Raw genomic sequence first — 144,179 nt, 5'->3', positions numbered from 1 at the left:
CTTAAAGGTTGTAAAGTTGGCTCGGACACTTTTTTAAATATTATAAAATTTCGTGTTGATCTGCTTCCCAGAAAGTGGGCGTAACTAAGTGTGCATTGTCTACTTTACTTAATGATAAAATATCTCAATCGATGCAATTTTTTTCGATAAAAACCATATTTCATTTCGACGATGAAACGTAAGCTTATTGGATTATGAAGTCTAGCACTTACTCGACACCTGATATTGAGTCTTAAACAAATGCCTCGCATTTTATGCCCCGCCTGAGTAAACTTTTTCTGCTTCGGATTCCATCCACAAAATATTGAAAAATTATAGTATGTTACGGGAAATATTTTCTTTTTTTAAATTATTTCGATTACATAACTGTTTCGCGTAAAGATCCTAAAAAGTAGTTATATGACTATGAATAAATAACAAACTATAAGACCATTGCCTTATTTTTGATTAATTAAAAGTATGTTCTATAGCAATTTAGTGCATAGTTATTTTTGATACTATTCCCAATAGATGTGAAATATAAGGTATTTCATTTACTTTCGATATGTGCTAATTGTGTCCCTTGAGCGTATCTCAACTAAACCTCATTTATTGAAGGGAGTCGATCAGTGTCTATGCTTTAACAAAATATAACTAACACAGTGAGGTTGTTGTTTAAATCTTGAAAAACTTTTGTATCTTACACAAACTATTTATAAAATGGCATTCGTGATTGTATACCAGACCAACCATACGCCCACGAACTTTTACTTGAAAGTCCCATATGAACGTCACCAGTACTTCCATTATATCAAATAACCCTCTAGTACTATATTATCTGCATATATATATCTGGAGATACACATGACATTGATATCTCACATCAGTTGTTTATAAAAGCGATCCAAAAGAAATCTCCTTGAAAGATATCGCACATATGTAGTCTATCAATGAGAATTTAATTATAACGTGTCCGCACCTACCGTAATTTAGCTTTTGATATTCTCATAATGTTCTTACAATCATTGTAGCGATAAATAAATTTTAATAAATATGGTTTGACGGTTGTTTATATGGTATTGAGATTTATGGCTGATATCCAGCCATAAGTTCTGTTACAAATTATTAATGTAATAATAAAAATATTAATTTGAGTAATATTCTTATTAATGTAATACGTATTATGCCACGAATCTATGGATTTATGCACTGTTTCCAAGGGAAATTTCGCCATTGCTTGCTCCAAATATTTTTTTAGAGGCTGAATAGTGCCGTGTCGTTTAGAGCAGGCCATGTCCTCTAAAACGGACCATAATTTCAAGTCTAAAGGGTTTAGGTCTGAAGACGGCTTGGGTAGTTCGTGTCTTGTGACCTGGTGCAGAATCCTGCCGGAAAGTTCAAGGTATATTTTTAAAAAGTGTATTGCTGAGAGGTTTTACAACATGATCCAAGACTGTATATTGATACACTTTGGCTGAAGTTTTTCAGGAAAATGTACTTTTGTGACTCATAGATAAGCCTCACCAAACCATCACCGACACAGGATGATGACCACATTATCTTATCTTTCCGACCACTTGAGCAGGTTCTTTAGAACTGTGAGCGTACACTTTTCTTTTTTTTTCTTATTGTAGTGATCTTCAATCGTGAAAACTTTTTCATCGGTGAAGAGAAAAACACAAAAATATTCTGTTTTCACCTACGTATCGCGACAGTAGGTGGTTTGATCGATCGATTCTCTTTAATTGTAAATATTGATGTAGGGCGTCTATCCTGTATATCGACGATAAGCACCGAGCTTCAGGTCTTATTTTATAATATCTTCATTTCTCGCGATAAGATTTTTTGCTTCCTAATGGGGTTTCGACGAATTCTGGCTTTAACAGCATTAACAGTCGTTGTAGTCCTAATACCACGCGGCCGCCTCGATCTTTTCTCGTTTTCGACAGACGAAGTGTTGTTGTATCTGTTGATAGTACGACATACGAACATACGGCTTTTGAATTGTCTGGAATATGACCGACGGCTCCATACCTACTTTGTGCAAGGCGATCGCTGCAATCCTATTTTGTTTAACACCCCATTCCATATTGTAATTTGATAATGAACTCGAAAAACGATGAAAAAATTTTTTTTTATATAATACAGTATTATGGCCAGACTAATCACATGTGAATGCACAAAATTCAATTTATATCAAAGTAATCTAAAAATAAAGACTGGAAAAATGAGGCTGCATATATTTGTATCAATTTCACAATTGTGTGTCTGTACACAGTGAATATAAGAATAGTGTTATTAACAAATCAACCATAAACACAACGTAACTCTTTCTTGGCATGTATTAAATTTAAATTCGGATGTCATGAAAATGAATAAAATTAGTCGTTGCTCTTGTTAATTTACTGAATGCAAAATTGGTTCTGCAAAGTGTAAATATTGAAACGCTATCGTTGAAACCGGAACTTGCAGTACTACAATTTTATAAACGCTTTAATTACGCGTAATTTTGTTTTGCAATCAAAATATAACTAATACTATTAATAACCATACCTTACCGATGATTGTTTTGAGACAAATCTAGTTAATTATATATTTTGGTCATAGCTATTATTATAAGTCAAGTTCTTTTTCAAGAGTGAAGAAGAGGCGATAAATGTTAGACCAGTCCATTTAGTCTGCCTCTGGGCAATGTGGAATTTCCTCAATTTCGTTAAAGCGGCCTATTATGACCGTTGTCATTCTTCGTCAAAAGAACAAATTACGGTCTACTAGATTATCGCCAACCATATAAACTGAGACATATCAATATAAGTTTAATTAGTATTATTTTACCCGCCTTTACGTTATCTTTCATATATTTATAAGACATAAATTGAGTAATGCAAAAAAGCCTATGTCGTATCGTAGATTACAAATCTAAACAAATATACGACATTTTATTTTTTATGTGGCGGTATTCCCAACTAGTCATAGATTTTGCATTTACATAATGTAGCTTATTGTATGTACTGATTTGTAAGAGCATTAGATTGAACCTTTTATGCTAGCTATGCATTACGCAGCAATAAAGTGTCTCATCCCAATTATTTAAGTTTATGTTAATATAATGTTCAGTCTTATACCTACATCCGCCTACGTCGTTTCCGGTTGATACACGACAGACTGATCCTCGAATGTAGGTTCCGTAATAAAATTAGCGTAAAGGTGCTTTACGGCCTGTAAGCAATTTACCCATTTTCGGAAACAGTTTAAAGTGTCCCCATTTCACCAATGAAATGCCATTTTAAACACAGATAAAACAAGAATCTAGGTCGTTAAAGTGTACGTCTCTGTGCGTCTTCAGGATAGCAATAAGAGTCAAATATAATTTAAATCATGCACTGGTAACTGTTATTTACAAAGGGGTGTTTAGCTACTTTGGCCTAATGGCCAGGAGAGAACCGGAGTGAAGGTGAAGTCTGGGTTGATCGCATACCTGTTAATCTGTCTAAACCAAGACAATTATGTTTCTCAACATCTTTAGAGACGCCTTGAGACAAGCAAAGGATAATGCGGCATAGGCAGCAAGTCAACGTATCGGTTAGAACTTTAGACAGACATGAATCAGCAATGAAGAATATGTATTATATAAACAGAGAAAACTAAATAATCTTTAAAAAAATGGTTATTGAGAATCCTTTTTAATATAGGTAAAACTCAAAGTACAAAAGTCAAAATCATTTATTCATTTAGGTAACACAATGTACCCTAATGAATGTCAATGAAGATATACATATAATAGTAAATGCTTCTAATGTTCCATTTACTGCCAGTCCTCAAATCAAGAGCGTAGAACTGAAGAGAAGAACTGGCAATAATAAACTTTACACAATGTCTGTAAGGAGCTGCAACCATTACACCATATTCCACCTAACATCTGAAGTAATTAATAGTTAGTAAATAATAAAACAAAGATTTGTCCTCTATCAGCAGTAGGCATGGTTATATAGGAGCACATACTTACTTGCTCGTAGCAACAACACGCAAATACATAATAAACATCACCACATACACGAATTCAAGTTCGACCACTCACCACAAGTAGCAACCGTTCACGAGTATGGCGCATGACAAGACATCGGTCCCCTTGCCATATTTTAGGGACAGATCCGACCCGACGCCTTTACCTTTTGAATTCTATTCCATTTACATTTACCTTTTGTACTCCAGCATAAGCCATATAAACCTATTATGTAATACCAAAAAATTTTAGCTGCATTCAGAGGGAAGCAGTTGCGTAGCATATAGTTTCTTATGCACTCGGGAGTTCCACAGACAGGATTCACACTTAAACTTGATGACTTAATTCTGTATAAACAGTTGGAACTCTAATAGAAAAATGAGAAAGAATATACTGTACATTACCTAAGCGTAATTAGAATTCCCTGGGGTTAACTTTGAAAGGCTAAATAATCGTATTAAAGTTAATTTAAATTTAAAGTAGCAGGTGGCTTCGGTCTGAAATTTTGCATATTTAAATTGTGTACTGTGTTTACAAATCTACAGGCCTATTTTATTAGGCATCGTAAATTAATCCGTAAGAAATTTAACACATTAATTGCCGCGGTCGCTTTCCATCCGCCAACGCAAAGACCCAATGATACTGATCAACCATCACTTTTGAAACCATTAATTTCATTGGAAATTATTACTCTTAAGAAATTCTCACTCAAGCATTTGTTAGGTTTACCCTTCAAAGCATACGTGTTTATGTATATTTATGCATATTAATTCAATTGCATAAATATACATACACACTGTAATCAGTAGATATTGTTTTATTACAATAAATCTACGAACGTGGGAGCAATTCTCAGCCCAATCCCATCCTAACATGCCATGTATCGCTTTATTCATGTGGCAAAAAGAATTGTTGTTATGTTTAAACGTTATAGCACACTAGCGATCTAACCCGGTTTCACACAGGAAATTGAACGTTTGTAGAAAAGAGTATAAAAAATATTTTCTACTTTAGGTGTTCATATATTGATTATACAAATTTCCGTTATCAGTAAAAAAATTCAAGCAAAACAAATTGTAGACATTCAACAACCTTCTTTGTACTCAAAGAAAGTCAATAGCTCGTGAAACTGACAAATAGGTAACGCAAATAATGTCCAATTCAAAAACCGAGGGTAAAAATTGTTTGCAATCTGACACTTGAAAGGATTTTACCCTCTCCCGTCTTTCGCAGATACACACGAGTTTTCTTGCTCTCTTTTCTCATATCCACAATATTTTTTTCTTAAATAATGATCTAAAAATTGACATTTGTATCTTAGTAAACTACCATGTATACTATTGTTACGAAGACGGGTCGACTGCAATGTTTCTAGATTTTTCCACTACTTAGAAAACTTTTCAGCAGGCTGTAATATGATTTCTGACCGTTTCAGGAGAGGGTCAATCACATATTAGAAAATTGTAATTTCCATAATGTTACCCTAGTTTTCAGGAAGCTGAAACATTTTTTCAGTCAGTTTCAGAACATGTGTAGTCGAGTGGTGCAGTTTTCAGGAGACCCGTTTTCAGGCGTTTTCAGGCCTAGTTATACCCCTTTGATGAAGGAATATTCTAGACCGAACTTTCTAGGTGTGAGACAAGGACGAAATGATACGAGAGAGAGAGAGAAGATCAGAACTTTCTCGAAACTAGACTGAGCACTCTAGAACGCCGTACGACAAGGACGGAGCAACGTGCGAAAGAGACAAAGAGTGCGGACGTTCTAGAATTGCGCAATCGCTACTCAGTAGCAAGCCCGCCTAGAAATTTCTCGAATATTGTTTAGAATTATTCCCAGGGATATATAAGCGAGCCGAAACGCGACTAGTCGCCTTTAGTTTTGAATGAGATAACAAGAGTGAAACACCGAAGCGATAAAGTGCGAATAAAGTGAATACAAGTGATAAAGTACTGTGTGAAGTGTGCATAAGTGAAGTAATTAGTGACTGTGTTTTTGTGTGTTATAAGTGCATTTCTGCAGTTAATTTCTGCTCATAAATTCCTCATTGATTTTTCAAGAAATAAACCCTTGAAGAAATCTACGGCATTTTCTATCCGATCCCCTAGCTCGTAACATTTTGGTGTCAGAAGTGGGATAGAAAAATGCCAATTACTCCAAGGTAGAATCAAGAGGAGTCTGTGGCAGAGTCTTCAGCTGCGGAGGGAGTGCAGACAAGGGCGCAATCAGCACGCGACGCCGCCCGGCGACAAAGTTTCGATGCGAACTCAAGAACCGACTATGTGAGACTCCGATACTAGGCTACCCGGACCATGATGCCGAATATGTGGTAGATACAGATGCCAGTGGAATTGGCATCGGAGGTGTACTATCACAGGTAAAAGGTGAGCGCGAGGAAGTAATAGCCTACTTCAGCAAGTCGTTATCGAAACCAGAACGAAACTACTGTGTCACTCGGAGGGAACTACTGGCTGTTGTGAAGACGCTGCAGCATTTCAGTAAATACTTACTAGGTCGCAAGTTCCGTCTTAGAACAGATCATGCTGCATTAAAATGGCTACTTCAGTTCAAGAACCCAGAAGGACAAGTGGCTCGATGGATCGAACAATTGCAAGAGTATGACTTTGCTACTGAACATCGCAAGGGTAGAGCGCACGGGAACGCAGATGCATTGTCTCGTAGGCCATGTGAGGAAGACTGTAAACATTGTACAAGACACGAAGGTAGAGAGGTTGCCCATGTGAGGATACTCAGAACGGATACCATTAGTCCAGATTGGTGTGGTAAATTAATTCAGGAAGAGCAACAACAAGATTCTGACATTAAACCAATTCTGGACTGGATGAAATCTTCAGCTATAAAGCCACGATGGAATGATGTTGCATCTACTAGCACCACGACCAAGAGTTACTGGGCTCAATGGGATAGCTTAGTTCTCCATAATGGGGTGTTATGTCGTAAATGGGAAAACGCTCGTGGGGATGCATCTCATCTACAGTTAGTTGTGCCAAGAGCCAAGATTCGCAACATATTGGAAATGTTTCATGACGGCTCATCAGGCGGACACTTAGGTGTAAAAAGGACTCTTTTGAAAATTAAAGAGAGATTTTATTGGATACACTGCCGCGAAGATGTAGAAGACTGGATTCGGAAATGTAAAGCTTGTGCAGCTGTTAAAGGCCCACAGTCGAGAACTAGAGCGAGTATGAAGAAATACAATGTCGGAGCTCCATGGGAGAGGATAGCAGTTGACATAGCTGGACCATTTCCGTTAACAGAAAAAGGAAATAAATACATCATGGTTGTTATGGATTATTTTACGAAGTGGCCCGAAGTATTCCCTATTCCCAATCAAGAGGCAGTTACAGTAGCTGAGATACTTGTAAATGACGTATTCTCTAGATTTGGAGTACCTTTGGAAATGCACAGTGATCAGGGAAGAAATTTTGAGTCTCTACTATTTCAAGAATTGTGCCGATTAATGGGAATTCATAAGACGCGGACTACTCCATATCACCCACAGTCAGATGGAATGGTGGAACGCTTCAATCAAACTTTGGAAAGGCACTTGGCAAAACTGGTGGACAACCATCAAAAAGACTGGGACAAGTATATTCCATTATTTCTAATGTCATACCGGTCTGCGGTTCATGAAACCACGAATGTTACACGATAGTCACGAAGATAAATGACGTTACTTATCGCATAAAGAAAGAGGGTGGTTTAAGGAGCAAACCGAAAGTCGTTCACATAAATCGATTGGCTCCCTATAAAGGATGTAATGATGCTCGGGACGAGCATGTCTAAGGAGGGGATAGTGTTACGAAGACGGGTCGACTGCAATGTTTCTAGATTTTTCCACTACTTAGAAAACTTTTCAGCAGGCTGTAATATGATTTCTGACCGTTTCAGGAGAGGGTCAATCACATATTAGAAAATTGTAATTTCCATAATGTTACCCTAGTTTTCAGGAAGCTGAAACATTTTTTCAGTCAGTTTCAGAACATGTGTAGTCGAGTGGTGCAGTTTTCAGGAGACCCGTTTTCAGGCGTTTTCAGGCCTAGTTATACCCCTTTGATGAAGGAATATTCTAGACCGAACTTTCTAGGTGTGAGACAAGGATGAAATGATACGAGAGAGAGAGAGAAGATCAGAACTTTCTCGAAACTAGACTGAGCACTCTAGAACGCCGTACGACAAGGACGGAGCAACGTGCGAAAGAAACAAAGAGTGCGGACGTTCTAGAATTGCGCAATCACTATTCAGTAGCAAGCCCGCCTAGTAATTTCTCGAATATTGTTTAGAATTATTCCCAGTTATATATAAGCGAGCCGAAACGCGACTAGTCGCCTTTAGTTTTGAATGAGATAACAAGAGTGAAACACCGAAGCGATAAAGTGCGAATAAAGTGAATACAAGTGATAAAGTACTGTGTGAAGTGTGCATAAGTGAAGTAATTAGTGACTGTGTTTTTGTGTGTTACAAGTGCATTTCTGCAATTAATTATCTATCGCTCATAAATTCCTCATTGATTTTTCAAGAAATAAACCCTTGAAGAAATCTACGGCATTTTCTATCCGATCCCCTAGCTCGTAACACTATTTATATACTTTCATATTCCAAAAAGCTGTAACAGTATAGGCTAAAACGATTACGATTATTACTAACACATTAGGACATTAGTATCTAATATTTAGTAAATAAAAATAAGTTATTGAATTTGTACCGCAGACTTCCTTACTCATCGGCAAAGAAGACAGAGGGTGTAGGCCGAGAGAAAAATCCGGCGTAAAAAACTCTCGGTACTCAGTTAGTGAGCGAATCTTTTTATCCGCGTAAGCTAAAGAACAAAGTCTTTTCAATTTCTAAGTCAATCCGTTAATATGAGGAGACCACTGATGTTTTTAATTCATGGTGATTCCTAGAACTACAGTTGTATCATCCAGATTCAATTCCTCATCATTTACAACTCTAGGTCTAGAATCCACAACCCAAAATTTAATGCATTTCGTTTTTTTGCATTAATCAGAGGGTTATTCATACTAAACCAATGTACAATCGAAGAGAGAGCATTGTTCACATCGTCAAAATTCATTACTTTTCGTTTGATTTTAAAAATCATGGATGTACCATCAGCAAACAATACCATCTGATGTTTTTTCTCTACTAAAAAGGTAGATCATTTATATAAACATCCAAGGAGGAAAGGGCCAAGAATTGTACCCTGTGGTACCCCTACATTTACTGCCAACCCAGAGGACCAACCTTCACTGCAACATTCTGAGTTCCACCGTGTCTGAAGTCAGAAGATTCAGTGCGGTATGCTTGATGTCATAGTGACTGAGTTTCCCGATTAAGGTCTCGTGTTGGACACAATCAAATTCTTTCCTCCTAAGATAAGCTAAGATAAGATTCCTCCTAAGCCTTAATTATATCGGCATCGGCTGTCGAGTGACCCTTGGTAATATATCTTTGGCCATAGGTCAGAATATGATAAGTCATACTGAGCAAAAATGTACTTATCACCACCATGACCACAGTTATAGTATATGAATGGTAATAATTAACTGGATTCTGGATGAATAATTTAGTTGTCTAGATTGATAATAACATATGTGTACCTTGAGAGTGATTGTCCGACACTACCTTGATAATAATTAATAGAATGTGAAAACTACTAGCAGTAAATTTGATAAAATAAATTTTGGATAATAGACGTCATTACAATAGTAACTCAACTTACTATAAAGTCTTTTAAGGGTGGTCGGCGCCCTGTTTCATGCATCATTAATCACAGCTAGGCATGTCAGTCTTACATTGATAAATAACTCTAGAAAAAGTAATGTATGTACTTTGTAGTATATGTGTGTAGTGTTGTCGTTTAGAAAATAAAATAGAAAGGATTACGGTGGCCCGAAGTTTGTCTTGAGCTATGACAAAATTCAATTCAAATTCAAAACCGTGCTTTATTTAATTTTCGAATTAATTTCGACTCATACGTCTTGAGTTTGTCGTTAAAACCTTATCAGGGAGTCAAAAGACTATAGAGTATACTTTTGCGTCAACGTTGTAAAATATAACATACAACTTTCAAATATTGTTCCAGATACGTTTAAGAACCTCTTCAAGTTTTTCAAAACAAAATTCTGATTATTTACTAAGCACTTCTATAGAAGAAAACAGGCTTAGCCAATTTGGACTTCCAAGTTACGCAGCGATACTGAAGGTCCTACAATTAAATCAATTTCAAGTATTACTTTTAAACTTAGCTTTAGTTCTAGAACTGTTTAATTCTCTAGTACCGTCCTCTTAATAGCACAATCTACAAAGTTTTCTTGTAAGAAAAAACTGCCAACATAATTTAAAACTTTCCTTTTTACTTGCTTTTCTAAGTCCTACTTCAGTCTAGCAGTCTAGCTCGATAAAATTAAGATTAACAAAGAGTTATGTTAAAAACTCGTCAAAGTGAAGACAACGCTTGAGGTCGGCCGTGTTCTTCTTAGAGTGGAATGGTATGAAAAAATGCTAGATTGATTTAAATATAATTTAACTATCAACCACAATATAGATGTATGGTATATATAATATTCTATAGTTACGACAAATTATTGTTGAATATTTCAGTGCTATGCGATTTACAGTAGCCGAATTCTTTTAATAAAGGACACATTGTTGTTCGTTGCTCGTATCTTATTGCTTTTATGATTTGTGAACGCGGCACAGTTCTTGCAAATTATTTACCACAATAATGTATTTACATAACTGAAACCATCTCCGTAGCTCAGTGGCCAGTCAGTCAGTCAGTCGGGCCACTCAAACTAGGATTTAAATATATTTACCTCAGACGTGAAATTTGCTAAAAATCATAACTTTTGGTCATATTATTAATGTGCGCTAACATTCATCTAGATACAGCTCAATGATATATTTTGTATATTTGCATGTTTGTGTATTACTAACAAAAACTTTGAAACGTAGCTTACATTCTAAATTGTCAATACCTTTTCTGGTTCTACGACAACAAATTTCAATGAAAACAATGTATAAAAGAGGAAGTACAGTAATGTAACAGTAACTTATCTATTCGTCATCGACAGCAAATTTTTTTTTGATCATCGAATTTCAGGTTTCTCACATAATCTCTACTTAAAGTGTCGTTAGAGTTATTTTTAGAAAAGGCAGATTAAATAAATGCTAATCTAAATATTGTTAACATTCATGACACGTTTCGCCTTCGGATCTCACAATAATCAAATAATAATCAAAAGTGGATTACGTCAAAAATTATGTTACAGCTGTGGGTTTTCATGATTTTGGTAACCCTTTTGAATATGTAATAACTAAACAATAATTGTTGATGAAAATAAAAGGCCAACATGTGCCGAAAAGAATTTACGAAAATTCAGAGAGCTTTGAACTTGATTACTTTGTATAAAAGATGAATCATTTCAATAAGAAATAGGTATCACACATGTTTGATCAGAAATATTCCCTTATATTCATTATTTGAATAAATAATGTAACTAATAAAGCTCCAACTGAAACTGTAAGAAGTAATAAATCTACACCTGCCTTTACGTGAACTTTACCTTTATATTGCAATGCTTTAAAGTTCACACCTTATTAACGGCGTGGTACACACCTATTCTGCATGCTCCGTTTCTCGCATTTTAAACACACCCAGTTTCTCTTATGCTTTTCTTTTATTCAGTGTTATACTAAAAGTATTATTGAAACAAATAAACTATTTCGTCAAGATAAACAAACGATACGATTAAATACATAGTACCAAGAATAACAAGTTAAAGTTAAAAAAAAGTAATAAGTCTGTTACTAAAAAAAAAACACTACCAATTACCACCGTAAATTGTTTGTAATGCAAATAGTAATATATATTACATTCTTATAAGAACATAAAAAGATTTACTTCGCAATGTTGTTTTGTTCGTAAAATATTAAAAGAATCGTCCGCCAGACAAGGAGAGTGGAAAAACAATTACACTGTAAATTTTAATAGGAGTAACAGATGATATCAAAGCGACCACGTGTGCGCCATGTGAGGCAAAAAATGTTGCTTAGTTTTTGTGCGCATGTTGACAGATGTGGCGGTGAAATGGTGTTCTAAAATACATTTATTTTTTAAACATTGTGTTTTTTAATTATCTGAAGCCAAATACCCTGTAATATATTATAATTATTTATCACTCTAAGCCTAGCTGTAATGTAATGTAAGCACATTTCAACTAACACATAATCCCGTCACATCTTTGTACAGAGTTGAGAAAGTTATTGGATCCTTACGGGACCGGATGTATTTGCCTAGAGCCTATAACCAATTACATGATACCTATTAAAGTATTCGAAAACACCATCTGTTCTAGTATGGACAATATTCAAAGAGAGTATAAACGAAGCGGTATCTCTGCGGTGGTCAAATGTGTCTTAGTTCGTGTAGCTTAAATTATGCCATTTATGCCAATTAGACAATAAAATATTGAAAACTGCTGAACATGTAGGTAAACTTAATTAGTTTGTATATATACTTAATAGTTACATTTGTTGAAAGGCAAATTCGTGCTAGACTTTAAATACAATAGGTGTGTACAAATAACGTATACCTATATTTCTATTGATCGTGGAATAAATGATTGACTGGCGCACGGATGGACCTAGTCTCAAACCTCTTTCTCGCCATTAGCAATTACTTGTACATCGTATCATAGATTTGGTACATATTTATATGAAATAGTATTATCTTATACTCAAATGGAATAAATATATTGCCTGTGTCTACTAATCAGAATATACATTTCATCAAATTAATCTGACTGATGATGGCACCTTTAAGTAGAAATTATTATCATTGTCAATACACGACGTAATCAAACACAAAGCAACCTGTGTTATACAGAGATCTATCAGAAGGTTGTTATAAAGTCAGTGAACATCGGCTGAAATTGGGAAAACATAATCTTTTCTGTCCTTGGAGCTTTGCCAACAAGTTCGATTTCTATTAGCTTGAATTAGTTCAAACACCGGAATATGTCTTTTCCTTTTTGTTATTTGACACTAATCAATATTAAATTAGGCCCACATTCTTTATCTTAGATGGAAAATATTCTTTAACATTAGAAAACTGAATAGGAACAGTCGGCCATGTGATTAAGCGGTCAATGCTCAAAGCTGCATTGGTGGGTTGGACCCCTAGCTTTTTCTTTCTACGTGCGCAATGAACACAGCACGTATTAGTTTGTCCGCAATGGAAAACATCGTGAGAAATCAACACCATGTGCTGCATTACTTTTTTTTGTATATATATCATGATATGAAATAAAATACGTTAATATAATAAATCTCTCTGAAGTCGTGAACGGTTGTTCCGATACTAATATTCATATAGATCTTTCTAACGCTATAAATTTCGTGGACGAAAATAATAAAGAAAATACTTATTTTACAGACTTATATGGTAATATAATGAAATATACGTATTATGTAACAATCTTGGATGTAAAGAAATTGACGCTGTGTCCTGTTATAATCGGAAAGTCGGAAAGTGTTTAAAATTTTCACAATCTCGGAGTAAATCAAATAGGGCGATATTAAATTGATCGACATCGGGATATATTTTATGTCGGGCTTGTTTTCGTGCGTGAAATATGAAAATAATGTTATATACCTACGCAAACGTTACAGAAAACTGTTGTAATACCGAGAAAAGTCATGTTTATTCTGTGACTTTTCTGTGCATTTCTCTATTACGTCTTCACGTTAACGAGACTCTCAATTTGTAGAAATTTCATACCTTCTTTAATTTCCTTAAATCTTACATAAATCAGATTTTGACGTTAAACTAAAATAAACAATATATTTTCGTCAACCTATATAACGATACCGGTAATGAGTAATTTAAAAACGTGTTACGAGCGGTCAATGACACTATTACTTGCTGACACTATTACGCATCTACGCGTAATTTGACCGATTTTGATTATTACCGATACATTATTCCCACTTTAGCCAAACACTGATATTACAATGTTCAACCTATTTACCGATTTGTAATTACTTTTAGAGATAGAGGTTTAAAATATTATATCTAATACGTTTTACGTTACCTTATCTTTACATTCAAAAATATGGGAAGTTTTATTACATTCTTTCAAAAAAACTAATAAAAATTTATACATATTTGTAACTAGAATTTATAAAGGTCATCCTACTCGTTCCAATTTTCTAAGGAATACCGCTTATTCTATTATATTACAACATTTAAAAGAAGTTGCGAGATTATTTTGATTTTATTCATAGGTTTTAAATTAATTAAAATGTTTTCCTTAAAGCTATCAAATTACACCTTAATTAATCTTTGAAATGAAACACAGCGTTTGAAATTAATTAGCCCATTTGAGATATCAATGTACATTTTATTTCAAATTGCTAAATTTATGTTTATTTCGCACAGCAGTACTTTTTTGATTGGATATGTTATAAATTGTTCTCGGAATAAACGAAACTCGAAACTTTTTAAGTAGTTACTGGTGATTACCGTTCAAAAGTTCTACATTCAAATTGCTATTAAAACTAATGATTTGAGTACCATTACGTTACAAACACAATCGCTGTTTTTATCTACAGAAAAACTAAGCTGTTTATACACACAACACATTTCAATTGAATATGTTACGCTGTATATGAAATCTGAATATGACGTCTGAATATCAGACTTCCTGTCACGCATCACATGAACATAGATTTTATGAAAACATCAAAGTTTTCGGGTCGTTGTATCTCTTGTAGGTGTATCTGGATGTCTTTTTGTAATCGAACAATGAAACATTTATGCACATTTTTCTAAATGTAATCTTGAATAATGTATGTCATACATGTTCATATTACCGCAGACTTCCTTTTTTTATTTAATTAAATCAGATATTTCTTTCATTGTTGCAAAATAAATTTCTATCAGAAAAATCTGTCAACGCATTCTACCTAATGTATTTTAAACTTTTCGTCTTAGGATTCTCGGTACGTATTCTTATGCAATGTATGCTTTTACCATTAACATTAAGAACAGATGAATTAATAATCTCTAGTCTAGTATAAGGTCTAGTGCGTAGACTAATATGATCACAATACCTCACAAATGAGTTTCGTATTAAGTACCTACGTTATAATTTCTCCTCTATGAAAGGCAATTTAATACTCTCGCATAATGGAAAACTCAAATTAGATAATCCGATATGCCCGACGTAAACAAAGAAAATGTAATAGAAATAATAGTTCATCAGGCTTTGAATGGTATTTATATATTACTAAATAAACTGGCGTTTTTTATTTATAGCTTTTGGTGACTACTAGCTTTCATGTCCATACGTTCTTCTCAACAAGCTATCTACGAATTGACTTACTAATTCTTTTATGCGTTTTTAATACTTCGTTACAAGAAACTCGTTCAGTCTGTAAAAGGTCGCATTTTACCCAGAAAGAATTCCCCCGACGAGGTGTACCTAGGCAATGGAAGCGTACCTTAGAGAATATCCTTTGGCTTAAAATACCGCAAACGTCACAGTTTGCCCTTTATTGCCTTCGAGGTATCTAGGATTGTGTTCGATTCACTTGAAGCCTCTTATCAAAAAATCCGCTTTGTTTATGGGTCTTTTCTGTTATCCTTGTTGCTATGACATTTCTCTAACTGCAAAAAGTACGTGTTATTAAACTTAGAATTAATCATTCTATAAAAGTGGTCAAACGTGTAGCATTTTCGTCCTTTACCAAGTTGATAAATATTGAGCGGCTTTGAACATTTAACCTTCATCTAGTGGCACTGTTTCACTGCATTAAAAATTATTTTATAATCTATGTGACGTTACACAAGTTAGGTGTATACATAAGCATGTGGTTAGAGGCCCCGGAAAAGCCTCAGAGCAAAGTAAATCCGCACCCCTCGGTGTTTAATCTCCCCTGGCACGTTTCATATAACCCGGATTCACTCTTGACTTCACAAAACCCTTTTAAATAATGTTGTGTTACCTTTTTTATGAATGGAGCCATGAGTAATGAAGGGGAATTTGTTATCGTAAAAATATTTTTTCTGCAATTTCTTATTTTGTTACATCTAACGTCATCATATCACCATCGAGATGTTTCTTTTCTATTATGCAGCTCTTACAGTCGTAAGTTTAATAATTATCGACATAGGTAATAGGCACTAATCATATTTTCTATAAGATTGTTGCCTATAAAACTTTTAAGCGTAGTATAAAATATCTTAGTAGAAAAATATAATAACCCATATATATTATTATTATTTATGGCATCGCTAGAGACAATGGCAAGCGGCCGGATGGGATGTCGTTGATGCCTTGGAAGAAGGGACAGGCTTTGGGTTGGTTTTGCTACTTGTGTCGACACATTACATACAGTACACTGCCACGGGGACCAAACTTTTTAAATTTGTTTTAATTTTTAATTGTTAAGTTGTCGAGAAAATGTTAAATACTGAATATTTTGTTGTTATGTTTAATCCGATAAAAAAAATACTTCTGTATGTAACCATTAAAGCCAACTTTCTGAAAAATTTTCATCATACTTATCTCAAAATACCATTGAAGACATCCCAGCTGTCACATTTACATAAACATTACCAAAAATGAGTACAGCACCCGAATTGGGATTAAGGTCTGGATGGATCTGCATTTACATACTCTTCTACAGTTTGCACGATTATGATATTTTAACACAACCTCGAGAACACATTGACGTCACATAATTTTTAAAGATTTTATATGACCTGTTGAATCTTTTCGTATATGTAGGATATTCTTATCAATCTGTTATTATTAAATGTTTTAGTATTATACAACTTATACATTTAGAAAAACGAAAGAGAAGCACGAGGAATACTTTTATCACATAAATCCTTGGTATTGTGGTCTTTGATAGTCTTAATAAATAATGTTATTTCCAAGTGGACTTGTTATTACGTGAAAATCTGAAGGAAGCAGCGTTGAGGTGATTTATATCAGCACTTTGTCGTTTACAGGTCGTTTGTTAGAAAGAGGTTAATATGGAAAGTCTGAAGCTTTTTATGTTCAAAGGATTTATCATTTTGGAACTTTTGTTCGCACAGTGAATTCACTCCGCACACAATAAAAATGTAAATTAGGTACTTTGAAATAAAAAAATATATGACGCAGTGAGAGGGAAATATAGCAATATATAGAAAATATAGTATTAGAATATGGTTGGATCATAATTGATTTAACATTTAATTGCAATCTCCAACCAAAGTTAGCACATTTAGTATTCGAATAATTAAGGTCCTTTAAGGGCACTAGTGTTGTAAATGTCGGGCTTATTATTATTATTACTAAATTTCATCAGAGAATAGTGTTGTCGTTGTATAAAGCCCAAATTAGTTCGTTTGTGAAAGTCATAATAATCATCTAAACAAACAATTAAGTCTCAACAACATTGATTCTTTTTGTAACAAAATATTCTAGTATCTATCCTATTATAATTATTGGTTTAGGAGTCCCAAAGCGGCTGCAGCAATAACCTTTTTTATTAAGCATTAAGACGTCTGATTAGGTCTAGTTAGCAACATGAGACAACAAAAATAGCGCTGATCGGACTTTTCTTTATTCTAAGCACGTTTGTCATCCGTAAAAATTCCCTAAATTCTTAACCAAAATTAAAATGTAATACAATCTCAGAATTTAGTTATTTTCGTATTTGTTTGGAATACAAATAGTCGGGTTTATAGTAATAGAATTAAGGTTTCGTATGCTCACGATCCTTATTAAAGCTTGTGGTGTATGTAGTTTATTTCAGTAAATTTCCTAGGACAATAGGCAAATTGTCCTTTCACGAATTAAAGCTTTTCAAAGAAAGAAAAACGGAATTTTGTACTTAAATATTGTAGAAATTTAATAAGAAAATTTTGACCGTCCTATTACGCATTACAATTTGCATGTCAAAATAATAGCAATAAGGTTATGTGAGATTTTCCTGTCGCGCCGAGCCGTGCAACACATACTACCAACATACAAAAATATGCCTTATTGACGTATTCACTTAATAATATCTGTATTTGTATGGATGTGTTTTGTAGCAGCAGAATCGTAAAAGTAAGATAAGAACTTAGGTTTGGTTATTACATATTTATAATAGCTAAAAAATGTAGTTTTTGTTTCTATCTATTAATAGAAAATATAATATAGTGTTGGTAAGAAAATGAGCCTATTTCTCAGCCTTACGTAACTATATATCATCCTATTTGTAATGGGCCCACATTCGTGTGAAAATGAACGTAGATAGAACGTATACACTCAATAAATTATTATTTGCGTGAAACACTGTAGTTATATAAATTTAATAACATTTGATATGGTATGTACGATACAAATAATATAAGAATTTACCAATTTTAATATGACTAATAATGTAAAATGTAAAACTCTTTCAAAGACAAATTTGCGCGCCATTGTATGGCAGAATATGCGAAATTACTATTGTACCACCTTTTTGTATCATATTCTTGCAATAAATTATTATTACAAAGCTCATCCACCGAGACAGTATTTATTGTATTATCAAAAATTGTTACTGTAAATGATATATTCAGAATTTAAAACGTTTTAAGGTTTTACTACTATGATAGCTTAGAGTTTCATCAATTGCTAAGTGATTGGGCTTGAAGCCGGCAATTCTTACCTTTCAATGATTACAAGCAATATGGATTTAAACAATGAAAATGTTAAGTATCGATTAAAATCGTTATAAACGGTCGTTATGTCTTAATTTCGTCTGGCAAACATCGTAAAACGACCCTAACGAAGTCGTAATTCGTTGCATGCAGCTTGCGATAATTGAGTCAATGCACTAATCAAGAGGAATATCATAATTTGATATTTAATTTGGCAATAATTAGAACCTTGATGTACCATACAACAAAGCTTTTAGGTTCTCTGTTTAACATTAATTTTCCTTGTTTAGTTTAGTTTGAGTATATTTGTGCTAAGAGGTTTCTTTCACAAAAAAAGGTAATGCTTTGGCTTGCAGTTTTCTTTTCATATTGAGAAAATTATTTTTATTAGTGTGTAGAATTTTATTCATAAACCAATGTCCAGAAGGTCGTACTCATTCCTTCGGTTAATTATGATGGTTCACTCACACGTTATGTGAGCTAATCAAAATTGAATAACCCTAATAATAAGTGCAGGCCGTATCTGTAATTTGTAAGGAAAGATGACGTAAGAGGGTCGCTGAACTGTGGTGAGAAAATCTAGTTTCCCTGTCGGGCGCCGAAGAGACGCGCTCGGCGGGAAATCTGATGCACTCTAACGATTAAGATGTAACGTATACGATTTAAGTGCTAAGCATCACATGAATTACAACCAAGTTTCAGTTTTCATACAAACTATGAATTTGGCTGTACGGTATTTATTTATCGTATTAATTTCAGGTATCATAGACATAATTAGACACCCTTTTTCTAATCTTAAAGCGCATTAAATATGTTCGAAGTCCACCGACTAACCATGCCTCATATTTTTTATTAAATTTATTCAAACCTTCGAATACTAAAGATTAAAATGAAATTTTAGTAAACCAAAATCACTAAAACAATTCAAACCAGTTCAGCTTCAGAACATTCACTAACACAATTAACAATTTAATGAACTAACTGACTAATAATTGGATGTATTAGTTTTATGGATAGTAAATCTCTGTCGAGACTCGTTAGAATAACTTAATAACTTTATTTGTCACAAATTGGTTGGCTTATTATACTATAGTATTTAACCCTTGGTTATTTTAGTTTAATCAGCTGGCAAAGAGAATACCGATGGCTCTTATAAAGGTAAGCCTACACTAATAATAAATGAATTATAATAATAGTTAAAACTTATCAGACCTTTGTATATTTATAATCAATGGAAAATAAAACAAAAAATGTGACATCGTAGGCTGATCTCTCAACGGTGACGGTAAGATGTATATAATATAACTGAAAGTAATCCTTATGATTTAGTTATTGTTTTATAAATCATCGTTAACCAATATTGAAGCTTCATTGAGAAAATTGCAAATTCGTAACAGTACTTAAAGTTCATTAAATATCAAGCGACATTAGAGTAAAAATGAAATTATTGAACGAAAATTGTTACAAGTTACTCTAAGACATTGTTTGAAAATGTTCAAATATGCAAAGGATTTAATGTTACTGTGAAATGTTAATCCACCCATTTCTCTTTATAATATAAGTATAATACTATAGTACATAATAAATTCATCAATATCAAAAGTAATCATTCTGAAGATTGTCCTTCTTCTTATCTCTGTAATTAATCACTGTTCTGATGAAGGAATCTAGCAACCAACAAAAGTAATGGAACAATATTTTCTGAGCATTTTTATTGTCCTTTTGTCTAGTTGATCGCTTCGGACACACGACTGATTGTCGATACATCTGGTAGATGTTTTAAAATGTAGTATAATTTATTAAATATTAGACTTTTTTACTAAATATATTTATCCTTGTAGCAATTAGGGATCCGAAGTAATGTTATTAAATTTTTCCTATTTTTCTAAAAAACACCGTGTGAATTCAGGGCTTACCGATAGTAAAGGTAAATAAATGTAGCAAATAAGGAATTATTTCCGCTAGAAATGCTTTCCAGTACAAATATTGTGACATCAATCAGTGTCGCAATATCGTATTAAGACACGCAAGCACCTGCCTATTCCCCGATCAATCACTAAATTACAGGTTAATATCCACATTTGTCTCTATTCATTGTGAACTTTATTTTTTAGGCTAAGCAAAAACCGGCGTCTCATAAATGTCCACCGACAACGTTTAAGTTGAAGAGGGAAGCAATCACCTAAACCGTAATTTTGAAGTAATTAATTAAAAAAAATTCAGTTAAAGTAATTAATTTAAAAAATTCAGTTATCACGACCGCAGTGAATATATGTTTTATTTATTACACATTGGCGATTAAATTTACAATTTACATATGATCTGACAACATGATGGCCTAAGTGAAAAATCCATGAATGTGAACATACCGATGTAACGACAAGTGGCAGTAATTTAAAAAATCGGATTCGGCACCTTTACTACTAGAGGAATCCGCTCGTAAGCAAGCCCTCTAATTTCCTTCATATATGAAATGTTGTTTATAATGAGCACTTCGTAAGGAATAGAGAGTAATGATTTACATAATATATGGTGCACATGCCAAAAGGCAATTTCTCATTGAAGCAATTTCCATACAATACTGAGTGTCCATTTCAAAGACACCCCAGATAGATCAGAGACTACCTCAACTAAATTATGCATGGAAACTTAATAATACCGCATGATTTTGAAGGCAGTTCTATTCTCATTTCAATGTATGGCTTGATCAATTTGTCTGGTTGAATGACACTTGAATATTGCATCGTCAGAATTCATGTACTCGTCCAAGTAATTCGGTTCGCTACCGTGTCTAACCAATCTGCGTATGTAAATATAGACTAAGGACAGAGCTTTAAATTACGCTACGCTATAAACCATATGGAATTGAACCTCAGATAAAATGTACATAAAGAAATAAATATACAAATTTAATTCTTGCATATATATATATATATATATATATATATATAAATATAGGTATCGTATATTAACGCTGTAAATAATTAATGGATAATATTAAAAAAAATACTATTACTTTAAACATAACATTTTTGTATCTGAAGATGTATGTGTAAAGTTAAATCGAGTAACTCTAACAATTCTCTGGTTATGCCGTCATAAGTGATGTATCTCGCGACTTCGTATAGTATATATAAAAGTGCTTAGTTGATTCGTTTATATAAATAAGTAACTATATTCAACTTTGAAATTATAATAATATAACTAAATTGGTCAACCTATAAAAACGAGCCATAAAGAAAATTGAAGAAGTCGTATCAACTGAGGTTCTTAGAGTGACACTAGAGTAAAATGTTTCTTGAGAACAAGGATCTAATTTGTATTTGCATTGAGTAGTAGACCATTTTCTTCTGACCTCAGTATTGAGCCTATTAGGTCGGGTAGACCTTCAAAAAATGCTACGCTACGGCAATGAGTTTAAACACCTTCCCCAGTGTGGTGGAATGTGGATTGTGCGTTTTTAATGCGGGGAAGTTGTTAGATTATAAGTTTTGATATACTGACGTACTTTGACTTTTTTTTAATTAATTTATCTTGAGTACCTCTCTCTTTGAAAATAATGGTAAGCAGCGCTCACAACCTAATAAAGCAGTCAATGGAAAACAATATTTCGTTAACTGCCAGTGTCGACCCAAAAAAGAATCAGGTCGGACCGACGCGTAAGACGATAAGGTGTTTCTGCTTATTCAGGCTCTACTTAACACACCGGCCCATCTCTTTCACCCTTAATTGGGAATGCCATTTGTATTTGCAACTACGTACTGCGTACAATATATTTATGATTATCTCATAGACTTAGGCTTGCATTTTGTACATCGCATAATAACTCAATAATGTTATTAAACCTGTTACACCGTCTGATTTCAATAATTATTTAATGAATTCTCATTAAAATCTTTAATTTAATACGTTTCCGAGCACTGACATAATGTTGGGGTACGTAAGCTCGCAAAAGATCATTACTAAGATTGAAATCTGTCGTACGGATTACGAAACATTTCATGACATTTTTATTTACTTAAAACCATTTTGTCCAGTTATACATATATATACCGATCATTTTAAAGCGTTAGCTTATATATAGTTCTCTTATATATTGTTACAATATAGTTAATCAGAAGTAAGTTTTAAACGTACTATTATTCCGCATGTTGAATCTGATGTAAGGTTATATGTGTGATACAGTAAAGAATCAATTGGTAAAGAATTTTAAATTAACAACTTGGGATATTCGACTTTCAGGTCTAAAACTCTGCCAGATTAAAATATGTATCAGTTGTCTAAAACGATTAAATTAAAAGCTATGAGGAACAAATTACTAAATCAGGTGTTAATTTCTCCAGGAACTGACTAATTAGTAAGAAAGTTTGATTCAGTAGAAAGTTAACCCCGCTTTAAGATTATCTTCACCTCCTTAATTACTTAGCAACCATTAAATAGGAAGAGCGGATATAGAGCGAACTTAAATGTTTAAACCTCTTTTGTTTGTTATCAAACCGCGTGTACTTCGGTATTGCAAATTCGCTTTTATAGCTATGAAAGATACTTTTATGTATGTAATCGTTTTGATCGTTATTTTAAAACTAAGTCTAATAAAGTATTGCCGATACTCGTATGCACTATTTTAAAAAACTAAATAAATATTATAAAATAAATCAAACTACTTGTTAACGATAATTATCTCCACAGGTCATCGAGCATGAAACAATAACGGAGCCGTCGCGATAGCACTTCCTGAGCAGCTGTTGATAGCCATTATGTCTTATCAAAGACAGAAGGTCTGGCCTTATCAGTTGTGGACGAAACCCGCTCGCGTCCCGACCTAAACACCACATGATGACAAGCGCGAGAATACGATGAGTTATCTCTTAAAATGGGTGATTTGTTACCGAGTATACAGAGGAGTACGCTGGCCAGTGACGTAGACGGCGAAAATTGGAGTGTTCCTGGCCTTGATGAGTACAGCACTGACGAAGAGTTGGCGTCCGTGGAACTATTCAAGGACTACCCGGAAGGACTGCTGCGCTTCGCATCAGTATGCTGCATTTTATTCATGCTTGTCGGAATCCCCGGCAACTTCATTACGATCGTAGCGTTGGCGCGCTGTAAAAAAGTAAGTAAATGGGTTTACATTTAACACATATTTGCTTTACTACAAATAATAGAAAATATTTCTGTGCGTCTTTTAAATCTAAACAAGCGACTCACATATCTTATTATTTGATATAGATTTCAGTGCTACCTACACTCGTAACTATTATTTGATCGAAAAGTTAAATAATAACGGAAAACGAATTGTTTTTTAACAAATACTTCTCCTTCACTGTTTTCCGTACATCCTGTGTTTTTAATCAAAAATACAGTATTCTAGTTAAATTCAAAAAAAATAACCCACTTTTCATTCGAAAATTAAATAGATTTGTCTGATTACAAAAGGTTTGTTATCCCTAATTGAATGGTATACGTTTGCCGAAGCATATTTTATATATGTAAATCTGAGCAGAAATTGAAAAACCCTTCATTTCTGAACACACATTGAATCAGATTAAATAATCGAGCTCAAGTACATTATGAAATTGAACACAATCTCACAAATTTATTTTTTACATTAAATTGTTCCAAACTATTTTTTGCCTTTGAGCAGTTCAAATATTTTTTTTTATACCAAAAGTAAATTGTAGCAAAACAAAAACTCATGGATATTAAAGCGTAACTAGACATTTATATAATCTATCTGAAATAGTATTTACAATAGTCATAGTTCGTCTTTCGCTTCTTTAAAAGCAATATCGTATATTGAATCGACAAAGCTATAATATATAAATCCAACCATATAGAGTACGAAGTACGGCGAATGTTATCCAGAAATTGCATGAATAAACCAGTGCATTTAAAAAGGTCGAACTTGCTCAGAAAAATGTTAAGCACGTATAAACACGTGCAACTCCATCTAAAAATGTACCCGTCTTCACGAACACTCTGTAATCTTTCAAACGTTCTTTCAAAAATATGAAATTCAACTTTAGCACCGTTAGAAAAGTTAAAAAAACGTGTTTTTTTTTTATTCAACATAAAGTTGTAGATATCAGATATTATCATTACGCTTAGTAATTACTGGAATACGGAAGGGCAAACAAGATAAAATTCAATTGTTTGTTCTTCATGTTTAAGATAGTGGTCAGTGAATAAACATAGAAATCGAAAAATAATTTACTATGAAGATAACGAGGCCGCTTACTTAACCGGAACTATTAAAATATAGAAGTTTCGAGACGGTTTTATAAATTCTTCCGGCTTCTTATAAGTCGTAAAAAGCAAAGTCTTTGATATTGATTTATTATAGAACAATATGATCTCCTTCGCCGTAAATATTATCTGATAAAGCAAGAAAATACGGGTAGCACATGCACCGGGTGTGCCAAGTGCCAACTGAAATTCAATATTGCGAGCCCTTCTCTGAAAATATGAAGGTCTACGATGTGAAATAATGTAATGTGAAAATATAGAACATTTATCCTCCGTTTTTGACCTACAGTCCCCTTCCGTTTCTATCTAGTATTTTAAATTAGGAATATTAAGAGGTAAATGCCATAAATACTGAAACAAAGAAAAAATGTTTTTTTTTCTATTGCAATAACATGACATTTATTACTTTTACAGTATATTAGTTTAATACATAAATATAAAACAATTTAAAAAATAAAAAGCTTATTCGAAGTGGCCTCCATTGGCTGCAATACAGTCCTTTAAACGTTGAGGCTAGATATCAATGTAAGCATGCGCTCTTTCCATTGGAAAATTCTTCATAGCCAATTGTACGGATTAATCGGATCAATCGGACGTAAGTAAGCCGTACTCTATAAAATCGTAATCCAGCGGATTAGGGTTGGGACAAGACGACGACCAGTCTTCAGATCTGATGAAGTCCGAAACGTTCGTTTCCAACCAAGTCAGCGTAGACCGAGCTTTATCACCCGGTGCCGAGTCTTGTGGGAAGGACCATTATTGGTTATTGAACATGGTGTTGTTAAAGGGCTTCACTATATTACCAAGAATGGTATCTTGATACACTTTTGCCGATGTTTTGATACCTTTTTCATAAAAGTATGGCTCAGTCACTTTTTCATAGCTAATAAACCCCACCAAACCATCACAGAAGTCGGATAGTGCCCACGTTGCTCTCTGTCGACTACTTCCTCAGAGCTTGAACCATAAATACTGTCAAATTGTTTGTTAAAATGTTGCCCAATTGTAAAAAAAATCTTATTCGTGTACTAAATTTTTCTGTGAACTCCCTTTGCGTACCGCTTTAGTAATTGTTTCGATTTAACCACCCTATTCTTTTTTAAATTATCACTTAAGAAATGACTAGTACGTCTCTTATAGGCTACAAGTCCCAAGTCATCTTTTAAAATACGCGACATGGTTCTAGGTGTTCCTCATCCTCATCTCCCGAGACAAAATCTTTTTTTTTTTTTTTTTTTTATAAAATAGGGGGCAAACGGGCAGGAGGCTCACCTGATGTTAAGTGATACCGCCGCCCATGGACACTCTCAATGCCAGAGGGCTCGCGAGTGCGTTGCCGGCCTTTTAAGAATTTGTACGCTCTTTTCTTGAAGGATCCTAAGTCGAATTGGTTCGGAAATACTTCAGTGGGCAGCTGGTTCCACATAGCGGTGGTGCGCGGCAAAAATTGCCTTGAGAAACGCTCAGTCGTGGAACGTCGGACGTCGAGGTGATACGGGTGGAATTTTGTATTTTGCCTCGACGTCCGATGCTGAAACTCAGCTGCAGGTATTAATCCGAACAACTCCTCTGAACACTCTCCATGGTAAATGCGGTAGAAGATGCAGAGTGACCCCACATCTCTACGCAACGCCAAAGGATCGAGCCGCTCGGAGAGGGATTGGTCATCGACGATTCGAACCGCTCTTCGTTGGATACGGTCAAGTGGAAGGAGCTGGTACTGGGGAGCCCCCGCCCAGAGGTGAGAACAGTATTCCATGTGGGGCCGTATTTGCGCTTTATAGAGTTGCAAGCGGTGGCCCGGAGTGAAGTACCGTCTCGCCTTGCTGAGCACACCAAGCTTTTTGGAGGCTAATTTAGCCTTTCCCTCCAAATGACCGCGAAACTGAACGTCGTTCGATATGTCAACGCCAAGTATTCCGATGCTGGCTGTGGCTTCAAGAAGAGTGTTTTCGAAAAGAGGAGTAGCGACAAAGGGTATTTTTTTCGCGGAAAACGCGCAAACTTGTGTCTTCTTGGGGTTAAATTGGACTAGGTTTAGTCTACCCCAGTCCGAGACTCCACGTAAAAGAGTTTCGACTTCAGACACAAGTTTGTTCCGGTACTCATCGACAACTGCCCGAGAAATACCTGCCCGGCCAGTGTAAAGAGTATCCCCAGTGCTGTCGTCCGCATAGCAATGAATGTTGCTAAGTTGCAACATGTCATTGATATGCAGAAGAAACAGGGTCGGGGACAGAACACAGCCTTGTGGGACCCCAGCATTCACGGGTTTAAGGTCGGAACATGCTCCGTCGACGACGACCTTGATGCTCCGATCGGCTAGAAAGCTGGAGATCCAGTCGCATAATTTCTCAGGAAGCCCGTAGGCTGGTAGCTTCGAGAGCAGTGCTTTGTGCCACACCCGATCGAAGGCTTTCGCTATGTCCAAACTAAACGCTAGTGCCTCCCCCTTGGACTCAATTGCCTCTGCCCATCTATGAGTAAGGTATACTAGAAGGTCACCAGCTGATTAGCGATTATCAGTACGGCTTTCGTCGTGGTCGTTCAGCTGGTGACCTTCTAGATAACTCAAGAGCTGGCCATTAATAATGGATTCCATTATTTTGGAGAACAAGGAGGTTATTGCGATTGGGCGATAGTTGGATGGATCAGTGCGATCGCCTTTTTTAGGGATCGGATGTATCGAAGCGGTCTTCCAGCACTTCGGGACACTGCCGAGCGAGTACAGGTACCGGAAAAGGCGCGTCAGGACCGGAGCCAACTCAGGAGCACATGTACGCAGCACAATTGGAGGGATACCATCCGGCCCGCTCGACTTATGAATGTCCAAGGAAGATAGTGCTCTGCGAACAGCACGTTGCTGGAATGTGATTTCCGGCATTGAGTTATCACACCGCGAAATCGCCGGTGGTGATCTCCCCCGGTCATCCAAAGTCGAGTTGGACGCAAAGAGACAGCCCAAGAGGTCGGCCTTCTCCTTCGCAGTGTGGGCGAGCGAGTCATCCTCTCTGTGCAGCGGTGGTATCGATGGCTGACAAAAATTCCCTTGTACAGCTTTGGCGAGAGACCAGAAGGCTCGAGTCCCAGAAGGGAGTTGGGCCAATCTCTCGCCAAATCTGGCGATGTGCTCTGACTTTGCCTTAGCGATTTCCCGTTTGAAGGACCTGGAGGCTGAGTTATATGCTTTTTTATGTTCGCTGGTATTGGCATCACGAGATATCGCCGCCTCCGCCCATGCATTAAAGCATTCTCGCTTTCGACGCGATGCCGCCTTGCAAGAACGCTTAAACCAGGGCTGTGACCTGCCACCGATCGGCACCGCAGAGAATGGAATAAAAAGTTCCATGCCCTGCAGAACCACTTCGGCGACAGAGGCAGCGACGGAATCTGGAGCTTCCGACGAAAAGCACATAGGCCCCCAAGGGTAGGACGCAAAGAAAGACCGCATCCCATCCCAATCTGCTGACCGATAGTGCCAAATACGACGACAACCCGAAAAACGGGGCCGAGGAGGGCGCGTAGTAGGCACAGTACTCCGGACCACACAATGATCCGATGAACCCAATGGCGGGTCAACAGAGACTTGATAGGTCTCCGGATGTGAGGTCAGCAGAAGGTCCAACAAAGAGGGTTTATGACCATCCACATCTGGTATTCGCGTAATCGCAGGGACCATTTGTGACAGGTCGTAAGCTAAAGCAAAGTCGTGAAAGGATCTTCCCGCGTGATCGGTGGTTTCCGAACCGAGCCAATCGGCATGGTGAGCGTTAAAATCGCCAAGTATCACGATTTCAGCGGTAGGAACCCCTTCGAGCAGGGAATCTGTAGCCAATTGGATGTGCTCAATGAGTCGCTCAGTTTCGGTATTTCCGCTATGGGACCTATACAGGCATGCGTAGAATCGCGGATGGTCATCGCAGTCTACGCGCAGCCAGAGGCTAGATAGGTCCCTTCCTTCAAGCGACCCGAGGCGACGAGAACAGATATCCTCTCTGACGTACACGCAAACTCCCGCCCGCGGCACAAATGAATGTTCCAATTTGTACCCCGGGTAGGAGAGGTAGGAAGTATCAGCCGGGAAGGATATCTGAGTCTCAGTAAGGAAGAATAAGGCCGGCTTCGCAGTTTCGAGGTGAAAGTGAACCGCGTTAAGATTAGAGTTGAGCCCCCTAACATTGGTAAAGTCCACTGAGAGCGTGGAAGGGGATGCCTTCGGTAAATTCTTCCGTTTGCCCCGAGATCGAAACTTATAGTTTTTTGAGCAGTTTTTGCCCACCCCAGAATACGAAGGGCAGCCTGTGCATCCACCACCGAATACTGATTGTTCCGATGATGGACGCTCAGAGGGGGACTCTCCACAGCGGAATCGTGTGGTACCCCCCTGGGGTAATCTCTGTTTAAACTGCATCTTCATATTCTGGGGGAGGGGGGAATTGATGGGCTCCGGAAGTCTCACTCACCGCACGAAACGCGAGTACAATAAGATGAACCTATTGCATCACTTCACGCCGGTTTTCTGTGAGACAGTGGTACTGCCCCGGTCGTGCCTGCCCGATTGGCTGAAGCCCGAAAGCAACAGCATGGCACTCCCACTGCTCAAAACTTTTTACTTTCGGACAGGATTTCTTCGAATTCTTTCCCATACTGCTTCGACCACCTTTTTCGTACGAACACTACGTCGACGGCCAGATATTATTAACAATCAGAGCAGGTCTCGTTGTACCTACTGATGGCCCGGTACACAAACATTTTACTAATACGAAGCGTATGGAGAGGTTGTAAATTTTCAATTGTAACAGTATTTATGGCTAGACTAAGTATAAATTTCGAACACTCCTATATATTTATCCACGTGGATACTTATTATCAGTTTACTGGTTGAAACACTAAGTACATAATCTTATTGTTAAAACTAATTCTTGTGAGTGGCAGAAAATATCGTACAATTGAAGAAAAAAACAACTACGTCCATCATATTTGATTTACCTCAGGCATGAATCTTGCTTGATGATGTATGTATACAAATGTTTATTACAGTGAACCGTAACTTTATTGTAAGCGGTCAAATCAGGCTTCTATTTAGAATCGTGACATTGCCTGAATATTTAATGCTTTTCACGAAAAGGGCTCGATAAAGTTTTGATCGGCTGTCGCGTCGCTCTATCGTCGTGGCATTTTCATCAAGAAGTGTGTTAAATATTAGTTTATCTGATATAAGCTTATTATAAATTGTCAATATTATTATTAAATTAAAGTTTCTTTTATACAATATAGCAGTAAAAAATATTTTTAATGTATCAGAATTTTGTCGTTGTTTTCAAATAACTTCATTATAAATTAATTTGTATTTATGAATATTTATTAATTTCGTCGTTTGTAATCCTAAATTACCATTGCAAATGCTTGCTTAAATTTCCGCAAAATTTTAATTGTTAATGTCGAGTTTGACTGTTACATTAATCAAAATCAAAATTTATTTGATCACATTGGTAACTATGTACACTTATGAACGTTAATGTTTAAAAAAAGGAAGATTTAAATTTACAACTACTACGTTCAAAAAGCTTTTAACGCCATACATAATATCACCACATACAAGCACGACTAGTAGTACCTGTTTACGATCCCGACGATACATGGCCAGCTATCGTCCCCTTCGCACATATTATACAGATGGAGACAACACATAGACGCCACCACAACCAATAGTATCAATATACACAATAATATTAATAGTAAACATTATTTTAAGTTAATTTAAGATTCTGTTCAAACAATTTAAAATAAAACGACATCTGACAACATAAATCATTAGTTGCGTAGGTCAGTGTACCGATCAGTAATAAACAATAACTTTTAAGGACGTCGATAAGAGCATTTAGTTTATTTTAAGAGTATAATAAACAGTATCTTACGTATTCAGAATTTTATCTATTCTTCCCTTATATTGACTAGTAATACCAATAATAACGATAATAACAAATTAGGCAACAAAAGATATTATGTGCGTCAATTTTAGACTGTTCATATTCCTGAAAACCTCTCCTCGTAATAACATACATTGGAAATTAAAGAAACTGATTTTTTATAAGTGCGCAATGTTAAATTTTTTCTCGTTAACAATTTTTTACTTTTAGTCGTCTGTCGAAATCGGGTCAAAGCTATTTTTAAAGTAATAAACATCATTAGTTAATTGTTACTATTATGTTAACCTAAAGCTAATAATTAACAAAAGTAATTGATTATCAAAAAAGATCTAAAAATAATTTTGTATCTATTCTCAAAACCTACACTATGTCTAATCTAAGTGCATTAAAACTAAACTCTGTAAAAGCTTTCACAATTTTAAGCTCACTTATTGCCTAACTCAGCAAAACTTTAATTTGAAACTAATACTTATTAAAGTGCAACTCCGTAAGCTTAGCGATATAATGAAGCTTGCTTGATTTGATTCTTTCATAACCAATTAATGACTTTTACTTTGAGTAATTTCTTTAGTCGCACTCTTCATTTCTGAAGTCTCCACTCTCCCCTGTCTTCGGCAAGCGTTTCATTCAAATGTAATTACTTACGTTATAATTCGTAAAGCATGTCAAGACAATTAATTCCACGGCTTAACCTACCGGCTAATTTACCTTTAATTAGAGAGAATTCGTTAGCGTTAAGCGTTAGCTGTAACACAACGAAACTATGAATAAACAAAGTATGAATATAACTTATTACGTTTTTCAGGTGCGTAATGCAACAGCCGTTTTTATAATGAACCTGTCGTGCTCTGATCTCCTGTTCTGCTGCTTTAACCTGCCCCTGGCAGCGTCTACGTTTTGGCAGCGCTCGTGGGCACATGGGCGGACCCTATGCCGTATGTTCCCTCTGGCCAGATACGCCTTGGTTGCAGTCTCACTATTTACAGTACTTGCTATCACTATCAACAGATATGTTATGATCTCGCATCCTAGACTTTATCCCAAGTGAGTAAAAAATATTCCCACTATTACTATTAATTGGCATGAGGATTACAAAAAAACAGTTCTACTCTTAATAATCCGTAATAAGGCCGTACATTATGCACGATTAAAATAAAAACTGACATTTCTTTTTATAGGTTATATAAAAAACAATATCTGGCCTTGATGGTAGCAGGAACATGGCTTTTCTCATTTGGGGCTCTCATCGCAACGTGGCTCGAGAAATGGGGTCGTTTCGGTCTGGACCCATCCATCGGATCGTGTTCAATTCTTCCAGATCGCAATAATCGTTCACCCAAAGAATTTCTTTTCGTTGGCGCGTTTATGCTTCCCTGCTTAGCTATAGTTATTTGCTATGCACGTATATTTTGCATTGTTAGAGAAGCTGCTAGACGCTCCAGAGCGCCTTTCAAGGGAAGACCGCGTCCTGGTTTAGAAGATTCCGCAGTCGGTTCCGCATCCACTGCGCTAGAACGCTCGCCAGGCCCGGAAAACGGTATTAACCACACTAGTGTACCTAGGAAGGCACTTCTAGCACCACCCATACTCCACTGTCCAGTCACCCCAGGACCCGAACGGTCGTCCTCTTCCGGGGTGGACACTCTGGATGGTCATGATGATGAATGCGCTCTAGATGCAAAGCCCCGAACTCCAAGTGGCGGAGAGACCGCTAAGCGCCTCCGACAAGCAGCGGTTGTTCTAAAGCGATCCCCAGCACCCATTAGGCCTCCCCGTTTAACTGCGAAGGACAGAAAGTTACTGAAAATGATCATGGCAATAATGTTATCGTTCTGGGTGTGCTACCTGCCAATAACGTTGACAAAGATATTCCGCGAGTTCACATCACACCCCGCGGCAAACATCGCGGGCTACATACTCATATACCTGACGACCTGTATCAATCCTATTATATATGTGGTGATGTCGAGCGAGTACCGGCAAGCTTACAAGAACCTGTTAATGTGCAAGCGCAGGGCGTGACGTTCGCCCGGCGACGGCGTCTCGGAGAAACGCCCGCCGTAAATTCTTAAGAACTGTGTTACAATGCAAATGCTCGGAAACTATATATAATGCCTTTTATTTAAACGTATGAACTATTTATGTGAGAATGTTTTTATTAAATTGTAATCGCGAGCCGTCCGTGATTGTGCTAACTGATGATGAGTGCAGTGTTAACTACAAAAATGATAAAAGTCGAATAGTAGTCTAAAATAGTTATATTCTACTTACATAATTGTGTGTTTAACATCCCGATAATAGCGATAAGGAACTGTAAAGATATGAGATATTGTTATTAATGTAAATGAATGATAGAATGTTATTGTTCCTAGCGGGGCGTACGAATGCTCCTTTATATTCTTATACGATTAATTCGTGTTTAACATTCCTATATGTTTCGGTGTCGACGTGTCAGTATTCATGTTATAAAGTACATAGTGAGCAATAAATTTTGTAAGATAATGTATGTAATACAGGGCTGAACTGAAACGGGCAAACCCGTCACATTCGAACTGACTCATTAAGGAAACGTTCTAGGAAAGATCACCGCAATGATGTTTATAAACTCATTTGTAATGGAATAATTGTGGATGAACGACGTGCGTACAATATGGCTGTTGGAATAGGGAATGTGTTGTTTAGAAATGAAAGTGCCAATGTGACGGAATTGTATCTGGACGAAATCCACCTCTTCAAGGACTACCCTGAAGGCTTGTTGCGGTTCGCGACGGCCTGCTGCTTCATTTTTATGATCATCGGGGTCCCGGGAAACCTAATTACCATCATCGCACTGTCGAGATACGAAAAGGTTAGTTTATTTCCTGTATATCTTCTCTCAATAATAATATTCAATTGATAAAATATTAAAAGATATACTTAAAGGAAAAGTATATATTTAAACAAACAATAATAACATTTTTTCATTCAATGACACGTACAGCGGTGTCAATCTGTCTCTACGCGTTAGCCCTTACGTCAGTAAAAACGTATGTTATACTGATAGGCTTATCAAAGGGTTCCTTAATAAAATACTAATTAGATATTAAGCAACATTTTACAAACTCTTAAGAGATATTTAAGAATAGATATTATATTGCCTTACGTTTATTGATAAGTTAAACGCCGATTCCTTATCACAAGAATATGTTATGGTCGCGACGACAATTGGCATCATTTAGTTTTTAGATAACATTCTAATTATTACCAATGACGATAACTACTTCCGTTTAACACGATTATGTTGAATAATTAATAAAAAATAATTAGCTCTCAAACCCATTACCATCATTTGTATTATTGTTTAATACTTTGGTTAATTAAAGCTTACCTTAACAACAACTTAAATGATAGAAATGTAGTAATGCATAAACAGTTAATAATAATAATAATAAATAAATATAACAATGTTATTAAAATGTAGAGGTACTTGAAATTGGAATGTATACCATCGCCCACATCAAAATAAAATTAACGCGATCGGAAATCACGTTAAATTGTTTCAAAGTTTCACCATTGCTACATTTTAGCAATATATTTCGGCATCACTGAATATTGAAACGTAATTAACTGCTCTGACAATACATATCGGCAATTAACTCGTTAATATCAAATAAACACATTCATAATGATTCAAACGAATGTATAACAGCAGCAACAGCATACATCATTGCCTAATTCCACTCTAATTCTCTGGCTCTAACATGTATGAAACTAATACAGGTTAGTTTACGCAAATATACAAGTATATGGCGCTCAAGGTTTTTACCGACTCCTATTTACGCACACTCACAGCGTAAACATTTTATTTATCAAAGTCCAGTGTCTATACTGAGCCCCAACAAGTTTATCCTGCTATTAGTCACAGTTATATAACAATAGCATTTTAATAAGTTTAACTTACGCTTAAATGCTTGACCTGTTACTCTTTCACACGTATATACTGAATAGAACTCAAATACTCAGTTTCATTTTTAGTCTCAATAAAAGCCCCAAATTAAAAAATATAATATGTGTATGTCACTTAAATTCATCACATTAATTTATTTATCAGTTTTTAGTATAAATATTAAAAGTTCAAAGTCAAATTTAAGACTTTCACTTCTACACTACTGTTTTTTCTCGGCTTACGGAAACCGATTACTAATTTTCCTTTAAGATTCTTAATTATATTACTATGTACTTGATAAAGTACAAATCAATCAATTTTAAATATTATTTATTTAAACTGGCGTCAAACAATTAGTATTTTACCTCAGTAAAATCCCCAAAGGAACAATTATCATGAATGGGACTAAATCCCCAACCGCAAGGACGCAATGTCCTCCTTTGACGTGCGTAAGGCGCCTTGAAGAAGTTAGGGTTATATACATGCATGTACAAAACATCTGCTTTGTTAACCGACTTCTTTTGAATATTTCTGTCATAATAGTGTAGTTTTCGAATGCAACATTTGGCTACTTACTACGAACTAATCATTGCACTGATATCATCAAGTAGTTTTACTCGGGTGTGGTGAAGGCGTGTCTTATCTTATCAAACATAACTATTTTGCGAAATGGGATTACCATATCAAGCATACTTTCTTATCATATTTTATTAAGGTGCCATCATTTAATAAATAGAGCAGTGTGATGTATTCTAATCACTTAACGTCTGCTTTTAATGGTTGACAATGTTTAAGTTGTAAGATTAAATTCCGCACTGACACCTGGCACATGTTAATGTTGTGATAAAAACTTCATTACACAGCTGTACAATATCAATCACTTTCAGGTCCGCAATGCAACCGCGATCTTCATCATCAACCTTTCATTTTCGGACCTATTATTTTGCTGCTTCAACCTGCCTCTGATGGCATCCACCCTTCTCCACCGGTCCTGGGTCCATGGAGAGCTTCTTTGCAGACTGTTTCCCCTGATGAGATATGGTCTGGTGGCAGCTTCCTTGTTCACTGTTACTGCTATCACTATCAATCGTTACGTCATCATCGCCCATCCGAGACTTTATCCGAAGTAAGTTATATAAAATTCAGTATTGAGGTGTGATGTTTTCCATTCCAATGCATTATAAATTATTATTTTTAACTAATATTTAAGTCTTCAAATGTACCAATACTTTCAGCTGTCACAAGTGATTGGATTAGACTCTGGATCGTCATTAATGATGTAACAAGCTGACCCGGCGAACTTTGTACCTCCTAACAGTCAATGAATGTGGTGTTACAGATTAGCTGAGTTTTATATTTAGTAACTTAACGAATACAAAATAAATATTAAGTTCACTACTTTATTAAGAAATTAACACAAAAAGAAATAAGCGTGAATCCTTTTTCATTTACACATTATTCTATATTTTATAGGCTAATATATGCCATCATCCGAATCTTGTGGATGTATGTTGTCCTTTGAAAACCTTTGTTTAATAACGTTCTCTATTTAATCTCAATTTGAGGGGAGAGTTGAACATTAAATATTTGACTATTACGAAACCCATGAACATTTTGCATTGTATTTTTTTCGTAAATTTTCCTATGTTTTTAATACAGTAATTCTTAAGTAAGTAAGTCTTCAGTAATTCTGGTAACATCGGTCCGGCCGTTCTCGAGTTATAAGTGTTCGAGCTCACCCGACTTTTTTAATTAATTAAAATTAGTATTAGACTCTAAAGCGAAAATTAAATTACAGAGCATACAAAACGCGGAACATCTGCCTGATGCTCCTCACAATATGGTTAACTTCTTTCGGATGTTTGGTGGCGACATGGCTCAACAAGTGGGGCAGGTTTGGGCTCGACGAAAATATCGGATCGTGCTCCATCATCCAAGACAAATCCGGTCGAACACCGAAGAAGATACTCTTCATTGTAGCATTTACTATACCTTGTATTGTGATAATTTTCTGTTACACGCGAATATTCTTCATAGTTAGAAAAACCTCAAAAAAATCAAAAACAGTAAATACATGCAAACAAGAACAACCATCGTGCGACGAACTCTCGTCCGTGGTATCGTCTGACTCGATGTCCATAAAGTTCTCCGGCCCCGGAATAAGCATCAGTGAAAACACAGAGACCTTTACCTCTGACCCACCTAAAAGCACACAACGCACATTCCAAATCGAAACTAGAGACGAAATAAAAAGAATAGACAATCGGCTTCGAAGGACAGCATTAAGAAAGTCTATGGCGATGCTCAAATTGTCTCTGCCCACGCGGAAAGACAGGAGGTTAGGGACTATGATCATCGCTATCATGATTTCGTTCTGCATGTGCCACCTCCCTATAACCATAACGAAGCTGTTGCAGGAGATAAATCCTAAGCCAGCGTCTAATATAGCTTCTTATCTTCTCATTTATCTGGCTTCTTGTATCAACCCAGTGATTTACGTAGTAATGTCGAACGAGTACAGGAAAGCATATAAAAACCTTTTCAAATGCAAGCGAAAGTCTTGATGAATAACGAATGGCAAGTGATAGACTGAATGTTTTAGAGAAAATACTCATTTAGGTCTTAAGTGTGTGTTATTGTTGTGAGACAATGAAGCAATTATTGTAAAGTTTAATGTTTTCATGTTTACGGTAGTAATTGTGTATATTACATAATTACATATATTTAGTGTTAAGTATTGTTAAACGGGCCCAAGGAGTTACATGAATTGACATTCCGTGTTTAATATTAAAAATATAGTGACATAATAAATCATATAAATTGTCAAAAAGTATACGAATAGACTCGAATAAAAGATATTACTAATGAAGTGGTGAATAAGCGAATGTCTTAATATATATATATATATATATGTACTATATATGTACACCCTTTTATAGGTTCATAATTCACATTGCAGGTGCCAAAGACACAAATATTTTAAATTTGATCACAGTGCCACAAATTTACTCATGGTGTAGAGGAGTTTTATTCTTGTATTTATCTGACAGCTATTAAATTTTTTTTTCAATATTAGTAATATGTACGTGAAAACATGTTATTATGTTTACCACAACAGAAATGTTTTATTAAACCGTAGCTATAAATAATTTGAAATGTGGATTGTATTCGAAGAGAGGAAATTTATTTATATTTTATTCATGGAGTATTTAATGTTCACGAACCGACGAACGACATATTTAACATTCTATAGTATGCTATAATCTATGGTCTTTAATACTATTATATTGTCTGTGTTTCCCTAGTTATACGAGGATAAAAGTATAGAGTACTTTTCTCTTTTTTTACGTTGCCACGGGATCGATTTTAACGTGAAGTTAAATTATTTATTTGCTTATTTAAATTATCAAATTGTCCATACATTTTGTTATAGCAGATCTTGAACTTGAATAGTGGAAGTTTGTATATAATAATAATGAAAAGGTTTCGGTCGGCTTCGTTTATTAACGAAATGAAAACTATTCAAAAGACGTAGATTTATACGTACGGCCTAGAATTCAAGAATATTTAAAATACTTTTTAGTATTTAATATTGTTTTGTTTAATTTGTTACTGACGATGTTATATAACTGATATTATGTCAATGTATAATTTTAGTAAAATATAGTTCATATAAGTATAAAATATCATATGTTATTTGTATAAGAGTTTAAATGGTTTTGTAATGAGAAAGACCGTAATGTACCAAAGAACCTCCTGGGGCCACGATACCCAAGCCATTGTACTTACCAAAGATGTAATTAAATTGACTTATGGATTTTAGCTACCAATTTTATTTAATACCTTACAACACCCAAAAAGTATGTCTTGCCCATCAGTATCATTTTCTATGGATGTACGATCTCCGCAGAAATTTCAGAATGAGGAGAGATGTAAGAAGATTGATCATTGGTGATAAATAATATCTAAGATCTACGGTCTACCCTTATCAAAAGCACTTAGTAAGAGGTAAAGAATGAGTGTTATCCGCTAATTATTAGGTACTCGAACTGTGTATTAAAAAAAAGCGTTTTTTCAATTGATCAGCTCGCTGCCGAATAAATATCTCTGATTAAGTAGCGTTCTCTTATATTCCCGAAGAATTCGAATAAGAGTTTCCTGAACTCCTAGGTTAGTTTTTAAAGACGAAATTTGGAAGATTCTGTTAATTTTGAACTTTGGGAATTAATTGACGACAATTTTAATGTTCTATAAGAGGTTATAATGGAAGATTTTCTATATTATAGATTTACGTACATTTCGGATCTAAGGATTGAGTTCTTAACATAGACAAAGACATTTATTACTAAAAAAACAGAGGTTGTTTTAAAAATATTCGATCACAATATTTTACTTGTGTAATTAATTTTCTTATCGTCCAAATTAGATATTCAAATAAACGCCAGAACTTTAAAATGACGTCCGTTATTTCAAATGGAAATTTTCAGGAATAATTAATTTTCTAATCTTTGTATTATTGAAAAGTCAACTCATTAAATAAGGCTTCTATATAAAGGCTTTATGAAAATTCGAGCAATGAAATCAGGACATACATTAATGACACATAATAGAGGTCTTTAAAGAAAAATGACATCTAAATTTTTAAGTAAGTTGACAGATGTAGTTCATTTGTTATCTTTTATAACTTTAATTGGTTCATATAAATTTTAATGCTTATTCAAGAGGCAGTGCAATGGATGGAAACAGCCACTAAACATGCACATCATACATTCATTTATTTAAAAAAATTAATATCAATCTCCCATCATATTGTGATATTAAATGTGTCTAAATACGAATCTATGAAGAGCAAAAATGACTCGAATAATGTCGGAGCCAATGTAGAGGTTTTGATGACTGAAATATGCTCTAACTATTAAACCCAATTTAATAAAAAAAATAACCTAGAGCGTTAAAATTAAATGTGAACTGAGTGTATTTCTAAAAAAAGGCTTGACAAAAATGTTTTAGTTTTTCGGTGTATGTTGGTCGGTGACAACGCATAGTTGCAGTCAATGACAACAACTTCAAACTCTTCAATTAGCTCAACTAACTGTTAAGTTCATTAAAATTCTAGTACTTTCTACAATTTCTTTAAAAAATTACAAAAATGGATAAGTTTTCCAGTATCTAAAAGTTTTTGGTCAATAAGTTTCGAAGCTTTTACTTAGGTCAAAGTTTTGACATACTAGACATACTTATCTAAAGAATTTTGCTTCGTGGAAACAACACACTTCAAAGAAAGGATTTATTATACTCATGATAGGGTGTTTTAATCATATAGTTCAATATATATTTTATATTTTTGACGCAGGTTTTGTGCCGTCTTGGCTTATCATATCATCTTATTTCATTGAATGAAATGACTGTAGATGAAGCGAGAGAGGTATGGCAGGACCGCAATACGAGGAGATCCGTGTTCTCTGCCTATCTCTTCATCGTAATACATATTAACATAAAAAAACTTTAAATTAATTCAAGTACAAAAAGTTACATTGTTTTATTAGATATTGGAGCCCCTGAACTAAGTCTAGGGAGACCTGTACATAAAATTTCAATTACAAATAACATTACATTTACAGTGTATTAATTTAATACATAAATATAAAACAATTTAAAATATAAAAAGCTTCTTCGAAGTAGAGACTACTTTTGACTTTTGACATTGGCTGCAATACAGTCCGTTAAACGTTGAGGCCAGATATCAATGTAAGCATGCGCTCATTCCATTGGAAAATTCTTCATAGCCAATCGTACGGATTAATCGGATCAATCGGTCGTAAGTATCAGATCTGATGAAGTCCGAAACGTTCGTTTCCAACCAAGACAGCGTAGACCGAGCTTTATCACCCGCTGCCGAGTCTTGTTGGCAGGACCATTCTTGGTTATTGAACATAGTGTTGTTAAGGGGCTTCAGTGCCTTCTCAAGAATAGTACTTGTACACACTTAATACACTTGTGCCGATGATTTGATACCTTTTTCATAAAAGTTTGGCTCAGTCACTCCTCCATAGCTAATAAACATCACTGCAGTCGAATAGTGCCTACATTGCTCTCTGTCAACTGCTTCTTTTGAGCTTTGAGCATAAATACGGTCATATTGTTTGTTAAAATGTTGATCAATTGTAAAAAAAATCTCATCCGTAAACAACATTTTTCTGTGAACTACCTTCGCGTACCGCTTCAGTAGTTGTTTCTGTTTTACCACCCTATTCTAATATATCAGTATATTCCTCCTAAAATATCAGTTAATAAATGACTAGTATGTCTCTTATAAGCTACAAGTTCTAAGTCATCTTTTAAAATACGTGACTTGGTTCTAGGTATTATCTTCATCTCCCGAGATAAAATCCTTTGCTTTCGCACAGTTTCTTCGAACTATTTCCCTTACAGCTTTGACCACCTTTTCCGTAGGAATACTACGTGGACGGCCAGATCTTTTTCTGTCACAAACAGAGGAGGTCTCGTTGTACCTATTAATAGCCTGGTACACAAACTTTACTAATACCGAGCTTATAGAGACTTTAAAAAATTGCATATAACTCCATACCTACTTTGTGTAACGCAATCACAGCGATTCAGTTCTCTTTATCACCACATTCCATTTTAATATCGCAAAATATTGTACAATGTATTGGCGCCAAAATGAGAAAACCTAATGAACAATGATATAAATATGATAGATTCTAAATTTAATAAATTTTCAATTGTAACAGTATTTATGGCCAGACTAAGTTATAAATAATTAAAATAATATATATATATATAAAAACTTAGTTTGTAATGCATCCATATCCGGAGGGTTAAGGTTTGGTACCGGTGAAAAATTGTTTCCAATTAGTAATGTGTATAGATAACCCTGGTAGTGTTTTGTAATATAAATTGTATTTCGATTAATCATCAAGTATCTTGTCGCTTATGTAGTTCAATTGATATTGTTCGTGACAATCCAAAGTTAGCGATAAGCTTGTTGTCGCGTTTCCGAGACCGGATTTCCGCTTTGCTATCTGTTCTGATTCGTAAACAGCCCAGATATTTCTTCACTTTCAGACATATCTCTACTCGACGATCAATCGTCAAGACTGGCGCTGACTAGCGTAAAATAGTCATAAAAGTCTACCAATAAATACAGAGATCAACAAAAAATTAGGACAAAAGAGACAACAATTTTATTTACTTTCACACACTACTTTATTATAGTCTAAGTACAAGCTCTGACTTTATCGTCTCGTAAGCTGTAGGCTGTATACTTAAAAGAAACAGCGCTCTTGAGCCCTCAAAGACTCTAGTCATTTTGCCTCAGAGATTGTACTAAGCGCAATTACCTTTCTTGCTTAACATTGTCCCTTCTACGCCGATACAATCGCTTTATCAACGGCAACCAAACCCTATAGAGACAGAGGGTCAGAGGTCCCTGACGAAAACTATTTAGCTTTGTTAGCCTGAAAGTTATAATACCTAATAAATTTGATTTATTAGAATTTAAATTTAGTCCAATCATTGTTTATTGTTCTTATACTTCGAGTCATTATTTATTTTGCGTACTCCATTTAACCTGACAATGATTGATTTAGGTTTAATGAGTAGGATGAAATCCCTTTTTGTTATCTGCCGAGTTAGATCATGTATGAGCCCATCGTGCTTGATGGAGCAGGAGATAAAATGTTCATGTCTGTGAACATTTTAATTTCCATTCCTATTTCCCATGTCTGTTAATCTGATTTTAAATTCATTTAATGTAGAATGTTGTCTACATAAACTCATAATTTTAAGACATAATTACCATCACATTTCATCTTGTCAATTTAATATTTAAGCACTTTTTATTTACATCCGTTATATGACAAGTCCTTGTTCTGTATAGTACGGGTTCAGCAATTAAGCCTCAAGAAGGCGGAAAAGGTGACTTTCGAAATCGCAAAAATCAATGGAAGGTCCAATTTGTCTATAATGTGCGCGTTCTGGAGTAAACTTTACCATTTACGGTTTTTCAGTAAGCTTAATGACTGTTTCAAAGTTCATACTTGAGATAAGTGTAATAAAATGAATGAAAACCCTCTGAAGTTCTATTCAAAGTGCAAAGTAAACCATATAATCACTTTTATAAATTGCTCTTTTTCTTCCTGGAATTCAAAGAAAAGTTGAGTTTTCTTAATGTTCTTAATAAACATTTAACGCAAGAATATCACAAGCTTATCACAAATCGTGTACCGTGGCGACCTTTGCATCATAATCTTTAAATTAATGGCCGCTGAGTTGTTCCTTTAACCGTGGAGATAGGTAGAAATCACTAATAACTAGGACCGGTGAATATGTAGGATGTGCCATCAATTCGAAGCCAAATTCTTGACAGGCAGCCATCGCAGTTCTGGACTTATCCAAGTTGTGTATCTTCAAAATACCTTATATTTTTATCACATTATCAGTATTTATTGAATTCCCCTTGTAAGTAACTGACCAAACCCTGTCTCCACACTGGTTTTTCATGCGTTATGACAATTTTTAATAGCTGTTTAATTATGGTTCCATACAGATACTTTTGTGAGTTGTGTTTGAATAATAATAACACTTTCACATACACAATTCACTTCTTGTACTGTGGTGTATCTTTGCGACATTATCACATAACGGTTTAATGTACATTGATACAATTTTTTTACGGTAGCGGTACATACCTTGTTATACCCTTAAAAAAAGAAAAAAGCAAACAATTTGCAGTCTTTGGAATATTATTCATCGCCAAAAAGAAACTGATAGATGAAAGTTTTACTGATTGGTATCAAAGTATCTTATCAAAGCGTCGTTGCCCTTTCTGATTTAATAAATATATAATAACAATTTGTAATTAATAGCACCAACGCCAAACTGTCTTCTGAAAATCTGCACAATAATTAATTATTGCAAGTACTACACATCTGAAACAAAACATGACGGTGATATTCTACGATAGATATTTTAAATATGGATAATATATAGAAGTTGAAACAATATAAAATTTTAGGTTATAAAATTGGAATAAAATACACAGATTACAATAGCCAATAGTCAGTCAGCCAATAGGAGAACAAAACACTATAATTCATCTATTTCTTTTCAGCCTTCACTATTATTAGCTTATTACTACTATTAATTATTAAGAGAAGAATCATCTCTTTGTCCGGTGCATCATGCTAGGAACATGTTCAATAAATAAGGGTACACGATTGTGTATTTCATACATATAATAATTAAAAAAACACTGCTAACATATAACATACATTATTTGTAATGTATATGTTTTTTTTTCAGAACAAGGGGCCAACGGGCAGCAGTCTCACTTGATGTTAAGTGATACCGCCACCCATAGACAATCTAATGCCAGTGGGCTCGCGTGTGTGTTGCCGGCCATTTAAAATGTATATGGGCTTATTGCTGGCAAATACTATCTTGCACCGAATTTTAAGTTTAACACTGACAGAATTCAGAGAGAGTTGCTTTGTTCATTGTTTGGTATAAAAAGGGTTTTTCTTCTTTTCTTCGAATTAGTGTTAAGTTGCTATAATGTTAGAAAAATAACGTTAAAATAAACAAGTACATGTATATAATATACATACCTAACGACGTGTCCAGTGTTTTCACCAATCATTCTCGCTGACCACGATCTATAGAAGTTTTAATTAAATGAAAACAAAATCATTCTGCAATCAAGCGTTTAAGTTTATATCTAACTCATAAATCACAAGTAAATATTTAAACATTTTCTGCAGATATTAATTCATTGGAGCTAACGGTCTATGTTTTATTTACATCGTCGAAATCAGAAAGTTATAAAATAAACAAAAGCTAATAACATCATTGTACCACAAAGAACGGTTGGGGGGCCGTCGATATCTTTCGACTCTCGAGTCTTATACCAGAATAATAAGTCCTGAATACCTCGAATACCTCATTACAATATCTTCTTACCAGGAAGAAAGGCACACAATATAGCCGTAAGCATTTGGAGAAATTCTATTAGTTTGGAAACAAAGAGAGGTTAGACTGATATTAGCTACTTTGCCTCACAATAGTTCTCAAAAACCCAGTAAACACTCACTATAAAATTCTAAATAGTGGACGTAACTATTATCAATTATAATTAACAAAAAGTATATATCAAAATAAAAATGTGTCTAACGTAACCCGAGTACATCTCAACAATGACTCAACTAATAAATGTGACGGTCGGCAGAGAAAAAATATTGTATAATAATTTATCAAGAATTATTAAATTGAAATCATGTATTTCGAACAATCATAAAAACATTGTGTTTAACAATCGTACAAAATATAAATCGTATAGAAGGCCGCACAATAATAGCATTAAATTCAATAAAAGCTTCACTGGGAAAGCGACACAATCCATGAAATTCATTGCAATAAATTTATACATTTATGTATTTGCATTTTATTTAGAGAAAATTGATTCAGTAAAAATATGATTTGCGATGGATTTACCTTTTGCGGTAACAAGTTTTAGCTGCAATTCGATTCTTGGCGGAACCATCTACAACCAACTTCTTTTAAGCAAACACATATTTTTTTCCCCAGATCCTATTTATTAGTATAATAATTATAATTAATTCTGTATTCGCACGTAATGTCGGCGGATTACGGTTTAAAGCATCACTAAATTTGTGCACACTCAGTGAATAACAAATATTATTTTATAGACTTTTTATTATGATATATAAAATATGAATCGACATCTCACTTAATAAATTTTTGACAAAGTTATCCAGAAAAAAAATCATATTTAGTTATCATAAGCTCATCATCGCATTTTTGAAAAATAACCAGACATATCTAATTCATAGTTAGAACTGTAACAAAAGCACGAGTTAGGTTAAAATAATACGAAAATCCTCATTGATTATGGATAACAAATGGACGGATACAAGAGTAATAAAAGATTTTTCCAAGTGGTAATATTTCACGACAACATGAATAAATTCCCGTCAGGTGGTTGTGTTTCTTCGGTCCAATATTAAGGCCACTATGATGAATTGAAGGCAACCGTGAAGAAATAACCAGATCAAGTAAACAAAACACGGATCGATTCATTTGAGATAATTTTATTTTATTCTTTGTGATTGTTCAATAATGTATTTTGCTTCGAAAATTATTTCACTTTTCTTTGACGTAGAAAAACGTGTAATAAAATATTTATGAAAACCTTTATAAATAATAGTAGATTAGTTCCTCAAATTTTCATTTTTCTAACGAAAACATGTCCGAACAATAATTGTCCAAAAAATTAATTACGAAAAAAAATAGTGAAAGTTATTCGACGAACCCGTAGGTAAGGATAAGGATAAAAATCTCGGCGTTCCGTGTCTCAAGACATTTGTCAAGATCAAAGAAACACTTTTTCTTATATGACTGATACACGAGACCTTAGTATGTTTCTTCTAGAAATTATTATTATATATATGTTATACAAAAAATCACATATTAACATAAGTTCAATAAATTATCTGAATCCAGTTCTTAAACGGTTAAATATCTCAAGGTTTCACTCAGTTTTCAAAGTCAAGAGTTTAAAAATATAATCATCAAAAATAATGTATTAAATTGTAACAATATACCAACCTAATATATAATTATGTGTTAATTGAACACAATAATACTTTTAATATATTCAGCAACTTATGTACAACTTGTTTTAATACATGTAGACTCGTATATGCTCGTAGAATCGTAGCGTTTGTGATTACCGTAGATGTGATGTTGCTACCTACCCGATTGCGGCTACGGCGTAGCTGATAGAACATTGTTAACGCATTTAATTGCAATAGTCGCAAGAGCAATTCTAACGGTTGAAAAACTATACTATACTAGGGTATTTATTATAAAGACCGGGTGGGTTTGCACCAAAACATAGCGAGATATGAATATAGCGATATATGATAACCAAACAAAATAACTCAAAATTTCAATTTGAAGTACTGTAGAATATTAACAGAATTTCATCCCAACCGTAGCCCATTATCTTATTCGGCACGAAATTAATGGAAGCCGTCTACATTTTTCGGCGTAAGATGACCCTTATTGTGAGTAAAATATTGGCCATTTGGAGTACGCTTAGTCGTCGCTGTTATAAAAAAAATAATCATTCTTATTTTGTTAATATATATATATAAATAATATATATATTATTTCATTGATTTTATGGGTATTTTAGTGGGAAGTAGTGTAGCAAATCAAATTAATTCCATCGACACGTGATAGTTTTATATAACAGTTTCGTTAAAATACGTAAAAAATATTTAATAAAAAAAGCGGAAGGTGAAAATTGAATAAAAAGGCTTCTATATTAATTAACTGTAGCGCTTTCATGTCATGAAAATGAAATTGGTGTAAAGCCTGAATGTGCCTAAACTTGACTTGATGTATTCCCTTATTTTCCTTTCAGTTGCTAATTTAATTGTTAGTGATATTATTCCCCGTCATAAACACAACTTTCTTTAATTTAAAATAATATACACGTAAATTCTTAAAATACTGATATTTTGCAATAAAGATCTTTGTGTAGAAAGTAAAAACATTGAACAATGCATAATTATGACGACGAGTATGAGTTTAACATTACACTGGTATTAATATCGAAAATTTTTACACTATAATATAAATAGATTAGCAAAAAAATAAAACATCGAAAACCAACCAACCAAAATTAGTATTCAAAAATAAATCACAAACACTTCATATAATATTTAAATTAAATGTTGTGTGGAAATTAGTAGTTCTAAAGATTATCGAATAAGACATAGACAAATTAAAAAAAAAACAATCATTTTATTGTTTTGATAGTCTTATCTAACCGCCCACAATCATTTTTCATAAACATATTAAATACTCCCGAACATTACACGCTTTGTTAAGCGATTCTATTATGTATAGTTTATATAAGTATAAAGCAACTTATTGACTCAGTATAATGTATGTGTGATCAAGCCACATGACGCCTTAGACTTCTTGTCACGTAAGGGACGAGATCAAATACCGAGAAATAAATGCGGATTCATTCATATTGAGCGTCCAGGCCAGGTCAGCTTCACTGCGTCACCTAATTTATTACCACAAAATATATGTCTCGAACAGATTCGTTCATTAATATAATTTTATAACCGGCTTTAAAAAAAATGCATCGCAGACTTGACCTAGTGGCTTAGCATGCGACTCTCATCCCTGAGAACGTAGGTTCGATCCCTGGCTTTTTATTAATTTAATTTAACATACGCTCGAACATTAAAAGAAAACATCGTGAGGAAACCGGCTTGCCTTATGTGAGGCCAAGACCTAATAAACCAGACCGGTACCATGGAGTTACTTTGAAAAGAGACAATTTTGAGATAAGACTTTGCGAAGAACCCTTTGGCTTTACTAACTAAATTGTAATGTACGTTTAACTAGTTTTAAGGGATCAAATAAATCTTTTGTGGCCCCTAAACTCTGATATTTCGTAAGTAATGAAGATATAAAAATTTAAATTAAGTCTTAAAAGTGGATATTTTTTGATATATATATTATACTGTAAATAAAAGCTTGGTGAAAATCGTAAAACCAGTATTTTAATTCTCACTGAAGCTCCGTTACTTCACACAACCTACGTCATTGTGAAAACACTCTCACTGTTGGCATCACTGATAATGACAATCGAATCCTGTTAAAGGTCAATTCCACATGTATAAACTGTCCGAAATAATATTCAGCTATAGAAAAATTCATGGAGACAAAAAAATATTATGTTTAAAAATTAAGACTGAAAAACACAACTTGCAACAAACTTATATTGGGTTGAGTTTATAAATTCAACCCAATATTAGTTTTCCATAGTAAAATGACTAAAAAATTATAAAATTTATAGGTACACAACTTGGAGATGGTTGGTATTTTGTATTGTATATTATATTACAAAAAGTAATACCGAACCGTTTTTAATGATATTAATAATAAATAGTAAGCCCTGACTACAAATCTCGATATGTCCCTTATTCAAACTTAATAACGAACAATGGAACACAAATATCAGTCGTAAGGATAAGGAAAGAAGTAGTATAGGAACAATGGAATAGTTTAGACTACCAATAATATAACCATTTCTTTGCCTTTAAATAAAACCACATTTTCACCAAACTAACAAACACTCACTAAACATTATAGGATTGAAGGCGTAATGAAATAAGTGAAACTAAAAAAAAACTGTTACGAATTAATAAATATTAAAAGCTAACAATATTTAATTCGACCACAACTTGATTAATGTACAAAAAACGAAAACGAAAGAATTGATTATAATACAACAAATAGACCGATAGTATGTATTAACATTTATCAACATAATTTATTCAACGTAAGCTAATTATCGAGCAAATTTTCAATTTGTATATTAATATTTACCTACAAATATTATTAATATTTGTTGTAAAATTACAACAGTATAAAAAAATATGGAATTTCCGGAAAGGACAGAAATTATTTATCCTGTAACGTTCAATTCTCTAACCAGGTTACGTTTTAACTTTTACAATAAAACCCTAATGAGTCGCAAACAAAACCGCTTCATAATTTTCACGACAAAATAAGGAAAGTTTCTTTTGAAAGAAGTTTAAGAACTCGCTTATAAATTATAAGTGTTATGAAACCAACTCAGTGCTTACGTTCGTGACTTGTCATAACAAAATCATTCTTTTAAAAAAAAATACATAACGAAAATACTAAAGTAAAGTTGATCTCATTATTTTCTTCGAAATATTAATTATTTCTATTTGAATCAGTTTAACTAGAACAGGGGACGGCGCATTGACCTCAATGTTTAATTTGATTAAATACTGTTCCTGAATATTTAGCCGGCTTCCTTGTTTATTTTATGAATGACCTTCTTTGTCCCTAAACTCTATGCCACAACCATCTCAATACTTTCATTGAAATGTTGGCGTTATATACGGAAATATAAACAAAGTGTTAATATCATATTGTTGAGCATAAAAAGTAAAAATACTTCAGTTTTGACGATCATAATAACACACACAGAACACTGGTAATTGAGGCGTCAACACGACACATCGGCATAACAATAAAGTTCTTCTGAGCTATTGTCTTGAGCGATAAACGACAAATTTACAACTTACGAGTTTTTAGCTACATCAGTAGTAGATATGAAGTATATAGTCGTATCAATTCGACGGATGTGCCAAACAATAATAACAATAATGATTATTGAAAAAGTTTAAAATTAATTTACAATTACAAACAAATAGTTACTGTTGTTAAGAATAATATCTTACCCTATATGTCCGAACAGACAATAAATTACTAATATTCGCCATGATTTGCACATTCTGTTGTCTGAAATCAATCTTAGGTTGAGATTGATAACATCAAGATTAGGAAAACAAATGTCTTTCTTCAATGTATAAGAAAGATGTCCCATTTACATTAATGTATTATTACTTTGTTAGGCTTTATTTTTTTTACATAGAAACTAAGTTTTTTTACCAGAAAGCGGTTAATTTGATCGGTTTTAGCCCAGGTTTTTACTCAATATCTACTTTTACCCTTAATAATAAGTTATTTTAAATTATTCTACTATATAGCGTGGTACTTATTACAGCGCGTGATTTCATATTCATGGCCGTAAATTTAAGATTTGAAACATAAAGTGTAGAAAAGTTTAATATTAAACAAGCAATCTCCTAAATTAAATCAACGTTTCATAAACGCAACGGGTAATAAATTCATCGACTCGAACACGTTTCGAATGTTTACTAAAGAAAATTGCTCTATTGTCTATACATCTATTCAAAACATAATTACAGTCAATTGTTTCTAATAAAGCAAACTAATTACAAGGTGTATTACTATCTCCACGGCTAGAAGACAACTCGAAGTGGGAATAACTTGATATGTATGATCATCAACGGAACCGCGAAAACCCTACGAAAAATAAAATTATGTGTGAAGGATATGTAGGAATTTAACAAAACATGCCCATAAATCAATCTTTACAATTAAAGAGAGTGGATCTATCAAAACACCTTCTGCCGTGATACGCAGGTGAAAAGCACAGATATATCCTCTTTACCGATGAAGGTTTTACGATTGTAGATCACTACGATAAGCAAAATGATAGAGTGTACGCTGTGAGAAGACACTCTAAAGAAGTTACTCAAGTGGTCGGAAAGGTACAACGTAGTCTTCATCCTGCATCAGTGATGGTTTCGTGGGGCGTGTCGTATCAAGGATACAAAACTATATTTTTGTGGAAAACAGGTGAAAATATCTTGAATTATATTGTGAAACCTCTCAGCAATACACTTTTTAAAAATGTACCTTGGACTTTTCAGTAGGATTCTGGACCTGGCCACAAGGCACGCACTGCCCAAAACTGAGACTTTAATAAATATGTAGGTATAAATTTTATTTAGATTAAATTACTTCATTTTAAAAAAATGAATTTCCATCGGTAACAGAAGTAATGGCTAGACTAGGTATATTGAAAAACAGATCCGCGAAGAATAGAGTTGCTGTTGTGGGTGGCAGCGTGTGATTGGTGGATGTTTATACGTAGGTTGCGCTGCCTGCAGCTACATACCAATATAGCACCTTAATTTACTCAATGAATATAATGATATAGTTCATATTCTCATTTAAAGATTGCGCCTTAATACACACAACGCATATTTTCCAGCTTTAATTTACTGAGATTTAGTGTTAAATGACTTCCAGATTACACTTACCTGCGGTATCATTTACACAATTGCTTGGAGAAACTCCAACAATTTCCTCATCATGGCCTCCATATATTAAATTGCTCTCGGTGTTATAAGAAACTTTATACGGCTCTCTTGGGAGAGAGGCATCTTACAGATTAGATTATGCCCTATGGGATCAGTGATTAAGTCCTCTTATAATGGTTACTTATTATTGTCTTAGTTGTGTTTGGAAATTAGTGAGTCTATATATTATTGTAAATTTAGTTGTGGCCATAAATAACATACAAACATACAAGCAAATTCTTCCATTTTCTAACTACTAAAGAAATTCTTGCTGCACTTTAAAACAGAAGATAAGAAAAATAAATTTATTATAACTTAGTTAAAAGAAAATAATTTTTTAACCGGATTAAAGCTATTTGTATTATTATAAACTTATAATTATTTACATAATTTTAAATTTAAATTTTTGCTTAGTTATTATTTATATATTAATATTGCTTTACATCGTGCGTGGTCACGGTGACTGAAGACAAAAGGTGTTGAATGCCAAAAGTATCACAGCTGTAGAAAAAGTTGTGTGTATCTGTATTTATTTCCCCGGAGTTGGTATCGACTTGAATTGTTTTCTTACAATGTTCGCTATGTTAACCAAAGACAACTTAGTTATTTAACTCAATAAGTTGTAAGGTTTGCTGGATAAATATTTTAAAAAGCGTCTGTAAAATATGTACAATGTAATGAATGTGGGGATAATCCCCACATTCATTTGGTCATTGTATTAATATTTTTTTAAAAGTAAAGTCAGTAGTCAATGGGCGGGACATTGCGGCTCATTTGGTGCTAGAAGTTAGAAGTGTGATTAATTAATTCGTAGGAAAAACTAAATTAATCTAATGGAGACTTTATGTTATTTCTATTAATACCATAAAATTAAAAACGTATTCTACGCCTCCGGATCCTATCCGTGGAAATATAATTTACAAAGAGTAATTTTTCGTAGCGCTAACATATGAACACTTCGACCACTTTGCGTGGAATGCGGCTGAGGGTTGAAGCCGGTAGTGGGAAGTTCCACCCACAGGAAAGTACGAGTGAATTTGACGAAATATATTTTGGTTCCATGTTACGAGCACAGAAGGTTCCCACACTGTAAACGGGAGTTATGACACTTCGTATTTTGAATAAAGATATAAATATATGAATGAAATAAAGATATTAAGCTGTATTTCGGAATATTGGGATAAGTTCTTCAATATGCTAATAAACTAGTTACATATCTATCCATCAGTCAACAACGTCCAACGTGCAAACAAATATCGTCCCTTCCAGCGATTTGTATACGTGATATGAAATAGATCGGGGTGATTTGATAGATTTATTCTGGGTCTGACACACGACGCTTATTTGGGTTTGCTAGCCGCATACTGCCATACGGTTCCAATTGAATTTAATCATTTTAAGACTTTATTAAATCGTGTATATTATTATTCTATTTTTAGTAGGTATGCATTCAGAAGTATACCTTACGAAAGACAAACCTTTACCTTGAGTTATTGCGTAGCATCGTTATAACGAATACATTATTGCAATAGATTTTTTACTTAACTTAATTTGACCTCAAATTATTCAGTAAACATCGTATTAAGCGGCAAAAAGAAATAAATAAGAGATAATTCCAGGTACAATTTGGGGCGGAGATAAGCCACAAATTGCCTGGAAATTGTAAACAAAAGCGCCTTAATGGCTGCCACAAAGTTTTAGCATCTCAAACTTCATAAATTAATGCTAATTTAACTGAGCAAACCACGAAAATGCAATTATAGGAGGAAATATTATCATAACGACTTAGTAATTTAGACGTACGTAATCCTTTATAGCACTAAGCGTTTGCGCAAATCATCCGATGCTAAATAAGTACCTGTTACTTACAAGCATAGGATGAATTTTAAAACTGCCCAAAGCTTGTGTAAATAAATATAATATTACTAATAAAAGACTAACTTTTCGATAGTGAATAATTAATTAGTATGTGTTTAAAGAGAAATGTTATAAATCTATACGATACGATACAACAAGTGAGAGGTACGGAGAGACCTTACTATCACACGTGTTAAAACACGTTGTAGGATATACAACGTGTAGTAAACGTAATGACATTTATTTGTATATTTATATCAGTTCCAATATGAATATTAATGTTAAAGTACAAGGAAAATGTTAATAATTAAGAAACCCATATTTCCATGCAAACAAATTGAGGTAAAATGACTCATTAAATTGAACACCTTGCAAATTCATTCATACTGGACATCGGTGAAAGACGGCAACGCCATGCATTGGCGTGCGAGTTTGGTAGGATTCAAAGAATACAACAACCGGGAGTCGTCTATTGTATTATTATTAAGTTACGTAAGAATAGAAAATAAATAAATAAATTCATATTTAAACCAAACTATATCGTTTGATTTCAGGATTTTAGTTAAATAAATTATTTATCGTCAATAATTACGAATAAGTGTGCTTCAATAAGACAAATAAAAGCCACAAAATATTTAAGATTATTTATTGCCTAATTAAGAGAAACATTATGCTAAGTCAGGGACATCACCAATCCACCAGAACACTAAACTGTTTTCGGCCTGTTTTGAATATTTCATATGTTCATCGTCATTACTCTCGCCATCCATAGTAGTCGGGTCTGCGAAGTGATACTGTCCGGAACCAGTCGCCAATATGGGTCTACACGGGTGTATAGAAATACTATTACAGCAGTCTTTGTGTAGTGGAAACTGAAAAAAATCGATATATCGATCGATCAATAAGTAGCTAAGATATAATTTATGTTTTCTAGACATTTTTGCTAATATTTAAACATTTAAAATCTCTAACTTAATCTGTCTGAATATAAATAAAATAAGTAGCTTCTTCCCTTGTATGTGGAATGCGAGAGTGCATGATAAACACTGTCTTATCTGTAATACAATAATTAAACATGTTAAAAATACTTTAACAAGCCACTCACTTGAAAAGTAACATTATCCTTCGTATCCATGGCCTCTAATTCTTGTTTCCAATTAATTTTATTCACATCCCATACTTTTATTACTCCGCTTGTGCCACCGGTGACCAAGTATTTACCACACGGTGATACATCAAAGTATATCCTTTGGTTTGTCTCCACAATTCGGCTGAGAATGTTGAGAGGTCTTCGATAATATCTTATGTCCCACACGAGCAGTCTGTGGTCCTTACGGGCCCCAGATATTAATTTGAGACCGTCAGACGTAAATTTCATGTGAGTAATTCCACCTGATATATATTAATATATTAATACCTAGCATATAGTCGAGGCAACTAGTCTAGTTGAGATAGGTTAGTGTAGGAAGTAATAATATTGTTCCCTGGGTTGAATGCCTAGTGCGACCCCCGGGGGACTCAATGCGGTGCCAGACGTCATTCATTCAGAATGAATGTGTCCGGCATAGCAGGCGATATGGAGGGCTCAGGAGGAAATTTTAGTGGGTCGGGTTTCTCCCCTCTGATTAGCAGAGGGATAAGAGTTAACCATCCCCACAGTCCCCGCGATAGCGACTGCATGCGCTCGCGGGCCTGCAGCTGTGCATTTTTACCTCCTTCATAAAAAAAAAAAAAAAAAAAAGGAAGTAATAATATTGTCTTTTATTAACATAACTTTTACACATTTAAAGAAAACACTCTTTGGTTAAACTTTCCAATAGGGACCATCGATCCATACAACCTAACCTAACCGAACCATAGAGAATAATTGGATTTTGAACAGCTCCGGCGCTACGGGAAATGCAGCCCCTCCACCCTTGCGTACCAAAGTACAGGCATTTTATTCATGCCTGTGCTTTGTTTGTTTCAGCAGGTGGGGGCTGCTCATCGTCCGCGCCTCCGAGCTCTTACATACACTCTAGGGGTCGGGCAGACAAGACCACGTGGATAGTGGGATGCTCTGATTCGGTTTTTTACAAACGATGACTGGACGCTATATCGTCTATCCCACTTTTTAACCGATTGAAGCTATGTATATAAACTTATAATTATTTTACATAATTTCAAATTTTTCCGTGAGTGGTCACGGTGACTGAAGACAAAAGGTGTTGAATGTCAAAAAGTATCACAGCTGTAGAGAAAGTTATATTATCTGTATTTATTTCCCGGGAGCACGCTTAACTTCAAAAAAATATAAGTTTATAATAATACAAAGCTTCAATCCGTTAATAAAGTGTTTTCTTTAAAGGAAGTAATAAGTTAAAGACTACAACATGGAAAAGTTCAAGTTTCCTTAGTTTTCAGTGCTGTTTTGACATGACATTACCTATTATAACGGATGTGGAAGAATACATATATACCTGAGTGACCATGCATTTTTCCTATACTTTTATATGTGCCCATTTCATTCACATTGTATAGTGAAATACTTGTGTTCCATGATCCTACTGCAAGCAAGTTACTGTTGGTAGCAAAACAGGAAGCTGGAGAATTTATCTTGTGTTCACTGAATTCTCTGCCAGGCCTGAAGATATAATATTAAATTTTAGTCAATAAATTCTACACAAAGATATTATAAATAACAGAGAGATCTTTTGAAAACCAATAATACAATCAAATATAGAGTTTACACTGTATGTGTATATCAACATAATATAAATGTTGATATGCACATAGAGTGTAAACTCCATGTAACATCCCTCGATTTAACAACTCGCTCCCTAAAGCGTTGAAATCAATTGGCTTTGGTTGGTTTAGCTTGACTTCCATACAATGATCCATTCTACATAGGATTTCATCCACTCTCAATAACAACAACAATTGAGTAATAAAGTACTTTTTAAGTTGCTTTAATTAGTAATAACTGCACTGCGCAGCTGTGTACATTTTTTTTGTTGGCTTATTAACAATAAACTCAACTATAGACATCATACAAACGAACTTCCTAAGTAATTCGTACTTTTGTTTACAAATTGTGACTGTTGTTGACCATGAGTAATAAGTAGGAGTTCTCTCCATTTAACAACAACTCTCTATAACGCCATAGAATACACAGTCCCTTCAGTGTTGTTAAATAGAGTTTACATATGTGTATATGAATATGATCCGAGTGAATGTAGTGGAAACCCACATGGGTTTCCACAACAAATCAATCACATGATTGCTAACTAAAGTTAGGAAACAAAGAAAATGGATTGTGCTACTTTGTGTCATTTATCTTTGTGTGGAATTTGTTACTTAATCCTACTTATGTTTAGTTTATTACTTGTCTAATTTGTTATTTCATGCAAAAGTATAGTTAAAAATATTATAACCTGTCAACATCAAAAGTCCTCAAAAACTTTTTATAGCCAGCAATTATCCTGGTACCTTCAGCAGAGAAAATGCATGACACTGCAGGTTCCATTTCATCTACTGCATTAAAACCTCTGTAAGAGCATCTTAAGGAACCATCAAAGGCGTCCCACATTTGTATTGGTGCATTCTGTTTTGTTGTTATCCAACTGTAACACATCTTACCCTACATTGTAATATTATAAATATGATCTGATTTTTAAATAAAATCCAACTTCGATCCTCAAATTATGTTTATTTAATCAGCTAAATTAAATCATACTTAACTCACCAACAACTTTCAGGAACTGCACTATTCATACCAGGATACCAACAAAAATCATACATCAAGCCCGCTTCCTTAACATGGATTACTGGTTCTAAAATATTTATCGTCCTATTTGAACTAACGTCGCCCTCGTAAAGATCTCGGGGCAATTCCATAACCTGTACTCCATCATTATTAACCACACACAGACAACATGTACCATCTGGAGACCACTTACATCCCCTTACATATGGCTGTGTACTTTCTGAGGTCAGATTTTTAGTACGGCACCATGATGCGCTGCACAGTTCAACTAATGTTCTATTTGTAAACAATGCCGGGTAGGATATAGCATCTTCGGAATATGGTTTACTGATCTGTATGTCATATTCATTCTCGTCTTTAGAACATATCTCACTAACTTCCATTGCATTAAGTAATAAGGCACTAACTCTTGATTCTAATTAAAGTTTTATTTAGAGTGAAAACATAATTTATAAATAACCTCAAAAAAATTTAACATCTACATAATATCCACTGACCCAAAATATTTTTTAATAATAAAACATTTTTCGAACACTGATAGTTGACATTGACACTACTCGTTGTCAACGCATACAAGTAACCATATGTCAATTGTCATTTTATAGTTAAAACTTTTGAGTACAAATTTAAAATTATATTATTAATTGCTGAAAAGTGAAAACCTGTAGGAAACCCCTTGAACATTAAATACGTTCAAATTGTGATGTGAAATTATACCAAGCGTTTGTTACGGATTATTTGTTTTATAAAAATAAAGCAACTAACTTATCTTACATATTAATAATGATTTCCTGCGCGTGGTATTGTTTTTTTTGGAAATTGTTGTTGGTTTAAAATATAACGTGTAAATAATATTGTAACGTTCTTTTTCTGTTTATTTATTTAACAGTTTATACGAATCTTAAATCAATTGCACATGAGTCTAAGACTAATCAATCGTGGGTTTCGATTCGTGACGAGAAGTTTCAGTAATATGTCGTTCCCTGAATCACCTGCGAAAGCCTCAATATGTTGCGAAGTGCTGGAAGGTGCGCCACCTACGTATGCTATGTACGAAGCCCTGAAGGATTCCTGTCAGAATAATGCTACGTATTTTCAACCTGATGAAAGTGAGAATGGTCAACGGTTGTACCAAGGATTTATAACTCTTATGGATCACATTGATACTGTATGGCCTCTTGTTGACCATGTTAGAAAGGTAAGGATACGTAAAGTATTTCAAGTTCAAATTACATAAAACAAGTAAAGATTTTTTATTTTATAATATAAAATTGGCTTAACTTGTGGTGACAATTTGTTTGCTGGTTTTTATATATCACTAAAGAAACAATTGACTACGTTTTTTTAAATAAACATAAACATACGATATGTTACAATATTATGTAAAGGTATTATGGAATAAATATTGAGAATTAAGGTGATAAAATATATCAGATGTTTTACACATTTAATTAGATCATAGGTCAAAACTTTATGGAAATTATAATTACTTCATAGTGACCTAATTTAGTTATGTTTAACTGGGTCAATGTATTATTAGGCAATTTTTTAATTATAGGCTAAAATTATCATATAACTCTAAATTATTGTACATTTGTATGTATTCTTTAGGGTAAAGATAAATCCATATTTACATTAAAAGGTTACAGGAATGTAGTAAAATCATGTCATTATTTATTATTATATTTTGTGGAGTATTTGAAGTTAAATATTTCGAATAAATATATTTTTCCAATAGGTGGCACCATCATATGACTTTGATGAAAAATCTCCAGGCAATGGATACAGAAGTTTTGTATCAGTTGTAGATTCCTGCATCCTCCATGGTCTTAAACTTAGCAGACAAGTTTGCTCTGGACGAGATGCATTGCTATTTAGAAAAGGATATTTTGTTAAGTATGTTTGCTTTTTATAAATGGCTTTTTAACATCTCAAACATACGTATGTAAATAGTAATTAAAAACTTTCTAGAGAAGTGGAATCATGTGGACAACTCTTGGCATCACTGGGCACGTGTCTTCATCATCTCCACACCTTAATTTCATGGGCACCACCTGGTGACCTGTTTCCTGTCGAGTCACACTCACCGGAAGAACTTTTCTCTAAGGCAGACACAATAAATCAGTATTGTTTTTATGGGAGATGTCTAGGTTTTCAGGTATTTAGACTTCAATTGAACTGGTATACTTGTAACTTAGGAGTAGTCTATTTACTTATAAAGAAATGTACACATAAAGTTTGCCTGAATGAGTACAGCATGTTACACATGTACCTCAAACTATTGTCTGTGTTTACGAGTATGGTTTATAATTTAATGTGAATTCTTAAAATATTTCTGCATTAATATGGTAACACAGTAATTAAAAGTACATGATATGAATTTACATTTTCATGCAGTAAGGTCACCTCCGTCTTTGCTTCGTTGCTCTCGCACCTTTTTATTTTCTTAAATGAATAAAATAAACTCTATTGTCATAAAAACACTTTACACAGGAGAACCCAGGGGAATTTCAATAAAAAAATATTAATATATAAGTGTGTTTAAGTATTAATAATATAAATTTGATCATAAAAAATGAATTAATGATGCTCATGGATATAAATTTTTCTTGGAGAAATTACTTCGTGCCAACCATATTCACGCTAATGGCAATGATCGGTGATTCCAGTTCGCCCCATCGATACGCGGGATCCTCAAGGGTATATCGATATGCATGGCTGGCTTCTCGGAAGCATACTACAGCCAAGGCAATCTGATCAGCTCGGTGTGGACGGGCGGGCAGTACTTGATCGATCCCGAACTCCGGGCCAGAAGGATCGTCAATATATCGCAGTCCGCCAGCGTGGAGTTCTGCAAGGCCTTCTGGTTTCTCACTGAGAGTGGTGAGTCTGATGTCCGCCTGGTTTGCCTGTTCTTTTTTAAACTACTAACAGATTTAGATTTAGTTTATCGCAAACGTGTGTAAATGTTCGATAATAACCTAAGCTTAATTAATAATCATTGTTTATGTTCATTTAATCGGTATAAATAACCAATCGTAACTGAACTCGTAAACAACATTTGTCATGTTAGGTTTATTTATTATACATTCTAATCGACGCCCCGCCTTTGTGGCAAATAATACTATTTTATTATTAAATTGATCACGTCACGAACCGTTTGGTTCTGTTTACTGGTTGTTATAATATTCCTAGAATATAATACACAGACAAAGTAGAAAAATTATTTAAGAAAAATAATCTGCAAATAAAAACTATCTAGCGGCGTCGGGACGCGACGACCCCATCGCCCACTTGTGAAATAACCTGTGATAACGGCTATTTCACTAGCGCAATGAGTCAGCCCCTTCCTAGTGGGAATGCCATGTTGTTGCCTTCGGGCTTCAGCCATATGGGCAGGCACGACCGAGACAGTACGACTGTCTCTCAAATAACCGGCGTGATGTCACGCAATAGGTTCGCCTTATTGCACCGGGGAACCCATAGGCAGGAAGCTTCGAAAGCAGTGCTCTGGGCCACACACGATCGAAGGGAATTCCGTTTTCGCTATATCAAAGCTGGTGGCCCTCTAAATACCTCTGGAGCTGGCCGTTTGGTAATGGTTTCCATTATTTTAAAGAACAAGGAGGTTATAGCGATTGGGTGATAGTTCGGATAGATCGGATGTGTTGAAGCGGTTTTCTAGCACTCAGGGACAATGCCGAGCGAGTAATACCGGAGCCAACTCATGAGCACAAGTACGCTGCACAATTGGGGGGATGCCATCAGGCTCGCTCGAGTTATGGAAACAGTTGGTGGTGACCTCCCTTGTTTATCCAGAGGCGAGTTGGATGCGAAGAGACAGCCCGACAGGTCCTTCGCGGTGTGGGCCAGCGAGTCATCCTCGCTGTACAGTGGTGGAATGAAGGGCGGACAGAAATTCCCTTAGCAAGAGACCAGAAGACGAGTCCGCGAAGGGAGGTAGGCCAATTTCTCGCCAAATCTGGCCTGGGCTGACCTGGACCTGGATGAATTGTATGCTTTTTCACGTTCGCCGATAGTCGTATCACAGGATGTCACCGCTTCTGCCCAGGCCTTAAAGCATTCGCGCTGACAGCGCAAAGCTGCCTTGCAAGAACGCCTACACCAAGGCTGGGATTTGCCACCGACCGGCACCACAGAGAATGAAAAAACAAAAAGATCCATACCCTGCAGGACCACCTCGGCGACAGAGGAACCACCACGGGATTAGGTGGTGGGTTGCATCACTTCACGCCGCTTTTCCGAGAGAACCTGCAGGTGAGTTTCATCATCAGAGGTCAAGGCAGAATACAAAATACAATCCTTGACGTCCGTCGTTCCACAAGTGAGCGTTTCTTAAGGCAATTTCTGCCACGCACCACCTCTATGTGAAACCGGCTGCACACTGAAGTATTTCCGAACCAATTCGACTAAGGGTCCATCAAGAAAAAATCTTACCAATTCTTGGAAAGGCCGGCAACGCACTTGCAAGCCTTCGGGCAATGCTGGTTTCGATATATCACTCAACATGAGGTGAGCATCATGCCGCTTAATTTCTACACATTGACTAGATTCAAAAAACGTTCAAACAATTTGTGTGACTCAAAAGTTAGTGATAGAAAAGCGTGGCTGAGACTTCCTTGCCAGTTCTTCTTGCCCGCTCTACGCCGTTGACTTGCGAACTGGTAGTAAATGTAACATCTTTTATGTACACGTTCATAATTAGTGTGCTCGTTTACCTATATGAATAAAGATATTTTGGGTTTGAGCCGTAGTTCCCTAAATAAATTTTATAAAAATGCACAATGTACACTTATGAACGTCAAAATTTTTTTGTTACCTATATATATATAAATGATGTTTGACTTAGACTTTAAAAATAGCCCACTTTGGAGTAGACGACCTCCGACGGAACGAAGGCTTCGCTACTTCCTGATCTTTCCCAGCCATCTCTTTCATTTCCCTAACTACCAATGGTTGCTTTGCAATGCAAAGGTTTATTTCACTTCGATCGAGATTCTCAGATTCAGTTGTATACCAACGAAACATTAATAAGAAATCTTAGAATCTGAAAGAATATGCACGTAGTTTTATATAACTCGATCGATAGAGCTACATTTGATCCGGAGGATTCCTGTAGTCACTGTATCGAAACGGCGTTAACAGAAATAATGCGGCGAGTGCCGAGCCTGATGTCGACCGCGGTGGCGGTGAACAAATTGATAACGATAACGCCTCGGCCCCTCGTAGTGCCGACCGTGGACGGCGAGGAGAGGACGGTTCCGCCGCCGAACTCGCACATCGGCCTGCACGACCTTAACGTCCGGCTGATCAGCGTCAACAAGAGGAACGGAATGGTGAGTGTTTTCACGACTCCGATGACGAACGTGTTACTTTCTACTTCTACTCAAATTCAGGTCAGCCGTTTGATATACTGCTTCCCAAATATTTCACGTCACGCCTGGAGGTTCGAATCTGTCAATTCCAGACGAACGAGACCTCCAATCTTCCGGCGGCAGACGGCGTGATATTCCATTGCCACGGAGGAGGATTCGTGGCGCAGAGTTCCAAATCGCACGAGAGCTACCTGAGGGATTGGGCGGCCAAGCTCGACGTGCCCATTCTGTCCGTGGACTACAGCCTCGCTCCGCAGGCGCCCTTTCCGAGGGCCTCGGAGGAGGTCTTCTACGCGTACTGCTGGCTATTGAACCACCTCGGAGAGGTCGGCACCACGGGTAAGAAAGAGATGGTCTCGTTTTAAGACTGGGAAATAATAAATATATTAATGTTTTTTTTAAACGTTCGTCAGGTAAGAGGATAGTGTTCGCGGGTGACTCGGCCGGGGCCAACCTCCTCGCGGGCTGCATTCTTCGAATACTGGAGAGCGGAATTCGGGTCCCGGAAGGCCTGTTCATGGCCTACGCCCCCCTGCTCGTCAGCTTCATCCCGAGCCCCTCGAGGCTACTCTGCCTCATGGACCCTCTGCTGCCCTTCGGCTTCATGATGAGGTGTCTCAAAGGTGACACGTATTCGAGTTGTCAGTTATAATTTTGACTTGAATCAAATTGTGAACATTTATCAGAATACTTTTTCGATATCGGAGTGCGATGTTCCGTGAAAATGTCACGAGGACGACCATTTACGAAACTACTAATATTTCAGCATATGCGAGTCCCAATTCGAAGGACAAAGAAGAGAAACGCCAAAGAGAAGGGACTTCGAACGCGACCACGCCCATAGACGGAAACGGCTTCCTCAAAGTCAGCCCATCGCAGGGTGCGTATTTGCGAGTTGCGTCACCGTCGACTTTCGCACGGGTCTCGGGTGTAGCCTACGTCCACTTCCAGAAGGTCTCGGCGAGTCCTCGTTCGAGGAGGTGTCTCCGTCGGATCTGCTGGAGCTGCAGGCGCACAAGTCCCAAGGCAGCCAGAGGAGGCACTCCGGGGACACCACGGTCAGCGCCGCTTCGCTGCAGAGCGAGCACACGGCCACGGGTGAGGGTCGCTTCTCCCGCCTTTGTCGTCTTCGATCTGGCGTTTAAGTTCACAGTTTTTCTATAACTATCCACGTCCGTCAGGGGCGAGTCCGTCGGAAGAGCGGTCCCAAAAGTGCTCGTCGGAACTGCTGGACGGATACGCGTTCGACAGCGACACTGACGGTGAGGAGGGACGAAGGAGCAATCGTGCCAGGTGAAGTGTAGTGCCGAAACGTGGCTACGATTCCCGATTCCAGCCGAAATTCCTTAAATAGACTCCCTATTTACAGACGAGTATTTCTTTCAGTCGCCGAGGTGAATCCGAAACTTCGAGCACTCTGGTCGGAGAGCCTCCTCTGGTGGTCGACGGCGAGAGCGAGCAGAAGAAGAGGGGCAAATCACGGTCTCTTCCACTTTTCGATCAAACTTCGATTAAAACTAGTATTGCCATATTGTAAAAATAATATTATAAATCTGATGAGATGAATCTGTGGAGGAGAATATCAACGAATCGTCAATATAACACGAACGTACTTCCAGCATCGGTGAGGCGGCGTCGGGCATAATGGAGGCCATGTCGTCCCGTTTCGCCTCCATGAAGGACTCCAACGCCATCTCTGGACCCACGCAGGAAGAGTAATTGTCATCTTTCTTTTTACCTTTTCGGCTAATTGTCATCAAACTTTCTCAACGGCACTCTCGACCCAATGTTTTTATTGTGGCTTCTTTTGTAGAATGGCAGTGCGGTCGAACCTAGACTCCCTGATAGCCAGGAGTCCCTCGGACGAGTTCATGTTCTCGGTGCCCAGAGACCCCGTCCTGTCTCCTTACTGGGCCGACGACCGGCTGCTGAAGAGGTTCCCGCCCCTGAGGATTCTGGTGAGAGCGATCGTGCCGTTATTTGTATTCTTTAACAAAAACGTATTTAGTAAAAGTCCATCCCCAACCCCATCGCAGTCGGTGCACATGGACCCGTGTCTGGACGACTGCGTCATGTTCGCGAAGAAACTGAAACGTCTGGGCAACGAGGTGGAGATCGACGTCGTCGAAGGATTGCCGCACGGCTTCTTGAATCTGTCTCTGGTGAGGATCTTCGACTGAACCCTATCGTTCCCCTTCACTGTATTGGGACCCTTCACTGTAACGGTCCACTTTCAGATGGCGAAAGAGGCCAACGACGCATCCCTGCAGTGCATAGAGAGAATAAAACAATTACTGGACGCGGATGCGCTATCCGATAACTTATGAACGCAACGGCCTTCGTCCAGTGTTTAGGCTTCGTTGCCTCTTGACGCGACGTCGACGTTCCGAGGTTCTTCTTTCGTTGGGAGTAGTCGACGAAAAGGTTGAAGCGCGAGATTATTGCCAAGGGACGTAGAAATACTTAAATCGCAAATATGCCGTTTCAGACTTTTTAAATGAAATTACAGTAAAACGTCACTTTTTGCGTCGTCAAAAGAGCTCAACTTTGTAATTATCAGAACGACGTAGTCAACAAATGTATTTGATACATTTGTCATCACACTCTCACTCGGTTTTTTCAATTTTTCATTATCAACATATATTTGGTTTAAAAAAAGTTTAAATGTGACATTAAAATGACATTCCCTGATTATGTTACACTGAATAAATTGAATTTAAAGTTAATATATCTAAATAATATTGTTTAAAGAGTTGATATACAGAGATGGAATTATTGAAGATTAAAATAATAGTAATAAGTTATAGAGTATAAAAATTGTCTATGATATGTCGAAAGGACCAGAGGGTATAATTAACAATTTTAAAAAAAATTCAATGAGAAGGGAAGGTTCACTTCAGTTTGTTGCTCGGCGATTAGCATTTATTAATTTTTTATTGTTCAAAAGTACAAAGAATCTCCATATATTAATGGTTGTAAGAGATTTTGAGGATTATGTATATTTGGTTATAAATGGGCTAGATTTAAATATCCAAGGAGATAGTTATGTAACTCAATATGAAAACACCATATGTAATTATATTTATTATGGAGTATTTTGCTATTTTAACGTACTTGAAGTTAAGGTGTAAATTATTTTGGAAGTTATATAAACCTTAGTTATATCTTACAAATACACAAATTATATTTGTCTAACATTAATATGCCTAAATAATTTTGCCGCCTCTTTAAAATAAGCTACTGTAAGACGCCCCTCGGGTAGAATTCCTCCTTTTTGATTGATACATAACTTTATTTATTGTTATATATGTTCTGAAACATAACATTGTAGCACACCCTATATTATAAAGGCTATAATAATTTATTTGATGAACAAAAGCTTCGTATTATGAGCATAGACGAAGTGATTATATAGTTGTGATAAAATTGCATAGGAATGTCTGTGATAGTATGCTTTGAAAAAGCAGACAGTATTTTAAAAAATGCTTCAAACTAGTGAATTTTGTGTGCAATAAAATAAACACAAAGTATACCAATAGAGACATTGTAGTTCACAAAATACATGTTTGATTATGATTAACTAGGTAACTTATTTGTTTATATAACAAATCCTTTTCATTCCTATCATATTCCTTCAGTCATTGTTTTAATTTTGGGGAATTTATATATTGGTAATGGTGTAGTGGTGTTTTAAAATAATAATTAATGTAATCACATACTCTATTTTAATAATTGTTGTTGTTGGCCTCTATTGTAAATGTATTGAATTCAATTGTTTTGATTATGCTTTTGAAATTACCTTGTTAAATAAAATTACTCTTTTTATGGTTAAATTTTTATTTAAAAATAATGTCAAGTCAGACGAATTTTGTTAATTAAATGTTTTAAAATTTATATAGTTTTTATTATATGTGCTGATTGCAGAATTAAAACCCATAAATTATGAGTTACCTATGTGCCTTCATTTGTAAGCTTAATTGGTTTAAGTCATCCTGAGTGCAGACGTAAGACACAACATACATGTATATTATAGAGCCAAAGCCAGAAACATAATTAATACATAACATCATCTCTGTATATGACCACAGCGAGCCTTCACGACTTTTGGTCTTGACCACCTCGCTCTCTCTGTCTCAGATGCGACTGTATGTCGGCAGGTTTGCTTCTCTTGGGGATATGATAGGAATCTTCAGAGTGTAAATATATATGAAAGTTATTAATCTTTATACATTTGAGGTCATGCTTTAAACACTAAGTCAATTAAGTACTTTGTATAGCAACCTAGGCCCTAAAATCTATTGAAAAACTAAATTGTGGTAAATAAAAAGCCTTTAATTATTGTTAAAGTTATGTTTATTGTACTAATGCTAGGTAGGTCACATGATATTCACAGGTAATACAGAATTTGAAAGGAAATTGACATTGGTAACCTTAAACAATACAGTTGACACAAAATATAAATAATTATTGCTATTCATAGCAAGTAGTAATTTTTAGGATACATTTTATCAATCTTAAAAAACTGATTACCAAATGTATTGTAAAGATTAAAAATGTTCCACTTAATAAATCTATTATGATACATAGATACAAAAAAAGTATTATTAAACAAGTAATTTAGAATGTCGCAACTGGTACTTTTCTGGCTAGAGCTTAAACATTTAAAATTAATAAATTGACTTGAAATATGTGCTACTAGAAAGAAAAGGCACAAAAAAACTTGAACCACAGGGAAGTATAGAAAAAGTAGTCATTATGGTCTCATACAAAACCACAACCATTCTTTAGTTACATTCTGTTTGGGACCTGAGTAGCCTTAATTAGTATCACTTGCACTTACAAATTGAGTTGAGATTTTTGAGTTTCTTACATATTCAATCATGTCCATTTGTCTTTGCATGGGGCACATTGCCGTTAACTAACGGAGTTGAATTTGCTTGTCTGATGGTCTTCTGCAAGACGTGAGCGTCGGCTGGCTCTATTCTTTTGTAGTAGTGTTCTTTTGTTTCAACAATCTCAAAGCCAAACTTTTTGTAAAAGTCTATTGCACTCTCATTATTCACCTGGACATGCCTGTAATTATAGAATAAAACATTTAAAAATCATGTACTTACCATCACATCAATCAAGAAATAGTTTTACACATTTACACAAGTTAAATTTTTATAAATTCTAAATATAATAATAATAAATTTGTATAGTTCTTCACATCCATGTATTAAGTAAAGAATAGGTAGACATTATATGCATCTAAAACATCTGAAATCTAGTGTTAGTGCATAAATTATTTTGTGTATAGCAATAAGAGATTTTTATTGATAGGATTGACTGTGTCATAAATGTACATTGAAAACACACGCACAACTCTAGCACAACCAATTATAATGACTCCCAAGAAATACTCATGAATTTGTCATGGTTTTGAGCAGCATATCAATATCAGGATTAAAAAAAACACAATAAAGTTATGTTTTCCTGAGAGATTGTTTGTACAAAAGGGTTCTAGATCCAATATTGATTTTAAAACAGTTCAATCTAATGCAGTAATTACAATACAGGTGAATCTATTAAACAATATGATGTGTAATAAGTTTATTACTGTTTATTTACATAATTGAGAGTAAAATCTAGCACAATTAAACTCACCATCAATGATGAAGGAGTTATTAGCCTCCTAAAGTAGATAATCAAACATTTGGCAAAATCAAATACCCACATTCTTATCTAAAGTATCACTGGATCAAAGTGAATGAATGGATAAATTACCATGTTATATTTATAAAAAGAGAACCTACATTTTACAACCTTAGCAGGTTATCTAAGGCTATGCATAAGGTTATACAAATTTATATAACTTAAACTAACACCTAGCAAAATTTACGTGAAGCAGCATTGCTGTGGATAAAGAGGAGTACTTACAGAAAAATACTATCAAAATTTCCATCGTGTTCCACGTATTTAAGCACATGCTCCACCATAAGAGTGCCAATACCTAATCTTCTGTATGGATATAAACAACCAAGAGTCATAATATACAATCGCCTTGAATTTTCCGATGTGTCTATCCTGCAGCACACGGCTCCAACCACAATATCATTGTAATATGCAAGTTTCGCTAGTTCCCCAGCCTCCAATACATCCTTGTAGAATTTGTCATTATAAGAAACAGGAAATACAACGGTGTTCAACTTCTTCAATTGCTTAATATTATGCGGAGTCACATCGCCGAGTTCTATTTTAGCTCTGCAATAAAGCCACACTATTACTTATTTGATGTAACCACAAGTGAACGCGCATGAGTTTCACGATTTCAAAGAAGATAACTTTTCAAAAAAGAGCAATATTTTTTGTCACACGTTGGCAAATGCACCAATAATTACCTAGTCATCTTTATAACTATGTTTTTTACACTAAAATTTATTAACTAATCTTTTATCACACTAGATCACTCCCGCCATCTACTGTTCCCTTTTCTTTCCTCCTCTTCGGGTCCTCGAGTTCGAATCTCAATTTAGATTTTTCTAACATTTGAAATATACGTCAAGCTAACATTGACATCTACAGAGTATAGAAATGAGAGTAGATTAAACTATACCCTGGGTAACGTTCTTATAGGCGAAGTGAAAAAGAAATCAAGACATACTATTTTCTTATCTAAATTTGAAGTACTACGGCTTATACAGCCAGGTCCACACTTTGCGTTACATTTATAAACATAAATTAAATAAAAATTACATTTATAAACATAAAAAAATTAAATCTTAGTCTGAAAATTAAGCCCTTAAAGCATACCTAGCACGAAGTAATCGGACTTATATACACAGCGACAAAGATGAAAAATCTATGTTAATTCCTTCCTATCTTATATACTACACGTACACTCTTTTATAAGAATCATAGATTCAGTAACGAGTTAGCTTTTCTGTGATCGTCTCTCGACATCATTTTAGCCCTCCTCTCTTTTCTCTAATACATTTCTATATAATTTCACTATATCGTCGTATCGCTTTTGTGTTCACTTATAATATAATTTAACACCTAATCCACAGACATTTAGAAACCTCATCTCCTCCATTCTTTTTCCTGTAGTTTTTTTTTGGTAGTAAAAATAACCCACAGGGGTAAAAAACATATTATAAAATCACTCATATCAAGAATACACAAAAAATACACATATGAACAACATAATAAAACATGTCAAGAGCAAATTAGGGAGTATTTACATTTCAAAAATTTTCCTGTGCTTATTACACGATATAATTTTTTTTTTATTGTTTACAAAAATCTACTCCAAGAGAACGCGCGAAATTTAAATTCATTACAGGTTTCATTTGTTTTCTGTCACATTTATTTTAAAGCTATTAATGCGCAAATTGTTGTTTTAATCTTCCGTATTATTCTAACTTATTCGAACTAAATATGTTATTAAATAAAATACAGTGCTCCCAGTTATTTCTACGAAAGTACTGCCATTATTTTGAAAGAAGACTACATGCTCAAGTAACAGTGTTTCAAACTGTTAAGACTTTGCAAATAAGTGTTGAGGAACCAGCTAAACATCCAATATCTGGTTTGGCAACTAATAAGTCAGCGGGAGATATTTTTCCGGCTCCAAGAGTGGTTCCAATGGTATTATCTAAGGACCCCGTAGTCTTACCTTTTGATGACGTACCTGGACCAAAATCTTTGAAATATTTATCCAATATCCGGCACTATATATCAGAAATTGGAACCCAACTCACAGCTACGCTGTTGACAACTGGTCTCAACATCAGTATGTTGTTTTTTAATTTATTAAACTTAAATCCATTAGAGCATACACAGAATATAACCTTTTTCACTAGGTTCTTACCTAAGCAAGCGGACGTCCATACGGAATTTGTCTTCTCTTTTCGACGATTATGGCCCGGTGGTGCGTTTCGTTAGTCCAGTAGGTGGCGACATAGTACTTCTTAACCACCCTGAGCATATACGTAAAGTGTTTTCTTTGGAGGGTGATTATCCAGTACGGTCAACTTTGGAGTCACTTGAGAAATATCGAATGGAACACAGAAACCATGTTTATGGAGGTATCTATACTGTGTAAGTATATGCTTGTATAACGGCTTACCCGAGAGCGTCGATTCAAAATTTATTTAATGACAAATTAGTATCTTAATTCTCCGACTAAATCAACGGCTTTTTATTAAGGCTTAATAAAATAAGGTAGGATATTAATTTTAATCGACTACAAAAGGACGTTTATAATTCGATGCGTGTTTATTTTTGTACTATATTATATTCTGTCAGTCACGGTCTGGAGTGGGTCCGCCAAAAATCAATAATGGAAAGGCCGCTACAAGGTGCCAGCACCCACTATGCTTCTTCAATATACGAAACGTGTGATAAATTTACCCAGAAGATATACAACTTGCGAAACTATCAGGATGAAATATCAAAAGATCTCTACAAGGAGATTCACAAGTGGGCTTTTGACTGTATGGGTACGTCATAATTATTTTAAAAAAAATATTATTATTTAATTAATTCAAATGTTTGGACAAATTCCACTCCATGGAAGGTGTTTAAAAACGCCCTTAAAGCACAGAATATAGGCAAAATATTGCGTGTCCATGAACAAAGCGATTATAACTGTAACATGATTAATGTCTGAATACAGGCGTGTTGATATTCTCGAAGCAGTTTTCGATGATAGACACCGAGGTGGTGTACAGTCAGTGCGACAAGTCGTGGATGTACCATTGCCTGGAGCAAGCGACCGACGCGTTAGACAAGTGCGAGACTGGCCCACATCTGTGGAAGTTGTTCACCACTCCCGCCTGGTACAAACTCGTCAAGTACTGCGATAATTTGGACCAGTTAGTATTTTTGTGCGAAAAATAGGATATTAACCCATTTTTTGTTTTTGGGATGTTGCGATTAAAATGCAAAGATACACTTTCGTTAGATATTGTATATACAATTTGCAGTTTAATCGGAAAACATGTATTGGAGGCTGATCGAGAACTTTCTGGGAAATCAACTGATGCAGGTGAGTAAATACGACGTTAATTCAGTAATTTTTGCAAAAAGTGAAAGAAATACATAATATGAGCTGAATTGATATCAATTAAAAAACGCGGGTAATCTCAAGTGATACCATTGTTTTATAGATTCACATTGTTTAATGAATGCAATATTGCTAAGCGACAACCAATTAACTGCTGAAGACATAGCTACTATTTTGATGGACATGCTAATTATTGGTGTTAATACGGTATGGCGTTTTAAATTACACAATTTATAAGACTAAGCTCTGGCTTATGCAATTAGAGCTTAGTTCTGGACTCAAAACATTTATATTTAACATCTATATATATATCTAATTTAATACCTAAATTTACATAATTAAGTAGAGGACATGTACCCAAAATCATAAAAATTATTTCATAAAATGTTGTACAGTTGATTTGTGTTAACTAAGTTCCATTTTAATATGAAATAAACCTTAAAATTATAATAAATTTCCACACAATTACAGATCTCATCCTCTATGTCGTATCTCTTATATTACATTGCAAGATATCAAAAAGTGCAATGTCTTCTTTATCAAGAAATTGAGAACATGTATCCTAATTTAATAATAGACGACATTACTAAGCTTAAGGAGAATACCCCATATTTGCAGGCTTGTATAAAAGAAACTTTAAGGTAACGTCCTATTAGTTACTCTAAAATTTGCAGTTTATTCATAAGAGTTACGGCTGCTACATGCTAAGACCAGCTTGTATAATTAATCAAATGGTTGACCACTTCACAAAATGGATCATTGTAACTGGCCATATCACAAAGTAGTCAGGCTAGAAGATTAAGTAATTAGATTTATTATTATAGCAGCTAAATACATGACCAATTGTTTTTTTTATAGAATTGTTCCACCTATACCTTTAATCACTAGGATACTCCCAAAAAATATTACATTGGATCGATACAAGTAAGTACTTAATTTTACCTGGAATTACTTTTACAATTGAGTTTAAAGAAATGTTTCAAAATAGCATTCTTTTTGCAGCATTCCAAGAGGGACTCTAATAATTATGTCTACTCAAGAAGCCTCTCTCAAAGAGAGCAACTACGATGATGCTAAAAAGTTTAACCCAGACAGATGGATAAAGGCGGTCCATGACTACCATGCCTTTGCCTCAGTCCCATTTGGATTTGGTTCCAGAAAATGTTTGGGACAAAATATTGCTGAAACAATGCTCTCATTGCTAACTATAAGGGTAAGACTAATTATTCTCCAAAACCATTACCGCTGGGCATCCGAAACAGGTAGACAACGGATTGTAATAGAGAACCTGAGAGCAATTTTGATATTTTTTTACAGGTGTTGCAGAAATACAAATTGGAACACCATTATGGAGAAGTGCAACCAACCCGACGCTTCATATCAAAACCAAGCAAGCCACTTAAAATAAGATTTATTGATAGAATGTAATATTGCAATATTTTTAATTGGATATAAATAAATACATTGAAATGATATTAACTTATTAATAAAATTAGCACAATAAACAAACATAACTTCCTAATAAAATAATATGTACAAATTTTAGTTATCATCTAAGGCGTCTATCAATTGAGCTGCACTTCATGGCCGATTTTTCCTTGAAAATATATTTAAATACTTCCCTCTAGTCATCTCTTTCGCCTCTTCTAATCCAAGTTGATATGCAACATCATGCAATTTCTTTACTTCCATAATGAGGCCAATGGTTGAAAGTGATCCTAATTCTGAAAACATTTAATTCCTTTAAAATTAGTAATTAAATAATTATTTATTTATATTTATTTACAACTAACTGAAAAGTTAGAAAGGCTTACGCTGTATAAAGTTCATATCATCTTTCGTCAGCCCGCTGTTCCACGATGGTGGCGATTGACTAGGGCTTTGAAGTGGTGCAAACTCCGACACACCAGGAACTACAAAAGAATCTTTAGAACATTGTGCAATATCCTCTTTCACAGAATAGCTTTTATTATCTTCCATTTCAAACGGAAATGTTCAAAATTCGATCGTTACAAAATTATATGCCAAAATATAGAGTCTAATCACGTTTAAGTGGGAGAACTGACAACTTAAAAATTACTAGTCACACGGCAACACCCGCCACTTTCAAATAATCACCAATCGTAATAAACGTTAACAATAAAAACAGTGTTTTAAGCTACACTTTGATGCTTGAAACCTGATAGAACACATATTAGTATTATCCTTACTTTGTTCAGGCCATAACTCTGGTGATGCCCGATCAAGTTTTTCAAAACTAAGAAGGCTTTCCTCTAAACATGTCAAGGGAATATCAGCGGATGCTGTTTGTTCTGAAAATAGTCCTTACATTATAACTGGTAAATAAGAATATGTATTTTAAATTAATTTTTAAAATACGAACTATTTTTATAATTGCGGAGTTATGATGTAAGAACTGCCAATTTAATATTATAATCATTTTACCTGCACTTGACTGAGAAGTTGGTTTCGCGGCCATTTTCTAAATATTTATGAATATTATATTGACATTTGCGACTTGACACTTTCTACAGATAAAATAACTATTTAGACAGCACTGCATAGAGTATGTTCACACTTAACGCATGAAAGTAATACAAAATACACTTTATAACTTTGCAACAAAAATTATTTCTACAAAAAATTATCGCAATCTGCTACTACTAAATTATTCGTTTGAAAAAGTCGGTAGATTCCTAAATTTAACCATAGTCTATGATCAAAATCCAAGTTTGGCGAGTTTGACAAATTACTTAGCTGTAACTGAATTTTTTTTTTCTCTGTCTTTCTTCCGGTTGCCAACACAAGGCAAGGTGAGTGTTTTATGTTGTGCCTCGTGGTTTTTGATAAATAATTAAAAGTGATTCTAAAAAAGTGTGTGTCTTGGCATCGTTTAACGCATCAAGGTAAAATATGTAAACATATTAGTTAATATGTATATATTACACAATGCTGGAGATGTTGAGTCGTATACCACCATGGGTACCGCGAGAGTTCCCTCATTTTTTAAGAGTTACGGAAATTAATTTCATATAAAATGTAATTTTAGTTAAACGTTCGGTAAAATAATTATTGAAAGTTGTATTTACGTTAGAATGCCTGATATCAGGGTTTTACAGACCTAACCTCAATCTGTCGTAGTAGTGCTAGACCTGTGAACGATGAACGAATTATTGATTTAGTGTTCTGCCTGAACTTGTTAATATATTTTATTGATACGTTAACGATGTTTGTCTTAGTATACATTATATTTAAAGTACTAGACTTTTAACTATATAAATAATCTTATGGCACTTATTTCTTTTCCAGATGAGATCCGTTGCATTGAAAGATGTCGAACAAGACAAGGTCGTCAAGACCGTTGCTTTCCACTTAAAGAAGTAAGTGTTTCATATATTGAAATGTTTTATAAAATTTTGAATTTATACTTATATTTTCTTATAATAATATAAAACCCTAATTACTACTAAAACTTATTTTTAACTTAATTTTACATTTCACATATAGTAGTCATACTTGATGCTAAGTTTCGACTTTGCATTTTACCCCTACTTTGTGAAGCTATGCCAATCTATTGTCAGTAATTTTTATGATAGAAATGCTATTTAATCTTTTCTTTCTTCTACCGCTTATTTATATATATTTGGTATTAGCAACCTCAACTGCAATTGACAAACTTTTCCAGAATTGGCAAGGTCAAGGTTCCAGAACATATGGACTTAGTGAAAACAGGTCGTTTTAAAGAGCTAGCTCCTTATGACCCCGACTGGTTCTATGTCCGATGTGCTGCTGTTTTACGCCACATTTACATCAGATCTCCTGTTGGAGTCAAGACCGTCACTAAAATCTTTGGTGGTCGCAAACGCAATGGTGTCACTCCTTCACACTTCTGCAGGTAATATACAATATATTTGAAATTAGTTGAAAATGACTAAAATGGGTTCTAATCTCATAACTACAACTTATTAAAGTTATAATTTGGTTAAGATAACTTTCCAACTTAATATACGTATATATTATTTTCTAACCATTCTATTAACATGTGATATATATTTTTATACAACAATAATTCTGTTTTTGGATATACCCATTATTAAAATTGTAATATTTCAGATCGTCTGGGAGCATCGCACGTAAAGCCCTCCAAGCTTTAGAAGCCCTCAAACTAGTAGAAAAAGTCCCTGATGGTGGTCGTATCCTGACTGTGCAGGGAAGACGTGATCTTGACAGAATTGCTGCACAAGTCCGCCACAAGGCCAAACAACAAGCTAAGCAACAAGTTCTTGTTCTATAAATAATGTAAGAATAAATCTTAAAAAATAACCAACATGTTTATTTATTTTCTGGCATTTGTTGTTCTCTTAGTATTGTATCTTCAAAAAAAAAAGTTTGAATAATTGCTATTAACTTTTGTGTGTAACAAGTAAAAAACTGAAAAATCTAACAGCACAATTAGACAAGAGGTTTTTTTCTCAACACTTACAGTGTTAGGAAAGCTCGAGTAAACAAGGTATGTTAATAAATAATAGAATCCTTGGTAATGCTAATACCAATACAATGTCCTAGGTCAGGATAGTGGTTCAGAGCTAACATTTGTTAAAGCACACTCCCAATAATAGATCTAACCGGTGACATTGGGCCTGTCCGACCATATACAAGACTAGCATGGATGTGTCCACCAAATTATGTTTGGATCACTGGTTGCAATGAAAGGGCAGCTACCTAAACGGTAATGTAGGTAAACACACTTTCAGCTTAAGCTGACGCGCGCGTCTTTGAGGGTTTGAAGTTTCCAACCTATTTTAAAGAGAGTGAAATAATTACACTTTCCGGAATCTTATTCCCACCCACTGTTAGTACCACCAACTGGACTGAATACATTTTCAACGAAAATATCTTGTTCAAATGAGAGAAGAGTACGCCAACATACTGATAGCTCCGACATGGCATGGCATATTCTCTATTGAACTAAACATCGACGAACATTTACCTTTCATTCACATTGATAAATAGAGCTGTGTGAGGCACACAACTCGACTTAATGTGTCTCAAAGCAGCCAGAGCCGTACAGCAGTTAGAAAGTAAAAATAGCTAATTAAAATAGTTTTGTAACTAAGTATGGACATTTATTATAGGTCATCAAGTGTAATAAAATGAAGTATATAATGTGTAATTAATGATATTAGAATGCTGCTAGTTTTTTGGTTACGATTACGATAACTGTTTCTTTCGGGATTTCTATTGATCAAAATCTTCTATTATATCCCTAAATTCAATTTTTGGAAGAATATCACTTTCGATGCATATAATTGAATAACTACTCAGTCATATTTGTAACATTGTTGTTCGCAATTCATATTTAATTCTCTTGCGAAACTATGTAGAGGAATATTCTAGAGTAAACTTTTTAGGTGTGAGACAAGGACGGAATGATACGCAAAAGAGAGGGAAGATAGGAATCTTCTCGTAGGCAGACTGAACATTCTAGAATGCCGTGCCGAACTTGATGGATTTTTACGGAGAACTGTTTTCATTTTTCACCATAGGGTTTTGATCGGCGACAAGTCCGGGCTGTTAGATGGTCATTCGATTGTAGGGATGCTTTTCGCCAGTAGCCACGTCTTTGTTGTCCTTGCAGTATGGTAGGAAGCACCATCCTGTTGAAAAATGAAGGAATCTTGATGCTTAAGTGACGGAATAGAGGGTAGTAAATTATGTTCCAAAAGGTTTGGTAAGCATTGATAGAACCATCCACAAACTGCATACCACCAACACCTTGTGCAGACATCCAGCCCCATATCATAAGAGACGCCGGAAACCGCCAAATTTGGACTCGTCACTCCAAATGATACTACGCCATTGATCGGAAGTCCAATTTAAATGATCACGAGCAAACTTCAACCTCTCTTTCTTTTATACAGCAGTCAACAGTTATTTCTCCATAGCAGTGTAAAATCCGTAACCCATTCTTGTTAAGACTCTTTTGCAAGATACTTGCAACTGAGATGTCTTTGTGAATCATGTCCTTCCATAGCACCGAGAGTTCTCCAGCTCGACGACAATTTTTTTTAAATATTTTCTTCGGGATTCTGTTTTCTACTGGAATTTTTGATGCGTGGTCGACCAGTTTTCTTTTCTTTTATAGTGCTGAATGATAGATTGGACTGTAGACCTGGGAAGTATCAAGTCTTTAGATATTTGGTAACTTGATTTGCCAGCATCGACCTCACAAACTATTCGCTTTCGAAGCTCTTCATACTCGGGTTTGCCACGACTCATTGTTATTTGAAAACGAATAAAAAAACTGAAATGCATCATAGTTATACAAAGATGGAATAATCTTATTTAATTCACCGATAGACGAACTCTTTTGCATCGAATAACACTGAAAATGTTTAGAACGGGCCAGTTAGAAACGTTGCTAATGAAAACTTTTGAATTTCAATTTTAGAACTCTTTGGTAACCTAATGTAGTATATTGCATTCATTTGTCATTTGTTTTTGTGAATTGGCGGCAAATCTAAAACTCTTGTTACACGTGAAAATTAATCTAACGCGAGAAAATCTCGGTCACTTTTGTTGTGGGCTTATTCAACAATAAAGCTATGATAGGCTGCGATTAGCATTTTTTAATGAAGCTCCATCTCGTGCCAAAATTTCACACTAGACGAACAATTTTGCATCGGGGCTCGTAAATATTACGTTACGTATGAAGAACTAGATTATTTTTTAGTCACCGTGACTACGCATGCTGTAAAGCACGTGAAACGTCGGAAAATTTAAAATTATGTAAATAATTATAAGTTTATAATAATAATACATAGCTTCAATCCGTTTAAAAAGTGTTTTCTTAATAGATTATTTTTATTATATTAACGCTTGGTAAAGAGCAGAAGATCAGGGCGCATTCAGAGTATTGGTTCACGAGACAAGAGAACCAGGGTGAGCTACAAGGGTAGCTCACGCACGCTCCACGGCGTCTTCTAGCTATGTATATCTGGGCCCACAGCCAAGTGGTATTCCCAGATATGATTTCTTGATACTCCTATTCTCTCTATGTGGGTCCAGCGGTGTCTTTTGGATTCCCCCATAATGTTGGGGTTGAATACCATCACCTCATTTTATTCTTGACTCTTCACCTTCCTGTTTTGCCGGGGCGAAAATCCCACTTAATTTAATAATATAATAAGTAGACAAGAAGACAGAGGGTGTAGGCCGTGAGAAAAAGCCGGCGAAAAAAGCTCGGTACTCTTTTAAAATAGCTAATCATCAAACAACACTTATTTTAAAACAAATTAGTATGCGTACGAACTTAGAGAAGCAACATTTACGCGTGTCTTGCGTAGTCTAAATATTATTGCTTGTGAGACATGTATTTATTTGCACACTGGCTGAATTAACAAGAATTTCTTTATTTATAATTAGTTATAAAATGTTTTATTATGTCATATTTTTGTATTATATTTTTTACATTATTAGTATTAAGCTACTGTACAATTAGGAAATAAGGAAAAAAAATGTTTTTATTTAGTATTAAAACAAAATACAACAAAATTCAACATTGTTTTCATCCGTATCTATCTCATTGCGTATATGAGTTCGGTCAGTCATACTACACAAAAGTAGTATTTTTATTATTTTTAACAGTTTTCTGTAAGTTGTGAGACGACCCCAATATAACGAAAAAATATTTCGCCTTAAGGCCCATTAGATGGAGAGAGTTTCTACGCTACTAGACTACTAGAACTAGACTACTACTACGAGAAAACGTACGCGACTATCGCCAGCAATAATCGCCATAGTTTTATCGTATCAAAATGTTTACATACAGGCAAGAACTAAATTCTCACTTACGATTATGTCTTACGAGAATCGCCAGGGATTTATCGCTAGGCAATAATTTCCTGCATCTGTTTACACATCGGCATTTTAGTAAGAAGATTGAATGCGAGAAGTTTCATTCGAGTTTAGTAATTACTAGGGTATTGATCTTAAAAATTGTTGGAGTTTGAATATGTTAACAAATAATATGTTAATGGCAGGCAGCAGTTGTCACATGAGAAGAAAAACGTTTTAGTTTAGAATATTGGATTACCTGCTTAAACTTTAAATAAAAATATTATTTTCTGTTTTTTTGCTGGGTAGTACTTCTCTATTCTATGAATAGATGATGATAGTGATGATGATGCTGCTGATGGTGATGATGATTCCGGTAATGGAAGTAAAGATCATTCCAATTACGCTAGTTTTCATTTGTAAGGCTTTGATAATCCATGTTCCTTATGGTAAAAATGGCATGACAATAAACTCTTGCGAGTAAAAATCTACACACTTAGCCATAAAAGCACCAGTCTCATTCGTATTTTAAACATTTCTGAAGATTCACTACTGGTAATCAATTACTTCTAATAACAATAGCGATTCAATCACAAATTAACTCATTTTATAGCCGTGAATCTGATGTGGTACAGCTTGGTATAAAAACTCAACTTTGAAATCGAGATAACTAGTAACTAATAAGAGTTACAAAGTATCAGGGAAGATCTTTGGTAACGCCGTTTAATGGAGCTTAAGCTATCTGGATATTTAATTTAATTTTAAACGATAGTATATGTTGGAGTTTGAATATGTAAATAATGACAGGCAATAATTGTCACATGTTAAGAAAAAGTTTTAGTTTAGAATATTGGAATGCCTGTTTAAATTTTACATAAAAATATTGTTTTCTGTTATTTTATATGTACTTACTTGTCTTAAACACGCAGACAGTGAAACAAAATTGGAAACGTCCAACAAAAAACCTTTAAATTTGGCGCTGCCGGTAATAATAAATTCGTTGAACTTTACAGAAGTTACGAGTGTTCGGGAACAGGGAAAATGAAAATTATAAAACCGTGATGCAGCTCTTAATGTCTCTACGAGAAAATTGTGTGTTGAGGGATTTGGTCCCAAAGAAATTAGTGCAAAAATAAAAAATACGAGAAGCCAGTATCTACAAGTAATAATTTGTTCAGATTTCATTTGAACATTGACCAACTGCTGACACGACGCACGTGTGTTCCAAAATGGTAATGGCTGAAGGTGCGCAATACACCAACAGCTCACTCAAATAATATTATGTATCTGTGGATAGGTGTAAGTAGTATTTAAAATATTGTCTTTGAACAATAAATCAGATTTGCATATTGCTCTGTATATTCATTTCTCGCTTCCTCTCAATGTGGCAAAGACTACTTCATGCCCTTAGTTATCGTGGTGAGCCTGCCCGATAGCTTTGAGATAATCCCACCACCTCGAACCTTTGATCCTACCCGTAGGGCTCCGTTTGTTACCTGGGTGTCTTGGTGCAGACATCCCGTACTTATTTATATATTCACTATTTATGTGTTAGGGTACATCTGTAGGGTTTAGGGTTGTTAGGTTTTTACATCTCACCCTCTTATATATTTAGTTATTTAGTGCAGCTTGATCATTATATTACATATACAAATATTTACGTGCCTAAATTGAATTGGTACAATTCTTTGGACTCGATTTTTAAGGAAATCCTCTGAATTTCGTACAACGATCTCAAATTTGGTGAGTACCTATTTACTAAGCACTTTTTGTTCCTATATTAAAATACAATTCCAAGATTCGTTTATTGTAAGCTATTTATTTTAAAAAAATGCATTATCCTGTCACAAAACTGCTCCGCTATTAATTAAATATTCACAATACTGTTCACGGACTGAAATTGCCTGTCTAGTAAGGTTACCGTAATTTTAAGTAAATAAATTTTGCGAAGCTAGATTTTCAAAGGCTCCATTTGTATGGTTTTCTCTCCATGTACCTAGTCGTATACCAGATTCTGTTTCTTCGTCTAAAAACCCAGGAGGATTGTATGATGTTTTTCACAACCAATTATGTAAAACACATTTCGTTTTTATAATCTACTACTTCTACATCTACTTTTTCGGGCGCGAATCCAAAAGGTCTTTCAAAAATCCTAAATCGTGAAACTAAAATACCAAATGCATTTTCGACAATTCTCCTGCATCGACATAGTCTATAATCATATTTTTTTTGTTCTTTTGATAAATTATTTCGACGCGAGTATGGTTTCATTAGATTTAGAGGAAAAGCTTCATCACCAATGAAAATAGCACGGCTTGGCAAGTCCAGTGTATTTTCCCCGATACCTTTTTTAATGAACTTTAATTAAATACCACCATCGGAGTTTGTTCCCTTTGCTCCAATGTTCACATATTGTTACGAAGACGGGTCGACTGCAATGTTTATAGATTTTTCCACTAGTTAGAGAACTTTTCAGCAGGCTGTAATATGATTTCTGACCGTTTCAGGAGAGGGTCAATCACATATTAGAAAATTGTAATTTCCATAATGTTACCCTAGTTTTCAGGAAGCTGAAACCTTTTTTCAGTCGGTTTCAGAACATGTGTAGTAGAGTAGTGCAGTTTTCAGGAGACCCGTTTTCAGGCGTTTTCAGGCCTAGTTATACCCCTTTGATGAAGGAATATTCTAGACCGAACTTTCTAGGTGTGAGACAAGGACGAAATGATACGAGAGAGAGAGAGAGAGAGAAGATCAGAACTTTCTCGAAACTAGACGAGCACTCTAGAACGCCGTACGACAAGGACGGAGCAACGTGCGAAAGAGATAAAGAGTGCGGACGTTCTAGAATTGTGTAATCGCTACTCAGTAGCAAGCCCGCCTAGAAAGTTCTCGAATGTTGTTTAGAACTATTCCCAGGGATATATAAGCGAGCCGAAACGCGACTAGTCGCCTTTAGTTTGGAATGCGATAACACGAGAGGAACACCGAAGCGATAAAGTGCGAATAAAGTACTGTGTGAAGTGTGCATAAGTGAAGTAACTAGTGACTGTGTTTTTGTGTGTGTAATTAGTGCATCTCTGCAATTAATTTGTGCCCATAAATTCCTAATTGATTTACCAAGAAATAAACCCTTGAAGAAATCTACGGCATTTTCTATCCGATCCCCTAGCTCGTAACAACATAATCAACGCAACCTAAAATCGATGTCCAACTTTTTGGTCTTAGTTTTCTTAGTTTGGTTTGGCATTGGTGTTAAATCGATTATATCGATCACGGAGTCTAAAATTTTAACAGTTTGTGTTTCTTTATCATTTATTAATATTAATATTGTATTGTACTATGTTAAGTTGATTTGCAGCTATAAGTTAATCAGATTATAATCTTTTTCTGTAATCTACCTTATGAAAAGCAAGACTGATGATGAATAATTTTTATTTTAATTATTAGGTTAGGCTTAGAATTACGTTACCCGAATTTGATGATACTGATTATGTAGGTGTCTTGGGGATCTTTACCTATTTTTTTAAATAAATACATAGAAAATATATAGATTTTGAAGTAAAACAGTTTTTTTTATTCATATCTTAATCAAATCTTCCAATGCTATGTAAATAGCTTGTAGAACTCCAACCAAAAAGTAACTAATTGTACATCTATGTACTCTAAATATTTCTAATAATGTTTGAAAGGAATCCCCTGTAGCCAGAAACTTTAACGTTATTTATAATTTCGTCCGAGCAGCTATCTATAGCTTGACGCATATTTATATCTTTTTTTTGCTATAGGTGGTCCAATTTCTTGAAGTAAATATGAAAATTGGGCTTTCGTAACCCGAAACATATTTTTGAATGTCTCTTCATCTTCCAATTGTAATGCAAGGCAAAATGTGTTAGATGCTCCAAAATGATTTCTTCTATTTATTCATGTGTTAACCCAATATCTTTTTTCTGTTTCCGTTTAATTAATTCTTGTCTTAGAAGAGCAGATATAATCAAAACACCCTTACGCACTGCACTCATAGCAACTGTCACAAAACCTCGAAATACGATTATTGCTTTTGAAACATGGAGACAATTAACTTTCTATTCCATTTTTATTTAAAGTGGACGAGCGAGAGGTGTGAATGTTTAGACGAAGAAACTTTTTTTATATTCTATGGAAAATCGTACAGTATTCGAGACGAGAAACTCTCTCCATCTAAATGGGCCTTTCATCTACATAGATATTAACCTTCAGCTTAATCTATATAAAGACAGATTGTTTGTATAAGTCAAAGTCAATGTCATCCTTTATATTTCTCATTCTCAATTATTTGTCAAAGTCATTTTTCTGTTGATAGTTTTTACTGTCATCATTTGAGTGGTAGAAATCCGTAGAGAAATCGGCTTTTTAGTTGTTAGTTGCCATTCGGAGTTTAAATTGTGTTGGTGTCTACATGATAATCGACTATAACTTTTAGTGATGACAAAATGTTTCAGTCTCTAGGACGTTTATTTAGTGTAATTGTGGTGCTTTATATATTTTCTGGCATCGTGACTTGTGAATATGAACCTACATTGTACGTGGCATCAGACCCGCTTAGTTCTCGTAAAGTAACTGTAATAAATAGAAACAATGAAATTACGGAGTATGATGTAAATGAAAGGATAAAGAGAGATGCAACGCTGAGTTCACCGTCTTCGACAAAAAACATCAGTACATGGGTAACTTGTTATTTCCTTATTAAATTCAATCACTCCCCTAAGCTATTTGTTATTGTGGACGTTGGTAACGCGCTTAAATTTTCATGATTTTCTAATTTTATATTTTCGGTATGAATTATTTTAAGAAATTTATGTAGAATAAACTAAATAATTACTGTATTTTACTAGAACATGACTTGGCGTTTTGTTGTTTACTTTTGTAAAAATGATACTCGTACATATTTATATAGATATCGATGACGAATATTGATTCCTTTGCCAAAAAATTTTCTTTGTCTTTGAAAATTATATTGAATTTATTAATTTTTTTTAGCTATATTGCCTTAGCATGTGATGTCTCTATAAAATTTTGCATCTCTTTTAGACTACCCACCTAAATGACAGTCACCAACAATTAATGGTTCATTGGGTTGGGGAAGGATCCAATGTTATTATCTGCTTGGCAAGAGATTCTAGCCCAAGAAACAAAGGTACCATATCACCATCGGCTCTGTACATCTCATATGATTATGGAAAGAATTTTACTAACAAGACCGAGAATTTTAAACTCAATGATGCACCAGATAGTGGTCATGCACAGCTGGACAAGTTCTTCAATCATCCTAAGTATCCTGAATTTGTAAGTGTTTTAAATTCACTATTTTTTTTCAATATTGTTTGTTTCTTGTAAATATTATTTTTTATCATGATTATCAATTCAAGGTTGTAGAAATGTCCTACATAGAACAAAAGCTTGTCATAAATGAATGATGAGTTTTTGATTGTAGATTTACAGGTTAATGAACTAATCAAGAAAGGTGACTAAAATGTTAACTCAATTCTTATTGTTATGGAAGTAGTGACAGGATATGTTTAAACTTATAAGAATTTATTAATACACATAAATGTTACTTTATTAATTATAAATAGTTAAGAGTTATCAGCCTTACAAGGCGGAAATTATGTTTCAAGAAGCACAATTTTATAATCACAAATAAAACTTGCATTTTCTTGTTATTAATAAAATACAAGTTCACCCTTAAACCTTGAAAAATTATATACCTTCCTCATTGATCTATCAATCATTCTAGATTTTTAAATTCTGTGGAGCAAGTTTTGAGTTAATTGAGTTGATGATAATGAGGACTTTTTTCTATGATTCAAAAGTTCAGACAATACTTTTGCTGCCCTATTTAAGGATTATCAAGTTCTACCTTTTTTATTGAAGTTATTCATATATCTCTAATCATTAAGGCAGCATTCATAAGAAACATATTTGTTTCACAATTCCCTTTCAATCTTCACAAACCTTACCTCTGTCTAATATTAGTATATATTAATTTATCATTGGTTTTAGTGTGTTTTTATTGACTCCACAAATATGAAGCTGTATACAACAAATGACAATGGACATACTATTCATAGAACCGATTTGTCCTTCCATCCCAACGAATTGGCTTTTGATGAGGAGTTTCCTGTCAGATTTGTTATATTAGACAAAACCAATTCAAGTAGAAATGTGAGTATTTTTTTAAATAATAAATTAGTATATCATATAAAGAAACATTATTTAATATGTTTTCTAATCTACAAGGCTTATCTAGTTAAGGTCATGATTATTAGTAATAGTGGCGTACTCTGGATACACACTCGCTACGCGAACCTCACGATCTTCCTGCTAAAAATTATTATTTTGGTGTATAATCTGAAGGTGTTGGATGTGCGCGGGGAACCAATAATTGCTTTAATAGTCATACAAGGCGGATAATCGCGGTCTAAGAGAAATAAAGAATAATGAATGTGACACGACGCACATTTTCCACTCTGTCTACTGATTAAAAATTGGAAATTCTGTCATTTTGAAAACGCTCCCGTCAATGGAATAATATTCTACTACTACTACTGTACTACATAATACGGCGCAATAATGCATATATTCTAATTACAACCATTAAGACTCAAGGGTGAAAGCAACTGTTTATCAAGATATGTAAATTTAGTTTCAATGCTAATTTAATTAACAGTAACTTTATTGTTTTTTTTATGTAAGACTTGCTGTGTATTTACAATCAAACTAGGAATATATAGATAGAACATTTGTTTGTATTAGAGAATTTTAGCCCAATAAGTAAAATAATTTCAGCTTTACCTCACCGTCGATGGTGGAAAGACCTTTAAGCTCATCCAGAATTTTGTAAAGACTTTCTCCTGGTCCTCCGGTCCGGACTTTCCTAAAATGTTTTATCTGGAAAGATGGATGCCGCGCAACACTTCTAATGTGTTGAAAGTCAACGATCCTGCGAATATGAGCCAAGCGGAGAGGCTGTTCGACTACGCGAAGGACTTTCAAATTAAAGGCGATTTCATGTTTGCAACACGAGAATCGGACTCCGTAAGTAATCTTTACTTTTTTCATAGTTATATTACCTCCATAATTAAGTTATTTTTAGCACTTTTCATGTGGCTTCTAGATAAACCTGTAAACAGTTGAAGTTTACATCGTCGTGTTCTATGAAGTAACTGACCTAGCATTCATGTATTAGTATATGTCAATAACAGTCTCTATTGGTATCAATACTTTCATATGTCATTATTACACTTACCGATAAACGTATTATTCACATCCGGCGCATCAATCGTTTTATTATGGCTCTTTAGGTCAAAGGGTGCGCGATTATTCAACAAATTCTCAGTATTTCTATGATATCATAAGCATAATATTTGCATGATCGGTTATTTAGTGTTAAGTTACCTTCCTCACTATGCTACTTATAATGAAACCTGAGATTTTAATTACTTCTTAAAACCCTGAGGAAATAAATTGCGGTGTCTGGTTTTAAATACTAGAAAGTATAACTTAGAATTAGCCAGCCGTGTTATATGAATACCTAACTTTACTCGAGATAACTGTTTCATTCCATCAATTATCAACAGCGGGAATATAAATACAATGAATATCATTGAGTAATTATAAAAAAATGGATTGAAACGTCGTTATTGATTTGACATGCGTTTAACACGCAAATTGCGCAGTAAAACGTTAAAATATCTTTACTCATAACAACTTGTTTGTTAAAAGACGGAGTTTCTTTTAGGTTAATATTAATTTTTGTACGAATTAAATTAAAATTTTGATACTATTGAAAACCGTAATTAATACATTTAGCCGTTATAAACAGTAGGTCATAATGAAGATTTCTCATAATGTTCATGTGTGTGTGTTCAATTAAATAAAACATGTAAACAAATTACTGAATTGTAATAGGTAGTTTAAAAAGCAAGTTAGTGGATGCAACCCTGCGGTCGGGCTTGAAATCCCGCCTGTACCGTAATGGATTTTATTTCTATCTGCGCAACAATGTGTTAACACTTGCTCGGATAGTGAAGGAAAACATCGAGAAACAACGATACAACTAAGAAAAGAAAACTAAAACTAAGGCCAAACCCCATATAGGATTGTAGCACAGGATTATTATTCAATACGTAGTTTGTAAGAGATAGTTGTAAATCACAGGCTACGACAACGTCGTCACAAACATACATGTATCTTACGTACGATGAATTATTTTAGCGAGTCAGTAGAGACTACAAAACGTCCTCCCGACAAAAGTGGCTTGTCAAGTGAATAATATGTACTTGTCCCATTCACATTCATTGCTCCCATTTAGGAAGTTTCATGTGTTATGTTCTAGAATATAGTTTTTTAAGCGAGGGGGTCGCGTCCTTTGGGGGGGGGGGGGCGAGTTTGTTTTAAAAGGGGGTCGCAGTCTGTTGAAAAATAATAAATACAAACGATTCGTTAAAAATAGCGCGCTATGTACATATTATATGTATGTATGTATGTATTGTAACATATTTACAGTGACTGTTTAAGTTAACTTCACGTAAAAATGGTTGAGAAACGATGTTATAGAAGATGTTCTCAGGAGTCTTATCTGTGTTAATATTTTTAGGTATGTATAGTATATTTGTAGAATAAAAAAAAACCATATTATTTCTGGGCGCATTTTAACTGGTATTTTTGTTTGTGATAAAATATTAAAGGCAAAAAAGAAACATATTTTTTACCGGGATTCGATCATAAATAAACGCTTCAGAGTGCTAACATTGCTCTGATTATCGTATTCACAAAATGAAATAATATTGACTGTAGTTACATTGTCTAATCTAGTACACTGATGTTGCTTTGTTTTGTCTATGCGTAATAATTTGACACCTTGTTTATGATAAAGAAAAGCAAACATTTATACAGCAACAATGCTTATACTACTACAAATATTAAAACATACAACGATAACAATTTGTATAAATTATTATTTTGCCGTTGGTCTGTTTTTTTTAATATAAAAAAAATGTTGGTTTTATTATGAATCATATTAATTATGTATTTTATCGAGCAAAACAATCATTATTATTCTTAGTCATACCTGTTCTATATTTGTGTTTTGATTAAGTTCATATTTGCATTCCTCATTATTGGATCGTATTTTAGTGTAATATATACGTAGGTAATTAAATATAGCATAGCAACAACAATTTTAAAGTCACTACCTCCATTGTCATATTCTAGAAAAAGATCTTACCTTTTAATGAATACAAATATTAAATATAATTAAATATGAGTTTTGAACTTATTAGTTTGAATTATTACACAATACGTCTTAACATTATTTAAAGGCAAACACGTATTGTAGTTATTCAAAAGATCAATGACAATTTGATTAGGAACTGCGTCTTTGTAACGAAAACTGTATCGTATAGGTTTCTGAGGATATTTCTACAGTTAGTGAGAGTTCGTCTTTTGTAGGTTCGTAACCTAATAGCCTCTATTACAACGATATATGTGAATATGTAGTTCGACCTTTTCGTCGGGTTGAAATCCCTGCCCTACCCACGTTGTTGCATCGGTAGTAAGCAAATAATTAAATCAATTTTGCTTCATTAAAAGGGTTTTGCCCTGGGGTATTTTGCTTCTTGGATTCAATATCGTCGTTGCAGTACAATTAGCTTTTTGCAATATGCAAAATGTAATTGGTGTGCTATGTGTGTATTTGAAAATATGTATAATTTAATATCATATATTACGTTCAGTAGCTGATTTTTAAGCAGGAATATTAAGATAGCACCCAAGTAGCTTAGGTCGGTTCGAGTCAACAATTACTAATAATAACAAGAATCTTCCTTATTATATATGAATACATGTAATATATAAGTGCAACTTTATTAAGTTCATATATGCAACTTTGTCGCTACATATTTGTAAATGCCACTTATATATATTATTTATATAGTCATACCAAGCGATTTTTTTAAAGAATATAACATTTGTATGTTGTCATCTAACAAGAGATTTTCCTTAAGTAAATATAAACCGTAAGACTTTTAAGCTTAAATTGTCCTCTATTAAAAACTAATAGTATAGTAGTATAAAGAAGCGCATGTTATTGTTTCAGAAGAAAAACATAGACCTGTATATCTCATACCAACGAGGTCCCTTCTACAAAGCGGAATTCCAAACAGAGCTGGATCTCAGGAAGTTTCACATTGCGGATGTGACAGACAAACGTATATTTGTCTCCGTCATGCACACGGAGAACGTAGCCAACTTATATGTATCAGAAATTAGCAAGAATTTCACTAAATACAATTTCGTCCTGAGTTTGAAGCAGATTCTGTGCTATTTTCCGGAGGGAAATTTCAAGAACAGCTGGCTTGAGTAAGTATCACAATATTGTTTATTTTAACAGGAAACACAGTATTCATACACTGGATACTTATTCAAATTTATCGTATAAACCTAACCTAATCCCATCCCAGAAAAAACCTCATCTTATAGGGCCTTAGTATATAAGTTAATCGCTTTAATTTACTCGTTATCCTAGTGGACAGAAAAACTGTGTCCAGTTTGTGTTTCCACCACACTGTTATATAACAACAACAAACAATAAAAAAATATGTTAATATTCCAAAAATCTAAGTTACAGAAATAATAGGTATAAATTATACTTCTTTTGGCTAGTCGGTGTCATTAGTCGAGAGCTGTTTCATTTTAAACCTCCGACCCGAGAATTAATAAACAACATCATTGTGTTTTTGATAAGTTGGTTGCAATATACGCAGGATTTCCTTGTCACGAAAAAGTTACTGCCACTACAACAGTACAAACTATTAATATCAGTCTGTAACTTTGAGCACTTAATTGAATTCCTTAAAGACGTGTTTTTGTTACTCTTAAGTAATTTGCAAATGAATCGTCTGTTTTCGGTCAAATTCACTTTTGTGCAAAACATATTGACCTTTTAAAAGCATTTATAATTTATTTTGTGTTTTCCTGTTGCTTAGACTAGATTGGTATATTTATACGTGTGGTATCAATATGTCGAATGAATTGTCAGTTATTTACGATTTGCAAAGTGCACTTATCGTAGGACATTAATTGGAAAATTAAAATAACACAGATTTTATTACTCCTTAACAGAGTAGGTTTAGAAAAAAAATTACCTTTTTTTATATTTACTTTTACTGTGTTTTTCTAACCATACAATTTTAAATACACCTACATGATGCTAATTTTATCTATCAGTCTCGGCAACCAGACAACTTACGCGAAACGTAATACACAAGTGAGCGTTTCTTAAGACAGATTTTGTCGCGCACCTACTCTATGTGCGCTGACTACTGAATTATTTCTTGACTTAGGGTCCTTCAAGAATATAACACAGTTTGATTGTCCTTGAATGGAAGATTTACATACATAAAAAATATGCAAATAACTTTCTTCTTGTAATTATATGTTGTGCAACAAAGTATAAACCAGTAACTAACCAATCCTTGAATACATAAACATTGTTATCACTTGGTGTGACACATCGTGATTTATTTTATGTATACATTGCTTTCATTATCATTATTATGTGAAAGATATTTCAAAAAAGATGCTTAAATATGATATGCGTAACGTTAAATTTAAGAACATTTTAACGGAATTAATGTAAACTTATTTCTGACTAATGTCGACCAGCGAGCTATATTTTCTAATTTATGGCTTTGCCTATCCTTTCATTTCATCCAATGATCTAATCTAATGTAAACAATTTTAAGAAAAATGGGTACAGGGTACCAAGGCAGTATTTTGCCCCACTACTCTTTTTAACATACATAAATGACCTCCCAGATGCTATACACCTGAACTGTATACTACGACGACGACGACGCCATCGACTGGATGAATTCAAATAATCTACAAATAAACATGACCAAAACTAACATAATCCATTTTTAGACCTACAACTCAAAAACACAAATAGACTTACGATACAAAAACAATAAACTAGAAATAAAATGTATTAGAGCAATTTGTGAAACAAAACTTTCTTGATAGTTGAGTACCTTTCATTTAAGAAGCTCAAAATTTTCTGTATTTATATTTTAGAAATGTGCTTATTCGTACACTGAAACATACATATTGTTACGAAGGCGGGTCGATTGCAATGTTTCTAGATTTTTCCACTACTTAGAGAACTTTTCAGCAGGCTGTAATATGATTTCTGACCGTTTCAGGAGAGGGTCAATCACATATTAGAAAATTAATTTAATTTCCATAATACTACCCTAGTTTTCAGGAAGCTTAAACCTTTTTTCAGCCGGTTTCAGAACATGTGTAGTAGAGTGGTGTAGTTTTCAGGAGACCCGTTTTCAGGCGTTTTCAGGCCTAGTTATACCCCTTTGATGAAGGAATATTCTAGACCAAACTTTCTAGGTGTGAGACAAGGACGAAATGATACGAGAGAGAGAGGGAAGATCAGAACTTTCTCGAAACTAGACTGAGCACTCTAGAACGCCGTACGACAAGGACGGAGCAACGTGCGAAAGAGACAAAGAGTGCGGACGTTCTAGAATTGTGCAATCGCTACTCAGTAGCAAGCCCGCTTAGAAAGTTCTCGAATATTGTTTAGAATTATTCCCAGGGATATATAAGCGAGTCGAAACGCGACTAGTCATCTTTAGTTTTGAATGCGATAACAAAAGAGAAACACCGAAGCGATAAAGTGCGAATAAAGTGAATATAAGTGATAAAGTACTGTGTGAAGTGTGCATAAGTGAAGTAATTAGTGACTGTTTTTATGTGTGTAATTAGTGAATCTCTGCGATTAATTTGTGCCCATAAATTCCTCATTGATTTATCAAGAAATAAACCTTTGAATAAATCTACGGCATTTTCTATCCGATCCCCTAGCTCGTAACAATATTTTTAAGTCGAAGTACTAAAGTAAATACTTAGTATTGTACCACCTTTTTGTACCATATTCTTGCAATAAATTATTATTATTATACAACTCCTTTTGCCACTGGTCTATCTCTAGTGTAGAGATCGAAATTGAGATTATAAGCAATGCACCTGCTTAATAACAGGAAAAATGAAAATTGCGCGAACTGCATAAAAATATCGAAAAGTATAGAATACTAAACGATGAATGCATTTATATGTTTGTAATTTATGACAAGGTGGCGTACGGAAAAAATACATCTAGAAAAAATCGTTTACTTTTAATGAAAACGGTAGACTATGATTTCAGATTCATAATAAACAATATGTGATAAAGGAAGGCACTGAACCTGGTGACAGATGTGTTTGAATATCATTACCTTTTTTTAAAATAGTGTCGATTATATTATGATGCCTCCCCTCGATTTTCAGAGATGTAACTGAAGATTCTTTCACCGACCTCTATCGGGTGGAAGGTTTAAAAGGCATCTACATAGCGTCTAAAATTAACTCCATGTCATTGGTCGAAAGCATTGAACCCGAACACTTGGTCTCATTGATCACATATGACCACGGAGTCACCTGGTCGCCGATTTCACCACCAGTTGAAGACGAAAATGGTATGTTGAAAGAGAATTATGAATTAAAAAATATATGTATTTTAATTGTTTTTATTAAATTTAACACGTTAAAATGAACGAAATAACCGCACTTAGACGATTATTAAGACTTGACTGTGAAGTAGAAAAGGTTATATAGATTTAAAAAAATCGTACTCATTTATAGAAATTATTTTTATGCTTTGTTCTCTCTACTGTAATTTTTGTATTATTATTACACTCGATTGGATTGCTGATAAAATCTTTGTTATACCTAAGGTAAAATATACGCTCCGTATGATAATAATTATTAACATAATAACATACTATGTACGCCGTAAGAAGATCCTACATAGATTATGATGTTTTAAATGTGAAAATATTATGAGTTATTGATTACTGAATGAGTAATGTTTTTTGTCCTATTGTTTATCCAATTAGAGTCATAATATCTTTTCTTTCGTATTTATTTAAACAGCCTGTTTCGAAGCTAGATATACGATTTTATTTCGGTGAATTAAACTTGACCATAACATTATCTACACACGAAACATTATTCTCCCAAACGCATTTGGTTCCTGGGTGACTGCGTTCGCAAACAACTACTTCTTACGGTTTTAATGAATAGGTCTAAAGAAGGCTTCGACTTATGTTAAATTTAGAACCGTGAAGAAACAACCGGTCAAACAGTCAGATAAGTATCGCCTGACCACGCCCATTTTTAGATATTATACGATTGATGAAATGTTTGTATTTTGCAGGCAAACCCTTCAATTGTCACATTGAGAACTCGTGCAGTCTCCATTTATGTCAGAAGTTCAGTCAATTATATCCAGTTACAAGGTGAGGATAATTTAATCAGCTCAATTTGAAGTCATCCCTGTTGACGGGATATTTCTGGAATTTTGATATTAATCCCTATAATAATAAGATTGAGTTTTGTGTGCGTTCGCTTTTCTCGTGGAAGTGTGCAAACGGGAAAATCCTATTATTTTTAATCTTGTTTTAGGAATCGATTAGAGTGTGGGTGTTTTGTAACTCAGTGTTTTTGTGTTTGTTTACATTTGCTCGTAAATGACTCGTTAATATTTTCAAGAAATTGCCTAAAATTAAGATATTTCAGGAAAAATCTGGCTGAATTATACGTTGCGTATAATTGATCTATTTGACTAGATATTTGAATACTTTGTTTAGAGTAAACAAATCAATAAAGGTTATCGTACTTAATATTTTCCTTATCAATCGAAAGTGGTAATCTTATCATATCTTATCATACCTAATTTGTTTGTTGCTTTACTCCAAATAAGATTAATAATTCTGCTTACTATTCTAAACAGTTTTTTGATGTTATTGGTAATTAAGGAATAACTTTTTTACAGCTCCCCGGGAAATGTCATAAATAACGATTTGAGGTAAAAGTTTTAGAGAATGCTGTTATGTGCGTTACGAGTAGGATGGTATTTAGATTTGCAAAACGGGGCTTTTTGAGTTTTTCTCCATCGACATTCATTGGATCACAGCCTCATATCATTTGCACGTGTTTTTATAACGTTCTGGGACTAAAATCAATGGATATTAAACCTACTACATATTTAGGTTTAACCGTTTATGACGACGGATAACTTTGTTTACTGCAATTTAAAAGTTCTCGTCATTATTTGTTTTTATGTGTTGCATAATTGAGAAAAACGAGAAAACACTCAATTTCCACTTATTTTCATTTTCGGCACATTGGTGTTATATTGATTTGATGAGTGGGTTAGTTTTCGTGCCACGCTTTTAGGTTTCACTCAACACTGCTTGTTTGCGATCTAAAGGGTTTAACAAACGAATGCATCGTGTTTGATTAGATTTAAGGGGGCGAAACCGCGTCCTTTGCGTTTGCGAATTTAATGAATGGCAACGTTTGCATTGGGGTCGCTATAGACAAAAATATGCATCATCATCAAATCATCTTAGGTCCGCGTCGGTAGGCCGCAAGTGTTTAATCATCAAGGATTGGGGCTGCGATATACTGGTTGTAAATTTTGTCCAACGTTGTTTGTAGATCCGCCAGCATCATGAGCTCGAAGTCGGCCCCGGGCATCATAATGGCCACGGGCGTGATGGGCAAGTCCCTCAAAGGCATCCCCGGCGTGTACCTCAGCCGAGACGCGGGTCTCACGTGGAAGAGGATTCTCAAGGACTATTATTTCTTCAACTATGGAGACCACGGAGGCGTACTCGTGGCCGTTAAATACTTTAAATCCAGAGGCGAAACGCGAAGGATAATGTACTCCACCAACGAAGGCATGGAGTGGAATTCATACGAGTAAGTCATTTAGTGATTGCGTTTTAAACTTATTACTGGTGCTCTTAAACGTGCTTAAAATACCGAAGACTCGGCTATGTCCAAATTGTGACAATTGTCTCTTAATAAGGTTTACAATACAAATAATATCTAAATCAATGTAAAAGCCGATACTGTGTCAATGGAAACATTGACAGATTCGTCAGCGAAGCTTTGGTTGTAGTTTTAATTTAATTAATTTATTTATTTACTGTATAAATGCTCTTAATAGAAAGGAAGTTGGTGTGGTGGAAACACAAACTGTACACAGTTTTTCCGTCCACCAGGACGTCGAACATATTTAAATCATTAACACATATACACTAAGGCCAGTGACATATAAATTATAACAAACAAACCATTAAAATTGCACGTAAAACGTCACAAACCAATTGAAACATTGACGCACCATAGATAGCCGATGCCAGACACCTGTTCTTGACGAGAATTCTCATTCGAATACAGGATGTGTTTTTATTAGCATCAATTTATAATTGTTTGATTTATGTAGTATTTTTTTTAATATAAATTTAATATTGTTTCTTGTTATATTAGTAAAAAGTGTCGCTGGTAGCGAGTTTATTAAATTTGGAATAATGTAGTCTAATGTTTTTTTTTCATATAAATTATTGTATTTGGTTAATAGAAATTCGTTTTATTAATTTTCTACGCGTTGAATAGTATATTTTGTAGTTTAAGTAGTTTTCATTTAATAATCCTAGTTACACTTTCTCGTGTATAGGTATAATTTTGAAAAATGCAAATAGCTTTCTGTAGTCCGCTTTATATTGTGATTTTAATTTTATGGGAGCAATTGTTTTTAAAATACGTATTTGTACTGCAAATATTTGATTTAGATAAGTTTTGCATGTTCTCCCATAGCTTGAAAGTCCATATGTTATAATGGATTCGGCTAGTGCTTTGTATAGTAGTAGCAGAGTTTTAAGAGGTATTTTACAGACAGAATTAATGTGTATTTTCCAGGACATTCGGTCATCTATTGTAAGCCCCAGGTACTTATGGTTATGAACTAATTCTAAGGCGTTGCAGTTGCAGCTATTGGGGTACGAGTTATAAGAATGTGCACATGTGTGGTTGTGTAAGATTAAGATGGGTGTACGTGAGCTTAGATTGTGACTGAATCGGATATGCATGAACTTTGTTTTGTTAGGATTTAGTACGATTCCCACGTCGTGGGACCATTTAGCCAATGTATCGAAATCAGATGGTAGCTTTGTTTCTGCTTCTTGGATGTTAGGCCCAGCGGCTACTAGGCATGTATCATCTGCTAATTGGAATATCTGACAATACTTTATTATGTTAGGTAATGTGTTAACGTAGGTAAGGTAGTGTAAAGGTCCAATAACTGAGCCCTGAGCCGTACCTTCTGTAATAGATATTGGAAAACTTCGTTGCACACTTTAACACGATAAGTTCTGTCTTGCAGATAGTTTTCACACCACTTGAGTAGGTTTACTCGTACTCCGCAGTCATTTAAGTTCTGTAGGCTTACGCTGTGCTTTGATGTGTCGAATGCCTTACTGTAGTCAATAAACACTACTAGAACTTGATCTTTTTTATTTAAATGTTTATAAATGTGGTCTGTGAATGCGGATAGCAATTGTGTGGTATTTTTATTTGGTTGGAATCCATATTGTTTGTTAGAAAGAATGTTGTGTTTTTTATAATAATTTTAAATTTGTCCACATATGTATTTTTCTATAATTTTGTTAATTGTTGGCAAAATAGTTATTGGACGATAATTATTATAGATTTTTTTGCTACCATTTTTGTATATTGGTCGTACTATGCCTGTTTTTACTAAGTTAGGATATTGTCCAGTGTAAATGCTCGTATCAATAAGGTTAGCTATGGCTACGTTGATTTTATTACATAATATTTTAATATCTATAGCTCGTATTTTATCTGCACCTGGAGACTTTCTGTCGTTTAATGATTTAATTATCTTTGCAACTGATTTAGGGTCTGCTGACTGAAATCTCATACTAGTATTTTCTGTATGCTGGTAGGAGCTTTTATCTAACAGTGGATTTACACAGTTGGTTGCTATATTACTAATACTATTGTGGAAGGAAGTTGCAAAATTATTTGCAATATCTTTACATGTAATATTTTGATTTGCAAATGAATTCTGTATAGCTACGTCGATGGATGTTTTATATATTATTTTTATTAGCTTCTATATTGGTTCTAATGGTTTTATTTATTAATTTATTGACATAATTTCTGGTTTTATTATATTTTTGTTTGAGTATTAAGTTGTTTGGATATTTTATATATTGAGTAAAAAGTTTATCTCTGTACTGACATGCTTTAATAATTCTATTATTAATCCAATGGTTACTATTTCGAGGAGAGTTAGATTTAAGTTTAACTGTAAATTCAGATTCTTTATATGCTTGAGTTAAGTTATTTTGTATGAAGTTGTATATACCAATAGGGCAATTCATTTCTATTTTCGGCTTAAAATCAATTTGCTCTAGAAGGATCGTTAATTTATTATTGTCAATTAATGTTTTATATGTTGGAACATCCTGTAGCTGTGTTTTAGTGCAAGCAAGCACGATCGCTCGTTGGTCCGCTAGTTTTGTGCCAACCGCTGCCGTGTATAGGTACCGAATCGAAGTAAAATATGAGCCGAAATTTCTCGTCCCCTGTCCCCCAAAATATCAGTAATCCACCAATTCGACTTCCGACTTCGATATGTTTTCTTTCCGGTGGTTAGCACCCAGTAAAGTTCTGAGTGACTAGGTCCGTGTGTAGGTGGGGCAGCTTTTATATAACGTTATTGATGACCAATACTTATTTACAGATTCAACGAGGACGAGCTGCGCATCTACGGTCTCATGACGGAGCCGGGCGAGAACACGACCACGTTTACCATGTTCGGCTCGGCCAACGAGCAGCACCAATGGATCATCATCACCATTGACTTGATGAAAGCTTTCGACCGCAACTGTACCGACGGCGACTACAAGTTCTGGTCTCCCTCGCCACCCGACTCCACCGTCTCTTGCGTTCTCGGAGAGAGGGATGTCTTCCAGAGGCGACTTCCGCACGGCGACTGCTACAATGGCGTTTCCTACGTTCGCTCGGTCAGACGGGAGCGCTGCGAGTGCGGCCGGAGGGATTACGAGTGCGATTACGGCTTCGTCAACTCCAACAACATTTGCATATTCAACCGGTCCATACCGGCGGACACATACGACCCTTATGCCGTCCCGCCGGAGTGCGAGCCCGGACACTTCTACAGGCGCACGAAGGGCTACCGGAAAATCGATGGAGACGTTTGCGTGACGCCCTACTACACTCCGTACGAACCGGACCTGATCCCTTGCCCTCTCGCGGAACCGCCCGGCTTCATCTTGGTCGCTCTGCGAGATAAGATCGCTCGCATCGACCTCGTCGACAACTCCACCGTCGTCCCGATCGAGGGCCAGCAGAACATAGTCGCGATCGAGTTCGACATGAAGAACAACTGCATCTATTGGGCCGACATCGAGGTGGATAAAATCAGCCGACAGTGTTTCAACAACGGAGACAGACAGGAGATCGTCGTCGATACGGACTTGGCCAGCATAGAGGGGATGGCGCTGGATTGGATCTCCAACGTTCTCTTCTTCGTGGACGGTTCGAGAAAGAAGATAGAGGCCGTCCGCACGGATCTATCCAGTCGGGGTAGAATGAGGGCGACGATCCTAGATTCCAAAGTCCTGTCCAAGCCGAGAGGCATCGCCGTGCATCCGAGGGCCGGCTACCTGTTCTGGACCGACTGGGACAGGAAGAATCCGTCCGTGTCCAGGTCCAACTTGGACGGTTCGAACGTCAAGAAACTGTTCTCGAACCCGATCGTCCAGTGGCCGAACGGCATCACGATCGACCAAATGTCCGAGAGAATATACTGGGTCGACGCGATGGAGGACTACATCGCGAGCGCCGACCTGGAAGGGAAGTACTTCAGGAGGATTCTGTGGCACGACGAGAAAGTTTTCCATCCGTTCGCGGTCGCGGTGCTGAAAGACAAAATGTACTGGGACGACTGGAAGGCCATGTCCATATTCATCGCGGACAAGGACACCGGCGCGAACGTCATCACGATCAACGACTCGTTCAGCGGCCTGATGGATCTGAAGGTGTTCTCGCACTTCATGCAGCACGGCAGCAACGCGTGCTCGTACAAAAACACGAGCTGCAATTATCTCTGCCTGGGGGCGCCCGGGAATGAGTTCAGCTGCCTGTGCCCCGACGGATTCAAGATGGTCGACGGAAAGTGCCTCTGCCCGAACGGCTTGGAGCCGGCCTCGAACATGACGTGCCCGAAATTGAACGGAACGTGCGGGCCCGTAAGTCTTTCGGGAGACGCTCGACCCCACGTCGAAGGCGGACCGTCGCGGCAATGACGAGAGCGAACGTTGTTTCAGAACGAGTTCACCTGCAAGAACGGCGTGTGCATGACGAGCACCTGGCGCTGCGACGGCAACGACGACTGCGGAGACAACTCGGACGAGGCGGGCTGCGTCTGCGAGCCTCCCATGGTGGCCTGCTCCGACTCCAGCTGCTACATGCCCCAGTGGAGGTGCGACGGAGACATCGACTGCCCCGACATGAGCGACGAGAAGGGTACGGTCGACGCGCACGGCTCGTCCCGGAGCGGAAAACCATCATCGATTCGTCGACGAGGGGCGAAGGGGCCACAATTAATACGGGCAAAAAACACTTTTCAGATTGCGGGAAGCAGAATTGCACCGAGACCCAGTTCCAGTGTCAAAACGGCCAATGCATAGAGAAGAGGTGGGTCTGCGACGGAGACAACGACTGCAGGGACGGGTCTGACGAACGAAATTGTACGGTACGTGTGACCGTCCCCGAACCTCGTCTCTCGGCGCGGGCCACGATTCGGCTCGAGGCAGCGTATAGAACTCAACGTAACTTCATTCGTATTCCAGCATCAGACGCCGAAACGCCCCGACAGCCTGAGCTGCAGCTCCCGAGTGTTCGCCTGCGGCAACGCTTCCGACGCCCTCTGCATTCCCAACTCTTGGGTGTGCGACGGGGAGAGGGACTGCCCCGGCGGCGAAGACGAGACGCCGGACGAGTGCCTCGACTCCACCTGCGCCCCTCACATGTTCCGCTGCCCCAGCGGAAAGTGCATCTACAACTCGTGGGTGAGTGCCGGAGTTGGCGCTCGACGTCCGTCAGACTCGAAAGCCCTGATGAGTGTTTTTGGACGTCTATACGTCTATTATGCCTCAAAGGCAACGACATTCACGACGTCCGTCGACTGCAGGTCTGCGACGGGGAAAACGACTGCGGGGATCACGAATCGTCGGACGAGAAGAACTGCTCGTCGACCGGCCGCTCCAAGCTGATCCCTCGCCTCGACGACAAACCCGATTTCCCCACGAACGGCTCCTGCCTGGACTGGATGTTCAAATGCGACAACGGGAACTGTCTGCCCTATTGGTGGGTATCTCTCGTTCCCTTTGCTCTCGCTCGGATCTCGCGGGAGAGGCTAAGAGCTCTGTCGCCGATGCAGGTGGAGATGCGACACCATAGACGACTGCGGGGACAACTCGGACGAAGTGGCCTGCGGCCCGGCCCCCGCCCGCCCCGCCGACCCCGCGCCGGAGCACCCGCGGCACAAGCAGAAGTGCGGGAAGGATCAGTTCACTTGCTCGCCGGGTAACTCCGACTGAGTCGTTTTTAGAATATTTTCAGTATTTTCGCAAACTCATACTCTAGTTTAGGTTTGAAAACAAATAAAAAGTGGTCATAGCGTCATAGCGAAAATTAGCGTCCTAATGTGCAATTACTGTGCCGAACGTAAATACGTTTAAACAGTGAAACAATCGAAAAACACTTTTTCACTTCAGTCTCATTAGATGAATAATTGTGTACTGTATACGTGCTAATGATAATATAAATAAATAAAACAACACGTTATGCGACAGAATAACTTTTCTCACTCTCTCTCAATCGCTCTCTCCCTTTTCTTCGACGAGAACGCTGCCTGCACCTCTTCGTGACGCTAAGATTATTATTATTGCGTTTAATCCGTAAGAACTTTACCCTCACGCGCCTAAAGAAGTTTCACTTCAAAAATATAGCTTTCGTTTGATCCGTATATTTGTATATGTAATTAGTATCGTATATATCACATATATCAATAATAACATTACATTAAATATTAATGTGTTCGTATTTGTATTCAGGCGTGTGCATCCCCCTGGCGTGGGTGTGCGACTCGGCCGTGGACTGCGAGGACGGAGCCGACGAGCGCGCGTGCGCTCACGCGTCCGCTCCGATCGCTCCCGCGCGGTGCGACAGGGACGGCACGCCCTGCAGGGACGGCGTCGGGTGCGTCGCCCTCGCCAAGGTGTGCGACGGCGTCTTCGACTGCGCCGACGAGAGCGACGAGAGCTTTTGCGTTCGGGTGAGGGTCAAGTCCGCACGGGGACGCGTCTCGCGGCGTCTCGGCGTTCGAATTACAATTGCGACGTCTTTCAGAGTCTCCCGCGACCCGGAAACTGCTCGGACAAGTTCATCGCGTGCGACGACGGCACGAAGTGCCTCTGGCCCTCGATGCTGTGCAATGGAAGGAGGGATTGCTACGACGGAAGCGACGAGAGCAATTGCTCCAGCGGCGACTCGCATCCGTCTCCGGTGACTGGGCCTCCGAGTCGGTCGTTCGAATTAGTCCGCTTAGCTTTGCCGGAATTTATGACGTGACGCGTCGCTTTCAGCGGCTGAGCATCGGCGTGGACCAGTCGACCATCAACTCCACGAGCTTCCTGATCTCCTGTTGGATGGCCCAGCAGAAACTGGTGATGTACAACTTCCTGCCCTCAATCGCCAAGGTGTCGGACGACGTCTGGACGAACATGACGTGGATTAACGATAGCGTGTATAGGTGAGTCGGAGTCCACTTCGGAGGAAGGTCGGTCTTTCGGACGCGTTCTAAACCTCCGGTTTCCTCGTAGGTTTACGAACTTGGAGCCCTTCACGAATTACAACGTGACGTTCTACATCCGGGATAGCAAGTCCGACGAGATCTACGCGTCGCACAAATACGTGAACACGAGCACCGGAGAAGGAGGTATTTGGCTCTCCTCGCTTCGTTCGTCGCGTTCGCCTCTTAGAGGATCGCACGTCATTCGGGTGTCCGCTTTCAGAACCGTCCCCGCCCAGACGCCTCACCGTCCGCCAGATGATCGGGAGCCGCGTGAGCCTCCTGTGGGACCCGCCCTCGGCCCCGCGGGGTGTCATCACGCACTACACGGTGTACTTCGTGCCCCCGTTGCCGCCCATGGAGAAGGTGGTCCCGGCCGGAGACCGGAACGCCACGGTCACCTACACCCTCGACGCCTACTTCAAGCCGAACACCAACTACTCCTTCTGGGTGAGTCGCGGTTCGGCTCACGCCGGAGAGCGTTTCCGAGAGCACCGTCACCGATTCGATTTCCTTCCCGACAGGTGACGGCCTCCAACCGAGCGTTCGCGTCCAACTCAACGGACATCGCGTACCTGTCGTTCGACGACGTCGGAGACGTGGACGAGATCGTCAACGTCAGCCTGGCCCGGATCAACGACACGGCGGTGTCTCTGCGGTGGCACAGGCTGAGGGGCGTCGAGGGCTACGTGGTCGTCACGAGGCTGCCCCCCAACTACGCCCGCCCGGAACCTCTCAGGACCGATTCCGACAACGTCACGCGTGAGTCGACGTCGCGACGCTTTAACCGATTCCGTCCTCGAGCGAAGGGAGGGACTAGAGTGTAATATTAAAATGACGGGCGTCTTCCAGTGGCCGACCTGCCCCCGGGCGTCGACATCTACGTGGACATAAAGGCGTACAAGGACGACGTCGTCGGCCGACCCTTCACCGTCCCCGTCAAGACCGGGGGGGAACCGGACGAAACTCTAAACGTGACCGCGACGCTCCTCCGCGAGAGGGGCACCTCGGTGCGGCTGTCTTGGAGTCCGCCCTCCCGGGAGAGGTACGGGGACAGGGAGCCGGAGTACGAGGTCCACTACACGGACATCGCCAACTTCAAGGTCACGTTCGGCGAAATCTCCAACGGTGCGTTGCGACCTCGCGATCGGCTCCTTTCGGGCGAGCGTCTCTAGAGTGATCCGCTGGCGCGTTTCAGACACGAAGGTGATGACGAGGAACACGGGCATCGTGATCGACGGCCTGAACGCGTGCGAGACCTACGTGTTCACGGCGGGTCTTCGGGGCGGCCCCCTGGCGCCCGTCCTGGGCGTCATCACCGGGGATGACGACAGGCGAGTGTGAACGTCGACGAATAGATCGCCGACTCCCGCTTCTCCGGACGATCCTTCGAATGACGTCAAACGAAATGTTTTCAGAGCGCCAATCAAGGACCTGAAGTTTGCGTACGACGAGAAGAAATCGCACTTGAAGATCGCGTGGAGGGCGACCTGTGACGTCATCAGGAATCCCGTCGCCTACAGGGTGAGTTTTAAAATTTTAACCGTTTCGTTAAAGAGCGCCTCCGCTCCGCCCGCTTTGATGCTCGAGCGGAGTTTTTTTTTATATTTGCTAGCAAAAATTATATTATCTCTAGCCATTGTTAGTAATAAACAAATCGACAGCGGCAAAATGAATCATGGCTATCATCAGTTCAGTTTACTGCGTATACTACGTGGTTCGATTTGAAATTTGATTTTATTTAATAATTGCGTATTATATATTAGTACTATTGGAATTTTGGGCTTTTATTTTGCTCGTGGTAATTAGAATATCGTCACCACGGAGCCAGGATTGACCGGTGAAAGAAACGTGTGCTCAAATTATTATTATTATTAAAGCTTTATTAATTAATCCATACAACTAGTGGTTAGTTTACATTCCTTAATATTAGTATTAGTTGTTTAAAAAAAAAATCTTTTTAGTTACAAGAATTTTTTAGTTGTCTAGTTTTTGTATGGCCCCTTTTAGGGTAAAAGCCTCCTCCATAATTTTCCATTTCTCTTTGTCTTGTGCAACATTCATCCAATTTTTCCCCGCTAGTTCTATAATGTCATCTGTGCATCTTTTTCGTCCTATACATCTCTTTCCAGTAGATCCATCTTTTATCCCGCGCTCTAGCGTTATGACCCTCCCATTTCCATTTAAGCCTTAGAGGGTGTATAAGTGCATCCGTTTGACTTGCGTATGTCAGACAAGGTGGAATATTTGAATCCATTATTATCTTCTTGTGTTGTAGACTGTAGTTTCCTTTCAGAATTTCCTTGTGGCTCCAGAACTTCTTCCAAGTCGCATTTATTCTTCTATCAACTTCGTTTCCGCTGCTGTTTTTGTCGAAAGATACTTGTTTTCCTAAATATACATAGTTGTCAACATATTCTATAGGTTTATTGTTTACTCTTATTGGCTGGCACATACTATTGGATAGGATTCTTGTTTTTGTAGTGTTCATGTTTAGCCCGACTTTTTGACATTCCCCGTCTACTGTTTGAAGCATTTTTTTCTAATTTTGTGGCGGTCTCACTGAAGACGGCTATGTCGTCTGCGAATCTAAGGTGAGTTAGATGTTTGTTTCTTATCCAGAGACCGTTATTGTTCCATTCTTTACCTTCGAATACATTTTCGAGGACTGCTATAAATAGTTTTGGGGAAAGTGGGTCACCCTGTCTTACGTCTCTTTCAATACGAATTTCTCGACCTTTGTTTTCTAGCTTTATTTTACCAACACTATTGCTGTATATGTTCTGTAATATATTTATATATTTTCATTTACTTTATTATTTTTTAGCGCTTTCCAAATGGATGTATGCCTTATACTGTCGAACGCTTTCGAATTTTCGAATAGTTGGTTTGGTTTGGTTATACCAATAGTTTGGTTATGGTCTATAGGTTGTTATTGTCTCTACTGGTTGGTTATTGTCAATTTTTGTTGATATTTTGCTCAGTATTATTAAGAAAAACAATTTATATGTTACAGATAACAAGCCGATTAAGCAAGATTTTCTGTTTTTTCTGGATTCTGAAAAATCCTACTCCATGAAGTCCTAACGTTTCGCCAATGTAGCATAGGATCTAATCTTCATATTCTTCAAGACTACAACCCATCCTCCTTACTTCGTCTAACCCTATAACATCCCAATAGATTTTTCTCGGTGCATAGTTAAATTCTAATTGTCTTGTTTTGGATGATAGAGATCTTACGTTGAAAGTTAAGTTACATAGTTTTAATTTTTGTAACGTGGAGCGCCTTTTTTACTCTTATTGTTGTCCTCTTCTTCATTTGTGTTATGTAATGGATGGTCGCTTTCCCCACGGGGACCAGCCAGATTGGGGAGTATTTTGTTTTTGTGTATATTCTCGGTTTTCCGGTAATCTGAGTTTTGTTATCTTTTTTAGTTGCTAGATTGTCCAAGTCCTGACGTTGAATTTGCTCTGGAGCGAAATATATAGCAGATTTGGATTGTGATCGTTTCCTTTTAGAGTCTGTCGATTCTTTCTGCTTTACTATCTTATCAGCTTATCATACCTTATAAAGGCGATTTTCCCATTTATCTCTTCCTGTTCTTTCTTTTTAAGATGACATCTTTAGGATACTCTTCCGTTGCATATACATTTGGAGGAAAGTTTTACTATTTTTTAAAAGTTTGTTTTTACGCCATGTTAAAGAAAGAGTAATCAGGATCGGTCTTATTTTGTTACCAATTTTCTTGCCAAGTCTTCTTAGGTTACTAATCTCCCAATGATCCCACTGTGGAACACCTTCGCATCTTCGTGCTGTTTCGTTTAATACATCTATTGCGTTTTTCCAGAGTTCAGCTGTGTTTTTTTTCCGTTTCCGGAATGCCATGTAGTATTACATTGTTCTTTTTTGCTTCTATTTTCAAGTTTTGCACGCGGGTTTGAAAGCTTTTCACTTCTTCTTTTGGTTTCTGATTTTCGGCTATAAGAGGACTAAGTTTTTCGTCAATTTTTCAGCCAGTTCTTCATTTTGTTCTTTAAAAGGTGGTTTCATTTCCTCCATTTTTTCTAAAAGAATTTTCAATTGGGACTCCATTTTGGGTATTTGTTGAAAGTACTTAATATACTTAAATGCTTAGTACGATATTTAATATTTCAGGTGGAACTGCCATCTTGTAACGAATGGATGTACTAACCATTAATGATGACTTTTTTTCTTATAGTGCTTTTGCCATTTATTATTTATACGATTTTCTTTAGTATACGAATTATAAAGAATTCCGAAATTGTACAGTAAAAATGCTCCTTCAACAATGTGACAGGACAAAATGTCACTGCAATAAATGCTCTTTACAGTAATTTACGTATTTACCTCGACTGTATGCGATATTTTGTTTAAGCAACACGGTCGTAGATCCAAAATAACCACGTGCAAAATCTGCCAATCTGTATTCTCAGTTTTATTGTTCACAATTGTTTGTCACCAACACAATAATACTTTTGAAAAAGTCGATTTTTTGTATTTACTCCGTTATCCACAAAGTAACTATCTTTTCCAGAGATCGATAGTACTTATTACTTTTTATAGGATGTTTTTAAGATTTACTATATTAAATTCATAATTTTTTGAGGACTCGATGTTATCGTTACGACTACCCGCAATGTGTGCTCAAATTGGGGAGATTATTTCAGTTTTTAATTTGAGTCAACCGTTGTAATTATAAAGAAAGATCAATACTTATTCATTCTTTTAATCCAAGCATCGCACACTTAGAGATCTACGTTAAGGGATTTCGGTCACAGCCCGCTCTCGATCGATTTTCAGCTGGAGATAACGGAGAAGACTCGCGGCCTCACGAGCCGTTACCAATTGGAACCCAGCCTCGACGTGGCGTTGTCTCACACGATGGTGGGGGTGCCTCGCGGCGGAAGATACCACATCTGCATACGGGTGAGGGAAACGCGATATTCCGTGTTCCTCGTTTATCACTTTTCATTTATGGCATTTAGAATAAACGAGTCTCTCCGCTCAGACGGCGGCGAAGGGCTCCCGCGCCTCGTGCGCGGAGACCCGCAGCGGGGAGCTGCCTCCTCCTCGCCGGGTGCTGGCCTGGCTCTCGCCCAACGGCCACGTCATGATGTCCTGGGACCATCCCGAGCGCGACGACGCCCTCAAGTACGTTTTTAAATTGTAAAGGCGTCATCGTCCTCGCGAGCGTTCGTGACGGTCGAGTCCTTTCTTTCCAGACCGAAATACCAGGTCGTCGTGTCGAGCAGAGAGATTCCCGAGGACCTGCTCCGGCCGACCGCGGACATGTTGACGGCCGAGACCGAGTTCTCCCCCCTCCTCGTGACCGTCCCCGGCGGGACCGTCGGGCCGCTGTACGCGGGCGTCCGCACGCTCGTCGACGGGTACTACAGCGACTTCAGCGAGGTGCAGACCATCGAAATGACGGGTGAGCGTTTCATCGCTGACTTTTCACCGAAATCATCATCATGTCAGAATATCAGAGTTAAGCTTTTCTTCTCGTTCCCGGCCCCTCAGGCGCCGAGGCCGAGGAGCTCTCGAGCGCCACGGGCGCCGTGTGGTGGGGCGTGGGCGGGGCCTGCGCGGCGGCTCTGGCCCTGGGCGGGGCTCTGCTGCACGTGCTCCTCCGCAACCGGAGGCTCAACCGGTCCTTCCTGCGCCTCGCCGCCACGCCCCGCTACGACAGCCGCCGGGGGCAGGCCACCATCGACCACGGTCAGTTTACTTCGAGGGCAAAAATGTCTCGACGCGGGTTTGCGAGGGAAGGGAAGTAATTATTATTATTATTGTCGCAGAAGACGACGACGTGCCGCCCATCCACGGATTCTCCGACGACGAGCCTCTGGTGATCGCGTGAGCGGGTGGTTTTGTGATCTCGTGGAGCCGAGAAATTGGCAGACTGGAAATTATGTTTTACGTTTAATGACATTTCTTTCTAAATTTTGTAGTGATTTTTTAATTCATCGATAAGTTGGTCTCCACTTGTGTAATGTAAATATCGGTTACGCCTCGGTGGCCGTCGTGATCGAAAGGAATGAACGGTCGCCGGTCCTTCGCCTCCCCGGACGACCACAGTCGCGTCAAAGTATTATAATTTAATTAGTTTTAATCTAATCGTCGGGCGATCCCCCTCTCTCCTAGAGGAGTTTAGTACAATTACGGTAAACGAGGGCTGTAAACTAGAAGATTTTACGTTTAATTAATCCCCAACTCAAGTTCGACACCAAAGATTTCGCGAACCTTAGAATTATTGTAGATAATATATTTTCGGTGGACTCGCATCACGCGTTCGCCAGATATCTGAGCGGAAGCTCCGATGTCGACTCTTCGATTCCTTCGTAGTTTTAGTTCCCGCGATGCCTCTAGCCTTATGATTTCATTAGTTCGAACGTTGCTCCGATGGCTAAATTCGTATCGTAAGGTTTATATTGATGTAGAAGTCGCTCGTGAAGAAACATGTTTCGAAGGTTCCAATAAATCTTCTTAAATCTATTTGCGTTTATTATTTTGTATCCCAAAAAAAAAAATTAGTCCAGGACGTCTCGAACCGCCGCAGCCGCCCATTCCCGGTCGGTTGCCGCGAGGACGAGCCCGTCTCGCCAGACGGCCACTCCGACTACGGATTGACGGTCTCCGCTCCTACACAACAGGGCTCCTCCGACGCCGGTCTGTAATTTCGAAAAAATGTCAATCGATGCCGAATACTTACCCGACAATCGGACGAATGAATCGTTCGCAGACAACTTAAACCAGCAATTAAATCACGAAGAAAGCGGAAATGAGTCTGCCCCGCGACCCATTGGGGTTTTACAGCACTCGAGACAACCATATTACCACAGATCCTGGTGTCTTCACCGAGGCACAGAAGGCGTCAGTCGGTTGCTTCACGTCGAGTTTGTTCAGACGCGCGTTACACACTTTCGGCGAGAGAATTGACGCTCGCTGCCAACGCGGCCTCTGTCGAATGGCTAAAACGATTGTTGATTTATTAACTAAAGAGTGTTGGTAAATTTAAAAAAAACTGTCGAATCATAAAAGATTATTGATCTATAAAGTTTAACCGCCAGTTCAGGTGGAACCGTTTGTTGTTGTTACTTGTAAATCCAAAACGTTCCATAGGTCGCTGGTTCAAATCCGGCTCGAAGGACCACAAAGATGTATGGGCTGAGACGAAACCCACACAGACTTTGATTTGAATGATAAAATATTTGTAGATAATTGATATATGATAACGATGCGCCTACACCGAGCGCTCGAGCCGAACTCCTCATTGAAACCTTATAAAATGCAATAGTTGCGTAAACTGCTGACGCAGCACTCAATGTACGGTGCTAACCCGTACACCCAGTTTAGCGGATTGAAAATCATTGAACCGGTGTAAGCTTAATAGCACAATATTATAACTTTAATATGAAATAGACAATATGTTTATAAAGCTTTAACTTGAATTACATTTGATTTCATTTCTTTAATTCTTGCAACAATTAAAAAACGTGCCTCTGTTCGCGCCAATTGAAGTTAGCATTTTTATAGATTTTATATAGTTTATGATGAATACGTTAAGTAATCTTCAAACCTTCATCGTAGCTGCCCCAACCTACAAAGTAGCACTCGTCGCCGAGGTAAGGATCTGACATGCAAGCGGGTTGTACGAGGCTTCCCAAGATCAACGATCGAGTCCAATGCTAAAAATATCAAAATATTTAGTGGCATGAACTACGTTTATTATTCTGCAATTTTTTCCACAAAAAAATATCTGGTTTGGCGATTGGATAGATATGTCGTTTAAATATTATTGAAACCATAAAACCAAATAACTTTAGAGGCCTTGTCGTTACTGATATCAATGCCTGCAAAGCCGAAGCCTCGTCTGTCCTAGACTTTTAACTAGTGTTGGAATGATTTAATGTTTAAAGAACTTTATTTCTCATACACGTCGCTATCAGCCGTCCCAATTTCAGTCTCATTCTGATATGTTTGTTTAATGCCCTTTTGAATTTGTTAAATTCAAAGGATTTAAAACATGATACGTACTAAAACAGCTAAATTATGATTTAGTTGGCCAGGTTTATACTGCGGGTGAGTGATTACAGTCGTTACGCGATGTTGAGATGGAGCATTTTCGTCAGCCAGGTCAAATATACCAGCTATTATACTTATTTCTCCTGCTGATGTTCTGTAAAAGATTATTGGTTCAATTAACAAAACTATTTAACTTAAATTCAAAATCATTTTTCATAGGTGTACACTTATGAACGTCAAAAAAGAAAAACATTAAATGCTTCTTATTTCACAATTTCTGCCAGTTCTCAAATCAAGGGAAGAGAAGAACTGGCAATAAACTCTCCACCACTTTTTGTTTTTTAAATTGTTTAGCCTACTACTTATATTTATTATTTTGTTACGACTTTCATAATTCTAAAGACACAAGTTAAATAGTTTGTCTAATTTCCTTCTATCTCTTTCCTTTATAAATAAAAAAACAGAAACGTACCCATGTACACAATCTGCGGCTGTGACGGCAGCGCGCGGGTGTACCAAAGTTGCATAACACAGGATGCTTTGGCGGCTCCTTGTTAATACGACCAAGGCCACCCAAGGAGTTGAACCTTTACCGACTTCACCCAGCTCTTCTTCTAAAAAATATGTTTCACTGCATTGTATACTATAGCCACAACCAGAAACTCTACTCAAGCTGTACAGCATAGCGAAACAGTAAAGTAAGTAGGTTTGGCGAGGTACAATATGCTGGTATTATCAAGAGTAAAGCAACTTTAAAGAACGAGCAACGCGCTTACCTACGTAAAATCTTATAAAACTTGGTTATGACGCTTCTTTGTTTCGTTCCATATTTTGGCAAAATAAATTTTTTTACGTACCGCTATCATAAACATTGTTCGAACTTTTTCCACATTTCCTATAAACTTGTTCATCTAAGTCAACATACTCCTCATAGTCTACCGTTAAACTAGGTGCAGCTTTATATGGTTTTATTTCCATCGATTTATCATTGTGAAATTCACTCTGAGTCGTTTTGCGTACAAATCGATTTTTATTCGGTACTAAGTTAAGTAATTTGAAACCATGTAAAACTTGAAAGTCTGGCTTTGATCTAAAACTGATGACACTGCTCCCAGAATCCTCTCCGACAGGAGTCATTTTGTACGGTTTTAGTCTACTTTCAGATATTGCCATTGGACGTCCTAAAGATATTAAATTCAATAAATTACTTTATACTTGAAAATATATATTTAAAAATAAAATTATTATTATTATTCAGAACGGCGTATGGACTTATAAATAAATTAATGTAAAAGCAATTGATTTTTATAAATTTCCAAAATTTAAATTATTATTTAAAATAACCATCTCACCAAGTCTTGGATCTATTGTAGAATAGCCGAAAGAATCTTCGCCTTCTTCACTAACTTCATCTGAGTCGCTAAAAAAATATCCACCAGTAGGTTTGATAAGAGTCCATCCCTTATTATGATCAGAGCCTATTAACCCACCTGGTTGTGGTATTTCATCTGCGTACTCTTGGTTACTATAATCCAAGTTTGAGTCACTGTTTTGGGCGCTGATGCTTTCTGGAGATAAAGGTTTTCTAAATTTTGAATTCTTTACATTCCAATATGGATCAAAATTATCTTCCGGAGTAACTATTCGCTGTGTTATTATCGCCGGGGATGTAGTTGTCGACATGATTGCTTCTGAAGATTGTAACTGATATTTACGCTTCAATAAAGCATTTCTTTGCCTTATAGCTGGGTTTTCACGTTCGTTGTTATCAGACCTCCGGAATCGCCTGTGATGCTTCGTGGAATCAGGGAAATATATTTCTGATTTATCGTATGTTTTTAAGGGCATTATACAACAAACTATTAACTGGTTATGTATGTACTGACCTGAAACTGGCCTGAAAGAATTAAAGATGTTTGTCATGTATAAAAATGAAGCTAAAACATGATAAATATAAAATAAACTACATGACTTAATTATTACTTACCAACCATTAAAAGAATATGGAATACCATGACTGTTCCTACAATTTATTGCTTTAATGAATGTGCAAATACTTTCACTATCCTGTATTTTATTCACGGCTCTGGTTAGAATGGACTTCGGTATATTTATGGCGTCACTGACACTTTCTTGTAATTTTACTTCATGGCTTTTATTCTTAACATTATTATTTACTAAATCATTATCATCCGGAAATACGAAGTTGAAGACGTCTTCAATTTCTGGGGTAGTACTACTAGCAGTAAATGATACAAAAGAACTGTCATTTTTAGGACGGTCACTTTCTGTATCGATTAGTTTATCCTTATTCAAACTGTCTTCATGATTTGGCATTCCCAGGGCAGATTTATCTTTGAAATAAATAGAGGATGAGTTGTCATTCTCACTGCCTTTCAAATTACTGCCACTCTCGTCTTTGCCTGTATCGATATGATCTCGAAAAACAACTTTAACGCTCTCATCCGTTTCGAAATCACTAATGTCTTCGATCCTTGGTTGTGGTGGCGCTATATTCTGCAATTGGGCCACCTTTTCATGCAACCACCAGAACTCACCATTTATTTGTGATGAAACTATGTGGCAATATAAAAGTGAAATTAATAATTTTGTGAACATTGTTTCGGCTGTCGCGGCTTCGATAGGAATCTGCACTATTCAACGGCGTAGCGCGTTCAAATGTTAAAAGTGCAGGATGTTGCGTGTGCACATCTATTATCGGGTAATTTTCAATTGTCAAGTCGATTCGATTCATATGCGACAATTATGATTAATGCGTGCTACTCAAACGCAGTTTGCGGATAATTTGCGTTCAAATATTTAACAATATTGGGGCATGACTAATGTACAGTTGCAATGTATAATTGTGTTAATATATTTAAAAAATTACAACAACTAACTAATCTGTTGTATTGCGTGACAAACTTATATCCTAAAATCAAAGAACAGGATCTGTCAAACGTTATTTGTTATAAGGAATTCGATATCTCAATTTTCTATTTATTTTCTGTACCTTACATGACATTTACAGAAACGGCCTTCTTTCATAATGGTATTATCGCAAAAAAAATATATTTACGAATCATTTTGTACACGATTGTACAGTAATATTAAGTTATTATTGACAAATTCAAATTAATTAAAGTTTAAATACCGAGATAAACATGAAGCATGACCTACATACTCTACATAGAAATGAGGTCTTGCGTTGCATAATTACGATTCACAATAATTGGGATTTTTATTGTTACGTTCTTAGTGCTTGTTTGCCATTTTCCTTGTTTATTTATGACCTAATATGATTCCATACCTCTCTTATTATTATTTTATTGTGATTACTAAGTGACGATGTTTATGATGCATTGTTGTTCACTAACACTCGTTTAATAATACTGTGTTTGAGAACTGAAACACGGTCATCTATCGAATATTAAAAAAGCAAATCGTCCGTGTTAAAAAGATATGGATAACAAAAAATACGTCTTTTTTTCAGCGAAATTATCGTTTTATAAGAGAAAATTAATAAATTTGTAAATAAAAAATAAATAGGAAATCTATATTTAGAATAAGGTTAGGGTTTGGATAACATAACATTTACTATCAAATTTATTTTGAAAAATATAAGCAAAACAACGCGTATAACAAGCGAAGAGAGTAAATTAAATTTTCTTAAACTTAACATTATTTCCCGTTCGTATGTTCGGAAAATCAGTTCCGCTCGACCGAAGATTTGTTGGTTTGATCTCTCGCTCAGCGGAAAAGCTTGAAAAGTTGGGGAAAGAGAATATTTTATTTAAGAAACATATCACCTTTGAGGCAGGTTTATATCCCTATAGACTAAACCTAGATCTAAGCTTTTGGCTTTTAAAGTTCGTACGGTATACGATAGGCAATACGATATATATACGTATATATATATACGATAATTAGGCGCATGTATGACCTGCAATTTGGGGTCTAGGTTATTCTAAGTTATATTTCTATAACAGAATCTTTAGCGGTTTGATTTCTACTACTACATACTATGTATACAACGTCAGCGCCATATAAAGCAAAAATTAATCTATCCATCCATATAGTACTATTGAAACCGATGAAGTTCAGTAAACCAATCGTGAACATCGTGGTAGCCCGACATCCTATAAACACGGCAATATTTCACGCATAGTTATAGATTTAAGACATGAAGTCGAGTACAGTACGAGCATATTTTAAATAAAAATATCTTAAGAACAGGTGGAACAAAGGAGCGAGGTCCGAACGACCTCAGCGTTGAGATCACGCCGAAGTAAAACGATAAAAATATAGTTTATTACAAAATTTCCGTGGCGGCATGAACGTACAGAAAAGTTATCTTTAAAGTAAGTGTAAACTGCATCGCAAAATATCTTTATACGCGTCGTTTGTAGTAAAAGTTTACGAAATGTTTATCGCAAATCTCGGTACTTTTTTAACTTGTTCAATCCTGTAGTTTGTACGGACCTCCATTAAAAATGAACATTCTTCGGAGTAAGCTTCCCAGAATGTTAAGCAGAGTATGTTGGCGGGAAACCGCACAGCACCTCCACGCTTTTCAGCTAAAGAGATTTGCTAAAACGCTTTTGTCCACCACCTAAAATAAACCTTACTTCAGACAAATAGGAGCTATTTTATGTTATCCTGCCACGATGTTCGGTCAAATCTAAACGATTCACAAGCATATTTTTATGTCTGTTTCGGGTTTGTATTGCGCCTGCAGTGAATTCAAAGCTGGCTCTGAAATATGCAAGCGATCTCACGCTCGTATAGTTTTATTTAATTCGAGTACGGAATATGAATGTTCATGAAGTTTTAACGCATACTCTGAACGGACAGACTATGAATACGTAATGGGGTAAACAAAAAAATATGTGTATTATACTGATTTTGATAATTATATACTTATAAGTAAATCACACTAAAACTGCTTGTACTGTATAAATTAGTGTGTATATGTAGTTATTATTTTGACATTACAGAAATTAATGTTTAATATTGGTATGGTACATCATTAATAGTTCTAGTGAAATAGATTAAGTTATACCGCTAGGAATGTTTAATATTTCAGTTATTGAACATAAATTGAAAATGAAGGTTGTTTTGTGGCAATAGAGAGGTTGTGTCCTTTCAGATTCGTTACTGTGAATGGGTAATTCTCAATGACGTGTCTAATTTACACGTAAATAATAAATACTATGGTTCGATATGTTATATTTTGTAACATCGATTATCTTTGTCATAACTGTATCGTGGGCATTAAATTACATCCTAGTAATACATATATTTAGAGGTCAAGTAATGAAATCTTTTGGTCCTACAAAATCACTATTAAACGGAGTTTACGGCCGAGTGCATCAGAACCACACTAACTGTAACTACTGCCCTCTAGGGTCTATTTCGGCTGAAATAGAGTACAACTACCCAACTTCCCTTAATTAAGCTTTAAAGTAACTGATATTTATGTCTTATAGTAATTTGCTTGTGAGTTACTAATGTTGTAAGCGTAGATTATGGTATTAAACTTAAGTTTCGTCCAGACCAGAAGTTTGGTAACTAGTTAACATTGAACATATTTCTTATTGTGAAAACTGGAAGACGATGATCTCGAGAATATTAGTGACATTAAATAAGAAATCCTCAACTACATACTATGTCTGACATCAATTAAATTACTTTTTCAAGATATTTATCTTAGAGATATAATAATTTTTAATTACCAAAATGGCAACTGTTTTCAAAACAACGTACAGTAAACGTTGTATAATAAACTCCTTATTAAAACGATAACTTGTGAAGACTTTTTCATGAATATTAAACGATATATTCGAGTTGACGTTGGATATGAAAAAATATAAAGATAATAAACTTTAATGTACAAATAACGAGTTGATAAGTTTGTTGCTAAATAAAATGCAAAGAAAAAATATTACAGCGTAGGTGTAGGCAACCCTGCATAGTGCAGTGCAATATAGTACTATTGGAACCGATTGACTAACAAAAGACACACCTACAAAAATGTTCCGGCAGTCCGCGGTAAATAGTTAATTACTAACCGCCAAGCGCACCGGAGTTCTGTGTAAATCCTACTAAAATCTGTATTACTCAGCCGCTCAAGCTTGTGACTCATTTTAAGTTATAAACGATATCTTTGATGCTTTCGTTGTCATCATCATTATACATTACTGCAATTATCTCGTCATAACACCTTCCACAAGTAATGCAGAAATTCGATGTAACGGAATCGCTAAATAGGCTTTATTGCCTAATATAATATATTATAATAGCCTACACTATTATGTGTACTTGCCCGAAAATAAACAGAAAAACATTATCCTACAATTAATTAAAATTACTCAAAGGCTCTTCTAATTTAGTTCAAAATTGTAAAATCGAGTTTGTATACACGGGATAATGGATTTGGGAAAGCAACTGATTAATTGAAAAAAAAAAGTGATTTTAGGCCTATATTGGAATACATTAATCTTAAACCTTTGCCTTATATGATTTCTAGGGGTATAAAGTTAAACATATAAACATATAAAAATAAGAGCATATGTAAATCAAGATTTATTTATTGCTTGTTGTACTTATTGTCAAGGCAAATCATATATATTTGTGTGATTTCCTTATTAAATGTCAATATGTATGTTCCACATTCACAATTAATTTAAATGTCTTTGTAGGGTACATAATATACATTATTATATCTGTGTACTAATGCTTCTCTATAAAGAAGCTAAATGGAATACATGGCACAGTCACAGTTTACGTTTAAGAACACTCGAAGCGACAGAAACAAAATAGTTAACTGCGAAGTGTAAAAATAACGGACACAGCAGGATTATGTAAACAGGTCTGCCGTAACTGGCAGTTAGCCACTCTTTAGTGCATAGCTTTGTTTATCAACCACCTCCACACCGAATATTGACTAGCTGAAGAATTTCGCTGAAAATGCAGCTAAAAATTTATCCTTACTACTAGAGTTTTATTTCGCTACTTATTCGGTAATATTTTTTATATAACAATGCAATCAATGCTGACTCCTTGGCACGTGGTATATTGCCTTGTTGGGTGTTAATCCTTATGATATTTCTCTTCAACGAGCGAGCGAGTTTTAATTGCGCAAATAGAAAGAAAAGTCCATTGGTTCAGATTGCGACTCGAACGCAGGGTGAGAGGGGACAGTCGAGCCACTAGGCCAACACTGCTTATAAATACTACATATTATATACTTTATATTTCTCTCTTTCGGTGTCTTACTTATTGATATTTGAAATCAACTGCAGATTTTACTTGATTTGGGGATAAATCTGATACATTTCTGTGTTTCTCTCTGTCATTTTCAGTTATTATTTTTCGAGTCCAAAGACATGCCAACGTTCACCACGACATTTATCTTCACTAGACCAGACTTAAATACGCTTATCCAAGTCTACTTGTGCACAGTGGAAGTTTGAACGCAGAACCTTGTGTTTGCGTGTGCCAACCTAACCACTAGCCTATCACTGCTTATACCTCTGAGGCCCCGGTAGAGGCCTCTTTGATTTATTTCTATGAGAAGCAGAGTGTCTGAACTATGTCGCACATACCCCTGTTTTATTCAGTGCGGGGGATGAGTAAACGTATATCTTTATATATATAACCTTGGTATAAAAAAGGCCATCACTGCTCTGACTAAAATGTTTATACAAAAAAAAACCATCAAAATACTTACTCTCTAAATTCGAAACGTATGTAATAGTTTCAAAGTCTAAACTATTTAGCACATATATCATTTTCTTAGACGACAACTTTCACGCTCTATAAATTTTGAGAGATATAAGAAAAAGCGTTGTTCACCGAATCGCATATAAGGGACGAATTATTATTATTTGATTTATTTCATATCTTCAAGCCAGTGGGATTCCATGAAAACGCTTCCAACGCCTGCCGTTCGCGATAACGTGGTGAATATAATTGTTACTTTTATGTTATAATAACAATAATGGAGTGGCGTAACAACCCTTTGTTGGGTTTGACCTCATTTTTTTCATCGGTTTAATTGATAGTTTTGTATCAATGTTTTGTGATTTTTCATTATATAAGAATTATGAATGGAATGATAAAAAACCACTCAGTTGTTTGCAGTGCACAATTATGGTTCAAACGAACGCTATTAGGATTGACATTAGTATGCGTAACATCAAGACTATAACTCCAACTTCATTAATCATTATGTATTTATTAATCTTTATTGATATTTAATCTATATGTAGCATAACGGTAAACTAAATCGTCTTCATAGTTAAGAGTTAAGTACACATAGCTCTATCGGGTTCGACTCCCTATATAATATATTCTTTGGGGTTTCTAGGAACTCGTACTCATCTCAAATAGATTGTCAATGAAATATATACATTTACCGATCTCAAATTTATACAATTCCTTGTCACAAATATGCTTTTACGTCTATCATTAGTACAAATTCAGTCTGGTAATTTTCATGATATACGTATGCATGATTAATTTTAGTTTGAGTTTAGATTTGAGCTGATATTGCCGTTATATGACCAAAAAGTTACATTTATATCACTACAATAATGAATCCGAGCACAATATTACTTTAGGGGTACCATAAAAGTGTATAAAGGGATTGTAACTCCGTGGTCCCGACTTGTCCCACGGGCCCGTAATGTATGGACACGAAAGAGCCAGGATGTGATATATGGAAAGCCTACAGATGTCTTTTAATTTAGGGTGTTAGTATTGTTCGCACTTACTTTTAATACTGTAAGTAATATAAAGTTATTCAGGGGTGTATGTATGGATCACAATTATATCAAGAGAATGATAGATAATTATACGAAATAACAATAATAATATTGTTTTTATTAATTTATCTCTTTTGATCACATTCTAAATACTCTGTGACAGAAATAGAGGATTTTATATTATATATACATGTTTAAACGAATACGGGGTAGTTTCATGATTATGTTTGTGAATGCATAAACTAAGGAGACCAAGTTCCACCTATACCAAGTAGGGGAAAATTCCATACATTACGCGATGTTTATAATAGTTATAGCCTGTAGGCAACTGCATCAGAAAAGCAGAATACATGTATATTAATTATTCATTTGTTTCTTATTTACATGAAGTTTCAAACAAATAAAACGGGGCCGCTATATTTCTTTGTGGACGAGTTGAATGGCCCACCATTGCTGCTAGTTGATGTTAACAGCGACCAGGAAAATAAGTACTATAGAGAACAACTAACAACTTGCTCGTGAAACTTTTTATTTAATTTTCAGTTTTATGTAAATGTTTAATGGTATAACGGAAAATTCGTACAACGGGAACGATTGTTTTCCGGTATTCTGGATTTTCTGTATCACATGAAGTACTAAAACTACTGTCATCCATATGTGCATCATTTATGAAATGTATATGTTTTATTATAGGTTATTTTTCTTATATTTTAGTACAATTTCGGCATCGCGTTGTGGTGTACAATAAAATTTTCTCGTTTTTGAATAATTTATTGTTGTTGGAAAATGGAAAATACTCAAGTACCGTATGCTATGCAAAATAAGGGTTTCTCGGCATATTTTAATCGTATATGTGAATATTTTTAACATGTTTTGCCAATAAATTAGACTATATTTATTAAGAATGTAGGCTTGTTTAGATCCAACAAATATACTTTGTTCTGTGTAATTTCATTATTTCAATATGATTTTGTCCCATTCGGTGTCGAGACCCTTGGTCCGTGGAATCTTAGCGCTATAGGACGCTTTAAGGAAATAGGTAAATGGTTAGTCGAGATCACAAGAGACCGAAGAGCTGGCAGCGACCTCGGACAAAGAATTAGTCTAGGTATTCAAAAGGGGAATGCGGCAGTATATTCGGAAACTTGCCTAAAGGGTTTTCAGTTTAAGATTCAAAGAATGTTAGTTTTACGTTGCTTAAATAATGTAGTATTTAATAAAAGTTTAATTGTTACAGATGAATAAATTGTGATATATATGTTTTTATATAGATAAGTAATCTATTAGTTTTGTCTGCCTAATAATTTACAATAAGTATTTATGAATTATTTTTTATCTGTGAAAGGAAAAATTTGATACTAGAAATTGGTCGTACGGAAAAGAGGATTTTACAGATTTCTATTTATGGCTAAGACAATAGTGACTTAAAAGATCTTTTAGTAAGTTAATCGTACTTCCACGGCGAAAGTACACGCTGCAAGCTTTTGAATACTGAAAAACAAACAGGAAATGGAGGCTTAAAGCAATCTAAGTTTTAATCGTTGCTCTGCGAGGTTGTCTTAATTACTCCACTTATTTAAATATTACTGGTGAGCTCGTTAAAGTTAAATTACTAAACATAATTTCCCTTTTAGACCTCGATAAATTAGAAATACATGTTAATAAATCTAAATGCTAACGGTCGTTAAACTTTTAGGTGCTCTGTTTTCAACAAGTATTAGATTTTCTACTGAATGTTTTTCTAAAGGATACCAGATTTAGATAATTATTTAGAAAAGCCCTTTTTTGTTTGAGCGTGTAGTATATTATAATCAAAACTAACAATTTAATTAAAAAACTTATTTATTAATTTGAAACACCAATACACTTATAATGTATTGGTGTTTCAAATTAATAAGTCTGTCTGTCTGGCGTTTATCCTTATACTCAAATTTTAACAATTATTTGAAAAATAAACACGCATGGATGTGGAGTGATGTACCCGTCTCGCGGCGAGGTCGCGAAAAAGACAAATACAGCTGCTCGCTGTGAGTACATCAAAATGGCGGCGGTGTAGCGTGAAGTTAGGCATGAATCACTATTGACGAACTTCACTCTTGTGTTTTTCTGCTTACAATATTATATATTAGGCGCATTTAAAGGAATATTTATAGTAAAGTTTGTCATTGAAATGCCAATTTGCTGAAGTGGAACCTGCAATGTGTCTGTTTAATTAGTTGGTTATAGCTTCCAAGTATTGCCGTAAAAGGTCAGCTGAAATGCTATTACGATTCTGATATTATTCATAGTAGGGATAGTTGAAAATAATTATTATTTTTTGATCATAACTAGTGTATTCAATATTTGATTATAACAAGAAGCAAATTGGATACTCGATTAATTCAACAAAATAAACTAATATATGGTCCCAAACAAATATTAGTTTAGAGCTAAGGTTCCCGCAGTTTCAATACTATTCATTATTTTACCGAAATGTTATTCTATTTGGCGATATTTAAATTAAATTACATGATGCTGGTAAATTACTAGTAATTTTAGCAAAATCCCTAATAAGTTTAGTTAAACGCACACGGATAACAGTGGTTATACAATTTTCCTTTTTGATAAAGATATGGTGAAGATAGATTACCACGTCCTTACTCCTTAAACTACGAACAATTTATCTTCGTAATAAATAATTTTCGATGACGTTGTTTCTCTAATAAAATTGTCATTTATTATACGTAACATATTTTCTAAGACTGATGGCGTTTAGTACAATTTAGATTGCATTATAACAATTAATTGGTAATAGTGGTGTAGTGTAAAGATACTTCACCTGCGTGCGTAAAAGACAGTTTACACTTTGTGCCCGTGTGTGACTCATGTCTATTGACAGTATTATGACAGTAATAAGGTTACGTCATGAATAATGAAAATATTACATTTTTTATAAACATTTTGGTACAATGCCCAAATCAGATGCTAAATTTAGGTGCTGTTATGTAAATACAATATGCGGTCGAAGTTTACAACACGGTGTTATGTTTGTCGGAATAGCGACTGTGGTGAGTTCCGTATATCTTTCGTATGGTGTTAGGTTCTCAAATTTATTTTGTTTACAAAAATGTACAGAATAGCTTGGTAACAGTAACTTATAACATGAATAAAACCTTGAACCTCACAATATTTGCATATAAACATTTGCTAATTTTACTTTTGTATGTAATTTTTTAACAAACAACATACTAAGTTATCTAAGTTAATAAAAGCGCCTGGGACTTGTGATAGACAGGCTACTTCTTATTAATTTGCGATATTTGTTTTGATTTCATATTTTAAAAGAGTACCGAGAGTTTTTTACGCCTTCTTTTTCTCTCAGCCTATTCAAATTTAATGTCGTGGAATGAGTGATACTTGTATCTTATATTTTTTTTCAATCTCCTCAAATGCAGAGATACTACTTCGAGGTCGGAACTAATCATTTTGCCGTTTATGTTCACCTTGTAATCAGAATCCTTTCTGGAGGTTCTTCCAGTCTCCTCGTTTATCATTTTCCAAGTAGCCTTTATCTCATCAGAGCTGTTGTTTATTTGAAAACTTAAGTGTTTCACCTTAGCGATTCTACACCCTTGCCTAAAACATTTTGAGAATATCCTAACATGTGTTTTAAATTCTTCACTGCCATTATACTATTTTTCATTATACAATTTTAGCCTTTTCTAGTGTAGCTCCGGAGTTGCCCAGTCACAAAAGGTAGGTTTCTCAGAGACCAAAAAAGTCTTTGGAGTGAACACATTCTTAGAATTCCTCAATAAATTATTTAAAAAAATGTGTTATATACATTATTAGGGCATTGGTAGTGGTAAAAATGCGTAGTAGCAAAAATGGCATTTAAATATCAAATTCTTCCTATATCTGTCTAACCGTTATCCGTATGGAAAATGTGCATATTTTCTTTTTTGGAATTTTACTTTTAAGTGTTTGGGACTCAAACAATTGACCAGATGTTGTGATCAGATGTTACGTTTACAGAGGAGCTATATCGCTATAGATATTGTCAATACATGTTGCCGTGGTGGCTGTTATTCTAGTAGGTACAAGAAAACATATATAAATTAAATTATATGATTTAAAGAGATTAAGCATACGTTTACTTGAACTAGAGTTGTCAAGCAAATTTACATTAAAGTTTCCACAAACAATCGGAAGCCGAGCTGAAGGAGGGCTACACTAACTAACAATGATAAATTGCTCTAGTTCCACACACGATACTTCAAAAAGGTGTTCTACAGATATGCTCACTATGTCGTTAATTTCTTTAAATTTTAATTTTGTACTATGATATTTACAAAAAATTAACACAAGTTCATATGTTTTTAACCAGTGTTCTGTCAACTCAATTTCTAGTAATTTACTCTTCATGCCATGTATATTTTGGTGAACCACATTGATTTATTTATTATTATTCTTCTTAAATTTACTTATCTTACGTACTAATTATTCTAGGCGAGAGAGACTCTCTGTTGTCTTAGTATCTAATTTAAATTAGAAATACTATTTCTTGGAATATCTTCCAAGGTCTTACTTACTGAAACCTGCTTAATAAAAGCAGGCTTTCTAGACAAATTCTTGGCTGTTAAACAATAAAGATGATAGTGAATCAGTTAGTTAGTTAGTTATCTGTCTTTTAAAATATGTAAATATAATATATTTATCCTTTGTCAAAACGTAATTATTACTACTAATGTATCTTGGTATCAATTAGCGTAAAGTTTGTATTATACATTGTAATTGTTGCATACATTTACAATGTATAATACGTTGTATTATATTACAATGTATATCTTGTATGATTTAAAATATGTGTCACATTATTTTCATGCTGTGTGAAGATTTTGCTATAATTTTTTTAGGGTATTTAAGTGAGCACAATTTTTCATATTAGTTAATAAGCGCTTTTTTGTTTAAGTTAATAAATATAACTAAATTATCAGTTTTACTGGAAGACTAGTACAATATCTAAAAGTAGCATTTGGCTAACAGCTGTTTATAAGATTTTGTTCCTTATTTAGAAATTGGTTCATTTACGTGAATGAATATATGTTATTTTTCCGAATAGTTAAGTGTTGTTTGTTAAATATAAAAATCTATTATTATAAGGGGGATTTTAACTTAAATTCATGTAGTCTAAATGTTAAACAATATTTAGATTTTGCTTGTCGTTCTGTGAATTCACTCAAGTAAGTTTAATTGTGATGGGAGACAGCTGGATTTAGTTTTGTGCTCGTCGGGTATGAGAGCCGGGTGTGTGTTTTTGAAGCGGACGATTCATTGCTACCGGTGGATTCATATCATCCACCGGTGTTCGTAGAGGAACAAGCCTCATTAGACTGCAACGCAGTGTCTGCACAGCCCACAATGAAGTAAGTGAAAATAAACCAAAATGATATTTTTATTAAGCGAATTTTCATGCTTTATATTCCTCGATAGCATTCGCCGATTGGAGTGCTGTTTTGATGCGCGTGTCCCAGACGGAGCCTTAAATATGGAATTTTTAATGTGGTCATTAATAATTGTAGTAGATATGGTAGTTATCGTAAGTATTGCTATCCTGAGGAAATTATAAGTGACCTGCGAAAAGAAAAAAATACACAAGAAATATAAAAGTACTAATTCTCCGAACGAGTACCGTGACTTTTCTGCTTGACGCATTAAATTGAACAGAGGATACAGAATATTTAGTTCACGATCCTGTCTTTTTGGCAAATAAAGGTGCGGAATAGTAATTCTGCACACCAAAATTCTATTTTAATAAATGGTGAGGTACTATCATATACGGATTGTGCGGCCGAATTTGCGGCGTGTTTTTACTTAGTCTACAGTAGGGTGAACGCGCGGCTGAATGTCGAGGAGGCGATGGCATCGGATACCGGGAGCGGCTCAACTGACATCATCGCAGGTAAGAGATGCGCTTGTCCATCTAAAGCCGAAGTGCTCGGCAGGCCCAGATGGCATATACTTGCTAAGCCCCTTGCCTTTTTGTTCAATCTCTGCCTGGACAACGGTTACTTTTCTGATTGCTGGTAAATCACAAGAGTTATGTCTATTCCCAAAAGCCTTAGAAAATACGCTGAGGAGGCATATAGACCGGTGACTATATTATCGACTCCCGCTAAAATATTCGAAGGAGCTTTAGACACTGGCGTAGTACACGCAGCAACTTACTAAACGCAATTAATTATGTAATCCCTATTATGGACGCTGGATGACAGGTTTATCCTGCATACTTTGAAAGGCGCTTGACGTTTTGTATACTGTTATCGAAGTTGGCCAGTATTGGAGTCACTCCAAATCTATTTTTGGTAATCCCAAGTGTACTCCAAGAACTGGGTTTTTAGTAGTTTAGGGATACTATCGACTTATTTATATGTTCGTAGAGTGAATTCACAGTAGCGATATTATGTATTTAATTTTATATTTTATTTAATGTTTCTCGACACTATCGTATTGGCATAATCTGTAAGGAAAATGTATGTGTTGCTCTAATAAATATATACCATAATACCGTACAAAAACTATAATCCTTTTATAAAACTTCAACCCTCAGTTTACCAAAGCTCATTTACACCACTATAATATGTAAGAGAAAACTTCTAAAAGACGCATGAAGACGTAGTTAAATTAATACATCTGTGTGTCGTGAATTTTGTTTCTTTCGATGATACCATAGCAATACACCTATAACACGTATAATGGATGTAATACAATCCCGGCTTTGTGTACAAATTGAGTAGCAAAAAGAAAAATATGTAGAAATGCATGTACAAGGCTATATGTATCACAAAGGCAATCTTTTCGCGTTACAGGCAGCCTATATTGCACTTAGACGTGTGATCGGAAGCTTTGTCTAACTTTGTGTAGAGTCGGAGCGGATAAATGATACTCATACATCGAACGTCATACTCCAGTTGCACTGCAACTCAGCTAGTCATTTTCTCGCCTCTTTGGACTGTTCAGCTTTGCACGTTTTCAAATTTATTCTTCACCTGTGCCAAACGAGTTTTTAATTTCTTATTTAATAGCTGCAGTAATTTTGCTCTATTTACTATATATACATTATTATATTGTGTGTTAGTGTATAGTGTTTAGGGTGCTCTTCTTCACGATCTTCGCAAACCACCAGTTTACAATTCACGATAATAATATATTTGAAATAATTATTATAATATTAATATAAAGTATTAAAATATTTTCCTATTCCAGGTAATTTCATCCATAGTTCTTCTACTGTCGCTGGTCTGTGTCACGATGACGTTAAGATCTGATAAGTTGTTTAACGCTCATCCGGTTGCAGCAATGAACTTTATTTTCACACGTGTATCCTCCAGTTTCTCCATCTATCAAATCCTCATATCAGCCATACTGCTTTGGCAAGCTGTGGTATGTTTTGGCACACGTTTAAATCGTTTTTCGATTACCTATAAATTAGATGAATGATGCGAAGTAGACACATGTTCCTGTTGTACTTCTGCTTCTACAATTTGATTTTGCGACGTTATTAAATGCGTTCATTGTACCGTAAATCTGTTACGTACCCGCACATTTCTAGGATAAGTATATAAAAATGTAATATGTGTATACATATAATCCGGAGGATCTCATCTTGATTCCCTGCGAAACTATCTAATACTAACTATTTGTCTCGCTGGCAATAAGGCAAGGCTAATAGCGTTCTAAGTTGATTAAAACGTAGTAATATTATTAATTCCTATTTATAATTCCAGGGAAAAGGAATCTTCTATGTATATTCTTTGTGGTATACATCCCACTTATCAATTTTGACAATCTATTTTATTCTCTTCGCAATTAAGGTGTTTATTTGTTTTACCGAGAAACATTATGTGACAGCTTGCATAACAATTACTATTGGAATATTATATGAAGGTGATTTTTTTAAATATTTTGGAACCTTTCATATATAATAAATTAATCAAAAAGTATTGTGACACAGGCGTGGTGAGGCTACGTCGTAGACCCTCGATGAGTCGAGTTTCAAAATCGATACTAGATACTGTATATGTGTAGTATCAAACTGTAAGCAAATCTAATTTATCTAAATGTTTCAGGTATTTTTATATATTTTATTATTGTAGTAAACAGTTATATAGACTCAATAAATGGAGATATATTCCAATGACGGCAACTTATTTATTTCTATTTTTATACAAATTGAACGAATTATTATAATAGTTAATACACTTATACGACTTGAAAACATTGAATTATAATAGTCTCAGTACTTCAGTGAGGTTTTATGATTTAAAATGGTGAATAAAACCGTCAACGGGCTCCAATCTTTAGTATTTCAGCAAACATCTTAAGTCTTGAGAACTCTGGTTTTATGACGTCATTTCGTCCTCAAACCTGGTGTCGCGCTAAGAAAGGATTTCGCTTCACAGGGTTATTGTTCAGCTGAAATAGGTTTTAAGCCCAGATTAAGGGTTTGAGCGTAATTTTCTACTTACGCTCAACTTTAGTGGACGCTAATATTAGTTTATTTATTGTCGTGTTGGAAATTATAAAATAATTTCCTGATAATTGCAATTCCTTGGGACTATAAATATTTACGAGTAAGACATGGAATGTTCTCGAAATCCGTTCAACTCTATTCAGACCATTAAATAAGTTAAAATCAATATAATCAAAAGAAAACTGTATTGTTATATATAGTGATATCAATGTTTTGTAAAGCTGTCTTTGAGTTTGTAAATTAATCCAAAATTACATTTGAAGAAGCTTCCCTCAGCAGCAAGTTTTCAGTTTCTCCATATTAAGCCAGGCCAGACCCCACTGTTGGGTATTCAGAGTCGTGTATACCGAAATCGCTAACTATGACTTCCGTGATTTATCAATTAAAATTTAAAACCTATCATTAGTGCAGGTGGGTTTTTAATATATTTCTGTTTGAGATAAAATACATATTTTAATTCATTTATTACTATAAATTCCCAACTCATGTTTATCTAAAAGCTAGGTTTCGTAACAATACAGAGTGCAGAATTGTGCACGCTCTCGGAAAAGCATGTAAATCCATTTTCCAAATATATCTATGCAAATCACGATATTCATGAATACTTATATCTCTACGCATAATTTTACGAGATACATTAGTGAATTCCACTGGCCCGGAGTTTTTTCATTTTCTCGTAATGACGCAATAAATTAAAAAGTTGGGCTATATCTCTTGCCTCAAAATGGTATATTTTTTGAAGGCTGTGTTTCAAACGAGAAATATAGTGTCTGAAACATTATCTGCTGCAAAATACTATAAAAACTGGCTTAGTTCAGGTATTAGCTGATCATGAGTAAAGAAAATCTTTCTTGCATATAATACTTAACCTTTAATATTAATTAGAACAGTGTTGGCATTAGTAGCAGGGTGCGACTATCGTCTCTGAGGTCTTAGGTTCGATCCGCGATCATCGCGAGGAAACCGGCTTGCCTTTGATCCAAAAACTACACGGCGTGATTGACAAATGATAATGATACATACAGAAATCTGAGTTGAGTCTGAGACAAAACGTTGTAGTGATACCGATTTATTTTTAAATCTAAATTAAATATTATATATTTTAGTACGTTGTATAACAATTACCATATAACAATGTAACAGAAAATTTTAATATTTATGACATTCATATAAACTTAAATTTGCTGAGTGTTATGATGGCAGTTTTTCAGCGAGTTGTCCGATGATAATTGACGTTGTTATAAATGAGTTTTGTTCAGTCGATAACTCAACTTGCATAAAGTTTTACAATCAGCAATATTAATAGCAGAATTGTTTACCAGTGTAGATAGTAAGTTGTAGTTTGTAGTTTGATATTGTTTTAATGGGAATCCTGGATCGCCAATTCTTGCTAATTCACTCATAAAAATACTACAATAAATAAATATAAAGCAAGATGATTAGTATAGTTTCTATTACAGTCAGTTAGTTAACTATGAGGGCTTGGGTTTCGAGAAGCTATGTCGCTGGTTTGCTATCTTAGAAAAAGGAATGCCAATGTAATTTAATCAAGACTAGCACTTTGGTGGCGATGGTAGTTCCTGTTCCTTCCTCTTCAATCAGCAGAGTGAAAAACGGTTGAATGATATATCGATAAACGAATATACGGAATTGTATTGCGCGCGCGCTCCTGACTCAATAGCGACTCCTTTTTCCACACCGTGCTCGTGCATGTTAACATAAGACTGACAATTGTCACCGTTTCTGTTATATGGCGCAAACAATACATTTAATATGTTTTATTATATTTTTACTTTATGAACAATATAATTATAAAAAAATACTCTAATTTAAGTTCCTTAGGTTCATAATAAAGTTTTTCAACATAATTTTAAGTAGATTATTCAAGGAAATAACATTTTAATATAATCCGTGGGTGCGTCATCACTACGTGGTCACGTTTAAGTTCCATTACACCGCCCTCTCACTTTATGAACAGCCATATTTCAGAGGGGCGGGCTCTTCAGGAAGTTGATATTATGCTTAATAATACTGTACGAGGAATTCCTTTATCATTTATGATGAAATTACTATCTTAATTTAAGATATTTACTTAATTGACGTAATATTTACTCAATTAAGTAAATATCTTGTTTGGTTGCTGTTTGGTTGTCGAGATGCTATATAGATATATCATATATAGAGTGCAATTGACAGCATCGGGTGTCTGAAATTGTTTTAGCAGGAGTTCATCACGGATGCAGAAGGGCGTCCCAATTTCATCCACCGACGCTTACAATCAGGTTAAGCCCGGTTTAACGATGGCGACGCTAATAGAAATAAGACTAACGCTAAGTACGCTCTAGTTTCGCCTTAACTCGCTAATTTGCCATACAATAAATATTTATCTTGAGTTTACCGGTTCTTTTATATATTGCATTATATAAAATCGACAGTTTTTTAGTTTCTCGTTGCTGAGAGGCTGTCTGTAAAAGTTATAATTATGATTAGATCATTTTTACGATGTTTATTTTAATATGTCTTCATGGTAATATAAGCTCAATGTACGAGCCAAGGGTGTACATTTTGCTCACTCCGGCTTTCTTAGTTTTATAAGCGTGGCGATTTCCTAAATGGTCGGATATAGGCCCCGAAATTATAGCCAGACGTAGGCAACTTTTCAACTGTTATATTGCATTCATTCGTTACATATCAGTTAACATTTAATTATTTCGCTTTTATTTTATTGTTGAACGCCAGTGGTTAATGAAGCATGAGTGTGTGCACTCAGGCTTTATTTTTAATGTACATATACTTGGCTCGTATACTCATTGTCATTAATAAATTATATTACCGGCTTCTCTACTAAAACTAATTTCTATAAATACCTTGTAATCATACATGTTTACTAATCTGACCGTCTCATGTGAACCGTACACAATCGGCAATACTGAAGCGTGCAGAATGCTATAACTCGCATCCTATTCGACTAGACATCGTGATATGAGGATTGTGGCTTGAATATATTTAGATCACTTGTCAACGATTTATAATTTGTATGCATATGAAGTTAGGATTTGTGTATAGAATAAATATAATGTAGGATTGTCTGAGGTTGATATATTCGTGGCGTCTGCAAAAGTCTGGTACATGATTATCAGTGGCGCGTTGATTTTTGTTTCCATACGTGTCGGTTTCCTTGCAATATTTATATTCGCTGCATGAACGAGTGTTTAAGTCACACATTGACAGTCATATCCTCTAGTGCACATCAATGGGTCAATACTATTACTGCATATGTTGTATCACAAAGAACGGTTCGGTGGCCGTCGACACACAATCTTATACTAGAATAATAAGTCCTGAATACCTCGAATACCTCGTTACAATATCTTCTTACCCGGAAGAAAGGCACAAAATATTATCAGCCGTAAGGATTTGGAGAAATTCTATTAGTTTGGGAACAAATATAGGTTAGATTGATGCTAATAACTTGCCTCACGATAGTTTTCAAAAACACACTAAACACTCACTATAAAATTCCAAATAGTGGACGTAACTATTATCAGTTATAATTAACAAAAAGTATATATCAAAATAAAATGTGTCTACCGTAACTCGAGTAAATCTCAACAATGACTCAACTGAGTATATTTACTCGTTATATATTAGTTAATAAATGTGACGGTCGGCCGAGAAAAAATATTTGGGATCACCCACATCAAAAATTATTAAATTGAAATTATGTATTTCGAACATATGTTAAAAAAGGATATATGTACAATGTAAATAAAAGATGATTGGTAAGAAATAAATACGATGATTATGGCGATGAGGTAACAATGAAACTCCTCAATTTTGGAACTCTAAAACTTAAAAAAAATATTAATGTAATAAAAAAACAATATCAAAGCAACAAAGTAGTGATAATTTACTGAAATTTACTTTCGATGCGTACATAGTTACTAGTAGTAGGTCCTATCGGTAAGAGAAAAATCGTGGGCAACATTTGAAGGAACTGAAGAAGGCCTGTAACCTAGTTTCCTAACCTAACCTAACCTACTTTCCTGTAAAGTATTAAATCTAAAATTTGTGTGCAAATTTGAGGCTTAAATGGCTGTAGCGCTGGATTAAATTAATTTAAGAAACATTAGTAAACCTAATTAAAATGTATTACAACGCATAAATAATGTAAATTTTAAGTAGGTTACCTTCTAATTAAGAAATATCCGTAATACAGACTGGAAAAGTGATTCTAAGAAATATTAAAATAACTAAAAGTTTTGGTTTCAAATCTTAAAAGATAAGTATATATTGTGAGCTCGGAGGAAATATGTTTGACAAATACGGGAGCTTCGGAGTTTTGGTGTCTATATTTGACGTCTGTGTACATTTCGAATCCTTTCCTTTCCTTTCGAATCAATTTGTTCCGAGGGGGTCGATGATAGATTATTTTTAATATTTTCCCGAAGCAAAGAACACGTTTTGTCAATAACCGAAGATTACTTTCTTTACTTCAATACCTAATGTAAACTCTGTTGGCGTGATTTTGTTTGTAGTACTTTGCACTTTCGCACTCACAATTTTACTTATATTTTTAGTATAAATGTTTTTCTTTGTGTTTTGATCACATGTATCTTAAAACATAGTTATGTGTCATATTCGGATTGTGTGTGTAAAATGGTTGATGTATTTTTATGTTGAATTATTATGCTTTTAATAATCAATGTTATTAGGTTTGTTATTGACGCTAACTTTAAAATTGAATATTTATTTTGGAAAATTTACTCGATAAAATACGCCGAAGTCTCGCGTAGACTTTAATGTTTTGTCAGAAATCTGATCCATCTGTGTCAATTATGTTTGAGACAAAATTACGATCCATAACTCATTGAGAGTATTTTTTCAAGCTAATATCATTTATATATATTATTATCTTGGTTAATTTAGCTATTAGTTAATTTATATATTTTATGATGTTTGTTATTATGGCGTCTTGCCATGGAAGTAAATTATTGTTTGACATGCTAGCTAATACTGGGTATATAACTAGTTCGTTACAGCTATCAAATATATATTTTTATTATTATCTATACAAACACTAGCAGCTTAATAAGATGATGGTATGAAATACCGCTTGTATTTAGGAATTTGGAGAAATTATCTATTTTATTACCTATTTTTAAAAGACTCCAAATAGGGTGCATTTCTTATAGTTTTCGGAAGCCCTTCCTCTACTTCCTAAGTACAGTAAGATTAAGTGTTTTCAGACGCTCATTATAAGGTTCTTTCCTAGATGCTTTGACATGTATGCATAACAAAATAGTCGTTTAAAATACTTCAAAAATGAGAACAGAGATCTATTTACTGCTCAACCAAATAAATAGGTTTCATTATACATATTTACTAAATGACCAAAAAACAATACCACATATAAAATTTTCTCTTCTTTTAAAATCTTTTTATTATAAAACAATGTGAAGACATTTCAATGAACATACATGTTACATTTGAGAGAAATAAATTCAAAGGGAATACGAGATTTTTTGTCTCCTCTGAACACAAGATTTGGGACTAATATCTCGGAAATCGCGTTCGAACAAGCTTCGTTCAACAAAACCCAAGGATCCCGGATAAATTGAGTGAAAACTAACGATGTCGTGATATGAGTTTTTTGTTCAGTTCAGTTTTAGAGATTATTATAGATAGACCAACTTTGTAAATGTTTAATTTGAAACAAGACCTACTCGTTTATTAAAAAGCAGGATAAGTCGAGCTAAGTATTTTATGTACTGAATTAATTTGCTCGTCTGATGACGTACGTAATAAAGGGATTGAAAAATGTCAGTAATTTCTTGGAAAAATAATAAACGTTTCTTCAGATTTAATAGCTTTAAGTTGACGCGGAGTTTTCAATCAACGGAAAAATCCCGGGCAGAGTTTTTAATCTTTATTTGTACTTAATTGATATTTTGCTCGTACAATGATAAACACTGAAACTTCTGAGCGTTTATTGAAATTCCCGGAATAATCTTAAAAAATGTCTGCTTGGCAAAGTTTTTATAAATATTTATTTATGCAATATGTTAGAAAAGTCTAGTGAACAATAAACCGTACACTTAACATGTATATGCATAAGATTAGATTATGAAATTTGTGTAATATATATTTTTCGAGTGTTAACCTATTATTTCAGGCTGCAGTGGCAAGGGCCGAGGTCGCGCGTTCAAGCCCTAGCTGTTCACCTATGAATTTTCTTTTTATTACACGGTTGTATGGTGAATAAATTTACGTTCTACCCGCTCTAGCCGCTAAGCTTCCGAATGTCGACAGTAACATCCAGCAAGCGCAAACGCAAGATTCTGTATTTTGGATAGCTAGCTGATGTTCTGCCCGCAGCAATTTCTCGTAGTCGCGTGTCATGCACGGACCGTTTCAGCACAATATTCTCACCGATAAATTGTTATTTTACATTAAGAATATCTTGTAGGGGTCCGCCCTATGACGGTTTTATAACATTTTTATAACAAAGCTTTTTGTAGCAGGAGAAGCAACATAATTATCCTTAGAAATCTGATCGGTCAGCGTAATACGGCGCATTAAGCCCTTATCTGGGAAGCAATAAATAATCAGGAGCCGGCGGCTAACATCACTTTCACGTGATAAAAGGGGTAAAATGAAATTACGGGAGCTGTTACGCGTTTCGGGGCCATTAAAAAGAATCTTCACAAGGCTTATTAAACCTTTTTGTAATTTTTTTAAGTTAAAGTAAATAAGTTAATCATAGGTTTCAATTAGGCGCATCATTAGGTTTTGTCCTTTGGTTACGTGTTATTTTTGTATACAAAATAATAAATACGTTGAGTAAATATAACACAATAAACATTATGATTGGAAAATTAGCAAAATTCGAAATTAGATCTGTTTTCGTTTATAAAAATCAGCTACCTAACTTTTGTTTACACATACACAGTAACCGTTAGAGTAAAATTACGGTCAATGACAATTTTTCCTTCATATTCAACATTAGCACTACTAATCAAGTTTCAAGTTAAACTAAAACCTTGTTTCGTGGCCATTTTCCGTAGTAACATTGCACCTGCCTCTAAGCTTTCCCGGACACAGTTGACGTATAATGCCATTTGTTATAATTTGAGACACCTTTACTACTTTACCGAAGCAAGTAGCTTCTTACTGCAGAATGTATCTTGTCTGGCAAGATAAGATGTGCCATACACATCTTTACGTTTTCTTTTAAATATTCTACTTTCGAGGAGATTATGAATCGATTGATATTGTCGAAAAGTCTTCTGTTACTTTTACACATTGTAAGAAAACACTTTTAAAATATAATAAGACTTTAAAAGAAAACACTTTTTTAACCGGATTAAAGCTATTTGTATTATTATAAACCTATAATTATTACATCATTTTAAAGCAAAAAGAAACATTAAATATAATAAGACTTTGAAAGAAAACACTTTTTTAACCGGATTAAAGCTATTTGTATTATTATAAACCTATAATTATTACATCATTTTAAAGCAAAAAGAAACATTAAATATAATAAGACTTTAAAAGAAAACACTTTTTTAACCGGATTAAAGCTATTTGTATTATTATAAACCTATAATTATTACATCATTTTAAAGCAAAAAGAAACATTAAATATAATAAGACTTTGTAAGAAAACACTTTTTTAACCAGATTAAAGCTATTTGTATTATTATAAACCTATAATTATTACATCATTTTAAAGCAAAAAGAAACATTAAATATAATAAGACTTTGAAAGAAAACACTTTTTTAACCGGATTAAAGCTATTTGTATTATTATAAACCTATAATTATTACATCATTTTAAAGCAAAAAGAAACATTAAATATAATAAGACTTTGAAAGAAAACACTTTTTTAACCGGATTAAAGCTATTTGTATTATTATAAACCTATAATTATTACATCATTTTAAAGCAAAAAGAAACATTAAATATAATAAGACTTTGAAAGAAAACACTTTTTTTACCGGATTAAAGCTATTTGTATTATTATAAACCTATAATTATTACATCATTTTAAAGCAAAAAGAAACATTAAATATAATAAGACTTTGAAAGAAAACACTTTTTTTACCGGATTAAAGCTATTTGTATTATTATAAACCTATAATTATTACATCATTTTAAAGCAAAAAGAAACATTAAATATAATAAGACTTTGAAAGAAAACACTTTTTTAACCGGATTAAAGCTATTTGTATTATTATAAACCTATAATTATTACATCATTTTAAAGCAAAAAGAAACATTAAATATAATAAGACTTTGAAAGAAAACACTTTTTTAACCGGATTAAAGCTATTTGTATTATTATAAACCTATAATTATTACATCATTTTAAAGCAAAAAGAAACATTAAATATAATAAGACTTTGAAAGAAAACACTTTTTTTACCGGATTAAAGCTATTTGTATTATTATAAACCTATAATTATTACATCATTTTAAAGCAAAAAGAAACATTAAATATAATAAGACTTTGAAAGAAAACACTTTTTTTACCGGATTAAAGCTATTTGTATTAATATAAACCTATAATTATTACATCATTTTAAAGCAAAAAGAAACATTAAATATAATAAGACTTTGAAAGAAAACACTTTTTTAACCGGATTAAAGCTATTTGTATTATTATAAACCTATAATTATTACATCATTTTAAAGCAAAAAGAAACATTAAATATAATAAGACTTTAAAAGAAAACACTTTTTTAACCGGATTAAAGCTATTTGTATTATTATAAACCTATAATTATTACATCATTTTAAAGCAAAAAGAAACATGAAATATAATAAGACTTTAAAAGAAAACACTTTTTTAACCGGATTAAAGCTATTTGTATTATTATAAACCTATAATTATTACATCATTTTAAAGCAAAAAGAAACATTAAATATAATAAGACTTTAAAAGAAAACACTTTTTTAACCGGATTAAAGCTATTTGTATTATTATAAACCTATAATTATTACATCATTTTAAAGCAAAAAGAAACATGAAATATAATAAGACTTTAAAAGAAAACACTTTTTTAACCGGATTAAAGCTATTTGTATTATTATAAACTTATAATTATTACATCATTTTAAAGCGAAAAGGTACAGTAGTAAATAAAGTTTGTCAAGTTGTTGTCTTTCACTCACACACGTACACACGAAGAGTAGTCGAGTAGTGCACGTTTTTTTATAGCAGACATTAAAAAGGCGATGACAGACCGTCGGTGCCAATTTATATCCGTTGGTCAAACCACGCATCCAATTTATACATTCTCTATTTTTCTCGACCACTTCCCAGTTTGAAAGTGACGAAGTTTATTATGAACTTCAAATCTGTTTTAAAAGCTACATTTTGAAATGGTTCGGTTTTCTATGAGAGGTTATTTTTAAAATTCATATATTTACAAAAAGTTATCGTTTAATCCTATGACTTAATATGAAACTTCCTCGCTAGTTCTGAAGTCTGAACTCCTGGTGCACCAATACATTCTTCTATGTCTATGTCTACTCAATACTGACTAATAGGGTAAAGTCTACAGCCCATAAATCGACGTCCAGTCGCAGGCACAGGCTGATTACCTACTCCTATCTGCCTATCAAATACTATTTTATTTATTTGCTTCAGGAAATAATTTTAATGTCCCCAAGCTTCTGGCATTAACTTTCATCTGATCTAAACACACTTGTTTAATTAGTTTAAAGTGTCGATAAGGACGACGATAAGTAATTTATCGACATTCTTAAATTATTCTCGACGATTTAGGTAAAGCAAGCAAAGTTTGTAAATATATTTTATATATTCGAAATATTGCTAGTATCAAAACCTAAATTAAAGTATCTTGCTAGGATTGCGAGGAACGAAAATATAATCAGGAGGGCCGCGCACCACCCATATCACATTTTCCGAGTCATAAAACTAAGTGGATCTGACGACGTTTCAATAAGTTTTCGAATATTGCGCTTGTAGGTGTTAACATTTTTGGATGGCTGTTAACTTTATTGAATATTGCATAAGAGAAATGCTACGCCATCTTAAGGTAATTTAGAATTACCAAAATGTAAACATTTTCATAGTTACATTTCACGATAATCAATAAGGAAAGATCAAGTTGAAATTGTAATTATTGTATGCCGGGGGAATCGAACCTACAACTTCAGTGTTAAACAGTTGATATGTAATACAAGGGCAAACCGTAGTCAAAATACTTATTACAGTTTTTAAAAACCCTTTGCCTATCCGTAAGCGCAATTTTTCCATAAATAGAACATTCCACATAAGCGTCCAATATTTGGCTTCGTATAAATTGATTCTCCTGTTATCGGTAAAATCTGGGACGATATGAGATTCCTTACCTCGCAATCACAGCGACAACTTTATTGCGTGTTATGAAAAACGTGACAAATGTCTCCCAAACTTACTTGTAGCAGATGTCTAAAAGGTCGATTAGGTGGAAAAGTTTTTGACGATATCTGTGCTTGGCTTAAACATGTATAACGACTATTATTACGACCCATTGTAATGGCGTAAATAAAAATGTGATAGATTTTATCTTACATGGGAACTCTAGATATTATTTTAACAACGGCGCCAAATACATAGAGAAGTTTTACGGAAATTATAGGGTATCTGTAAACCATACCACAAACAAATTGTAGACTAAAAAGTAAACAATATCGTATTACCTACGTATCCAATAAGAAAAAATATATTTATGAATGAGTTTCCCTTTCCTTTTTACAGATCTTCTCTGAATTAACTAATCTCGATTTAAAATTGTAATGATTTTAAGTTACCCTTTATCTTAGTAATATTAGCTTAAAATGGCTAAAAATCCTTTAATAAAATGTTAATCCGCGTCCTAATGTGAAAGTTGTAGGTTTCCTATTAAATATTAAAGTAAATCTGGGCTTTGAATATTTTCAGAAGGTTTCCAAACACGTTTTCAAAAGGGTGAATTTGGATTACTTTGTCAATGTGTATATAACTAAAACTATGTAATAAAAGAATGTCCGTAAAAAATACCATATTTGCTACATCAGTTTTCTATAGCGATCGCTAGGATAACGATAAAATTGAAATAAAAATATCTGTTTATTCAAGAAATTTAATAAATATACATAAAATATTGTTACATATAAACGAATAATTTAATATAGACAATTATCATATGGTAATATATAATATAGAGTTAGATAGTAAACTTTGGCTGTTTAAAGTAGTAGCACTAGTAACTTCATTGGCGTAGGCCTTTTTATCCTGGGGAAACCCAATGATGGGCCCCCGCGCTTGAGTACATGATAAAGCGGCGCGGGTATTGTGGTGGTCAAATCTAAGCAATTCCCCGTACCCCCTAAAACCATCAGAGCCTAGTGTTCACTATAGGACGGGGGAGGGTAGCCCTTTTCGCCTCGCCAGAAACTTTCGTTTCAAAAGACTAAAACTGTTACAAGCAGTCCGGCAGGAGTGGTAAACCAACTAGCAGTCAATCGCCACCTTACGTTGCCCCCGTGAGAAATTTGGAGCACTACGCCAGTTTGGAGACTCCCATCTGTTGAATTTATCTAACACCCCGGTCTCATCCTGCATGGTTGAAGAAAAACCAGTCGGGAGCGGCTGTAGCGTTGTGGTGGTTGACTTCCAGCCAGGCGAGAGGTGGGAGACATGTTCACCTCCTCTTGTTTCTTTTCTTGGAAATACTTATACTTCATTAAATGTAATTCTAAGATATTGTGTATGACTTCAAAATATTTTACTGTTATTTGGATAATAAACTCAAATATCAAAGTAGATTATTGACTTTTCACTGCATGCATGTGTAAAATTGTGATTTATATGACACGCCAATTAGATTAAAGGCAATCCATTAGCAAATGAATTGAGTAGTTGGCTCACGGGCAGATTTAATTTTGCGACAAATGGATATAAATGTAGCACTTTACTCCCCTGTATTGTATTGGAATGGAAATGTATTGGAATTTTGTAGTGTCTTCTATGTATTATGGACATGCGGTACCAGAAATTTATAAAGATGTATTGAATAATAAAATCAATTTTGTTTACGAAACTTATTTTCGTCTAAACGTTAAAGAGACTTTTGCTATTATAAGAAAAAGTTATTCCTTTTCGGGCCGCTGTAAAATTCCTTACAAATTCAACGTCAATGCTCAAAGGTTCTACGACGCCTACAAAAAATCGTAAGCAATTCAACTTTAGTATATATTTACATACGAAATAAGTAAAAGTTTACGAAGTTGAATTTTGTTGTGAGGTAATACTGAATACCTCGCTTACGTGATAAGTCGAGGCGTTAAGTCCTCATAAGTGGTTCTCATGAAATATGCATCGATCTAACAAGGGCCGTGAGTGTTTAGATATCAAATATTTATGTAATTATCACAGAGGGTCTTATGATTTCATAAGATAATTTAAAGAATACAACTGAGCAGTATAATTCTTGTCTTTCTTTATTTAAGATCATTCGTTTGTTGAGGCGTTAGTCTCATAGTCTCATATAAGTAATTTTAAAATGCTCTTAAGTATAATTTTACTAATCAGCTTACTTACATATTATGAACAAAATACTTAGACAATATACAAAACCAAAACAGATTACATAGACAAACAATATATATGAAACAGAAAACATAAGTAACTTAGTACACAACAACATTAAAAACAAGAAAACTGAAATTTGACATTAAAGAAACGACAATTAATAGTTAATATTTCAAAGAAAAAACTAAATTGTTACTGCTAAACAAAGTCTTACCGGCTGTTCAAATATTTCCTCACATTTTCTTTGGTGAGGTGGAAAATATCAATTTAAAATACAAATCAATTTACATAATTCTAAATTTTAAATTTTTCCCGACGTTTCGCGTGCTTTTCAGCGTGCGTGGTCACGGTGACTAGTAATACATACAATATATATATATATCATAATACATAGCTTTAATCCGTTTTTTAACTTTTTAACTTTTTTAACGGATTGTGTAAAAGCTATTTTAACAAAAGACAATACAATATCCGCATAGTCAATGCAGATGTGTGGTCGTACGAGATACATGTAACAATTGTGAGTATCTTGTCACATACGGGGGAGGGATTCTTTTTGAGGAAATAGAAGTTCATAACTGTGTAGTGGTAGTCCTTACATCCGTAATAAAAAGCGATCAGAACCGAACGAATTCTATTTAATGTCATAAATGTAACTAAGAACACTATGTTATTATGGTAAAAGAGGGTAATGGGGGTCACTTAAGCGAGAACTCAAATAAAATTTTAATTAAAAAGAAAGTATTTATTATAACTGCTTGTAAACATAATTTGCTTATTAAACTATCATTAGAGATCAATTTCAGTCACTTTGGCAATCAACTTTGGAAATTATAAAAGTTTAAAAAAAAAACAGATTTGACTCCCATTACACCAACGTAGGGGTAATGGTGATCACCCTGGGGGCAATCGGAGTCAAATAAAATCTAGCATACGTCGCAAACATAACCTTCAGCTGACTCCCATCCAGTGGACTCCGCGTGAGCTCATAGTCCACACGAGGTACACCTGTACCACATCTCGTTGTTTCTTCCGAATTCGTCGCATACTAGGCATCTGTTTCTAGCATCTTCTGCGTCATCATCCTCATCGTCCTGCCATAAGTCGTCAGTGCCAACATCTGATATAGAAGTTTCGTTCTGTTCTTGTAATACTTGGCGCTTTGCCTTTTCAGGACCCTTCTTCTGTACTTTAGTCTTTTTTCCTTATCCTTGTCCTTTGCCTTTCCATGTTTTCTCTTTTCCTTTACCTCCTTTTTTCTTCATTTTATTAATTTCCTTTTCTAACAGATTTTCTTTCAGTGGCGTTGAAGTTAAAATTGTAGCGTGTTGCTTCTTTCGGCCCTGTCTTGTTTTAATAACAGATGCTTTCTCTGGCATTTTTATTAAATCATGCAATATACTATATTGATTAGGCGTGCCAGGAACTTGTGGTACAACATCTGATTCAGAATCAAGTGGGACTTCTTGGTTAGACATCATAAGATCTAGTGAAACAATTTGTGTTGACGTGCTCGGAACTGGTGAGTCTTCTTTTGATGTGCTAGGAATCACACAGGCAGCTGCGAGAGATTCATTGTAGTCTTGGATTACAACGGTCTCAGATTGGAGAGTTTCTGCAGCGAGAAAATCTTCTTCTGTGAATACCTCCGGATTTAGTGGAAATATTCCAGTTGATCTAAACCCCGATTCTCCTTTACTAATAGAAGCAACATTATTAAATGCTTTCCTCACCAAGGATGCTACGTCGGGGTTATCTTTTCTGCTAGATGGCTTTTTAAAAACAAGTCACATTCTTTTTTGTATGCCATTTTGAGTGGGCCAAAAAAAGAAACGTCAAGGGGCTGCATTCTATGAGACGTGTGTGGTGGCAGAGACAACATATGAATGTGATTGGATTTGCAATATTCGTAGACGGAAAGAGAAATGTGAGTAGCATGGTTGTCTAGTATTAAAAGGATGGGTTCATCTGCAGACGGTTTAGCGTGCTGTTTAAAATGCGCCAACCATTCAAGAAAGAGATGCTCGTTGATCCAACCGTTGTGTGAACATTTGTAAAGCGCGCCTGCTGGACCATCCTTCTCAAGTAGTGGAGTCATCCTTTTTCTAGGGAAGATAAACATAGGTGGAATGTACCCCCCAGCACTGCTCATAGCACACAACAAGGTGATGTTTTTTCCTCTCTCCCAACTGGTAATAGATCCTACTCTCTTCTGTCCTTTTGCAGCTAAAATTTTTCCCGGTGTTTGAACCGTTGAAATACCGGTTTCATCGCAATTATAAATATTTTTTGCAACGAATCTGTGTTTTTCCATCAGCTGCCCAAGTAGCTCAAAGAACAGACTTACCTCTGTTTTATTAAAGGCCGTGATTCTATTTATGCTGGTCGCTTCCGCTTTTCTAATAGAAATGTTATTTCTAGCCATAAAAGCATGCAACCAATCGCGTCCAGCCATTTTTGGAAGCTTGATTAAAATTGTGCTTCACATTTAATTTTTCAGCATATTCGAAAGCGACTCTTCTGATTTGATTAGCAGTGCAACCATAGAAAATATTTGCCATTTTCTTCACCAAGTTCGCTAGCTCGGCTTCTTCATCACGACTAAAGACAGTGAATCGTCCTAGATGTGGTGCTAAGGTAGAACCTTTTTTTATCCTCTTCTGAAGGCTTGAAAAAGGAATTCCCATTACTTTAGCAGCATTTCTTATAGAAGAACCGCCATCAATGAGCTGTATAGCTTTATTTAGGCTATCAGAAGACCAGGAAGCCTTTTCAGTTGTCCTGACGCGTACTTTCGGCATCTAGAAAGAAATAATAAAAACATTATTCAACAGCAACGCACAGTTGCGGGCAATAGTAATCACTTGTGGGTAATGGGAGTCACCTGACTCTCATTACCCACAACTACACTAATGAGTAAAAAATAAAAAATTAAAAAAACTTTAATGCACTGATATAATCTGAACTGCACATCACAATTTGAAACGTCTAACTAAGTAAGTGTAAAATAAAATAAAAGAAATAATGAAATGATGAGACAATTAATCTGGTTTTATGTAAATAAGAAAATCATTGTGAGTGTGATACGCATATTGGAATTGCAAATTTTCTTCTAGGAAGGGTGTTGTCAGCGTTTATTAGAATTTATACCGTTATATAAGCGTTAAATTATAATTTATGTACATTCAGATTTGTTAACCAAAACGCAAACATTGAGATTGTATGATTATTATATTTCCTTTGTATCACGGAAAATAAAAACAAAAAGGATGGAGCAAAGAAGGAAACTCGCTCGCCTCAGGCCCAAAACTGAATATACAATAAAATAAAAATTATAAAAAACAAATGCAATCTGAGGCAACCAGTTGATTATTTTATAAACCTTACTTATGTAAAAATATCACGAAACAACTTAGTACACTCTCCCTCAAGACTCAAGTGGAGTCAGAGAAGTGAGATCGTAAAAGTTAGTAAGATGTCGGTTTTATTTTTTGCACTTTCCACTAATGAAGTTCTTTTCGGATTAAGATAAAGTTTGTATGTCGAAGGAAGTTGATGGTTAATCCAATTAATTGAGCCAGTCTCCTGAACAAAGCGATCCTTAAGTAAGTTGTGGTACGTACTTTTAAAAGTGTCTTCTTTTTCTACTCAATTATCAGGCGAGCTTCACAGGTATGCCGCTATTCTAAAACATAAAGTATTCTGTAACTGTATTGTCCACTGTATGAAATACAAAAAATAATCTCTGATCAAAATAAGATATGTCATGACAAACAATCCAGGAAGCATGTATTGTTGGCTAAAGTTCTTTGGCGAATTAACCTTTTATAGAAATGCGCTGTTCTATGTACGATAACACAAGTCAATAATTCCCGCATACTGCACAAGAACTTGACATTTAT

At 35.4% G+C, this 144,179-nt stretch overlaps 11 protein-coding genes across 15 annotated transcripts in view; 7 read left to right on the top strand and 4 right to left on the bottom strand.

Moving 5' to 3' along the window:
- The window catches only part of LOC123715399 (G-protein coupled receptor moody-like), a 43,435-nt gene extending 10,529 nt beyond the window's left edge, over positions 1–32,906 (top strand). The window contains exons 2-4 of the mRNA XM_045670389.1: positions 23,382–23,805; positions 31,674–31,912; positions 32,047–32,906. Coding sequence (XP_045526345.1) covers positions 23,566–23,805; positions 31,674–31,912; positions 32,047–32,890 — 1,323 coding nt within the window. The 5' untranslated portion in view covers positions 23,382–23,565 and the 3' untranslated portion in view covers positions 32,891–32,906. The remainder of the gene's footprint in view (positions 1–23,381; positions 23,806–31,673; positions 31,913–32,046) is intronic.
- Positions 32,907–32,967: 61 nt separating this feature from the next.
- Positions 32,968–38,615, top strand: LOC123715400 (G-protein coupled receptor moody-like). The gene is made up of 3 exons (XM_045670391.1): positions 32,968–33,716; positions 35,681–35,919; positions 36,592–38,615. Exons 1-3 carry the CDS (start codon positions 33,519–33,521, stop codon positions 37,355–37,357), a joined length of 1,203 nt encoding a protein of 400 aa, XP_045526347.1. The 5' UTR covers positions 32,968–33,518; the 3' UTR covers positions 37,358–38,615.
- A 15,505-nt stretch (positions 38,616–54,120) lies between these two features.
- LOC123715749 (telomerase Cajal body protein 1 homolog) lies at positions 54,121–57,729 on the bottom strand. The gene is made up of 5 exons (XM_045671002.1): positions 57,213–57,729; positions 56,902–57,090; positions 55,948–56,111; positions 54,594–54,880; positions 54,121–54,360 (listed from the first exon to the last, which is right to left on the bottom strand). The coding sequence occupies exons 1-5, from the start codon at positions 57,614–57,616 to the stop codon at positions 54,157–54,159; spliced, it is 1,248 nt and encodes a 415-aa protein (XP_045526958.1). The 5' UTR covers positions 57,617–57,729; the 3' UTR covers positions 54,121–54,156.
- A 132-nt stretch (positions 57,730–57,861) lies between these two features.
- On the top strand, positions 57,862–66,373 carry LOC123715134 (hormone-sensitive lipase). Of its 2 annotated transcripts, XM_045669986.1 has the most exons (16): positions 57,862–58,033; positions 58,123–58,431; positions 58,972–59,129; positions 59,205–59,391; positions 59,903–60,116; positions 62,400–62,590; positions 62,722–62,968; positions 63,043–63,252; positions 63,396–63,509; positions 63,581–63,727; positions 63,811–63,922; positions 64,016–64,111; positions 64,249–64,344; positions 64,443–64,587; positions 64,666–64,791; positions 64,867–66,373. In XM_045669986.1, the coding sequence occupies exons 2-16, from the start codon at positions 58,150–58,152 to the stop codon at positions 64,954–64,956; spliced, it is 2,415 nt and encodes an 804-aa protein (XP_045525942.1). In that variant the 5' UTR covers positions 57,862–58,033; positions 58,123–58,149; the 3' UTR covers positions 64,957–66,373. The 2 variants fall into 2 exon arrangements, with proteins under 2 accessions (XP_045525942.1, XP_045525943.1); XM_045669987.1 differs by lacking the exons at positions 57,862–58,033; positions 58,123–58,431 and having other exon boundaries at positions 59,041–59,129; positions 59,187–59,391.
- Positions 66,374–67,212: 839 nt separating this feature from the next.
- LOC123715696 (probable N-acetyltransferase san) lies at positions 67,213–69,169 on the bottom strand. The gene is made up of 3 exons (XM_045670922.1): positions 69,010–69,169; positions 68,549–68,872; positions 67,213–67,702 (listed from the first exon to the last, which is right to left on the bottom strand). Exons 1-3 carry the CDS (start codon positions 69,015–69,017, stop codon positions 67,504–67,506), a joined length of 531 nt encoding a protein of 176 aa, XP_045526878.1. The 5' UTR covers positions 69,018–69,169; the 3' UTR covers positions 67,213–67,503.
- A 781-nt stretch (positions 69,170–69,950) lies between these two features.
- LOC123715585 (1,25-dihydroxyvitamin D(3) 24-hydroxylase, mitochondrial-like) lies at positions 69,951–73,135 on the top strand. Its single transcript, XM_045670726.1, has 10 exons — positions 69,951–70,403; positions 70,474–70,711; positions 70,919–71,112; positions 71,289–71,487; positions 71,599–71,660; positions 71,782–71,885; positions 72,150–72,319; positions 72,537–72,602; positions 72,681–72,891; positions 72,996–73,135. The coding sequence occupies exons 1-10, from the start codon at positions 70,049–70,051 to the stop codon at positions 73,104–73,106; spliced, it is 1,710 nt and encodes a 569-aa protein (XP_045526682.1). The 5' UTR covers positions 69,951–70,048; the 3' UTR covers positions 73,107–73,135.
- LOC123715586 (protein lin-52 homolog) lies at positions 73,106–74,170 on the bottom strand. 2 transcript variants are annotated; one of them, XM_045670727.1, is made up of 4 exons: positions 74,124–74,170; positions 73,889–73,990; positions 73,493–73,603; positions 73,106–73,402 (listed from the first exon to the last, which is right to left on the bottom strand). In XM_045670727.1, exons 1-4 carry the CDS (start codon positions 74,155–74,157, stop codon positions 73,260–73,262), a joined length of 390 nt encoding a protein of 129 aa, XP_045526683.1. In that variant the 5' UTR covers positions 74,158–74,170; the 3' UTR covers positions 73,106–73,259. The 2 variants fall into 2 exon arrangements, with proteins under 2 accessions (XP_045526683.1, XP_045526684.1); XM_045670728.1 differs by having other exon boundaries at positions 73,493–73,591.
- A 200-nt stretch (positions 74,171–74,370) lies between these two features.
- On the top strand, positions 74,371–76,001 carry LOC123715202 (40S ribosomal protein S19a). 2 transcript variants are annotated; one of them, XM_045670120.1, is made up of 4 exons: positions 74,371–74,491; positions 74,988–75,058; positions 75,364–75,573; positions 75,792–76,001. In XM_045670120.1, the coding sequence occupies exons 2-4, from the start codon at positions 74,988–74,990 to the stop codon at positions 75,970–75,972; spliced, it is 462 nt and encodes a 153-aa protein (XP_045526076.1). In that variant the 5' UTR covers positions 74,371–74,491; the 3' UTR covers positions 75,973–76,001. The 2 variants fall into 2 exon arrangements, with proteins under 2 accessions (XP_045526076.1, XP_045526075.1); XM_045670119.1 differs by having other exon boundaries at positions 74,455–74,584.
- A 7,882-nt stretch (positions 76,002–83,883) lies between these two features.
- Positions 83,884–108,877, top strand: LOC123715201 (sortilin-related receptor-like). 2 transcript variants are annotated; one of them, XM_045670117.1, is made up of 29 exons: positions 83,884–84,217; positions 84,582–84,836; positions 85,554–85,715; positions 86,340–86,588; positions 89,650–89,912; positions 92,895–93,082; positions 93,823–93,904; positions 94,441–94,473; positions 95,109–95,372; positions 98,224–99,754; positions 99,833–100,031; positions 100,136–100,260; positions 100,358–100,576; positions 100,699–100,874; positions 100,948–101,093; positions 101,624–101,844; positions 101,919–102,074; positions 102,155–102,321; positions 102,392–102,507; positions 102,584–102,810; positions 102,885–103,122; positions 103,213–103,488; positions 103,559–103,694; positions 103,779–103,884; positions 107,183–107,308; positions 107,391–107,533; positions 107,605–107,813; positions 107,903–108,100; positions 108,181–108,877. In XM_045670117.1, the coding sequence occupies exons 1-29, from the start codon at positions 83,984–83,986 to the stop codon at positions 108,240–108,242; spliced, it is 6,507 nt and encodes a 2,168-aa protein (XP_045526073.1). In that variant the 5' UTR covers positions 83,884–83,983; the 3' UTR covers positions 108,243–108,877. The 2 variants fall into 2 exon arrangements, with proteins under 2 accessions (XP_045526073.1, XP_045526074.1); XM_045670118.1 differs by lacking the exon at positions 94,441–94,473.
- Positions 108,496–112,744, bottom strand: LOC123715110 (vitamin K-dependent protein C-like). The gene is made up of 8 exons (XM_045669939.1): positions 112,586–112,744; positions 111,898–111,975; positions 111,265–111,409; positions 110,880–111,021; positions 110,420–110,561; positions 109,962–110,070; positions 109,220–109,353; positions 108,496–108,522 (listed from the first exon to the last, which is right to left on the bottom strand). The coding sequence occupies exons 1-8, from the start codon at positions 112,742–112,744 to the stop codon at positions 108,496–108,498; spliced, it is 936 nt and encodes a 311-aa protein (XP_045525895.1).
- A 9,340-nt stretch (positions 112,745–122,084) lies between these two features.
- Positions 122,085–127,354, top strand: LOC123715109. The gene is made up of 4 exons (XM_045669937.1): positions 122,085–122,222; positions 126,421–126,597; positions 126,942–127,101; positions 127,284–127,354. Exons 1-4 carry the CDS (start codon positions 122,124–122,126, stop codon positions 127,352–127,354), a joined length of 507 nt encoding a protein of 168 aa, XP_045525893.1. The 5' UTR covers positions 122,085–122,123.
- Positions 127,355–144,179: the final 16,825 nt, after the last annotated feature.

This window comes from Pieris brassicae, chromosome 10 (assembly GCF_905147105.1).
Source record: "Pieris brassicae chromosome 10, ilPieBrab1.1, whole genome shotgun sequence".
In the NCBI taxonomy this organism is placed as follows: domain Eukaryota; kingdom Metazoa; phylum Arthropoda; class Insecta; order Lepidoptera; family Pieridae; genus Pieris; species Pieris brassicae.
Note: the sequence above shows the minus strand (reverse complement) of the source record. Positions and strands in the feature narration are given on the sequence as shown.

Bases quoted from the DNA above. Each gene is read 5' to 3' on its own strand.
- LOC123715202 (XM_045670120.1), top strand. From the start codon at position 74,988: ATGAGATCCGTTGCATTGAAAGATGTCGAACAAGACAAGGTCGTCAAG. The intron at 75,059-75,363 runs GTAAGTGTTTCA...AAACTTTTCCAG, and splicing joins GTTGCTTTCCACTTAAAGAA to AATTGGCAAGGTCAAGGTTC. The intron at 75,574-75,791 runs GTAATATACAAT...GTAATATTTCAG, and splicing joins ACTCCTTCACACTTCTGCAG to ATCGTCTGGGAGCATCGCAC.
- LOC123715110 (XM_045669939.1), bottom strand. From the start codon at position 112,744: ATGCCAAATCATGAAGACAGTTTGAATAAGGATAAACTAATCGATACA. The intron at 111,410-111,897 runs GTGGGTTAATAG...AAAACGACTCAG, and splicing joins AGATGAAATACCACAACCAG to AGTGAATTTCACAATGATAA. The intron at 108,523-109,219 runs GTAATATGGTTG...AAACTCCTCTAG, and splicing joins TGAAGACACCAGGATCTGTG to GAGAGAGGGGGATCGCCCGA.
- LOC123715201 (XM_045670117.1), top strand. From the start codon at position 83,984: ATGTTTCAGTCTCTAGGACGTTTATTTAGTGTAATTGTGGTGCTTTAT. The intron at 101,094-101,623 runs GTAACTCCGACT...ATTTGTATTCAG, and splicing joins TCAGTTCACTTGCTCGCCGG to GCGTGTGCATCCCCCTGGCG. The intron at 108,101-108,180 runs GTCAGTTTACTT...TTATTGTCGCAG, and splicing joins GCAGGCCACCATCGACCACG to AAGACGACGACGTGCCGCCC.
- LOC123715109 (XM_045669937.1), top strand. From the start codon at position 122,124: ATGCCCAAATCAGATGCTAAATTTAGGTGCTGTTATGTAAATACAATA. The intron at 126,598-126,941 runs GTATGTTTTGGC...TTATAATTCCAG, and splicing joins TACTGCTTTGGCAAGCTGTG to GGAAAAGGAATCTTCTATGT. The intron at 127,102-127,283 runs GTGATTTTTTTA...TAAATGTTTCAG, and splicing joins TATTGGAATATTATATGAAG to GTATTTTTATATATTTTATT.
- LOC123715586 (XM_045670727.1), bottom strand. From the start codon at position 74,157: ATGGCCGCGAAACCAACTTCTCAGTCAAGTGCAG. The intron at 73,604-73,888 runs GTAAGGATAATA...AATGTTCTAAAG, and splicing joins AGAGTTATGGCCTGAACAAA to ATTCTTTTGTAGTTCCTGGT. The intron at 73,403-73,492 runs GTAAGCCTTTCT...AAATGTTTTCAG, and splicing joins TGATATGAACTTTATACAGC to AATTAGGATCACTTTCAACC.
- LOC123715585 (XM_045670726.1), top strand. From the start codon at position 70,049: ATGTTATTAAATAAAATACAGTGCTCCCAGTTATTTCTACGAAAGTAC. The intron at 71,661-71,781 runs GTGAGTAAATAC...ATTGTTTTATAG, and splicing joins TGGGAAATCAACTGATGCAG to ATTCACATTGTTTAATGAAT. The intron at 71,886-72,149 runs GTATGGCGTTTT...ACACAATTACAG, and splicing joins TAATTATTGGTGTTAATACG to ATCTCATCCTCTATGTCGTA.
- LOC123715696 (XM_045670922.1), bottom strand. The intron at 67,703-68,548 runs GTAAGTACTCCT...CTATAATTACAG, and splicing joins AATTTTGATAGTATTTTTCT to GCATGTCCAGGTGAATAATG.
- LOC123715749 (XM_045671002.1), bottom strand. From the start codon at position 57,616: ATGGAAGTTAGTGAGATATGTTCTAAAGACGAGAATGAATATGACATA. The intron at 54,881-55,947 runs GTATATATGTAT...AATATATATCAG, and splicing joins AAAAATGCATGGTCACTCAG to GTGGAATTACTCACATGAAA. The intron at 54,361-54,593 runs GTGAGTGGCTTG...GATTTTTTTCAG, and splicing joins AGGATAATGTTACTTTTCAA to TTTCCACTACACAAAGACTG.
- LOC123715134 (XM_045669986.1), top strand. From the start codon at position 58,150: ATGAGTCTAAGACTAATCAATCGTGGGTTTCGATTCGTGACGAGAAGT. The intron at 60,117-62,399 runs GTGAGTCTGATG...CGGCGTTAACAG, and splicing joins CTGGTTTCTCACTGAGAGTG to AAATAATGCGGCGAGTGCCG. The intron at 64,112-64,248 runs GTCTCTTCCACT...ACGTACTTCCAG, and splicing joins AAGAAGAGGGGCAAATCACG to CATCGGTGAGGCGGCGTCGG.
- LOC123715400 (XM_045670391.1), top strand. From the start codon at position 33,519: ATGGCTGTTGGAATAGGGAATGTGTTGTTTAGAAATGAAAGTGCCAAT. The intron at 33,717-35,680 runs GTTAGTTTATTT...AATCACTTTCAG, and splicing joins CACTGTCGAGATACGAAAAG to GTCCGCAATGCAACCGCGAT. The intron at 35,920-36,591 runs GTAAGTTATATA...ATTAAATTACAG, and splicing joins CATCCGAGACTTTATCCGAA to AGCATACAAAACGCGGAACA.